Source organism: Dromiciops gliroides, chromosome 4 (genome assembly GCF_019393635.1).
Source record: "Dromiciops gliroides isolate mDroGli1 chromosome 4, mDroGli1.pri, whole genome shotgun sequence".
Taxonomy (NCBI): domain Eukaryota; kingdom Metazoa; phylum Chordata; class Mammalia; order Microbiotheria; family Microbiotheriidae; genus Dromiciops; species Dromiciops gliroides.
The window spans coordinates 113,074,069-113,218,247 of NC_057864.1; the positions used below are offsets into that span (position 1 = coordinate 113,074,069).

At 40.4% G+C, this 144,179-nt stretch overlaps 1 protein-coding gene across 1 annotated transcript; it reads left to right on the forward strand.

The window, feature by feature from the left end:
• The first annotated feature begins 29,420 nt into the window (after positions 1–29,420).
• On the forward strand, positions 29,421–96,256 carry ATF3 (activating transcription factor 3). Its single transcript, XM_044004829.1, has 5 exons — positions 29,421–29,450; positions 79,422–79,671; positions 88,660–88,903; positions 93,214–93,321; positions 94,787–96,256. Exons 3-5 carry the CDS (start codon positions 88,664–88,666, stop codon positions 94,982–94,984), a joined length of 546 nt encoding a protein of 181 aa, XP_043860764.1. The 5' UTR covers positions 29,421–29,450; positions 79,422–79,671; positions 88,660–88,663; the 3' UTR covers positions 94,985–96,256.
• The last annotated feature ends 47,923 nt before the right edge of the window (positions 96,257–144,179 follow it).

Consider the following 144,179-nt stretch of genomic DNA (forward strand, 5'->3'; position numbering starts at 1 on the left):
AGAGAGAGAGAGAGAGAGAGAGAGAGAGAGAGAGAGAGAGAGAGGCAATGTATAAGCAGAATTGACGAGACTTGGCACACCTAACTGGATATGGGGAATGAAGATGGTATTATCATCACAATGATGACTGAAACTATGGACCTGGGGCCTACAAAAGATAGTGGTAAGCTCAAAAGAAATAGGGAAGTCTAGGAGAAGAAAACATTTGGGGGAAAGTATGAATTGTTTTGTGTATGTAGAATATGAAGTTCTTATCCAGATTATGTCCAGCAGGCAGATGGCAATACAAGGCTGGAATTCAGTATTTCTGTTCAAATATTAGTTGAACCTCTATTCTGAGAACTATAATATGTATGACAGTGAATAAGTGCTACTGAGCATTCAATCTATGGTCAAAATACTGTATGGTAAATAGGATATTTTAACAATTTGGTAGAGCATGCTATTAATGAATCCATAGTCAACTTCAGTATAAATTGAACCAATTAGACTTAGTCCCTTGGCCAGAACCTGCATGCACTCTTAATTAACCCCAGTTATGGGGGAAAGAACATTAGGTTATTACAAACCAGGACTGAAAATATGAGAGCCTAAGATATACTAAGCACATACTTGTTCTGAGGGGCTGCTTTTACCTTGAGGATAACAAAGTGGGTCCTCAACAGTGCAAAGCTAGGATTGATTGAACTATCCCATCACTGGTTCAGGACTCAGAGCTAGAGACTTTGCTCATATAGTACAGATAAGGAACCTCCATCCAACTTGTAATCTATTATTATAGAAGTTGATAGGTGGGGGCAGCTAGGTGGCGCAGTGGATAGACCACCAGTCCTTGAGTCAGGAGCACCTGAGTTCAAATCTGACCTCAGACACTTAACACTTACTAGTTGTGTGACTCTGGGCAAGTCAATTAACCCCAATTGCCTCACTAAAAAAAAAAAAAAAGTTGGTAGGTGAAAAAACATTTGATTCTCAAATTTGGTTATCTTTTATTCCTTTCTTTCCCTCACATCTCATGTCCTAACAGTTACTGTGTCAATTAATCAATAAGCATTTATTAAGTGCCTACTATGTCCCAGAAATTGTACAAAGTGCTGGGGATAGAAAAAAAAATACATTCCCTGCCCTCAAGGAGCTTACAATCTAATGGTGGGGTATTAAATCTGTGCCTTTCCATTCCTAACTGTCACCTTCAGTTATAACTAGAGTTGAACCTTGAGTGGAGTCAGTAAGGGAGGAAAATCCTCAGACATATAGGGCACCCTAGTGGAGCAAGAATCCTGAGAAACTACCTCTGTAGGGGGAGGGTGGAAGGTCCGGAATCCTGCTCCCTGTGGATAGAGCCCAAGGAACACTGAAAATAACTGCTGGAAAGGCCAAAGCTAGGAGGGAATAGGGTTGGACCCAGATAAAGTATACTATACCATCTGGTAGGTTCTTTACTTCAATACCATGATTCATCTGTGATTTCATCAATCTGGATACTCTGCAACCAATCTGTGCATGTCCAGCCTGGGTGACACTTGTCCATGATTCTCTTATAAATCCACCCAAATACTGAGTGTCATCTTCTAGACTTGATGCTGTATGGATACCAATGCAATGTCCAGGATGTCCATTTGTTAAAGATAGTCTAAAAACTGTGATCCTAAGCTCCCTCTGCCACCTTTTGTGACATTCAATCATTGTCACTACAGGGGCCTCAAAAGACAAAGCGCTATTTTATATTTTAATTTCGTGGATTATCATGGCCAAAGAATTCATCCCCAAACAAACCATCTGCCTATCAGTGATAAATTTCTCAAGCCAGGCCAGTCTTTGGAAAGCAGACATAGTTTACTGCAGGTTCCATTTTCAAAGCTTTTATAAACTAGAGGAACTCTTCAGAGCTTGCACTCTGCAGATATCGTCTTAAAGAACCCAGGGTCTTCATGCCACAGTGAATATGGATCTTCAGAAAAATAAATTCCTATTTTAACATTAATCCAGCTAAGTGCTAAACTCAGTGGTGTGATGTTTAAAATCTAAATTGTGGTCTAGTGTTCCAGCCTGGTTGGGTTCTTCCTGAAGTCCTCCTCCACGAGCCTGCTTTAATCAGGAACACCCTCGCAAGCTGTTTGTGGAAGCTTTTTTAATAGATCTGGAACAGAGGCGGTCCTTACACACTGCTTCAAGGTGATTGGTTGGTGTCATCCAAATCCATTGGCTTTGAAGGTATTCTCAAGTTGAGTTCACAGTCTAGTTTCTGAGAACAATACCTTCTTAAGGGATAGCCAGGTGTGATTACAATCCAATTAACTTGAAGTAGGCTTAATCAGCAGTCAATCACTCTCACTTGATTCAATCAGTATAGATTAATCTCCAGGTGGATCTTTGAGTATCTGCTAAATCCCATTATTTCATCACAGTGGTTTCTATCTGATGCACATGTTCTGTCAGTGTACCCCTTCGGTATATCATTTAATTTCTTAGAACTCTAGACAGTTAAGACAACTAGTGGCAAAAAAGGTGCCAATCTGCATTGGTAGAGTATCCTCCCTCACCTGGGAATTTCCTTTACTAAGAAAATCATAAAATTTAATATTAAAAAATACTAGTATTTAAGTAATTTAAATAACAAAATAATAAGTAATACTAAACTTAAGAGCTATTAAATATACATATATATATACATATAAAAGACAGTGGAAAATAGGGATTTAGAGTAAGCATAATATCCATTTTAACACTGATAAAGTAATGTTAGAATTACAAATATCTATAACAGAAAAATTCATGCAATTTAAGTGAGCAGTATGCCAGTAACTAATGCTCACAGTATATTGCACAGATATACAAAATTATATATTTAATAATATTAAGAATAAGGAAATAGTCAACTAGCTTAATATGACAAGATGTTTGCTTTTAAAACTTTATTTATCGGGGGCAGCTAGGTGGCGCAGTGGATAGAGCACAGGCCCTGGATTCAGGAGGACCTAAGTTCAAATCCAGCCTCAAACACTTAACACTTACTAGCTCTGTGACCCTGGGCAAGTCACTTAACCCCAATTGCCTCCCTAAAAAAAAAGAATTAAAACTGTATTTATGGCAACTTCAGCTTATAAAAAGGGCAAAGGAAAACAAATTATTATTTTCAACAGACCTAAACTAAAAGAAAATTCAGGCTTATTAAAGACACAGAGAGGGGTAAGTAAATGATGTTTCTTTATTAACTTTCAGTAGAAACAAATACACTGAAGAAACAATTTACAAAGGATTCCATTTCATAACTGTTTTAAGAGACAAAAGCATTTCTGGCTTCCACTGGAATTTGACTTGTATAAAGAGTCCAGAATTAGATGTGAACCGTTACAACTTAATTCTCAATCACCCCTATTTTACTAGTCTGTAAGTTTTGTTTACTAGCTTAGCTAGTCTGTTGAGTCAACTGAAATACAAATGACAGGCATTGTATTTCCTAAGTACTAATAGAAACAGAGGAAACCTCAGAACAAATAAACTGTACAAAGCATAAAACTTTCATTGAGTCTTTATAACAGCAAGACAACTATAGCAAATGCCATGATCAGTCTTAAAAATGAGTCTTTATTTCCTCATAAATGAACAAATTGTTAGGGAAGTAATTTTTTTTTTTAATGGGGCAATGGGGTTAAGTGACTTGCCCAGGGTCACACATCTAGTAAGTGTTAAGTGTCTGAGGCCGGATTTGAACTCAGGAACTCCTGACTCCAGGGCTGGTGCTCCATCCACTGTGCCACCTAGCTGCCCCTGTGCTTGTACTCTTAACAAATATGGTTATCTTTCAAACTAATGAATACATTTTGAAAATTAATTTAACAAAGGGCAGAGAACAGCAACTTAAAATATGACAAATTATCTTTAATTTCTTATTAAATTAAGCCCATTTCCTAAAAATAATTTTAAGATTTTTTAAAATGTTAGAAGTGTTCACTTCTAAATACTGACAAAATTTTGTGCTTTGTATACATTCTTTGATTTCCCTAAGTTTGTTCTAATCTTATTTTAAAATAAACTAGTAATAAACATCTAATTACAGAATCCAAAGGGGGAGGAATTAAGAACTTCATAAAGTAGTGCTATATGTTAGATAGCAAGAGAAGCATTTAAAAAGTTTTCCAGAGAAGCGGAGGGCTCCAAGTTGCTGAAGTTCTTATATTTGGTACTCAAGAGGAAAAAAACAAAAGAAGAGTGAACAGGACAAATTTGGTAACACTAGCTGTCAGAATTTTTGATCTCTTTCCAGAACTGTAATCAGGTAAACTCAATAAATTACATTACTAATGATTCATAAAGTACATAAACCACTAGTACCTTTCCATAATTCTCCCTCCCCACCCCCCAACTCCTAAAGGAATCTACTCTCATTTTTGAGTCTACAATGAAGGAGAACATGTCCTTTGGAGTGGCAGCTTCTCCAAGGGGTTTTTGAAATGATGAAGTCAGTGGAGTAGTTAAGAGGAGAAAGGGAGTGCTTTGTTTCAAGACAGCAAGCTATCTGAAGGGGAAATCAGATATCCTACCTAGGCAGGTATATCAATCAATCAATAAGCAATTATTCATTAATTAATTGTCCCTGGATTCAGGAGGACCTGAGTTCAGATCCGGCCTCAGACACTTGACACTTACTAGCTGTGTGACCCTGGACAAGTCACTTAACCCCCATTGCCCTGCAAAAAAAAAAGGCAATTATTAAGCATTTACTATATGTCGAGTATTGTGCACTGAGGATACAAAGGTGATGCAGCATAGCTGGGTGGTACAGTTGGACTAGAGTTAGGAGTCAGAAAAACAAGCATTCAAATTCTGACTGATACTAGCTGTGTGACCCTGGGCAAGTCACTTAACTCTTTTGGCTTCAGTGAAGTTAATAACACCCATATCACAGGATGTGATGTGAGGATCCAATGAAATACCAGGTACAATGTTTGAGAACCTAGAACTGATTATTATTAAAGGCATAAACAATCCCAACCCTCAAGTAATTTACATACAAACGAGGAAGACAAAATGTATACAAATAGGTAAACATAAGATATGTATAAATTAGCTTATTCAAGTAGTCTCTAGCACCTGCTAGGGATTGGGAAAGGTCTCCAGCAGATCATTTGAGCAGTCTTGAAGAAAACTAGGTAGTCTAAGAGGTAAAGGTGAAGAGAGCACATTCCAGGCCTAGGGCGAAGGCACAAGGATGGGAAATGGAGAGTCATGTCAGGGTAGCAGCAAGGAGGACAGTATGAATGACCACACTGTAGAATGCATGTGAGAGAGCAAAGCATAAAAGAATCTGAAAGTTGGGAAGGGACCTGATTATGAAGAGCTTTAAATGCCAAAAGACTTTATGTTTTATCCTGGAGACAAAAGGGAGCCACTGGAGTTTAGTGAACAGAGGGGTGATAAGGATAGTATTATACCTCAGGAAAATTACTTTGGTAGCAATGTGGAGGATGGACTGAAGTGGGAAGAGACTTATGGCAGGCCGACCAACCAGCAAGCTATCAAAATGTTGCAAAGGTGAAATCAACAGGCCATGGCAACAGATTGGATATGTGTAGTGAGATATAAGGAGCGTCAAAGGTGAAACCTAGGCTGAGAGACTCTCAGAGACTGAGGAGGATGGTGGTACCCTCAACAGTAAAAGGGAAGTTAGGAAAAGAGAGGAATTAAGCACCTACTATGTGCAAGGCATTTTGTTAAGACTCAAAAGATACGAAAACGAAACATCCCTGCTTTTGAGAAGCTTATATTCCAAAGGGAAGACTCAATATGTACACAAATAAATGCAACATAATTTGAGGAAGAAGGCATCAACAACCTGGAGGATCAAGGATGGCTTCACAGAGAAGTAGCATCAAAACTGAAAAGGTATAATATGAAACAAGGTTGTAAAGGTGTATTGGAGACATACTGTAAAGGGTCTTAAGTGCCAGACTAACGAAGTCTGTATTTTTTTTTTCCTAGAGGCAAATAGGGAGTTACTTATTTTAAAAAATTAGCAGAGAAATAACTTAAGACATCAAAAAAATTATTTTGGTACCTTGAAGGATGGATTGAAACACAAATTATTACTGTCTGGGTAAAGTCACAGCAGGATGAGGGTGGTTGTGTGAGCTGAAGATGAATACAAGAGATGTCATGGAGGACAAACTGACAGGACCTGGTAAATGATGGAAATGCAGAGGATTATGAACCTGGGTGACTAGGAGGCTGGTAGTACCCTCAACTACAAAACAAAGTGAAGAATGACAATTTTAGGGCAAGATGATTATCAGTTCTGTTTTGCATTTGCTGAATTTGTAATACCAACAGAAGGTTCAAGTGAATATGCCAAATAGGAGCTGGTGTTAAGTCCTGGTTCAAAGTGAAGACTGGATATATAAATGTGAGGCTCATCTGCATAGTTAACTGAAGCCATCAGAGCTGATATGATCACTAAGTAGAGCAAATAGGTTGAGGACAAAGTAACGGCAGGAGAATGAAGAGCATATTCCAGAGCCAAGGTAGTTTAGTTCAAAGTAAAGTACATGGAGAATAATGTAATGAAGCAGGATAATACAGTGAAAAGCACACTACATTTATTGTCAGAGGACCCAGGAATCAAATCCTAGCTCTGATACAACTTTTGTGACTTCCAACAAGTCATTAATCTCTCAGTTTCACCATCTGAAAAATGAAACATTTGGGGGTAGCTAGGTGGTGCAGTGGATAGAGCACCGGCCCTGGAGTCAGGAGTACCTGAGTTCAAATCCAGCTTCAGACACTTAACACTTACTAGCTATGTGACTCTGGGCAAGTCACTTAACCCCAATTGCCTCACCAAAAAAAAAAAACAAAAACCCACAAACAAAAAAAAGAAAAATGAAACATTTGGACTAGATGATCTCCAAAGTGCCATTCAGCTCTAAATTTGTAATCCCCTAAGATCGTAAAGGTAAGATGTATCAACTCCAGATGGCCTTAAATACAAAGCAAAATGTTTGAACTTTACAAGTTCAAATAAGAAAACACACCAATAGACAACAGGGAACTACTAAAGGTTTCTGATGATCAATATGACATGATGTAGTGTTATTAATGATGGATTAGTGGACAAAAGGGTAAAGGCACTTTTTTACAGAATGATGTGACCTGTGACAGTGAGGACTAGTACTAGAGTGGTGACAGTGGAAATAAAGGAAGAAACAAATGTTTCAAAGGTAGCATCCACAGGCCTAGGTAACATGATTGGACATGATAAGTGAAAAAGAAGAGTGAAAAATAATCCCAAGGTTATATACAAACATGGTAGTGCTGCAAGAAAAAAAAGTAGTAAGAAGATAAAAGAATAGGTTTAATGTAAAAGACAATGAACATTTTTTAGACATGTTGAGTTTGAAGTGATTGGTGGGACATCCAAATACAAATGTACTGCAGGTAGCTGGAAAGTTAAATCTAAAGCTAAGAGACACCAGGACTAGAAGAGGCAGATTTCAGAGCTTCTTGAATGGAAGTAACAAGTTGAAAAAGTGATTAAATGAAATTGCCAATAATAGTAGTTCAATTTCTATAGTACTTTCCTCCCAAAAAAACCAAGTGAGATAGGCGGTACAAATGTATTTATTCCCATTTCACACATATGGAAAAATCAGACTCAAAGCAATTAGATGACTGACTATACTCACACAGCTAGTAAAAGTTGGAGCCAGGTAAAAAAGGATGAAGACCAAAAAAGGACACTGTAAGGCATTTAGAGAACATCAAAGATGTTAAGAGACAGCAGTTTCAGAGTTTCAGTAAAATGTTAAGAGTAAAAGTCAGATCACAAGGGATTCTGGAGATAGTGAGAAAGTGGTGCTATGGGGTAGAAATATTTTTTTTTCAAAGTTTAGTAGTCAAGATAGATTCAACAGTACAGGTAAATGGGATAGAATGAATAAGGGAACACTTTTTTTTTTTTAAGAACAGGGAAGACCAGTAGGTAGATGAAAAGAAGCTGGGTAGGGAGAGAGACTGGAAATTAATGTGAAAGAAAAGTCTTAGAGGAGTCAGGAAGAATGAAAACAAGCTCAGGGCCCTACTACCCACTATGCCATAAAATACATGGAAGCAAATAATAATGAAGTGCTTTAAAATATACAAGAAATTCTATATATATTATTCCATTTGAGCTTCACAATCCCTATTGGTATTATTAGCCCTATTAAGAAAAAAATAGAAAAAACAATCCTAGTTATCAAGGCTTCAAAATGGTCTTTCCTCTCCAACCATCCTCAAAGGTCACTTCTTAGGAAAGGAAGAAACAATATCTTCTTTTTAATATGCTTAAGAAATGAAAGCACTTTTACATTTCTAAGGCCCAGAAGCTAGAGTACCTGGAGCAGGACCAGTTTTTCCCCTATTTCACATAAATACAATGATTACTCCTTTTATGTACAATTCCTGGATTTAAACAGGGGAAGTAGAGGTTCCAAAATTCCCCTTCTTTTAAAAATGAAAAGCCTAAGCAAGCTTATTCTAACCACAGAATCTGCCAAAAGTAATGTGTGTAAATTGTACAGTGAGTAACATGACTGTATAGTGATCTAAAGCAAGGATCACAGGAATACACTAAAGAACTTGGCTCCAGAGGCAGTTTAGTTTTTTTAAGAGATGTAAACCTTCTACAACCAGTGTCCATAGCACAACACATTTCTGTCCTATCATGTCTGTGTAGCTGAAAGCTAGATCTGGCCTAGCAATCTCATGTTTTCATATTTTGAGACATTACACGCACTACAACAAGGACTTAAATCATTGAAACTTGAAGGTTGACACAAATCATCTACTCAAATGTATGAGGGTTCAAATGATTCTCAAAGAAGCCACTAGTTCGATGAATTTACTGGATGAGGCTTTTTAGGAATCTGAGTTGAATTGTCTCTCTGCAGATGACTTCCAGATCTATATATTCAGCCCTAGTCTAGTCCCACATCACTAACTGCTACTGAACATTTCAAGCTGGATGTCCTGGAAGCATCTCAAATTCAAGATGTCCATAAGAGAACTCATTCTCTCTCCTCCTAAATCCACTTCTTTTCCAAACTTCCCTTTTACTGTCAAGGGCACCACTATTCATCCAGTCACCCAGGCTCAAAACCTCAGTGTAATAATTCTCAATTCCTCAATTTCACTCACCTCGCATATCTAATCAACTGTCAAATCCTGTCCTTTCACCATGACATCGCTCCCATGTATTTATATAGGCACTACCTAGTTCAGGCCCTCTTCTCCTCTGCAATAGTCTCCTATTTGTTGTTGTTTGTCCTTTGTTTTCTGTGGTAAAAATTATTTGTGGTAAAGATTAATATCACAAGTTTTTGCTGAATCATTTGGGAGGGGCCACATCTGGCCCACCCTGAGATTACATATGCTACTAAGGTCAGAAGGAGAACTCTCCATGAGCAGCTTTTGAAGGACCTCCCCTTTTGGGGGAGGAAAGATTGAATGCGACCTGAAGGGAGGCGAGGCACTTCGGGCAGACTAAGCTCTCAGGGCACTGCTGGAACTTAGGACGCTCTCTCTCAGGCAGTTGACTGAGGTCTTGGTGGTGCGTGAGCAACCTTAGACTGGCAGCTGTTCCTTTGAACCAGCTTAGGCTAAGTTTACAGTTAAGTACATCTATCTGTATTTCTATTTTCCCTATTTCCTTATCTTTGATTTTTATTAGTTTCACCTTTGTTGTTTGATCAATTCCCAAGTAATAAAATCTGATCCTTTTGTGAACTAAAACTTAGAGGCTCCTTTCTTATTGGCCTGGGAGAAATATCTAAAAAAAAGAATAGTTCAGAGGGGAGATTAAACCTAAAAAGGTCCCTCATATTTCCAGGACCCCAATAATAAGGCAAGTCACCCAAATAGCTCTCAATATATTTAATTTTGGCCCTCACATTTCCAAGAGGACCATGTCTCCTATTTAGGGGAAGTTAGGTGGTGCAGTGGAAAGAGCCCTCGCCCTAGAGTCAGGAGGACCCGAGTTCAAATCTCACCTCAGACACTTACTACCTGTGTGACCCAGGGCAAGTCACAGAAACCCAATTGCCTTAAACATCTGGAGCCATCTCCAGTCATTCTGATGTATATCTTGTGTAAGGGCCTAAAATTCTAGCTATAATGTCTAAAATCTAATGAGCGGTCGTTTTAAATCAGATAATGTATAGCACCAATCTTTGGGCATTAAGTATTTATTAAAGTATCTTAGGGGAAAAAAAGTATCTTGGGGTTAGTAAAGAGAAACACGTGGATGGATGAAGTATTCCTATTCTGCCCCTGCTGCCTCTGCCGTCAAGTCCAAGTCCAGACACGAAAGGGAAGAGATCCTCCCCCTTCTCCCTGTAACGATTGGAATAACGCCACCTGCTGGATACTTACTGTAGAGGAGTTCTGCCCATGAAGGGAAGGTCTTTGAGGGCAAGACCAGGAGTCAGGAAGTGACACGGGCTAGTGGGAGGAGGAAGGAAGAGACTGGCGCTCAGTCTCGTTTTCTTTTCCTCTAGACTCTGGTGGAGAAGGGAGCTAGAAATGTGCTCTCCCTTTAATAGATAGAAATCTAGGCCTTTTTCTCTCTCTTTACCAAATTCTTATTCTCCTTAATAAATGCTTAAAAGTCTAACTCTTGCTAAAGCTTATAATTTATTGGCGACCACTCATTAGATATTTTAGACAGTTTAGCTAGAATTTTAGCCCTTAACAGATGGCTGACCACGAAGAGGAAAGCTAAACTTCAGTCTTCTGATCTTCTGGTTGGGTAAGAAATTTCCCCTCCCTCTCCCTTTAACTGCTAAGTACTGGCGCACTGGCTGTGTTTTCCTTTAAATTTTTTCGAATGGACCTTTTAAACTCCCTAATTACCCTATTTTTTATTTTAGTCTGTTTAACCAGACAAATGGGGGATAAGATCATGTTAATGCTTTGTTTTTGTGGATTTTATATTTTTCTTTTTATTTTTGTTAAAAGAGCCAGCAACTTACTCACACAAGGAAATATCACTCCCTCTCCCAACCATGCTTTTTCAGAGAAACCTGAAGAGATTCCTGCAGCTTTTCCCAATTCTAACACTAATTGTTGCTCTAATTTTGCATGCCTGGAGGCAATGACCCACCCTCTAGAAGTTTTTAATCCCCTAGCACCTGGAGGCAAAGTGGGGGAAGAGGAATCCAGGCCTGAGTTCAAAATCAAGTCTGATTCAAATTGTGCTGGTCCCTCCCCTCCTCTCCAGACCCCACCCTCTACTCCCCCCATGGCCAAGCCCATTGCTTCCCCTGCCCGGGAAGTCCAAAGATCTAATGCGCATGCTCAACTTTCTCTAACTACATTTGCAGCTTCAGGCTCAGCCCTTCCCCAGCCTGGCTGTGCTTCTGAGACAACCTTAGAAAACCCTTTAAATTCCAGATATGCTCGTTTTGTTCATAATTTTGCTAACCTGCTTTTGTCTTTAATTAGTAATCTTATAAAGCATTTGTATGGTGAAAAGACTGACAGACAATATAGAGGGGTTAAAGAAGAAAAACTTAAGCTGAATAAGAATGACAATCATCACCATAGTTCAAGACTCCGCTTCTTTTGCCATGGAAGTATATATATTTTACAGAAATGTAGAAGTAAGAAGCAAGGTATTGATATGAGTATTGGGGATTTTAGATATCGGAATCAAAAGTGTTCTGAATTCACTCAGAGTGATAGTATCAGTTCAGAGGTTACATAGGATTTCTATGCTATTACATCTACATTTTGAAATTAATGGTATGGGTTTATTTTCATAGAGATTTTCATGCTTTTGAGATTGTGTCTTATACTTAGTTTTTAAAACAAGGAGAATATTTGTAAAAACTTTTTAGTCATGTGATCAAGTTTATATTTTATAATACTCTTATTAATATTAAGTTCATTCTCATTTAGATTTCCTTAGTTTGAATTTCACTGTCTTTTATTGTTCCATGTGTATTTTCTTCTATTCATTTATCTAATTTTAAAAAATTGCAAGATGGTTTTGATTTCATAATACAATGTTAATTCTAGGAGTATCGTGCTCCCATATTCTGAGTTGTTTGTTTTTGTTATTTTTTCTCAACTGATTATTTGATCAAACTCTTTAAAGCATTTCCTTGGCAAATTGGTTGCCATGGCAAGTGTAAATTGATTCTAGAAGTATTATTTTTGATAAGCATATTCCAAAAAAAAAAAAAGAGGGGAACATTTGTAAAAGTTTTCTTTTTTTCAAAAAAAAAAAGTTTTCTTTGAGATTCTGTTGTGCTTTAACTTATATTTAAATATGTTCAGATTTTTCACAAAAGTAATTGTATACTAAGTAAAAAAAGGTATTATTTGAAATTGTTGCATAATTATATATTATATTCTGAGTCAAGATGTATTCACATTTTTTGCAATCATTTATTATCCTCAATTTTTAAATCCATATGAGACTTGGATTATGGGAACTTATCATTTAAGACACTAATTGCCTTTATTCTGAGTTATCAGATGCCAGTTGGCCAAGATGCCATCCAATCACAAGAGGAATACATGCAAGAGCAGACACTGAACTGTCACATGAGGGGAGACATGCATGAAGTCAAGGTATGGCCGAGGGAACGGCTTTTGACTAATGTTGAGGTTGGATTCTCTTGGTTTAATATTTTATTTTATTTTTCCCCACAATATTGTACAGATGGCTGGAAGTATTCATCCCACCCATCTCACTTCTACACCTGGCTTCTATGCTCCCTCCTATATGCCTGATGCCATGGACATCTCAAATCCCATGCATCTGATTAAGTCTGACTCAGTTTCCTCCAATATGTTCAGTGGCATGGACATATATTCCATCCACCTATTTTAAGCCTGGTATACTGCATGGGCAGTATATATTGCTCAAGTGTGGGAATGCTCATATCCCATCATTTCTCTGTTCTTTTATGGTAACCCCCATAATTATCTCAGGTGTCATGATAAATACAGTGTTGAATTTGGCCTTGACACCTGTTACCAATTATATTAGATTTTTAAATTTCTCATAATGGCATGAGGATAATTAGGCAGATGATGCAAAAAATGATGAAACAAAGATAAAAATTATTTTAAAAAATTAATATCACAGCAATTGTCTTCTCAATTACCCTCCATAAGGGGGGACTATAGTAATATTATAATTTTAAAGAATGTTTCAATTTTTGTTTTATTATATGTTTCATGTGTAACAACTAAGATTCTGAATTCCCTTAGACATGTTTTTGAGAACTTTCATTGTTTGATTTGATTATTGACAAAGCTATTTTAAAGTTGTGTTAAGCTCAATTTTGTAGGAAATTTTCCTGGCTGATTACCAGCATCCACACATCAACCCCTGAAAAGACTTCCATTCCATGACTACACCTAGAGGACATCTAAGAAAAGACTTTCAGAGACTTTAAATGAACAGTTTTGATTTGTTGTTTTTGTTGTTTTTTTCTCTTTCTGTTATAATATACACCATCTGTAACATGTATTCTCTGCAGAGGCCCTCCCTTTGCAAGACTAATGTCAAAGCGTCGGTTCATGAGGACAAAAAAAAATCACCCCTCTGGACAAAACTTTCCTCTCTTCCTTTTCTATATTGTCGTTCACATATTATTAGTTAGCAATAGTTATTATATTCTTTTTACTGTTCCGTCAAGGAAACATTTTGTTTCTTGAGGAACAACAGGGGGGACTGTAACGATTGGAATAACGCCACCTGCTGGATACTTACTGTAGAGGAGTTCTGCCCATGAAGGGAAGGTCTTTGAGGGCAAGACCAGGAGTCAGGAAGTGACGCGGGCTAGTGGGAGGAGGAAGGAAGAGACTGGCGCTCAGTCTCGTTTTCTTTTCCTCTGGACTCTGGTGGAGAAGGGAGCTAGAAATGTGCTCTCCCTTTAATAGATAGAAATCTAGGCCTTTTTCTCTCTCTTTACCAAATTCTTATTCTCCTTAATAAATGCTTAAAAGTCTAACTCTTGCTAAAGCTTATAATTTATTGGCGACCACTCATTAGATATTTTAGACAGTTTAGCTAGAATTTTACCCCTTAACATCCCAGAAGCCCCCTGTCAAACAGGAAGCCGGGCCGTCCTCGAACACAGCTCCAAGCTAATTGGCTGGTAACTTTGATTGACACAACTAACAGGTGGTAACTTCTGGACGCCAAGTTACATGCTTTCTCCTCATGGTGGAGCTTCCCTGCAATATCTTTCTCAGCATGTTGGTAGTGCTCTAATTCTCACACTTGCCACTGGACCCAGATGGCTCTGTAAGAGAGAGGTTGATGACCTTGCACAGCCCTCCCTCACTTAAATCCAATTCAGTGCAAGTTATAACATCACCCCAACTTTGCAATCCTCTTTGAGAACAAAGGACAAACAAGAAGTCTCCTATCTGGTCCCCCTGTCTCAAGCCTTTTCCCACTAAAATCTATCTTCCATCCAACCACCAAAATAATTTTCCTGAAGCAGGTCTGGTTCTCAGCCCCGCCCCCTCTGCCCCTTTTACAAACTCCAGTTGCTCTCTATTGCCCAAGAATCAAATATAAATTCCTGTTAAACATTCAAAGTTCTTCACAACCTGGTCCTTTTAACCTTTCCAGGCTCATACTTTATTCCCCTCCTTGCACTATGGTCTAACCACACCAGCCTAGGTCTATTCTCTGTTCCATATACAAACCATTCCATTTACCATCTCCATGCCTTTGTACTGGCTGTCCTTCATAACTTAAATGCACTCCACTCCCTCCTTACTTCTGCCTCTTAGAATTCTTTAAGACTTAAATACTTGCTGATGACTCATGTACCACTTTCTTTATGAAGTCTTTCCTGGTCCCTTAAACTGCTAGAGTACCTTATCCCAAAACTACCTTCTATTTATCATATGCTGTATATGCATATGTGTATACTTATAGTCTCCCCTCATTAGAATGTAAGCTCCTTGAGGGCAGAAACTTTTGTCTTTGTATCCCCAGTGTGTAGCATAAGCGGCTGGAAAATATTAAGCATGTAATAAATGCTTACTGATTGAATGTAATGAGGTTTTTTTGTTTTGTTTTGTTTTTGCAGGGCAATGAGGGTTAAGTGACTTGCCCAGGGTCACACAGCTAGTTAAGTGTCAAGTGTCTGAGGCTGGATTTGAACTCAGGTCTTCCTGAACCCAAGGCCAGTGTTTTATCCACTGTGCCACCTAGCTGCCCCGAATGTAATGAGTTTTTATGATGATCTAAATCTTTTATGCCAAATAGATGATATCATCCACTAACACCTGGCCCTAATAAAAGTGACCATGGAGTTCTCAAAGTTTATGTTAACAAAGCAAAAGCTCTGGAAGATCTTATAAGACTAAATGGTTTCAAGTACAACTACATACACGATAGACTATATCTTTGTTTCAGGACCAAACTAGCTAAATTTAGAAAGGCTCACTACCATATTGGTGGCAGAGAGAATGAGAATTACTTTGGCAGAAAAATTCATCCAAGACAGTCCCGTAAGTGATGGAGAGGTTGTGATCCCTGTTGGAGGGAGTACCAACAACAAAAATCCCAAATCTCTGAAACAAGATACAAATTCCCAAACTTATATTAACAGGTTAATTATAAAATGTTTTTCAAAACAAAAACTAAGTTTCAAGGCTAACAAGCTTAAATCACGAATTCAGGACTATTAACCCGATAGACTTTAGGTTAAGATTACTATCTGCAACAAACAGTTTTTTAAAAATTAGCTCACTTTGAGAACATGATTTACCATTCACACCTAATTAACCCAGGCCCTTCACCAAGTAAGCACTAAACCAGAGAGGTAACAGTCAGATTGGTCTAACTTGGGACAAAAATTTATTTTTATCCTGAACATAGGTTTAAAAAAATATTGTTTGAGATATCTCATTCTTACAAATATCATAAAGTTATTAGTATTTGGAACTTAAAACTTTCAGAGATGGACACAATATGAGTCAATATAAATTCAGCCTACAACTATACAATTTGCCAGCTCCCTAAAAAGTAAAAATAATTGTTTTTTTAAACCCCAATCATCCTTTTGGGGTCTGTACTAGATAAATGAAGCTTTCAACTACTTAAAAATTTAGTCTCCTACCTTTATTGTACATTCAATGAAAGAACAGGCTTTATTACTTCAATGGCACTATACTACACATAGAGAAACAAAGATAAAAATCTCCCATTTACAATAACCATTATAATATTTTGAAAAAAAAATCTAAGTATAGATTTATAGGCCTTCATTAGTCATCCATGTCTATGGTCCCCAGAGCTACCCTCCATCCCACAGCAAATACTTTTCCCTCTTTTATTTTTAGGAACTTTTGAGGAAAAATACCAAAGTCAAATTTAGAAAACTAGAAATATAGATTATTCTAGGGACATGAAAAGGAGAAAGAACACTACTATCAACAAAATATTTCCATTAAAGTTCTTGATGTTTCCTGTTATTGTTATCTTCATCATCAATAACTTTTGTAGTTTATAATATTTATGTAAGGGACTTTGAGTACATACTTTCTGACCACTCTCTTATAAGCCACCCCAGGAGGCAGTCACTGTGAAATTTGAGGAGACCATATCAACAACAGAATGCAGGTCACTGTGACATGGCAGACAACACAGCAAAGTCAAAATTGCAGTTCATCTTTCGCTGACTGAGCATCTTTCTAGAAAAAGAAAAAAAAACCCTTTTTTTTAAAGTGGAGAAGGTGCCAGTTTTCTAAGGTGTCTTGGCTCTGCATTCTTCAAGTTAAGTCTTTATCTCATTCCTGGAAGGTCAGGGAAGGGCACAACTGTAATTCACTTCAATTTTTGGTACAGGATTTGGTTTTCCTAACCTGAGGCTCATTTTGGCTACTCAAGATACATTGGTAATTGTTTCCTAATCAGTCAATAAGTATACCTACGGAAGGCCTGCTTGCTTCATCAATTAAATATGTCTCTGCCCTCAGGAAGCTTACAATGACAACTCCTTCCTTCCTGTACCACCACTTTCCACTGCCCATAACAATAAAGTTAATCTTATTTTAGACACCCAGCCATTACTACCACTTTCATTCTATATTCCTCCCTAAAACTCTTCCCCAAAGTCCTTGGCAATGTTTAAATGCTCATCAGTGCAAATGACATTAGGCATTACTATCTTTGTAAGGTGTACCTTAAGGACCATGGGACCTAGCCACCTGACTTATAACTGAAACTTTCAATGGGTGTTGAAATAATCACCCACTAGAATTATCTTCATCATCAATAACGTTAGTGGTTTATAATTTTTATATGGAAAACTGTGGTACAGGAGGAAAGCCCTGGGCATCAGCGGTCTTACTTTTTTCTATTTGTACCTCTGGAGCATTGCACATAGTAGGTGCTTAATAACTATTTCATTTATTCATTCTGAACCCCACACATTCATTCCAGAGGCCCATCCCAGCAACATACCCACACCTCTCCCTCTAAACCAGGGTTCTTAGCCTGTATGTGATGGGACCTCTCCCCACTCCTGTCACACATATACACTCTCTCTGGCAGTTTGGTGACACCTATGGGCCCCTTCTCAAAATAATGTTTTTTAAAAGCTGCTAAATTTCAATGGTCAGTGAAAATTAAGATGTAGTTGTTTGGGTTTTTCAAATCCAAGGTCATAGACCCCAGGGTAAGAACCCCTGCTCTAAATCCTTCCCATCCCCTTTATATTAGATATTCCCCACATTCTCCCCCGCCCCCCTTGCTCCGCAGACCAGGCCCAACCCCCAGAGCCTGCCAACCTAGGACCCTGAGGCCCGCTCCAATCCGGACCTCCTTCCCAAACTCCCACGCGCCCCCCAGGGCAGAGCGCCCCCGGCCTCAGTGGGTCTTCCCCTCCCCGCCCTTCCCCTTCCCCCATTATCCGTCTGTCCAGGAGTCAACTAGGCCACGACTCACTGCATTCCTTCCTGCCCCATAACCTGGGTCGCTTCGACCCCAGGAGGCAGAAAAGGAAACAAGGCGGCAGGGGGGAATGGGAGGGAAGAGGGGGATTACCTCCTGAAGTCCTCCCCCTTCTCCAACCCGTCCCGATTACCTCAGCCGACCTAAACTCGGTTGCCCCATCTTTGGCTAAAATTAGAAACCCCGGCGCGCACCCGTGCGCGCTGACCTCACGTCGGACACCCGCACGCCTACGCGCACGCGCGCTCACGAGAGAAAGAAAGGGGGCGGGGGAGGGGATGAGTCACGGTGCGCGGCCCGGCTCCTCTCCAGCCCCTCCCCTTAGCCCAGTCTTTTCTCTCAAGCCCGATCCTCCAAGAACGGGCTGACGTCAGCCGCTTCCCGGAAGGGTGACGTGAGCACGCCGTAGGGAATAGAGAGGGAGAAAGAGAAGCTCGTGGAATGTTCACGGAGCTTCCATGCCTTAAAGGGACAGGGCTCAGGCTAAAGAGGGTGTTTTATTTTAAGGAGATGATCAGATGAGGACTTGTCAGTGAAATAAATCACGGTGCCAAGTGAAAGATTCTGCGTCTGAGGACCACTTTTCTCAAAGAGAAAAAAGGAGAGGGAGATGATAGAGAAAATGAAGATGATGGAGATGATGAAGGAGAAGGAGATGATGGAGGAGATGGAGATGATAAGAGAAGGAGATGGAGAGGATAGAGAAGGAGGAAATGCTGAGGATTAGAATAGAAATGAATGAAGGAATGATGTATTGAAACTGAAATTAGAAACAAAGCCCCTGAAGACAAAATCCCAGAGGAGAAGTCTGGGAAGTTAGGAGAGCCAGTGTGGCCTCAGTCATAACCTCTCTGAGCCTTGGGTTATCACATCTGTAAGAATGGGAGCCAAAAATAGCACCTACCTCACCGGGTTGTCCTAAGGATTGAATGAGACGTTAAACAAGACAGCTGAACTCTGGCTCCAGTTCATCCAAAGAGTTTTCCATGACACTTTTCTCACCCCTTTCACTCACCACCTCTAATGTGCAGTTTGTTTCTCTGCTGCTAGGTGGTAATCCTTGAATGTATCATGTTGATTTTAAAATACAAACCGTAGATTGTTAGGACTGGAAAGGACCTTGAGGGGGAAATCTAGTCCAAAACCTTATTTTACAAATAATGAAACTGAGACCCAGAGAGGTTGACTTCCCTAGTCAAGTCAACAGGTATTTATTTAGTGACTAGGTGGGAAAGTGGATAGAGTACCAGGACTGGAGTTAGGAAGACTCATCTTGCTGAGTTCAAATCTGGCTTTAGACATATAACTAGCTGTGTGGCCCTGAGCAAGTCACCTAACCTTGTTTACCTCAGTTCCTCATCTGTAAAATGAGCTAGAGAAGGAAATGGTAAACCACTCCAGTAGCTTTGCCAAGAAAACTCTAAATGGGGTCATGAGGAGTGGAACAAAATTGAGATGATTGAACAATAGCAACAACATGTGGCAGGCACACTGCTAATTCCTGTGATGCAAAGAAAGGCAAAAGATAACCACTGCTTTCAAGGAACTCTTAGTCTAATGGAAGAGCTCCTAGTCTAAGGCAGAGGTGCCAAATTCAGGTGGTTGTAGCATGGGCATGAGCCTGCAAAACTCCCAAACCACTTTATAATGTAATTGGAAAATATTTGACAAAATAAATAGAAACACAGTACAACATAGGTAATATTAATTTGTGGTTTTCTAAGTTAATATGCCACACACACCCATGGGTATCCACTAACACCACTGGTCTAATGAACTCACAAGTAGTAAGTTGAAGAGTTAGAATTCAAATCCAGGTCCTCTGACTCCAAATGTAATGAGCTTTCCACTGTCCTCCATAGTAGCATTATTATTAGCATGGATTACTTGTTCAAACTAGATAGAAGTAACCAATTTGCTGACTCCAGCTCTAGTGTCCATCATTCCACCATGCTATGCAAGCTTCAAAAAATCAAGGATCAGTCTGTTTAAACTCCATTTCTTCTTCCCCTCCCCCCAACTTAAGTTCGTTAAAAGCCAGGCCCTTCTTTGTATCCCCAGGGCTTGGTATAATGTCAGACATATAGTAGGTCCTTAATAAATGTTTATTGAATGATTTAACAATCTTCAGCACTAGCACAGTTCCATTCATAGACAGTCACATTTGAAAGGTTTATGTTATTTATGCTGTTTTAAATAAAAGAGAATTCTAAGGCATATAGGGACCTTCTAAAGGTCTTGTCTGCCTACCTCCAAACAGAAGTTTAACCTGAAAGTCTCAATATTCTTAAAGACCTCCATGTTGCCTTGGTTCCAGGTTCCAACAGTTCAAAATTTAGATGGGGTGGGGGAGGGATGGGGGGAGTTACAATTTAGCATATAGACAGACTTCTTCACAGGATTATAATACAGATGTTCTAGATATCACAATAGCTAGTTCTATTCAAGTGAGGGACAAAAGATTAACTTCTGTCTCTTTTACCAAAATCTATTCATTTATTTGAATAACCAAAAGTTCCCTGTTAGAACTTTATGTCCATGACAAACAGGAAGATGAGAAAACAACAGAATGGCAAAGTTTAGACAAAAGTAATGGTATCTATAAAATCAAGACTGAACCAACTGGACCATATTTTGTCATTGAACCAATTTGATGATCTCTTGCCATGTATCTTTGAAGAATTAAAACTGGCCAAATTAATACTATTTTGCAGATTTCTCCTACTCTCTATAGATTTCAGTTTTACTAATGAGTACTCTCCCCCTTTCACAACCCTTCCCCTAAGAAGCCATTCATAAATGACTCTCTTTTCTCTTTCTCATCATTTAATATTGTGAATTAGAATCCTTTCCTTTTGCCCTTTGTCATTAAGCCCATTCACTGTACTTAATTCCCTCCCCAAATCCAGGGATTCTCTCCTCCACCAAGCCTTTTTCTCTGCCCAGTTCATCCCATTACCATTGACCCCACACTGTAAACTGTGAGGCCACCCAACATCTTTTTCTAGAAGGCAAGAAGGTAGAAGCCAGGGTAACCAAATCAATATTCTTTTACCTGAATCTGGCTTTTGGCTACCAAACTGATTACATACCCTTAGTATTTCAGATGTGGGAAAATATAAGAATGGAATAGAGAGACAGAATGCCCCTATGAGCTCAAGGGAGGAATTAGGATGAGGGATGGGGGGAAGACAGTGTAGAGGGGAATAAAAGGAAGAGAAATGGAACAAAATCAACAATAGAGAACAATAAAGAAAGGAATTGAATACAACCATCTGAAAGATGCTGGGAATTATCTCTAGCTCCTTCATTCCATCCTTTTGGTAGTGGGAGGGGAGGGAAAAGAGATGGGAGAGAATTTTCTAACATGTGCCACCTGAAGAAAGCTTTCCCTGATCCCATCCCTCCCTACCCTCAATTAGTAACAACTCCCCGGGGGCAGCTAGATGGCGCAGTGGTTAAAGCACCGGCCCTGGACTCAGGAGTACCTGAGTTCAAATCCGGCCTCAGACACTTGACACTTACTAGCTGTGTGACCGTGGGCAAGTCACTTAACCCCCATTGCCTAAAAAAAAAAAAAAAAAAAAAAAAAATTAGTAACAACTCCCTCTTAGATCTCGAATAGCACTTTGTTTCCTAACTCTCTAATATTACATTGTATATTATAGTATGTGTTTCTGTCTAATCCCTCTCTACGAGTCTGCAAGGACAAGTATTGATTCTTAGCTAACTTTTGTATTCCTCCTCTTGCCTAGCGCAGTGCTCTGCACAAACTAGGGATTGAATAAATGTGATGTTGTTATGGTCTGACCATCATTTTAAGCTCTCATCATCAAGGATCAAGTGTTCCACATTTTCTGCATGTATCTTTCTGCCCTCCTCCTCCATCATTTGCAGTGTCCCAGAAGCCCAATTAAATGTTAATAGCCTCTACTATGGGAGGGCAGCAATCTAGGGCAAATAGCACTAGACAAGACAAGCCGGAATATTGGGAACATTCCCAACTGTGCCGGTGACTCACTGCATGACACAGGGCAAAGTGTTACTTTCACCGTGCTCTGATTCTCCAGCTGTGACAGAGTGGAGTGGGAGGGGGGTGTGTGTCAGAGAAGAATAGAGTAACACATGCGGCCTTCTAACCTTACAGAGATGGAGGGGAGGCCAGGCGGGATGAGGAGAGGGGAAGGAAAGGGGTCACTGAGTCACTTTAGTTGGTTCCCTATATAGGATAAAATCTAAAAGAGTCCCACTGTTATGTCATAAGAACCTCAGAAATGGCACACTGAGTCAGCTACACAGCCCATACAGTCCAGAGGTCTATTTCTGATTGTGGCATGAAGGAATGATTTATGAGAGATTATATTTTCCCTCAGGTTCACAGTCCCCCTGAAATCTAACCACAGATCTTCAGGGGGATCCCAGATGATGGACCCCTGCACTAAATGATCTATAGTCTCTTCCATTTTAAATATTCTGTGATTCTATTATGTCATCCTTATGGGTTACATACAATGTGTACTGAGCAGAGCTTCAATGACCCATGATGGAGCTATCTTCTATTAACCAATATGAGCCCCTTTTAAATGTATTTCTATTTTTGGCCTCTATTACCTTCATATTCAATTTCTAATTTAATACAACTAGCATTTATTAAGTATCTACTATGTGCTAGACACTGTGCTAGACCTCTAGAGATAAAAAAAAGAAAAATGAAAAGTCTCTTCCTTCTAAGGGCTTGCTGGTAAGAAACAATGTGTATACGAATAGGGAAATATGGGTGATAAAGTAAATACAAAGTAAATTTGGGAAGGGGTGGGGGGAGGTGAGGAGGTGGGGAAGTAAGAGGATCAGGAAAGGCATTCCATAGCACTTGAGTTGAGCCTTGGATGCAGCAAAAGGTAGTAAGGGGACTTTTGATCAGGGTGGTAGCATGATTAGACTACACTTTATAGGAATGTCCGTTTGGCAGCGGTGTGGAAGAAGGGTGAGCCATGGGTGATACAGCGGCTTGGCAGTCAAGGCTTTCCATGGTTCTGACAGGGCTTCCAAGACTGCTCACTGCATAATGAAGGGCAAGATTAGAAGATAAACTCTATAAGGGCATTCAGCAACAAAGGCTAGAAGTAGCAGCTAAAATCCCACCTTCTACAAGAGCCTTCCTCAGTCCTTCTTAATCTTAGTGCCTTCCCTCTGAGACTACCCCAATTTATCCAAACTATATCGTCTGTACATTGTTTGCAGGTTGTCTCACCTGGTAGCCTGTCCTTGAGAGTAGTCCTTTGCCTTTGTATCTCTAACACTTAGCCTAGCACCAGGCATCTTATAGTGTTTACATCTCTGTTAGACCCTAGAAATATTTCTGGTTGGTGGGATATGGATAAATGTGCCAAATGTATCACCATTTTGATTTTCTGGGGGTGAGGCAGGATCTATCTCCGTTTAAAAGGAAAATCAGCTTTTATTCTTGCTCCAGAACAGTAATTCTCTTTCTCACTGGGACTTCTAGTGAAGAGCCAGTTGAGGGGCTCCTTCAGAATGCCCCCCCCCAGGCCCTACACACCCTTTTCAACTCTGGAAGGAGTGAAAACTTTTCACAAATGGTTGATAGAGCTTCCAAGCAATACTGGCCTAGATGAGTCTCGTGCATCCTCATCTGTTCTATATCTCTTTCCCTGAGCATAAGTGATTTAGTGGATAAGTGAGAGATAGCTTTTCCTTTGAGCTTTAGCACTGGGCCTTAGCACAGGGGGTCATTATTAGGTGCCAGCACAGGGGTAACTCTCAAGCCCTATCATAAAGGGTCAGCAGCTGTATCCTTGGTCCCTAGCTTAGTGGGACAATGGTAGCTCCTGTAGTACTGCTTAACCCTGGCACAAGGGAAGCAATAGCAACACTTGTGTGTCCCAACAGCACTTGGCAGTGCTGCTGTGTCCTGAGGCAAGAGGCAGTGGCTTGGTCCCTAGCAGTGGCACAGGTCCTAACAGAAGCAGAGTAAGCCCTTGTAGGGGTCTTGATGGTAATGAGAAGCAGAATTGGTAGTGTCACAAGCCCTGGTGGCAATGGATATAAAATTGCATAATCCTGTATAAGAAGGGGGAAAGGAACATAAATTTATTAAGCACCTACTATGTGCTAGGCACTATGCTAAGTGATTTATAAATATTATCTTATTTGATAGGGGAAAAAAGAAAGGGGCAGTCCTTCAGCAGAGGATTCTAAAGGGACAACAATTTGGTATCCTCTCCCAATAGGATTTCTAGGGACAAAAAGGTCCTATCTGCCAGGCAAAGGGATACTGATTGGGGATAAATTGCTAAATGGTCAAAGGATATGAACAAGCAGTTTTCAGACAAAGAAATCAAAGCTATCTATAGGCATATGAAAAAATTCTCTAGATCACTACTGATCAGAGAAATATAAATTAAAACAACTCTGAGGTAACACCTCATACCTATTGAAGTGTCAAATATAACAAAAATGGAAAAAGTCAGATGTTGGAGGGGATGTGGGAAAACTGGGATGCTAATCCACTGTTGGTAGAATAGTGAACTGATCCAATCATTCTGGGGAGCAATTTGGAATTATGCACAAAGGGCTATAAAACTGTCCATACCCTTTGATTCAGCAATATCACTGCTAGGCTTATATCCCCAAGACATCCCCCAAAAGAGAAAAAGACTCATTTGTACAAAATTATTTCTAGCAGCTCTTTTTGTGGTGGCTAAGAATTGGAAATCAAAGGAATGCCCATCAACTGGGGAATGGCTAAATAAGCTGTGGTACATGATTGTAATGGAATATTATTGTGCCATAAGAAATGACAAACAGGATGATCTCAGAAAGACCTGGAAAGACTTAAATGAACTGATGTATACTGAACTTAGCAGAACCAGGAGAACATTGTGCACAGTGATAGCAATATTGTTTGATGAAAAACTGTGAGTGACTTAACTATTCTCAGCAATACAATGATCCAAGACAATCCCAACGGACCAATGATGAAGCATACTATCCAGCTCCAAAGAAAAAACTGATATTGATGGAACACAGATTGAAACATGCTAATTTCCACTTTCTTTCTTTTTTCTTTTATTCAAGTTTTCTTATGCAAAATGACTAACGTGGTAATGTTTTACATTTTAAAAATATTGAGGGGGGCGTAATCTTGGGAAAGTATTGACCGTAGAACTAGAAGAGATGTTATGAAGGAGGGTAATGACTCCTTAGCTACCTTACTTACAGATAACTTGACCCATGATGAGGATTGATGACTACGTTGAAAGTGGCATCATCTACGCTGTGACCTTCCTGTTTCCTGATGCTGTTTCTGCTCATCACCAGGGCTCTTTACATTAGGAGACCTGAACACTGTGAACTGCATGGATTTGGTACCATCTACAAAATGGACCAGACTATATTGGACTGAGTCCATCCAAAAGGAAAGATGAGCCTCAGTTTTCTTTCTTCCACATTCTGTTATTCCTTCAAGAAGCTATTCTATTGCTTATTCCTGTTGTTGTTATTGTTATTTTTCTATTTTTGTTTTTCTTTTTCTCCTCTAGTGCTGCTTATGCCAAGCTTCTCACATTTTCAAGGCTATGATTATCTTAGGCCCTAAGGCCATCTAAAGCAGTGTTATCAAGTTAAAGTAGAAAAGGGGTCCACTAAATAATAATAAGGATCCATGCATGCCTCATATTGATTTAGGATAAAACCTACATTAATATTATCTGTATTCTGTTGTACTAAGTTTTCATCTGGCACTCAGAAGTGAATGGGCTGAATGTTTGACACTTCTGCTCCAGAAGACCTTTAGGACTTTGCCACCAAGAGGTGGTTTATTATAAGAACAAAAGCCAGAAATGATGGTGCATAACTGAAGTTCAAGAAAGAGATGAGGGCTGTCATAAAAGCAGCATCTATCTCATGAAGGCTAGGTGGCGCAGTGGATAAAGCACCGGCCCTGGATTCAGGAGTTCCTGTGTTCAAATCCGGCCTCAGACACTTGACACTTACTAGCTGTGTGACCCTGGGCAAGTCACTTAACCCCATTGCCCCGTAAAAAAAAAAAAAAGATAATGAAATAGGCAGCTAGGTGGTACAGTGGATAGAGCATCGGCCCTGGATTCAAGAGGACCTGAGTTCAAATCCAGCCTCAGACACTTGATACTTACTAGCTGTGTGACCCTGGGCAAGTCACTTAACCCCAATCGCCTCACCGAAAAAAAAAAAAGATGATGAAATAGTCCTTGAAATTTAGTTGATCCAGAGAACTGAGTCTGAAGCTGTTGACAATACTTCTTAGTCCCCTAAGTACAAAAGTCAACATAGAAGGAGTCACTAGTTACCTCTCAGGCTGACAAAAAACAAATTGGCCCTTCCCTCCTTCTCCTCTCTGTCCTTCCTTCCCTCTCTAGACAAACATACTTTATTGCCTTCAGGCATCATTCCCCTATTCATATTTCACATAATTGCCAAAGTCATCTCCTAAGGCATGGGTATGACCACATTACTTTCTTCAACTTTCAATGAATCCCTATCGCCTCTAAGATAAAATACAGTTCCTTAGCCTGACATTTAAGGCCCTTAGTGATCAGGCTTTAACATGCTGTCTGCTCCAGCTAAAGTGCACCACTAGTTGTTCCCAAAACTCAACGTACCCATTTCTTCTCGTAAAGCTCTATCCATTCAGGTACCATTACTTCCATGTATTCTTCCTTACTGTTCTAGCTAAAAGTGCTCTCCTCCTTGAATATTCTTAATATACATTATCTAAATTTCTCATGTACTCCCATCACTTTCTACCTCATATTAACCTATTGCATTTTCTGCTTCAAAACACAAATTCCTTGATGGCAGAAATGACTTCATTTTTGCCTTTATATCTGTAATGCCTAGTTCAGTGTACTTTGTACAAGGTAGGTACTTAAAAAAATCTTCACTACATTTTTTTTTCATCTAAGTGAACATTTCTCATAAGTTGTTATAGTAAAAACAAAACAAAACAAAACTCCAATCTTTACCTGGTGGCCAATTTTTTAGTGATTAACCTCTCCAAAATTAGCTAGACTGGTCCTTGGATGACAGCTTTTGAGTCCATCACTGGGCCTGTATTCAGAAACTTTCCATAGAATCTGCCAGAGCTTGTGCTTTGCTAGCCAAGACTTGAAGAGCTCAGGGTCACCTCCACACCATGATGAGTCATCAGAGCTAGAATTGAGGGGAGTCTAGTACTTTGCTGAGTTTGGCTATAAAGAAAGAAAACTTCACAAACACAGTTCTTGTCCTCCAAGGTCTTGAACTCTAAGTCAGACACATCTAAACCCATAAGGTATAACCAGCCAAGGAAATAGACGTTTCAGGAACAAATTATTTGGGGGGTAGAGGATGAGGATAAATATATAAGGGGTATAGAGAAAAGGCAAAATGGCTTACAAGAAGTATAAAATCTACTCTGAGTCTTCAAATCAGTCCTGGAAATCTTCATAGAGAAAGGGGGATTTCTAAAGCTGAAGGAATCATGATAGAGAGATGGCTACATTGACCTGGAGACACTGGAAACATGAGTTCAAATCCTATTGCTGGTATTGGTCCTGGGTCTTTGGACAAATGAGTCACTCTAATTCTCTGGGCCTCAATTTCCTCAACTGCAAAATAGGGATAGTAATATCTGTAGCACCTACCTTACAGAGTTGTTAAGAGGTTCAAATAAGGTGAGGCAAAAACAAAAATTAAAAGAGCATCATGGGACAATTTATGGAGGATTGGCTTTGGAATAAGGAAAACCTAGCCTAGCCTCTGACATATGTGAGATATGTGAACAAAGATGCAAGTCAGTATCTTCCCAGTGTCCCCAGGCAATTCCCTAAAGTAATAATAGATCAATCAATAAGCATTTGTTTAATGTTTACTATGTGCCAGGCACAGAGGTAGCTAGGTAGTGAAGTAGATAGAGCACTGGGCCTGGAGTCAAGAAGACCTGAGTTCAAATCTGCCCTCAGATACTTACTAGCTGTGTGACCCTGTGCAAGTCACTTAACCTTTGTTTGCCTGGATCTGGTGGAGGAGGAAATGGCCAACCACTCCAGTATTGCCAAGAATACCCCATACAAGATCATAATGAGTTAGATAGGACTGAACTGACTGAACGGCAATGTGCCAGGCACTGTGCTGTGTTGGGGTTAAAAAAAAAAACAACATAAAAATAGTTAAGTTGCTTTTCTATATTCCTAGAGAAAGTTTTCACATTGAGAATTCATGATATTTATGAAATTATGCATCTTGACACACACATATATATGTATATATGTGCTTATATTTCTACACTAGGACTTCCCTGAATGAATGAAGACCAAACACATACATCTCTTGTATGTTTGTGTCTATGTATAGTTAGCTGTTATTAGAACTTTGTGCTAAGTTCTTCATGGGGATAGAGAAGAAGGAAAAGACTAAATGTTTGAATGCATTTTACCAAATATGTGAAAGAAATTTAAGGTCATGTTATAGAGAGAATATTTAAATCTGCTTTGAAACCATGTCATATCATTACTGGCCATGATTATGAACATTAACATTCTAATTCTTTTTAATTTAAATGTCTCGGGCAGCTAGGTGGCACAGTGGATAAAACACTGGCCCTGGATTCAGGAGGACCTGAGTTCAAATGCAGCCTCAGACACTTGACACTTACTAGCTCTGTGACCCTGGGCAAGTCACTTAACCCTCATTGCCCCACAAAAAAACAAAACAAATAATTTAAATGTCTCAGGAATATTATATACTATTCAGAAAGCTATCTTACCTAAATCTTTTTTTAAGTATGGTAGGAGTAGGTATATAATATGCACACAAATTTATGTATGTATATATATATGTACATATACTTCATGTGTATGAAGATGTATATGTATATATGTATGTGTAAATATGTTCTGAGCGATAACCTGTACATCTATCTACCTATCTATATATGTATTTATATGTCTATCTCTCTGTCTCTGTCTGACTATTATCTATTTATCATTATCTATCTACCTACCTAACTGTATCTCTATCTTTCTACCTATTTATCTCCATATAACCTCACAGACTCTCAGGCTTGGGTATTGGTCATAGAAGGTTATATGTGGATTGGGGCACTGAACTTTATAATTGAGCCCCTCATTCAACTTACTCACACTGGAACATTAAGGTCAAGATGATGGAGAGATGTCATATTTAGATCATGGCTCTCAGAGAAACATTAGTTTGTTTAGTCACCTATGACATGACATCATATTGCCACTTAATATAGTAACAGCAGTTGGTTGCTCTGAGGGGTGGAAAGGAGGGCAGGCGGGGTTAAGATTTAGGTGATCAACAGTACTTCGAGGATAAATTTAAAGGGAGCAGTTGGGCAACTGTGGCCAGAGGGAAAATCCTCCTCTGGGTGGGCTGTGCTACAGTTTCCTAAGGATTAACTGCAACCACTCTCGGAAATGTGAGTCTTGTCTATTGAGTTGTCTCTGGGGTGGTGCGAGGGAATACTAAATTCTGATAGTATTTTACCAAGAAACCCTTATCAGGGGGAATAGTGAATACTAAGGCTGTATCTACATATTTTACCAGCACGACTGGTGCCAAGTGAACATTTAAAAAAGTCAGTTGTTCTGCTTTGTCAGTAGGATGCCCCTCTAAGAAGTAGCTTAATTTTTAAAAATGAATTGATTAGATAGGGTGTTAAATGGCCAGAGCCACATTAGTTTGGCTTGAAAAATTACAAGGAAATAAACTTTAGTGGGATTTCTGTGCTATGCTGGCTTTGGGGGATAGGACTAAACCCCACATAATAGGTTAACTGTATTTTAACAACTTGTACTATATGGGAATTATAATTTGGTGATGTGTCTACCAGTAGTTATAGGATAGTCTGTATTATGTGAACATGTCTATAATGGGGTTGTGGTATTAACATTTTCATCATGATCATTTGCATTAAGACTTGCCTACTTCTTCTGGGTACCCAAGGGACTGGTGACAGAATAATTTGGATTAGTTGTACATATTGATTAGGTAATTACATGATTTCTGAGAGACAGTAAGTACAGTGTAGGGGAATGTTTGATTTGGTGTTAGAGGATCTCAGTTTAATTCTTGCTACATTTGTGACCTCTAAATCATTTGACCTTTCTAGGTCTCAGTTTCCTAATATGTAAAATGGGGGGGGGGCGGATTAGACTAAATTATCTCCAAGGTCCCTTTTAGCTTTCAATTTATTATCCATGGATCATGTGGGATTGTTGGTTACCTATGTAGGATGGTTGGTTACCAGTAACATGTGAGGAACGAGGCAAGTAGGATGGAAGAGTAAAAAAAGCACTGAGGGGTCAGGACACCTGGGTTCCAATCTTGGCTCTGCCACTCACCAGCTGTGTAATTTTGGACAAGTCACTGAAACTCTCTAGATTTCAGTTTCAAACTCCTCTTTCAAATGAAGTATTTGGATTCCACCTGAAATTCTTTGCTTCTATAAGGATAGATACCATTATACTGTGGCCTCAGTTCTCTGAGTTGGAAGCGGGTAGAGAAATGGGAAGTGTGTTAAGTGGTAGGAGAAGTTGGGAAGAGCAAGGCTAAGTAATATATCCTGTCATGGTACCAGGCAACTTTAAAGTACCTTTTGCTTCATTCCCAGCAGTGGGAAAAGAATAAAAACCATTGAGTTCTTGTAAATGACGCTTAAAACAGACCTAGAAGGAGGAAAATAGGTCCCCTGCTTTTCTCCTTGCTATACTTTGCTGCCAAGAGGAGAACAGAGACCAATGCTATGTGACCAGGAAGGAGTACTCAGCAAAGAACACAGTGTTTATCTTCCAAACACCTGCGAACTTTGTAATCTCGATGCAATTAGAAAAACTTTTCCCTATCACTTCAACCACACTCATTGGTGATCAATGCCCTGTGCCTGAGTGAGGGGCAGGGCAGAGTTAGGGAGATTGGGAGAGAGAACAGAGCTTCGATCTCTTCATACTCATCAGATTTGGCAACTGCTTCAGTCTCAAGTTTGGAAAGACAAGAGGAGAGGCTGTCTCCTGGTGTAGCATGGGGGTGTCATCTGATGGCTCAAAGGGATGCAGAATACACATCTCTAGCTTTTTATTCCCTCATTTTTCTCCAAGGGAGACTTTACCTCATGCCAGGAGGAGAGGCTGGAAGTTGGGGCCAGAAGCTTGGAGACTGCTCTCCAGAAAGAGAGAGGGAGTACCAGCCTAGAATTCTATTTGTCTGCTCCCTTAAATATTGTTAGTCGAGGGAGTTTGGTTTTCAGGTTCATACTAAACTTCGGATAGCTGTTTAAAAATGAGTAAAGAAGGACTACAAGCTTTATAGCCTCAGTTTGAGTTCCTTCCCACGAAATGCTAATTTCACAATGAATACATGCTTAGCAAATAAACCCATTTATGCAAATCAATAGGAAAACAAAAGTCAGAGAAAGTATACATAGGAGAATATATAACAGACAATAGAGAATAAAGGGGCTTTGCCATTGGTGGTGAGGTAACTTAGCTCAATCAAGTGAAAGAGTCTCAGATCTCACCCAAGGGGGAAATTCCCCAAAGTATCTAATACAGCAAGCTGGAGATGAGGACATGATGGAGATTGCTCTCATGTCAACTTCTTCCCAGAGTCTTAATCTCCTTTCAGCAACCTAAAGTAGGGTTAGCCTTGTCCATTTTCTCTCTTGAACCTGGAATCCTGAAGTGTCTGAAGTGATTGTTGAGTCTGGAGTAACCAGGAACTCTCTCTTCTGCTCTCACCAGCTCTGCCCCATCCCACACCTCACACAGGAGTGAGACATTGCTTTCCACATTAAAGAGTATCCCCTGCCAGTGGGCTTTGGGACTTGAGTTAGTGTAATCAGAAGAGGACCGGTCTTTGAACAAAACAAAACAAACAACCTGAAAACCTTGGGTCTGAAATCTCCCTTAAATGAATTATTGGCACTTTACCTTCCTCTTAACCTCAGTTTTCTCATCTCTAGAATGGGGATGGGAATACTTTACCTACTTGCTTTATTAGTATTTTTTGCTCATAGTGGTGGTGGTGGTGGTGATGGTGGTAGTGGGATGTGTGTGTGTGTGTGGGGGGTGATTTCATCAATATAGGTATCTCCTTGTGTAGAAATTTTCCCCACTGAGATCATTAACCATCTGTACCCTTTTAAGGCTTAGTGTGATTTGTCCATGGTCATACGACTGGTAAGTGTAAGAGGTGGTAGGTCTTGAATCTAGATAGGTCTTCCTGATTCCAAGGCCCTACTTTTCACTATTCCACTGCTTTTCCTCTTTTAAAGGGGTAATACCTACATGAATGAACAATCCACCTAAATGTAAAGCATTTGGGGATGCCAAGATGAAAAACCGACACAGTGTCTATCCTCAAGTAAAGGGAAAACATTTTGCCTAAGAAACCAGGCACAGAAGTTAAATGACTTGCCCCAGGTCCCAAAAGCACCTCATTTAACCCATGCTCTCCAGACCACAAGCCTAGCCTGCTTTACATGAACCACCACATTCAAGGAAGACAGCGACTATTCTCAGCGCAAAGAACAACTGGGACCGAGGAGGACCAATTCATCAGGGACACTAGAGGAGAGACGAGATCACTTAGTATAAGTGCTTATTTTGGTTTTTTTTTTAAAGTCTGGACCTTTGAAATTCATAGTAAGGGTGATCCTGATGGGCCGGAAAACTGATTCATGAATCACCAATCTATCTGTAACTCTCACCTGGCTGCACTGAGAACTTAACTGATTTTCCCACTGTGTCAAAGCTATTATGTGTCAAAAGTAGGACTTGAACTCAGAATCTTCCCAAACTTCCAAGGGCTATAGAATAGCCCTTGTTATTGTTACTATAGTGCTATAGTTACTATAGTAACTATAACAATAGTTATTATTAGTACTATAAGTAAAAAAAAGAAAAGAAAAACTGGACCCTTTTTCCACCTTCCAGGAATCTTCCTAACCTTCTCTTCTTCTGCCATTTCCCCTCCCCTTCTTTGAAGAGCCCATAAAAATAACTAATTGTGATGGTAATGAACAAAATCACTTGTCCGGACAGATCCTCAGGGAAATCACGGAACCTCCACAGAAACTCTTCCAATTTCCATTTATTTCTCCTTCATGTAAATAAATTCGTTAACCTCAGGTTGGTGATATTACTCTATCACCTTTTATGTCTTAGAACAACCTAATTTGGCAACCACTTTTGAAGCAGACCAGTGATGCATTAACATTATCCCACCTCCCTCTCCTCGCACTAGGATTTTTTAGTAATGCCCAGGGCACTCAGACATTCCGAAATTGGCACGAGCCTGCAGCTCAGAGCTGAGTAGAGCCCCATTCCTCCTCCCGGTGACTCATCTGACATTAGCATAATTACGTTACGGGAGTCAAAGCGATTTTCAAACTATGAGTAATGCAGGGTAATAGAGAGAATGTTGACAAGACAACGAGGAATATCTCAGCTCACTGAAAGAACCAGCTGCTGATAACAGCTGCAGTAAGTGAAGGAGTGAAAGGCAAAAAGAAACTATCTATCCTTTGGAACAATCAGATACCTGAGAGGAGAGGCAGGCACAGTTTAGAGCCTTTTGGAGAGGATCAGGATGGGCATTATGAGCAGAATGAGATGGAATTCTGGGTCATTTTACACTGAAGGTCTCTTTGTAGAGGCTCATTTTTCTCTCACCCAGTCATGAGAAAATAGTGTTTCAGTGGTCCAAAGAGTATTTTTAAACTTTACTTTTTATAACAACAATTCCAGTTTGAATTTATATATAGCATCTTTCGTTGTAAATGTTAAAATACCTTCTCACATTTTTTTTTGGGGGGGGGGTATGAGGCAATTGGGGTTAAGTGACTTGCCCAGGGTCACACAGCTAGTAAGTGTCAAGTGTCTGAGGCTGGATTTGAACTCAGGTAGTCCTGAATCCAGGGCTGGTGCTTTATCTACTGCGCCACCTAGCTGCCCCCCTTCTCACATTTTTAACCTTATAATTGTCATTGCTTTGGGGTTTGTTTTTTGGTGTGTTTTTTTTTTTTAATGAGGTAGAAGTGGGGCAGTAACCTGTGACCAAGCCATTAACTCCATAGAATATAAACTCCTTGAGAACAAAAACTGTTTTATTTGGTCTTTGTATCCTGACACCTAACCAAGAGTCTGCAACACAGCAGACACTGTGTTGATTGCTTGTCATTCATCAAAAAAAAAAAATTTATTTGTTTTGTTGGACTATACATACTGTATCTTTTACAAGAGAAGACTTCTGGGAAGGGGTAGGTTAGTAGGTAGTAATAGACACATCAGGAGCACCAATGAAACTTTTTCTTTTAATGCACAGAAAAAACCCCAAAAAGACATAGACCAGGACAAAACTAGAACGACATTGTTACTACCTTTTAAAAATGTTTTCTATATGCATATGCGTGTGTATGTATCTATGTGTGTATGTATGCCTAAACACATAGATATATGGCTATCTCTACACACACACAAGTCCCAAGGCCAATATATTATATATAATATTTCATACATATTATATTTTTTAAAAAACAAATTATATCTAACAAGTTCACAATTTCTAAAGCAAGCCTCTTTCTTGTTCTTTGTATATTGAAATGTTTATATTTGTTGGCGATTACCAATTAAGAAATAAAAAAGAAATTTTAATTTAGTTGTCAAGTGAATGGAGCCCTATGCCAGGAATGAGAACTAAGTTCTAGTCCTGGTTTCACTTCTAAATCCCTTCACCTCTCCCTGACTCAGTTTCCCCATCTCCATAATGGAAGTGATACTAATACCTACCTTGCTCACCTCATAGGAATGCTGTAAGAATAAAGTAAATAGGAGCTATGAAATCTTGTGAACTCTTGTATTCTCTCTTCTCACTCTCTTGTCCTTCAGTCCATAGTTCTTTTCCCTTAGCCTTTCCTGAATTCCCCCATTTGTTTGTTTTCTTTACAGCCTCAAATTAAATTACCCTGTCATTTCCTTTCTGTAGAGGGTGTAAAGACTGTTACACAAACTGTCAAATATTTATTTAACTATTTTTCTTTGTTACAAGGGAAAGTTCTGTTGGGGATGGAGTGAGGAAATAAGGAAATGATGGTGGTGGTGGGGAAGCATGAATAAAACTTTCTTTAAAAAATTAGTTTGTCAATTCTATCTTCTCAGCATAATGTAAGTTCATGAGGGCAGAGAGAACTTCATTTATCTGTCTCTTATCTAGTACAGTGCCTGGGCACATACAAGGTAGGTGAGGAATAAATGTTTGTTGAGTTGATTTGAGTTAGTCAGCCTAAAGTATTAGCACTAATTGGGAAAATAATGGCCCAAACCCTCAAGAAGTAAATGTTATAGTTAAGGGGAAAAGCAATTCATTCAGTTCAGAAACCATATTTTTTGTAGATTACAATGAATTTTTAAAATATATTATAACAGGAGAACCACTGACCTCTCTTTTACTCACTGATTCTTTGCCTGAAGCCATCAGTCTATAACCATATGGTCATTTTACATCTGTGGGATAGATAGAAGCAAAAATCCCTTTGTTAAGAAACTGTTATGGGCATTGAAGAAGGAGGAGGAAGAGAAGGAAGTGGAGGAGGAGGAGGAGGAGAAGGAGAAAGAGGAGGAGAGGAGGAGGAGAAAAAGGAGGAGGAGGAGAAGAAGAAGAAGAAGGAGAAGGAGAAGGAGGAGAAGGAGAAGGAGGAGAAGGAGAAGGAGAAGGAGAAGGAGAAGGAGAAGGAGAAGGAGAAGGAGAAGGAGAAGGAGAAGGAGAAGGAGAAGGAGAAGGAGAAGGAGAAGGAGAAGGAGAAGGAGAAGGAGAAGGAGAAGGAGAAGGAGAAGGAGAAGGAGAAGAAGGAGAAGAAGAAATTACAGGAGAAAGGCACATTGATTTTGTATGGAAGACTATATTCATGACAAATAACATGGGCATAGTGTGGTGGTAGCCTCAAAGCCTAGAAGGCCTGGGTTCCAGTCTCACTTTTTATATCCATGGCTATATAACCCTGGGCAAAATCACAACCTTCCAGTGCTCTAGGACACTCTCCAAGACTATAAGTTGCAGAAAATGTTCTGGCCTGCATTGATAAAGGGAATTTCTCCATCTGGAAGTTCCCTACACCAGTGAAAGAAAAGGTCCATTCCCTATCCCTATGACAGAAGCTTATATGTGTAAACATGGCTCTTTGGGGGCTTATGTTTCCAGTCCCCTCCTTGCACACTTGTGTGTGTGTGTGTGTGTGTGTGTGTGTGTTTTTAGTGAGGCAATTGGGGTTAAGTGACTTGCCCAGGGTCACACAGCTAGTAAGTGTTAAATATCTGAGATCAGATTTGAACTCAGGTACTCCTTACTCCAGGGCTGGTGCTCTATCCACTGCACCACCTAGCCACCCCTCTTGCACACTTTTTTTTTTCCTCAACAAACATTTATTTTATTTTCCATTTACATGTAAGGGTAGTTTTCAACATTCATTTTCATAAGATTTAGAGTTCCAAATTTTTCTCCCTCCCTCCCTCTCCTCCCCCCTTCGCAAGATCGCAATCAGGTTATATATGTACAATCCACAAGTGTTCTTTTTATCAGTTCTTTCTATAGCAGTGCATAGTATGCTTCCTCATTAGTTCCTTGGGATTGTCTTGGATCATTGCACTGCTGAGAGTAGCTAAGTCATTCACAATTACTCATTGAACAATACTGCTGTCACTACGCACAATGTCCTCTCAGCTCTGCTCACTTCACCATACATCGATGTTCATTAGTCTTTCAAGGTTTTTCGGGAATCATCCTGTTTGCCATTTCCTATAGCACAAGTCCATTCCACTACAATCATATAACACAGCTTTTTCCATCATTCCTCAATTGATGGACATTCCCTTGATTCTCAATTCTTAGCCTCCACCAAGAGTTGCTATAAATATTTTTTGTACAATTTTCCCCCTTTTCTCTTTTTCATGATTACTATTGTTAACTGTTTCCCTTCCATCCTATTCCCTTCCCCATGATATTTATTCTATTATCCATCTTCTTTCATCCTATCACTCTTCAAAAGGGATTTGCTTCTGTCTGTCCCTCCCCGATTCTGCCCTTCTTCCTTCTTTTGCCCCTCTCTCTTTATCCCCTTCCCCTATTTTCCTGCAGGGTTATAGAGATTATTCTACCCAATTCAGTATGTACATTAGTCCCTCCTTGAGCCAATTCTAATGAGATTGAGGTCTTTGAGCCAATTTTAATGAGTGTTAGGCTCATTTACTGCCCAGATTAAATAGATTACTCCACCCAGTTGGGTGTCTATTAGTCCCTCCTTGAGGCAGCTGTGATGAGTTCAAGATCTTTGAGCCTTTTCTTATGAGTGTAAAATTCATTCTGTTAAGGGCTAAAATTCTAGCTAAACTGTCTAAAATATCTAATGAGTGGTCACCAATAAATTATAAGCTTTAGCAAGAGTTAGACTTTTAAGCATTTATTAAGGAGAATAAGAATTTGGTAAAAGGAGAGAAAGGCCTAGATTCCTATCTATTAAAGGGAGAGCACATTTCTAGCTCCGCTCTCCACCAGAGTCCAAAGGAAAAAGAGTGAGCCCGAGAGCCAGTCTCTTCCTTCCTCCTCCCACTAGCCCGCGTCACTTCCTGACGCCAAAGAAAAGACTCCTGGTCTTGCCCTCAAAGACCTTCACTTCATGGGTGGAACTCTTCTACAGTAAGTCTCCAGCAGGTGGCGTCATTCCAATCGTTACAATTCATTGCCCTGCTCCTCTCCCATCTCTTCCCCCACTCCATAAGCCTTTTCCTGTTACTTTCGTGTAGGATTTCGCTTCTGCCCTTCCCCCTCCCCCAATGAATTCCCTTCACCTTTCAATTTAACTCTAAAGATGTTATCATCTAGCTAAGTGACACAGTGGACAAATCATCACCCCTGGACCCAGGGGGATCCCAGCCAAAACCCGGTCTCAGACACAAGACAGTCGACCACTGTACGACCCCAGGTATGTCCCCCAGCTCCAATTTTTTTTTTTTATGGTTCTCTAGGGTCTTGTATTTGAAAGTCAAATTTGCCATTCAGTTCAGGTCTTTTCATCACAAATATCTGAAAGTCTTTTTTTTCATTAAAGTCCCATTTTTTCCGCTGAAAGATAATGCTGAGTTTTGCTAGGTAGGTGATTCTTGGTTGTAATCCCATTTCCTTTGCCCTTTGGAATATCATATTCCATGCCCTCCTGTCCTTTAATGTAGAAGCTGCTAGATCTTGTGCTATCCTGACTGGGGCTCCACAGTACTTGAATTCTTTCTTTTTGGCAGCTTGCAATATTTTCTCCTTGATCTGAGAGCTCTGGAATTTGGCTATAATATTCCTAGGAGTTTTCTTTTGGGGAATCTCTTTCTGGAGGTGATCGGTGGATTCTTTCAATTTCTATTTTAGCTTCTTCTTGTAGAATTTCAGGGCAATTTTCCCTGAAAATATCTTGGAAGATGGTGTCTAAACTCTTTCCTTGATCATAGTTTTCAGGGAGACCAATAATTTTCAAATTCTCTCTCCTGGACCTATTTTCCAGGTCAGCAGTTTTTCCCAGAAGATATTTCACATTGCCCTCTATTTTTTTTATTCATTTGGATTTGCTTTATTGTGTCTTGGTTTCTCATAAAGTCACTGGCTTCCATTTGTTCAATCCTAATTCTTAGGCAATTATTTTCATCAGAGAGCTTTTGTACCTCCTTTTTCATTTGACTTTTCAAGCTGTTGACTTTTATCTCATGTCTTTCCTGCATCACCCTCATTTCTCTTTCCATTTTTTCCTCTACCTCTCTAATTTTATCTTCAAAGTCCTTTTTGAGCACCTCTATGGCCTGAGACCAATTCGTATTTTTCTTGGAAGCTTTAGATATAGGGGCCCTGATGTTGGCATCTTCCTCTGAGATTGCCCCTTGGTCTTCCTTGTTACTGAAGAAACTTTCTGTGGTCTTCACCTTTCTCTGTCGTCTCATCTTGCCTTTCTTTTACTAGACTTTTAACTCCTTAAAGTGGGGCACTGTTTCTAGGCTTCAGTATCCCAAGCTTCAGAAGTCCCAGGTGGTATGATTTAAGGAGAATCAGGTTCTTCACTCACCTGGCCTGTTTCCTGGTCCTAGATGACCCCAGACCAACTTGCCAATCAACCAGCTTTGTGTGTTGTGGTTGTTAGCTCCGAAGAGCCTGTGCCCCTCTCCCACCTGGGCCACTTCTACTTCGAGCCTACCACCTGGTTCTGAGTAGGGGTATAAAATCCAAGTTCTGCCTTAGCACCAGCATAGACCCCATGTAGTCTCTCCCCTGCCCAGGGCTCATCCCTCTCACCAGACTGTGAGCTTAGTTCCAGAAGACACTGGTGCTTCAGCTGATTCAGAGGCTCTGGGGGTCTCCTTCTCTGATGAGGACTTCCTGAGACTGGATCTGTGTCAGGGTGACTGTGGGGTTGGGCCCAACTCCTGTATCAGCACAGCAGCTCCCTCTTTATGACCTTCCAAGCGTTCTTGGTTAGAAGATGATTTCAGCACATTCTTCTGTGAGTTTTGCTGCTTTGGGCATTTTCCTATGACCTTATTTGGATGTTTTTTGGAGTGATTGTGTCATGAGTTCGGGAGCTCACTGCCTTTCCTCTGACATCTTGGCTCTGCCCCGGAAGTCCTAAAAAAACTCTTGCACACTTTTTAAAAGGCCTCTCAGGGGCAGGTAGGTGGCCCAGTGGATAAAGCACCAGCCCTGGATTCAGGAGGACCTGAGTTTAAATCTGATCTCAGACACTTGACATTAGCTGTGTTACCCTGGGCAAGTCATTTAACCCTCATTGACCTGCAGAAACAAACAGAAACAAATAAGCAGAAATAAGGAATAAATAAATGACTGAATGAGTAAATAAATGGATGAGTAAATCAAGAAGAAGAAGAAGCCTCTCAACTTTTCCACTTCTGGTTCTCCCTCCCTCCCCCTTTTAATCCCTTGGTGTTCTCGCTTCCCTTCTAAGTTTCCTAGCAGCTTCCTTTTGTCTTTGCCTCAGCTCCCCTCCTTTTCTAACCCTAACCCTCCTCCCATATTTTTTTTACACTCATCTTGTCCTCATTCTCCCCTTTTTGGCTTCCTCCCTTATTTTCTTCTCATTCCCCTTTGTTTTTGTAACTCATCATTTCTTTCTATTTTCCTCCTCCTCCACACCCTCCAGTTACCTGGTCATGTTAAGAAGGATTTGGCTCCCCATTTGACACTGGAAGATCAGAGAAATAAAGATGCACAGAGAACTCCAAACTGCCCCCACATATTTGAGGTTAGCTTTGCTTATTGCCAAACAACCAGTCTGATGGATGTTTTCCCTGAATTAACGTGTTGTTTTGATTATTTCAAGCAGTTTTCAGGCTAAAAATAAAAGCAGGTTTGGGAAGTAGAGTGATAAATTCATAAGTGATAAATCCATGTTTGGAAATTAAGGGAAATTAGGGATGCTTGGGGTAAGTTTATTATCTCTGAGGATGATGTCATGGGAGATAACTGCAATTTTTTTTAACATTATGCATTGGTCCTTAGATGAACCAAGACATAATCTTGAGGTAAGTAGAATGTGGGTCTGACACAGTGTTGCATTTCTGATATTCTGATGTCATAGGCAAAGTGGCATTATGGATAAATTTATTAGACTTGAAGTAAGAAAATCTTGAATTTAAAGCCCATCTCTGACACTTGTTAGCAGCATGATCATGTATAAGTCATGTAATCTTGTTGAGCCTCAGTTTCCAGACCCATGAAATGAGGATAATATCTGTGGTATCTACCTCACAGGATTTTTGGAAAGCAAAATTGGGACTATGTATGTAAAGTGTTTTACAAACTTTAAAATCTTGTTGTCATTCAGTCATGTCTGGCTTTCTGTGACCCCATGGACCATAGCCCTTCTATCCTCCACTATCTCTCAAAGCCTGTCCAAATTCATATTCATTATCTCCACAATACTATCTATCCATATCCTCCTCTGCCATCTCCTTTAACTTTTGTCTTCAATCTTGCCCAACATCAGGGTCTTTTCCAGCGAGTCCCCTTTTCTCATTACATGGCCAAAGTATTTAAGCATCAGCTTTAGTATTTGACCTTCCAGGGAAGATCCCGAATTAATTTCTTTTTTGTTTAACTTTAAAGATTAGGTTTATTTGGAGAAAACAAAACAAAACAAAACACCTAAAAATAATTAAGTATTGGCTGATTTGACCTCCTTGCTATCCAAGCCTTCTCTGGTACCCCAATTTGAACATTTCAGTTCTGTGGCTCTCAGCTTTCCTTATAATCCAACCCTAACAACCATATGGAAAAACCATAACATTGGCTATATGGAACTTTGTCAGCAAGGTGATATCTCTGCATTTTCATATACATCCAGATTTGCCAAAGCTTTCCTTCCAAGGAGCAAGAGTCTTTTAATTTCATGGCGGCAATCACCATTTGCTAAAGAACATACAATTTGACTTTGCTGCCATTTCTTCTATTTGCAAGGAAGCAATGGAACCACTTGACAAGATCTTAGGGTTAAGCTTCAAGTCAGTTTTTACACTCTCATTAAGTCTTCTTAATTCCTCTTCACTTTCTGATATCACAGTGGTATCACCTACATATCTGAGATTGTTGATATTTCTCCTGGCAACCTTAATTCTGGTTTTTGATTCATCCAGCCTGGCATTTCCCATGATGTACTCTGCATATTTTAAGTAAATAAGGTAGCAACATACAGTCTTGTCATATTCCTTTTCCAATCTTCAATCACTCATTTGTTCCATGTTCAGTTCTAACTGTTGCTTCTTATACTGAATACAGGTTCCTCAGGAGGTAAAAATGATCTGGTACTCCCATCTCTCTGAGGACTTGCCACATTTTGTTGTGATCTACACAAAGACTTTAGTGTTGTCAATGAAGCAGAAGTAGATGCTTTTCTGGAATTCCCTTGCTTTCTCCATAATCCCGCCAATGTTGTCTATCTCTTCAAAAAACAGCTTGCCCTTCTACGTAGATATTAATGATTATTTTTATAGAGCCAGCCTTTATCTCTTAAGCTATTGGTGCCACATATATGTTGACAGAGTGACAAAGATAGGGATGGGAAATCTAGACCATTAACGGATGCCTTCATCCAGGGAGATGTGTTCTTTCACCAGAGAAGATGTGGATATAGGTCAGCAGAGAATTTCAATGAAACTCATTTCTTCCTATCCCCAGACCTGGGATTTCATTGGTTTTGGTAAATGATTACCCCTCTATCTTTACAAGGCAGCAACTGTCCTGCATCTCATAGTTTTAGAACAGCCTGGAGGCACTGAGAGGCTGTAATTAATCCAGGGTCACATAGCTAGTATGTGTTAGAGATGGCTGGAGGCCAACTCTTTATCCATTATTCCAACCTACCTCTCCCATTTTTCTTATTTTTCATAAAAATCATGTGTTCTTCTTAGGCATACAGTTTAAATAAGCAAATATTTACTGTGGCAAAAACCAGCTATTAAGAATTGTAATTCTGGATAGCTAACTTTTTCTAAAGAGGTGAGGGTTTATCCCTTTAAGCAACAAACGTTTCTTAAATTGTAATAATTTCGCTTGAGCTCTTTATAAAATGTATTGCATGTATGAAGAATAATAAATATTTCTTGGTCATTATTATGATCATCAGCTATAATATTATGTCATAAAATAAGGCTGAAGAGCTGTTTGTGCCTACACTAAGTAGCACCAGATGTTCTTTCAATGTTATTAGGTCTACTTTTTATAGTTGCTCTGTTTCTTCTCTTTCTATCAGTCCATCAGTTGGCACTCTAAACTGCTGTAAGTGTGCCTGCATATAATACTAAGTCTTCCCCCATCTAATTTGAGGCTTTTAAGATGTTATAGGCTTGGAAAACAGATAACCAAGTTGTTAGAACCGTGTGAAAAGTAAGAATAAATAGGTTTTCCTATTAATAACATACATGACCTTTAGTGAATTAAATTATTGACATCACTTTTTGACTCCCTATGAGTAAAGTATATAACTTTTAATTGTGTCTAAATAGTTCTTATGTGTGTCTTGGCAGGTAGATTTCAAAGTAACTTTATGCTATCTGCAGTTATTTAAAGCAGAATTTCTCTTTCCATCTTTTCCTTCTGGGTTTTGTTGGTAACATATAGGAATGTTGATGATTTATGTGGGTTTATTTTATATCCTTCAACTTTGCTAAAGTTGTTCATTGTTTCAACTAGGTTTTTTTTTTTAGCAGATTCTCTAAAGTTCTCAAAGTATACCATCATATCATCTGCAAAAAGCCATAGTTTTGTTCCCTTGTTGCCTATTATTCCTTCAATTTATTTTTCTTGTCTTATTGCTATAGTTACCATTTCTAGCACAATATTGAATAATGGAGACAATGGATATACTTGTTTTGTGACCCCATTGGGGTTTTCTTGGCAGAGATACTGGAGTGGTTTGCCATTTCTTTCTCCAGCTCATTTTCCAGATGAGGAAACTGAGGCAAACAGGGTTAAGTGACTTGCCCAGGCTCACAAAGCTAGTAAGTATTTGAGGCAGGATTTGATTTCAGGAAGCTAAGTCTTCCTGACTCCAGGCCAGGTGCTCTTGCCCCTGTACCACCTAGCTGCCCTTCAACAAATATTTATCAAATGCCTATTTATAGCAAGCTACTATGTCAGGTGCTGGGTATATAAAAAGACAATAGGAAAACAGTTCCTCCTCTCAAAGGATTTATATTTTGCTGGGGTGGGATGGAGAAGGAAGAGGGAAGAAAAACAACATGTACACAAGTAATTACAAAGCCTGTCAAAAGATACTCAAGAAGGAGAGAACACTAACTAGAGTGGGGAAGAGTGGCATCAGGGTAAAGGATGGCATCTGTGCTAAGCTTTCTATAAAGTGAGAGTACATTCTGAAAGTGGGAAATTCACTTGTGCAAAGGCATGGGGAAGAGATAGAAATGATTTTGTATGGAGAGCAGAACAGGTTGATAAAAAAGTGTCCTAATAACATCTAACCTACACTGCAGCTGCAAAATAATGTGTCAATGATTCAGATTTGAATGAATGTCTATTCTTTTTTCACCTTGGTAACATTTTCCGTGTTTTAGTAATATTAGAAATTGTCTTTTGCTCTCTGAAGAGGGAATGAGATTAGTCACTTTGAGTTTCCTTTTTTTTTTAACTAGTATTGCAGTTAGTACACTCACATGGGGTGTACCACAGATGCCAACTAGCAGTCTCAAAAGTGCCATAAAATCACAGGTGGGATTGCAATCTGATCCGGAACCAAATATCTTTCCCAAAATAGACATATTTTGTATTTACTAATATTTTTATTGAAATGCTTTTTATTGAAATACTTTATATTTATACCTTCAAGACAGGTGCAAATATTTTAATATGTTTTCTCCATACTGTTCTAGAACATCGTCTTCTCCTGACCCGAATAGGGTTTAATTGATCATAGTGTTTGCTGCCTGTGGCCCAGGGAAAATCCCATAAATGGGATTTGGCTTTGGATTCATATGAACCAGGCTTGGGATTTTTGTTTCCTTGTACCTTCTGGCTCATTGCCCCCATCCTAGAGCTCCTAGGAAAATATCTTTTAAAAGTTTGGGTTTGAGTTGGAGCTCTGCTTTTACTAGTTGTATGACTTTGGGTAAGTCATTTAATTCAGTTCACAAGAATTTATTAAATACCTACTAGCAGTATGGTGAGAAGCAACCTGGCACGATGACTAAAGGACTGGTTTTAGAATTGGAAAGACCTGGACCACCAGTGATGTACACTTGGAGTCACAATTAAGATTTGCTCTGACCCAATGTACCCCACAGTTCTTTAGAATAGTTCACCCCATTAAATGCCGGTGTTCTCATTGACTTAATCAGAATTAAATACTGATAAAGACTAAGTACATAACTGTATGCTTTTTATTCAAATAAAGTTGATTAGGTGGTTTTAAAAATTGTATAATTGCCTTAGAAATCTATATTTTTGATAATAATTCATCTTTCTTTAAGTACTTTCAGATCTACTAATGCCATCTACAAGGTAGTTAGTACAAGTATTATTTAATCTATTTTACAGCTGAGGAAACTGGAAAAAAACTCCAAAAAAAGAGGAAAAGATACCCATAATCACACAGCTAACAAGTTATACTTTTCATTGATAACAACAAAAAACAAAAATAACTCCTGCATGCATGGATTTTGATCCTATGACCCACAGTAGAAAAATGTGGATATCTCTGATTTAGCCTTATGTTGTAGGCATTCAAATGTTTTTTTAATGTATTGTAATTAACATAATAACATATTTGTGTAGGCCGTTATGTGGCTCAGTAGATAGAGCACTGCACTTGGAGTCAAGAAGACCTGTGTTCAATTCCAGTTTCAGATATTTACTGTGTGACCTGGTCAAGTTACACTTCAGTTTCTATAAATAATAAATACAAACAAACAAATATACTAACTAATTAACTAAATGTGCTTAATAATACCACCAGTTTCTCAGGGTCTGGATGAGGATAAAACGAGATAATATTTATGAAGTGCTTTGCAAATCCTAGGGAGATTTGTAGCACAGTGGATAGAGTACTGGGCTTGGAATCAAGAAGACTCATCTTCATGAGTTCAAATCTGCCCTCACACACTTACTTAGCAAGGTGACCCTGGGCAAGTCATTTAACCCTGATTGCCTCTGTTTCCTCATCTGTAAAGTGATTTGGAATAGGAAATGACAAACCTCTCCAGTATCTTTGCCAAGAAAACCCCAAATGGGGTCACAAAGAGTTGGGAACAACTAAAATGACTGAACGACATCTTGCAATTCTTAAAGTGCTATATGAATACTACCTATTTTTACTATACCAAAAGTGCTTTTCCCCCTGTAAAACCATAATCTAGTCTGTAGTCAAATGTTACCATGCCTGCACTCAAAGCCTCATCAGCTTGTAAGACCTGTCAGATGCAAAAAAATCAAAAACAAAAACAAACAAACAAAAAAACGGGTCAGAGTTTCCATTCTGCTGACAGTCTTGTAGAACTAAGGCTTCTCTCTATGACAGCAGGATATCAGAGAAGGACTTTAAAGAAGACATTTGAGAATTCAATAAGAATAAAAATATATTTTGAAAATAATTGTGTGTCATAAGATCAATGACAGAGTATTGCAATTACAAAATGTTTGAGTATTCTTGGCCTAGTTAAAATTGATTTAACTCATTGTGATGGAGAACTTATAGTGAAAACAAAAACTATAAGATTAATAATTCAGATTTACTAGACAACTAGTTAGTGGTAGCTGGATGATACAGTGGCTTGAGTGATAGCTCTACTAGATATGATTATTGTTGTTATTCTTGTTATTTAGGAAAATACAATAAAAATTGATCCATCTAATATTGCATGAAAATGATATGGTGTACTTAAGTGAACTTCCCAGATAAGCTCAGTTTATTCTCTTAAATGGCAATTAAAAAAAAATTTCAACCATTTTTGGTAAAATTTTCTTTAAATGAATCGCGAACTTTCTGCCTTCTTAAAAGAGGATGCTCAATATTTCCTAGGCTTTTTCTTGGTGAGTCAGAAAGAATACAAGACCAGAATGCTTGAGTTTGAGTCCTAGCTTTAGTACTAACTAGATGTATGACCTTGGGTAAGCCACAAAATATCTCTCGGCCTCATTTTCTTCATCTGAAAAATTGGAGTTTGAATTGGATAATCTCTAAGATTTGTCAAATTCCAACACTTCTTCATATTGTGAACATCACTTATTGTTTTTTAAAATTGTATTCTGGATTTGAACAACAAAAAAGAGAGAGAGAAAAGGGGATTGGGGATAGCAAGTAAAATTGCACATCTCTGTTATGTACAGCTTGCTTTAAAAATATAATAAACCTATTAATATAAATAAATATTATAAATTCAACATGAGTATATAAATTACTATGAATAAACATAATAAATTCAATATGTCCTACTTATCCATTTCCTTATAAACTTCTTTCTCTTTTCTTCTGCATTTTATAAAAAACTTGAATTTTTTCTTTTTGTTTCTTTTCTTTTTGGACAATGCTATCACTGGCTCTCTTCTACCTCAATCTCACACCCCCACCAATAAAAGAAAAAAGAAAATCACAATCCTTGTAAGAAATAAGCATAGAAATAAGAACAAAGGATTCCATACATCTTTCATGCCCCAAAATATGTCTCATTCTGTACCTTGGGTCGATCATCCCACTTATTTATTGTGTTTTAATACTGTTGATGTTCTTAGCCTATGATGCTAATGGCCTATGGTTCTTGGGATATAAAGATCTCTTTGGCCCTCTATTAAATAGTCCCAGACAGGTATATTTTTTTAATATTTCTTATGTCTACTGTGTTTAATTTTTATGCCTCCTCCTTTGACATTGGAGTCACAGGGCAGCTAGGTGATACAGTAGATAGAGGACCAAGACTGGAATCAGAAAGACCCTAGTTCAAATTGAGTCTCATATGCTTATTAGTTGTGTGACTACATGCAAGGTGACAGCCTGGCATGATAGTTGGTGATGGAATTGGGCAGACCCGGGGCATCAGTGATATATACTTGGAATAATAATTATCATATTCCCTGACCAGATATGCCCCACAGTTCTTTAGATACACTCTATTAAACTCAAGGGGCCTGGAGTCAGGAAAACCTGAGTTCAAATCCTAGCCAAATGACCCTAGGTCAATCCCTTAACCCTGTTTACCTCAGTTTCCTCATCTGTAAAATGAGCTGGAGGAGGAAATGGCAAACGACTCCAGTATCTTTGCCAAAAAAACCCTAAATGGGGTCACAAAAAATCGGACACCACTGAAGGACAAAGCAGTAAATGCAAATTTAATGGGCAAGCCACTTAACCTCTGCTTGCTTCAGTTTCCTCATTTGTAAAATTGGGATATTAATCAAATGAGATAATAATTGTAAAGTACTTAGGGCAGAGGCTGGAACATAGCAAGCACTATTGAAATGTTAGCTAGTAACAGCAGCAGGAGCAGCAGCAGCAGTAGTACTAATTGCTGTTTCTCATCTGCTACGGACTTGAAAACTAGATAATGAAAACGATTTGGATTGTGTCTAAAATAAGAGTAAATAAACTCAGAATAAAGGCTTGAGGATCTCTCTAACAAATGAAGTCCTTTAGCTGTAAGGTGCAGATTTGATGACATCTGCTATGGCTACTGAGGCATTTTTTTGCTTCCTTCTTGATTTCCATAGATATTCTCAATACATGAACTTGCCATATTAGATAACCCACAGTGGGAAAAATTAGTGCTTTTTTATATCTGTAAAGACATACAATTGGGGGCAGCTAGGTGGCAAAGTGGATAGAGCACCGACCCTGGAGTCAGGAGTACCTGAGTTCAAATCTGACCTCAGACACTTAACACTTACTAGCTGTGTGACCCTGGGCAAGTCACTTAACCCCAATTGCCTCACTTAAAAAAAAAAAGACATACAATTATATTACATTCAAGTATTCAAGTAACAAAGTAGGCTGACAAAAAAAAATTACCTTATCGATATCCTAAAGGACCTGCTTTAATGAAAAGGAAAAGTTGATTTATAAAAAACCCAACACATCAATTTTAAGCAAATGGGTTTTTCTAAAATGCTTGAGGGTGGTCAAAAGCAAGTAATTTAAGCAATTTCCTATTATAGTCTCATTTCCACTATTATTTTGCTCTATCTCGGTCGATAGGATTTGCTAAGTGAAGTTATATTTCTGGACAGCCTTTAACTAAATTATCTAAAATTTTGAGTCCAGGTGAATGACTTATAAGAGTGAGAAAACAATAAGAATCAACTGCTAGGGAGCTAGAAATCCCAGGCCCACCCTTTTTTAAGTGGCAGACCCTTTCAGATTCTAAAGAGTGAGGTCTTGGCCAGCTCTTCCTACAAGAAAGTCTTATTTTAGTTCCTGTCATTAGCAGTGGAAAGAAGACCTGCTAGGTCATGAGACTCCTTCAGTCATGTCACAAGATAGTGAGCATAGCTCAGAGCCCATTTAAGGAGAAACATACTTATCTCTGAAAGAAAACTGAACCTGAGAGGAGCCATTTATTGAACTGGGTGTATAATGGGGTGGGGTGGGGGGATTTTAGACCCTTTCCCAGAGATATAACATGAGAGATGGATTCTTCTGAAATAGGCCCACATTAGAAGCAAAACAATCAGGTATCCAGGTAATGTGAGCACAGCCTAAACCTTGCCCGATCACAACACAGAGAAATTATTTTTGAGTCTAAAGGAGAGCCCTGTGTGACTTCTAACGTGTTAATCCTGGACTCAGTCACCCCGATGGAACTGGGATGAGCACTAATGATAGGCATAGCGCTGAAAATGCCCCCCAAAGCAGATTCTGCTGGGGGGAAAAAAATTCTAAGATATCATTTGCCTGACCTCAGGCCATCACCAGATTCACTCCAAAATCATCCGAGACAGCATTTGCAAGCCTGAAATTTACGTATAGGGGAAAGAGACTTGGTTCTTGAGTCAGAGAATCTGAGTTCAAATCCTTTCTAGGCTATCTACTCCTGTGGGGCCTTTACTCATATGACCTCAATCAAGTTAATCCCCCTTTTTGGCCCTTAGCACCAACATCTGTCAAATAAGGGGCTGGACCACATGATCTCAAAGGTCCTTCTAGCCTTATTTTCAAAGACCTATGGAGAATGTTCCACAGCTTCCTTCAATCACCCATCCTAGTTAATATTAACAACCTTTGATGTTGGGAATTTATTTTTTGTGTTTCAGTTAAATCCCTTTCCCTGTAGTTTAAGTCCATTTTTTTGAGTATTTAGCCTGCTGAAGACAGGAAATAGCCAGTCTTTCTCCTACATGTTTTATTCAAACCCTTCATATGCCCCGGAATATTAAGTCTCCTTCCTTGCCTTAGTATTTTCTCTGCTAAGCTAAATAACCTCGGTTCCTTTTAACCCTTTCCCATAGGTTCTTTGAGTCCTTTATTTCTATTTCTGGTCCTGCTTTCATTGTCCCCACCCCATCCATCCTTCTATTAATCATAGGAATATAGATTTAGAATAATAATTATAACTAGCATTTATGTAGCCACCTACTAGTGCCAGATATTATGTTAATTGCTTTATAAATATCATCTCATTTGATCCTCACAACAACCTGGGAAGTAGGGTACTATTATTATCCTCATTTTACAATTGAGGAAACTGAGGCCAAAAAGAAGTTAAATGACCTGCCCAAGTTCACACAGATGGTCATTGTCAGCTAGGGTTGAAGAGCAAGTCCACATTAGAAAGAAAAGGCTAGAATAAAAAATAACAGGGAAAAGAGGGACAAGTTTAGAAGAGAAGAGCTTGAAAGAAATCTGCAAACTTCCTTTAATTAAAAGCACAGGTTGGATGGCACGGTCACATTTGTTGACAGCTAAAGGGTTTATAAGTTGATATGAGGGATCCTCTCTCAAATGCTATTCCTGTGCAGAGCTTCAGTGAACACAATTTGATGCCAATTTTTAAATCCACAAAGCATCCACCATAAATTCTTCCCAAGAAAGAGTCCTTCACTCTGCAATCCCTGCCTCCTATGCTTTTAAAATTTGTGTCTGCTGTTATAGAACAAGCTGGAATTTCCATTCAGAGAAGAAAATATATGGAGTGCTAAGTTCTCAACATACTCAAGTCACTTTGGGACTTTATGAGAAGGGGAAAAAAATGACAAATCGTCAGAGACAATTTCAACACAGAGTCATGGCAGCCCACCATAGAAAGCATGATGTAAAATACTTCATGATATTCCTTTACTGAATGAACATTCTGTTCTAAGAGAAAAGTCTTCAGGGTGCAGACAGTGATGGATCACTGGGAACTTTTTGATCTCTGGTTAATCAGAGATTTCTTTGGAAAAGTTTTTGCCAACTGCATATGACACAAGTATGACAGGGGTCCCAAACAACTTTGGAACCACTTTTGCCTATAATATGTTCTTCATGGAGTCACTGGGGGTTGTCATAATTATGAAAATACAGCTTTAGTCACTTTCCAGAGCATTCTTTACCAACAGACCAAGCAGGGACCATAAATCAAATAGCAAAGCACTTAATTGAGACAGTGTATCAAGGTAAATAACAAAGAGGGAGGGAAATCTAGCAATGGCATCATTCTCAACTTTCACAAACACACACACACACACACACACACACACACACACACACACACACTTGTGTGCCCATGCTCATAGACTCCTATATCAGTGAAGAAGGGAAAACCTTCCTAGAAAACATGTCAGAAGTGAAGAAGGGCTCAGTTATATCTGAAACATCACTTATGTTTTCTTCTTCTTCTTCTTCTTCTTCTTCTTCTTCTTCTTCTTCTTCTTCTTCTTCTTCTTCTTCTTCTTCTTTTTGGTGAGGCAATTGGGGTTAAGTGACTTGTCCAGGGTCACACAGCTAGTAAGTGTTAAGTGTCTGAGGCCGGATTTGAACTCTGGTCCTTCTGAATCCAGGGCCGATGCTCTATCCACTGCACCACCTAGCTGCCCCTAAAACATCACTTATGGATCTATCTTCTGGCAACTGTCTCTGCCTTTCTGCTTCTCCTTTTGGCTTCTTGGCTCTCCTTTGGCATGGTCCCAAAGTCTGCAGCCATCTTTGCTAAAGCTGTTATTGGCTACTGTGGCGGCTGCTTTTTTCCTCAAGGGATCAGGTTAGGGTTAGAATGGGACTAGCAATATTCCTAATCACACATTTTCAGGTACTCAAATCAGGTGCCATACCTGGGTCATTTAGTCAATGTTCCAGATACTCCTAGTTGAGTCAGGGCATTTCTTTGCTACCCCAAAGAGTATTGCTAGGAATATTTTGGCATATATTAGATGCTTGTTTCTACCTCTGACTTCCTTGGGAGGTATATACATACACACACATGTATACATATATGTGTATGAATGTATGTATATGTGTATATACACACATGTGTGTAGAGGGAATATATAATAAAATAGAATTTATATAACATGATATGCATATAACATATAATATGTATGATATATAACTATAGATATTTATATACACATACATACATATACTGTGCTAAATGTTTTACAAATACTATCTCATTTAATGTTTACAACCTGGGAGATGGGTGCTGTTATTATCTTCAACAGTTAGGGAAACTGAGGCAGGCAGAGCTTAAGTGACCTGCCCATGGTCACACAGTTAGGGTCTAAAACTGGATTTGAATTCAAATCTTCCTAACTCCAGGCTTGGTACTGTACCACCTAGCTGCCCATTTCTTTCTGCATTTCTTCCTTTGTAAAATGAGATTAGAATAGGTGACTTTCATGGTCCCCTCTATCTCTAAATCCTATGACAGCATGACTTAAGTCATAAGCCACAGCTGGACAGCAGTAGTAGAATCATGCATGGTTCAGAGACTCAGCTTTTTCTGGAAGCTAGCGTGTTTGTACTCTAGAGCTCTGTCCTTGTTTATGTGTCTCTTTGTGCATGTTGTGCTTTGGGTTCATTTGTTTGTTGTCACAGCTACGTGTCTTCTCTAGCCCCATTTACTAGTGACTGTCCTTAGGTTACACATTGTCTTCTGTGTGTCTGTCCTCTGTGCAGAGTTCTGCCCTGCTCCTCATGATGCTGAGCACCCAGTAGACCCAACCACACAATCCTGGGCCTATTGTGTTTCAGGTAGTACATCTATCTTCTTCAAACAGAACCATCCTTACAAACATCTGCCTGCGTTCCACAAATGCTTGCCCGTCTCAGTCTAAACAAGCCACAGGGATGGCATTCCTTATCCAGCTGCCCTGGTAACCAGGCCTAGCATCTAACAACTTCACCATAAAGGGATCCCCCATCCCTGCAGTTATAGCCCATTTCTTCATGTTTTGCCTTTGCAGAGATGGAGATAGAGAACAGCTGCTGAAAAATAGCCCCCATTCTATAGATGATGTGTGATACTCAGATAAATCTCAAGCAGCTTAAATACTTAAGGAATTTGATGAGCATCTGACAAAGTGAGGAAGATGCAATTTTGTAGTCTCCTAGGCCAAAAAAGTGCCTTATTGTTCATTTAAAAATGGATACAGGACCATAGTCGAAGGCTTCTACTTAAGTTTGCCGCCAGTGCCTCATCCTGACATGGAGATGACCCTGGGTTCTTGAAGGCTATGACCGTGGAGCACAAGTTTTTGAAGGTCCTGCCAATCTGGAAAAGCTTTGAGCACAAGCATACCAGAGGACTTTGGGTCTGTTATCTGGGGACCGATCTTGCCAACTTTGGGGAGGCCCATCCTCAGGATGACAATTTTGTGTCAAGAAACTCATCAAGGATCATCTGTCCTGGTAGTTTAGCAGAGTGAAAAGGACCCTGCTTCTGGGCAATACCTGATCATTATACCCAGTGTGGACTTAGGCAAGTCACTTATTGGCCCCAGTTTCCTCATCTGTAAAATGGGTGAGAGAAAGAAATGGCAAAGCATTCCATTATCTCTGCCAAGAAAACACCAAATGGGATCACAGAGAGTCGGACACAACTTAAGAGACTGAACAACAACAAAAATAAAAAAGTAAAAACTTCTTAACAAGGAGAGATATACCAAAGCAGAGTGGACAGCCTCAAGAGGTAATGGTTGCCTCCTCTCTAGAGGTCTGGATAACCACCTGTTAGGTATATCATAGAGGGAATTCTTGTTCAGGTATAGGTGGCCAGCAAAATACTTTTCAAGTCTGTGATTCTATGATTGAAGTTTTGTCTCAGTTTCCCTTTTTGTGAAACGAAATCTATGTTTTACTCACCACATAGATTATTGTGAAGATCAAATAAGAAAATGAGTACAAAATCCCTTCAAAATGTATAAAATGCCTTATAAATATAAGGTACCATTGTTACTAAGTGAACCCTATTTTTTTTCCTCCAGACCTATGATTTCATCAGTATGGGAAACTCCCTCCATCAATACATATCTGTTTCACTTTTATCTTTGTATTCCCAGTACTTTTCACAGTCCTTATCTTTTAGCAGCCACTTAAAAAGTGGCTTTTTAAAATTAAAAATTAATCAATTGAGTCTTAAAGAGGGATGCTAGGTGGTGAGGTAAATAGAGTGAAGGGCCAAGAGTCAGGAAGGCTCATCTTCCTGAGTTCAAATCTGCCCTCAAACACTTCCTAACTGTGTGACCCTGGGAAAGTTGCTTACCTGTTTGCCTCAGTTTTCTCATTTGAAAAATGAGTTGGAGAAGGAAATAGCCAACCTTTCCAGTGTTTCTGCCAAGAAAACCCCAAATGGGGTCACAAGAAGTCAGACTCGACTGAACAACAACAAAAGTGTCTAAACAGTCACAAGCCATGTCTCTGTAGCATGTTATATACAGCATCTCTGATTTTCACATAATTGATAGAACTCAGAACACATCCATCTATAGCTCACATAGTCTTGGTTCCCTGAGGCTCGGAGAGTTGAAATGATTTAACTACATTGCACAGTTACTAAGAGTCAGAGGTGGGACAGGAGTCTCTCAGACTCCAAGTCCAGCATTCTATCCTCTACAGTCCAGTGGTGTCAAACTCAGAATAGAAACAGATCCCTGAGGGACACATGTCAACTTAGAAAACTACAGATTAGCATCTCTGTCATGCAGTATATTTATTTATTTTAACATTTCCCAATTACATTTTAATCTGGTTCACTCCACATTTGAGAGTTTTGAGTTTGACACCTTCATACCATGATCCTATGAGATAGGTGAGACAAGTATTATTATGCCCATTTTATAGAAAAGGAAACTGAGTCTCAGAACAATACCTAAGGTAATACATTTGGTAAGTGACAGATCCTGGTTTTCAAAATTCAGTTCAAAATTCAGCACTTATACTATACTTATATATTCAGCACCTATACTATACTTTTACTTCTCCAAAAGCCCCACTGGTAAATATGTTCTTTATAGCCCAGGAGCAAAGGAACACCTGAGATGAAGAACAAAAGAACGAGGCTGCAGGTCTTTCTTCTTTCACAAGAAACTATCCTGGATAAAAGGGGATCCTCTGCTATAAGGAAGCAGATAGGGTGGGAAAGACACTTTTCTGTCCTTCAACCCAGCAAGCATGAGTTCCTTAGCCGAAACGGGAAATGAACTCACTGTACTTACCAATAATTGTTCCTCTTCTATGTGACCTCTGAGTTATTTTAAAACAGCTTTACCAGATAATGTAAGTATGACATTCTAATATTGCCATTTATAAGAATTATCCCCTGGGGGATTTCCCATGGCAAGCTGAAGCAAAAGGGCTTTGGTCTGAATGCTGAAGATTTTTAGTCCTTTAGAGACGCATGATGAAAACAAAACAGAACTCCATGGTGGTCTTTTGGTTAGCCCCTCAGAGGCCCAGTTTCTGCATCTGTAAAGGAAGGATAATGCTTCCTCTAGCATCTTCTCCATGGGGCTGGGGGGATGGAGATCGAATGGCAGAACATTTATCGAGTGTCTTGTAATCGTTAACGCAGTATATAAAAGTCAACTATTGTTACTGCTGTTATTTTTAGGCATTTCATTTTACGTAGGTAATTTTGGGAAATTTGTTTAGCCTTTCTGGGCCTCAGGTTCCTCATCTATAAAAAAGGGGGTTGCACTATAGAAATGCCAAATTTCCCTTTCAGTTCTAAATCCAATTATTCCTATAAGGCCCAAGTGAATGGAGGGGGGAGGGGTAGCTAGGCGGTACAGTAGATAAAGCACTGAATTCAGGAAGAACTGAGTTCAAATCCAGCCTCAGACACTTGACACTTAACTAGCTGTGTGACCCTGGGCAAGTCACTTAAGGCAAGTCACTTAACCCTCGTTGACCTGTCCGCCCCCCCCCCCAAAAAAAGCCAAGTAAATGGAGGGTTTGTTTTGTGTCTCTTGTTCTGGGGACAAAAATCCACTGGTTAATAATTCTGCTCTAATACAGGTCTTCTCAGAGGTTCTAAATCCTATGATTCCATAATGTATTGATTTTATTCATCTATGTTTTATCTTATTAGAGTGCATACATTTATCTTATTAGAGTACATACATTTAAATTTTTTTTAAATTAACAAGCATTTATCTTCTCTTTACACCTCCCCTCTCCCAACCTCCTCATTGAACAAGGAAGGAAGCAAGCATTTATTAAAACACTGTGCTAGGCGCTGCACAAAGAACTTTACAAATATTATCTCGTTCAATCCTCACAATTGCACTGGGAGGTAAATACTATTATTAGAGTTGAGGAAATTGATGGAGGCAGAGCTTTTGACTTGTCCAAAGTCATACAGAGGGTGTCTCATTGAGAATTTGACCTCAAGTCTTCCTTACTCCAGTCCCAGTGCTCAATCGACCTAGCTGCCTCTAGATAGCAGAAAGAAAAAAGAAGAAGAAACTATTGTAACAAATACACAGAATCAAGCAAAGCAAATTCCTACACTGGCCATTTCCCTCTCTTCCTGCCCCCTCCCCCCCCACACACACCTTTATGTCTCATCCTGCATTTTTAATTCATAGCCTTTCTTCTAGGAGGTGGGTAGCAGGCTTCATCATAGATCATCTGGAATCTTGGCTTGTCATTGAGTTAATTATTAATAACAATAATAATAATAACCATCATTATTATTAAATACTAACTTAAAGGGTCACAATCTGTTTGAAATTATCAGTGGGCATACCCAAAATGAAAGATATAGATTGTTTTTCTTGTTCTTTCCTTTCTTGACTCTAATACAGTTTCATAACAAGAAACTGCAAGAACTCAGATTCCAGAACTAGGATGGGGTAACCAGGGCTTTCCCCCTGGGTGCTGAAACTGAGGATCATTGACAGTACTTGCAGTCTGCTGTAGTGTACAAACAACTGAGCTTAGCATCTAGGCAGTGAGAAAGCTGGCTTTAAAAAGGGAAGCTACTGGATGGTAGCCACATACTCTGTGTAACGTTCTTCTTGGTCAGCCTGATCCTGCTCCACCCTGACTCAGTAGTATGGCAGACCTCAAAGTATCCTGGTATCTCTGCTTTCCTACCCACCCCCCCACCCCCTAACCTCCCCCCCAACCCCCACCTTTTCCCCTACATTCATACAAATAAATGGAGGATTTGCTTTGTGCCTCTTGTTCTGGAGATAAAAATGTGCTTGTTAATAATGACTCTGCTCCGGGGCAGCTAGGTGGCGCAGTGGATGAAGCACCGGCCCTGGATTCAGGAGGACCTGAGTTCAAATCCGACCTCAGACACTTGACACTTACTAGCTGTGTGACCCTGGGCAAGTCACTTAACCCTCATTGCCCTGCCCCCCCAAAAAAAATAATGACTCTGCTCTAATTCAAATTTTCTGAATCCATTGAGTTTCAAGTCAATTCAATAAGCATTTATTAAGTACCAACTTTGTGGGAGGCACTGTGCAAGGGACCTGGGCAAACATGGTAATATGTAATTTAAGATTCTAAATGTGGATTCTAATCTGTTCCCCCAGTTTTGGGGGAAACTGACTAAAATCACTGATAAAACGAGTTTAGGTTTTTAAGGGTTTATTGGAAAATAGAAAGAAAAAAAAATTGAGAACAGAATTCCAACAGCCTGGCATTCCTATCTTTCCTCAAATTTCCTGTGAAGTCTTCTGCTGCCACCACCACCACCATCAAGTCAGGAACCCAAAAGAGAGAGAGCTCTCCGCGCAGGCTCCCTTTCCTCCTTCCTGTCTCCTTCCAGAAAATAGGAGGCTCCTCAAGTTGATTGGCTGGTAGCCTTGATAGACAGCACCCATGAGTAAACGTCATTTCCTGACGCCAAGGAAAAGCCACAATGCCTCTGAGGCATTTTCCTCATGGCAGAGCTTTCCCACAGCAAGTCTCCAGTAGGTGGCGTCATTCTAATCATTACAGTAAGATGAAAAACAGCAGAGCCCTTGCCCTCAAAATGCTTACAGTCTAATAGGACAATGCCATCTTATAAAAATAATATTGTAAGAGAAGGACTAAATGCGTAGGAAATGTCAGAGTAGTCTGAAAGAACTGAAAAGAAGGATCACTTAAAGATTTCATGTGCTGGGGGAGAGGGGATAGATTTGAGAAGGTTTCATGAAAGAAGTGGTACCCTAGCTGGCTACTGAAGGAAGGGAAGGATGTCAATAACCATAGATGGATGGAGGGTTAGAGGTCAGAGAAAGGAAAGGAAACCTTTCCCAGCACGGGGAATGGAACAAAGATAGAGAAGTGCAGTTCAAGATCTTAGAGGTTTGACTAGTCCAGTTGAAATAGAGCACAGGATACATAAAGGGAAATACAGTCAATTCTGCTGTACTACTTGTTTTGAAAATGAAAGTTTGTTTCAAAATGATTGATATGTTAGTGAACAATTTGAGCACAATGTAAATTTCACATTTGCTTATGCATGATTTCATCTGTGAGAAACACGGGTAAGTGCAGAAAACTGCCCACAGCTGAACTGAGCCACGTAAGAATGCCCAAAACACATACCCACACATACCTCAAACATCTACCAGCTACCTCAATTCACTCTTTGTGTCATCTACAAGGTTATGTTTTGCTCTTCTTTTGCTTTTGTGAACATACGTGCATGTACATATCCATATTTACATATTTAAACACTCATTCAACATCCTAAACATGTCTGAGCATCCTGTTTCAAAAACACCAAGCAGTACATGCAAAAGGAAAGCTTGAAATAATAAAGCCTTTTGAAAGAATGAGACTACATGTGACATCTCCCAAGCAACATGCATAAAGGAATCCACATTGTAATAAAAGAAATGCCTATGACTGGAAGTGCTGTGTCCCTAATCCTATTTCTTCCAAAGCCCTGTGGGTGATTTTTGCATGATTTTGCATAGTGTAGTGAATTCTAGGAATGTGTATATTATGTTATGACAGAACTGACTATACTATGGAATATGGCTGGAAAGAGGTTGAAACCAGATTTTGAAAGCCTTGAGTACAAGTCTAAGGAACTTGTACTTTATCCTTTAGACAATGGGTAGTCACTGAAGATTTTTGAGTACAGGAGTGATGTGGTCAGAACTGATTAGAAAGATTATTTTAGCAGTTCTCTGGAGGATCATTTGGAAAGGGGACAGGCAGGAGAGAAGCAAGGGAAACCAGTCAGGAAGCTGTAGCTGTCATCTAGGTGAGAGATGATGAGAGCCTACATGAGAGAGGTAACAGTGGGAATGGAAAGGAAAAAAAGAAGAAGCTGGTTAATGGTGATACAAAGACAAACATGAAATCATTCTGGCCTACAAGGAGCTTCCCCTATGCCATGTTGCCTTTCTAGATATCCCAATAAATGACAGAAAAATCTTACTGCATATTTTTACTTTGTTGTTATTTTTCAGTTGTTTTTTAAGTCGTGTCTGACTCTTCATGAACCCATTTGGGGTTTTCTTGGCAAAGATACTGGAAGTTTGCCATTTCTTTCTCCAGCTCATTTTACAGGTGAGGAAACTGAGGCAAACAGGGTGAAGTGACTTGCCCAAGGTCACACAACTAGTACAAGTATGAGGCCAGATTTGTTAGTTCCTCTTTTTTTTCCCCCTCAGGCCAGATTTGAACTCAGAAAGGTGAGTCTTCCTTACTCCAGGCCCGACGCTCTATCCACTGTGCCACTTAGATGCCTGATATTGACTTTAGGGATATCACCAATATAATGAAGGATACCTATCCTCACACTGTGTGAAGCCAGTTTGTCCCTACAATTTGTTTCCCTCTCTGAACTTTGATATGAATTCAAATATAATGATAACATAATGAAAACTGACACTTATATGGTGCTTCAAGGTTTAAAAAATACTGTACATACATTATCTCATTTGATCCTCACAACAAGCCAGTAAGGCAAATGCTAGAGATATTATTATTCTTATTTTACACATCAGGCAACTGAGGCTCAGAGAGGTTACATGACTACTACTATTACCAGTAGGCAGGTTCACACAGCTAGTAAAGCACTTGAGGAAGCATTCCAAATCCCCTCTATCCACTAGGCCAGAATATCCAGAATTATCTGATGACTAACAAATGAATTCTCATAATACTCTATGAGGGGAGATGCTGACCTACTTCCGTGATGAGCCAGTTGCAGGGAAAAGCCAGTGAAATCACCAGACCTCCTCAGTGACTCAGCCAGGTCCCCAAATTGTGTGTCATGTGATCAAGCAGGCTTGGAAATAGGGTCATGGTCCTGTACAACAATGACATCTCTCTCTATGAGGCTTTTCCTGAACCCCTCAGGCCGTTATTGACTCCATATTCTGTCAACTCATAGTGTCATAGGCCTTAGTTCTGGAAATGACCTTGGTCCAACCCTCTCATTTTACAGTCAATCAGTCAATAAGCATCTTATAGGAATGAAGAAACTGAGATGGGACCCATAAAGTGAAGTGACTTGCCCAAGGTCACTTATCTCGTCAGTAGGAGAGGCAAGATTTGAACCCAGTTCCTTATTTTCCAAGTCCATCAGCACTGTGTCTATATCCTCTCTATCTCAGACACACCAGCAGATATAGGAACTACTTGCTTTGGGCCCTAACCTTCACTTTATACTTGTAGCAAGCTATCTTTTTCTTTCTTCCAAAATGGGACTGAGGGAATTTAAGATAAGGAAATATGAAATAAGAAGTTTTTATTCTGTGGCTTTTCACCTCTTCCCCTTTCAGCACCTTTTTTCTTAGCTTTTTAGACAGTGGTATTTCAACCTTCATGCCTCCGATTTTCTGTTCCCTCATGGTGCCCAATGACCATTAAAGAACTTCCACTAAGTTAGCTTTTGTGGGTAAAACTCCACTCAGATGATTTCTCCTTTCCCACTTACACAATAATAATAGTGATAATAATTCAATAAACATGTATTAAGTGCTTCCTGTGTACCAGGCACTGTGCTAAGCACCAGAGATCCAAAAAGAGGTAAAAAGCCTCAAGGAACTTACAATCTAATGGGGGAAGGGGGAGACAATATGCAAACAAATATATAAAAAGCAAGCCCTATACAGGATAAATGGGAAATAACGAACAGAGGGAAGCCACTGGAATTAAGAGGGATTGGGAGGGGGCAGCTAAGTGGTGTAGTGGATAAAGCACTGGACCCTAGATTCAGGAGGACCTGAGTTCAAATCTGACTTCAGTCACTTGACACTTACTAGTTATGTGACCCTAGGCAAGTCCCTTAACCCTCATTGCCCCACCAAAAAAAAAAAAAGAGGGAGTGGGGACGATAATAGCTGGAATTCCTACAGCACTTTAAAGTTTGCTAAGAGTTTTACTTATGTTATCTCATATGATCATAACAATTACATGAGGTTAGTGCTATTATTATCCCGATTTTGTTGTTGTTCAGTTATCTCCTACTCTTCCACTCTTTGTGATCCCATTTGGGGTTTTCTTGGCAAATATACTATAGTGCTTTTGCCATTTCTTTCTCCAGCTCATTTTACAGATGAGGAGACTGAGGCAAACCGGGTTAAGTGACTTGCCCAGAGTCTTACAGCTAGTAAATGTCTGGGGCTGGATTTGAACTCAGGTCAGATTCCTGTGCTCTACCCACTGCACCACCTGGCTGCCTTAGCCTGAGCAACTAACCCCTGCCAATAATAAAGTATGGTGCTGTGAAAAACTCTACCACTTGAGCAAGTCACTGAACATGCTGGACCCTAGTTTCCTCATTTGTCCAATTTGAAAATTGGACAGTCCCCTCTCCCAGCTCTAAATTCCATCTCTAAATCTATGGTCCCAAGTCACATTTATAGAGTTTAAGGCTTAGAAAGTGCTTCTACACAGCACTGTTTTTGCATGTATTTGCCAAGACAAGTATTAATCCCATTTTGAAGAAGAGGAAATTGAGGGGCATAGAAGTCATAGGAGCCACACAGTGTCAGAACCAAGACTCAAACCCATGCTTCCTGACCCCAAGCATAGCATTGGGATAGTAGCTGCTAGGGGGCTAATGTGATGACCCCCTCAGGTCAATTTGCATTTCAAGAGGGGCCTTCTGAAAACAGTGTCTCAAATGAAAGAAATGGGGGAGGCATTTTTTCACAAGTGGACTTTTCATGTCCACCTAACCACCAATTCCACCTACCAGTGCTTAATGCCTTTCATTGCTTTGATATTTAATAAACATTTGTTCGATTTGCATTGAATTGAATTTTCTCAAGGGCCAGCTCTGCTTTTTGAGCCTCTTCCAGAGACTCACTGAAGCCAACTTGTACTGGGTCATGAGAGCCAATTATTACATTTGCACTGTGGGCATTTGCATCTTAGTTACAAATCAGGGCATGGTTTATTGTTTTATTGATTGTCTAGGCTTAAAAAAGTAACCAAGAAAGTGTTAATGATGCAAATTAAACTGAAAAGTACACATACATTCCCTCTCCCCTTCCCCTAGAACCGTGTCTTGTCTGAGTCAAAATTTGAACTGAGGTCTTCCCGACTCCAGGTCTGGTGCTCCACTTGTGCCACCTAGATGCCCTACTAAGGACCCAGGGAGAGAAAGTCTTGAGCAAAGAGTAAGTGTTGGGAGCTGTAATAATATCAGCATGCTACATTCTCACCTCTACATTTGCTCCCTCCATTCCCCCTGCTCTTTATGAATCCATATTTCACCATTTCCTTAAGCCCCAGGTCAAATCTCACTTCCTCTGTGAGGCCTTCCCTAGATGCCCCAGGCCCTTATTCATTCCAGCCCTCATCTCCTGATATCATAGATAGGTCTTAGATCTGGAAGCAAGCTTGATCCAAATCCCTCATTTTACAGGAGTGACGAAACTGAAAGCCATACTTGACCAAATGTCACACAGTTTGCAAAGATAAAATTTGAACATGGGGTCCTCCATCTCTCAATTCCAAGCTCTTTCCGTTATAACTCCTATAGTACAGGCATCAGGAGGGCTGCCAGGAAAATATTCCATTCTTGGTGACACTGAGCATATGCCATGTTGGCATGTCCCATTACTTATTATTCATAAACATTCCCCATCTTCTCAACCAGCCTTGAGCTTGGGACCAGTATCCTAGACTTCTTTGTTTCCTTAGCACACAGTACACTGGTTGATTCATCATAGGTAGCTGATAGACATTTGTCAAATGCATGTTTATTCATGATGAATAAAGTAAGTAAAGGCTGCCAGTTTCAAAGGGGCAGTTCAGTGGCATCAGGGAATGACTGACTCTTTTGTAGACATTATTCTGACCTTGGACAAATCACTTCACACCTTAGAACCTCAGTTTCCTCCTTATAAAACAAGGGGGTTGGACTCAATAGTTAATAAAGATCTTTTGGGGCAGCTAGGTAGCTCAGTGGATAAAGAACCAGCCCTGGATTCAGGAGGACCTGAGTTCAAAACCAGCCTCAGACACTTGACACTTACTAGCTGTGTGACCCTGGGCAAGTCACTTAACCCTCATTGCCCTGCCAACAAAAACAAAATAATAAAGGTCTTTGTACCAATGATTCAAGACAACTCATGATGGAAAATGTTCTCCACATCCAGAAAAAAGAACTCTGGATTCTGAATGTAGATTGAACCATACTGTTTCTACTTTTTTTTTTCAGGTTTTTCCCTTTTATTCTGATTCTTCTTTCGCAATATGACTAACGCAGAAATATGTTTAATGTGATTGTACATATATAACCTATATCAGATTGCTTTCTGTCTTGGGGAGGGGGGAAGGAAGGGAGGGAGGGAGAAAAAGTCAGAACTAAAAATCTTATGAAAACAAATGTTTAAAAATATCCTTACATGTAACTGGAAAATAATAAAATACTTTTTTGATTTTTTTTAAAAAAGGTCTTTGTACCTCTAGAGTCCTTTGACAACATAAAGGGACAGAGAAATTTCCTGCCTTCCTCACAGCCTCCGTTACCTCCCCATCTGCCCATGAGGCAAGGCAGGAAATGACAACTCTACAGAACAAATGAGCAGAAGATTTAGACAGTTAAATGGATAACTTAGGCTAAAAACATGCCCCCTGAAGAAAGAGAAGAGTTTTGTGGGGGATGGAATATGGTCTAGGTTATTCAGCTTGACTATTAGGAGAGAATTGCTCAATTTTCCACCTCATTTTTCCATTGTCTACAAAGACAACTTAAGTGAGGCCAACTTTTTTCCTCATTATAGCTTACTGATCTCTATCACAGACATGTTAGCAATGTTCAGCCCTTGTGACGGCATCATTCAAACATTTATGAATCAGCGAGATGTTTCTAAGAATGTATTTTCCAATTGTTCACTTTATCATAATAATAGCCTACCATGTACACAAAGCTGAGGCATTGGAACCTAAATAGAACAGCTCTCGATTGTGTGGGAGGTGTGTATTGCCTTGGTGATAAACTGGAAACATGACCAATGATTCACACACCATATTTCTTTCATTTTCATTTTGTGTTACCTCTGTTTCTGCATGTCCTGGGCTGTAAGAATTAGCACTAAAGTCCAGGTTCACTGAAGGGAATACAAAAGAGGCAAAGGGAAGGGGGCTGAGGCCCATTATTAACTGTAGCCTCTTTTCCTCCTGACCATTTGCAAGCCCAACTCATGAGGGAGAGAAATGATCTCTGGCTCCTGGAGGAAACTCCTCAAACAAAGATCTAGTTTTTAAATCCTCTCCAAAACTTTTCAAAGGAAATAGGATGTTTCTGATTGGAAATAAAAATGGAATCTTAATAGGAAGAAGTAGCTGACTTATAGATTTAGATCTGGAAGAGACGTTAGAGACCATTCATTCAATCTAATGCCTTCATATTGCATTTGAGGAAACTGAGGCCCAGGGAGATCAAATAATTTGCCCATAAGTCCCAGGACTGGGAGTTGAACCCAGGTTTTCTGACCCCAGTACTAATGCTTTTCTCATTGTACTGTATTGTTTTCCCCCTTAATTTCTACATAATTCTTTTTTTTTTTTTTGGTGGGGCAATGAGGTTTAAGTGACTTGCCCAAGGCCACACAGCTAGGAAGTGTCAAGTGTCTGAGGCCGGATTTTGAACTCAGGCCCTCCTGAATCCAGGGCTGGTGCTTTATCCACTGTGCCACCTAGCTGCCCTCTACATCATTCTTTTTTTTTAATTTAAAGTTTTTTTGTTTGTTTGTTTGGGTGTTGTTTTTTGGGTTTTTTTTTTTTTTGGTGAGGCAATTGGGGTTAAGTGACTTGCCTAGGGTCACACAGCTTGTAAGTGTTAAGTGTCTGAGGCCAGATTTGAACTCAGGTCCTCCTGAATCCAGGGCTGGTGCTCTATCCACTGAGCCACCTAGCTGCCCCTACATCATTCTTAATACAACTTAGACCTGAAGAGTAACCTCTTAAATGAATAAGTTCCTTGAGGATAGGGACCAAAGTTTCTCTATTTTTGTGTTTTACTGATGCTTTTCGATTTTTGACATCACCATTACATCCCAATAGCCACTCCCCAACATAAAACTTTGCCTTGTACCAAAGAGCTAAACAAACTGACAAATTGACAATCTCTGACCACATATGCAGCATTCTACACCCATAGTCTATTACTCCTTTATGAAAAGAAAGGAAGCATATTCATTGCCAGCCCCCTAAAATCAAAATTGGTCATTATATTTGTCCAAATTTTGATTCTTTTAGTGTTGTTTTCATTTTCATTCTTGTTTATGGTGTTCTTTTGATCATACAAATCTGCATAGGCTTCTCTGAATTCCTCATATTTGTTGGTTTTATATCAAAATAATATTCCATTACATTTAATTCCGCAGCTCAGGATGTAATCACAGAAAGTAAGGGGAAGGTAGCAAGGTTATAAAGAGCTTAAAGATTTATCTGTTCCTTATATTCCTTTATGAAATCAGCAAAGGTTATCTTTGAATTGGAAGTAGCAACCATTAGCCAGCTGTTGACTGGCCACAACCTAATGGACCTTAAAAAAATATTTAAAATGTTTGAGTTGTTGGTTTGAGACCCAGCTGAGACACATATGGCAAGAAGCAGACACACACTCTCCACCACAGATACAAAGAGGCAATCACTCAGGGTATGAAGAAGCTTCAAGGAGAATGGCCACTAGCATCAGAGAAAAATGCCAAGAATTGAGCTGTGGACAGGAAAAAAAACAAAAAACCTGACAGAGAAACTGCTTCCCAGGAGACTCAAGACAAGGACCCTACAAAGAGAAAAAAGGGACATTTAGACCATAAAGTACCAACCAGAGACCTGAGTTTCTATGTGAATTCCCTACATGTATGTCTTATACCATCGTACTCTAAGTCTGCTCTTTCCATGATGTGGGTAATTTGGGGAAAAAAAACATACCCCAAGTTCATAGGGAGAATACTTTGTAGCTACTGTCCTTACTATGCTACTTTAGGAAATGCTGTTTCTTTGAGTTAATTGTATCCACTGCTAACTGTTAATGGGAAACTCACTCATGGGGGCTTTTGAACTCTAGTTTTAGGAGTATAGACCTAGAACCTGGCATAAGCAGTTGCCTTCTGGACATCCAACCCTCCAGTTTTTGTTTGTTTGTTTTGTTTTGGTGGGGCAATGAGGGTTAAGTGACTTGTCCAGGGTCACACAGCTAGTAAGTGTCAAGTGTCTGAGATCAAATTTGAACTCAGGTCCTCCTAAATCCAGGGCTGGTGCTTTATCCACTGCACCACCTAGCTAGCTGCCCCTCAAGCCTCCAGTTTGAATATCATTTGAGAAAGTAGTCCTTAGAAGATGCTGAACATTCCTATACAACAATTTGTTCGATAATTCCCCAATGCCCATGTCTCTTCTAAATTTTTGCCTGAAAACTGGTAAGAGCAAGGGAAAAGATAAGATAAATACTATACAAATGTTCAAGTAAAGAGATTAACATGGTCATTGCAAAGGTTAACCAGAGACGGTAATAAGCATTTAACCAACATTTATTAAGTCCCAGTTACTACATATCCAGTCCTGTATATTTATTATTTTTTTATTAAGCGTTCACTATGTCCCAGGCACTGGGCTAGGCACTGGGAAAACAAATACAAAATTGAGATAGTCTTGCCTTTGTGGAGCTTGAATTCTACTAAAGAGATTTAAGATGTGTATAGGTAAGAAAATATGGGATGCATACAAGAAAAATACAAAGTGGTAGTGGGGGAGGTGCTAATAATGGGAGGAATAAGAAAAGACTCCGTGTAGAAGGTGAAACCTGAGCTAAACCTTGATGGGATCTAGGGGCTCCAAGGGCCAGAGGTGAGGAGGGAGAGTGTTCCAGTCATGGGGGACAGACTGTACAAGGGCACCGAAATAGGAGATGGAATGTCATGTACAGGGAACAGCAAAGAGTCCATTTTGGCTAGAGCTGGAGGGTAATGAGCCTGGAAAGATGGGCTGGATCCAAGTCATCAAGGACTTTAAATGACAAGCAGAGGAGTTGGTATTTTGTCATAAAGGCAGCAAGGAGCCCCTGAAGATTACAAATAAGCATATTTTGGACTTCTACCCACTTGACAGATACTAATCAGTTCTAGGCAAAACAGGAAGAGAACTATGTGAGTACACATTTCCAATTTCATCATGGAAGAATCATACTTCTCCCAACCCCTTTCCACTTTCCTCCATTATGCTCAGCAAGGTCGGTTGGTCAGTCAATAAAATTTTATTAAGCACCAACTATGCATCAGGCACTGTGCTAAACTCTGGGGATACAAAGAAAGGCAAAAGAGTCTTTGGCCTCAAGGAGCTCACAGTCTAATGGGGAGAGTGCCAGGAAGATCTGGGTTTGAATCCTGTTTCTGACTAGTAAGTTACTAGTTATGTAATCAAAGCACTTAATCACTGAAGTGTTACCAAATACCTTAACCTTTCTCTTTTCTCATCTTCAAAACTGAGAAAAATAGCTGTAGTACCTATTTGCCATGTTGCTGTCTGAGGTTCAAATGGGATAATGTAAGTCAAGTGCTTTGCTAATTTCAAAAGGTTATACAAATGTCAATAATTATTATTTTCACTTTAATGTCTTCAAACCATTGTGGATGGAGTCTTAGATGAGATAAGGATGAAAAGGGGAAATATAATACTTGAAAGTCACCCAAAAAAGTAGAATCTTCCCACCATTCCCCCTCCCCCACTATAGTAAACTTTTCAGGAATTAGGAACCAGTTTGCCAGTCTGTAGCTATCCCCTAACTATGCCCTCTTTCCTGTCTTGATTCTGTGGTCTGTGATAGGCCTGTGATATTGTTCCTTAGCAACTTCATCAAAAGAGTGAACATAAGAAGTAAGAAAAAATTAAGAATGACTTAAAAGTGGAGGGTAGCAGGGCAGCTAGGCAGCACAGTGGATAAAGCACCAACCCTGGATTCAGGAGAACCTGAGTTCAAATCTGGCCTCGGACATTTGACACTTACTAGCTGTGTGACCCTGGGCAAGTCACTTAACCCTCATTGCCCCAAAAAAACAACAACCCACAAACAAAAAAATAAAAGTGGAGGGTAAATAAATAAAACCATTGGTTTGCCTAGTAACTAGAACTAACTATCTATGAATCTCCAATAATCAAGAATTGGCTGCATTAGATTCCTGTGTTTCTAGCCTGGAATACCTTCCCCTCTTCTCCTGATATACCCAATCTCTCGTCCACAGCTCAGATTCAAAAAACTTTTCCTAGTCCTTCCAATCTTCTGTGATTACTCCCTTGGCTGAACTCTCACTACATGTATAGTCTGTACCCAACAATTTAGCACTTAATTATATACTGTCATTTATAGCTTGCTCATTAATCAATAAGTAAATCTTTACTACATACCTACTATGTTCAGGCATCTTTCATGTACTTTTCTTTGTCGTATCCCTACCTACTTGATTAGCTCTATAAGGACAACGATCGTGTCTCATTTAATTCTATTTAACAAACATTTACTATTCACCTAACATGTGCTAGACACTGGACTAGGCAGTCAGGATACTAAGAGAAAAACAGAATGGTCCCTACCCCCAAAGAGATTAAAATCCAGTAAATGAGAGGGGTAATGGTACAAATACTCCAAAATAACTATGTTGATTAATTAAATTTAAATTATTAAGCATATAGTGATGCTCTCTGGACTCAGTTTGCAAAAGAGAAGGCAGTGGGGCAGCTAGATGGTGCAGTGGATAGAGCACTGGCCCTGGATTCAGGAGGACCTGAGTTCAAATCCAGCCTCAGATACTTGACACTTACTAGCTGTGTGACCCTGGGCAAGTCACTTAACCCTTATTGTCGAAAGAAAGAAAGAAAGAAAGAAAGAAAGAAAGAAAGAAAGAAAGAAAGAAAGAAAGAAAGAAAGAAAGAAGAGAAGGAAGGAAGGAAGGAAGAAAAAGATTATTTTGGCAGTTTTGTGAAGGATAGTTGAGAGAGGATACACACTAGATGGAAGCAAGGAGACCAGTTAGTAGGAAATTAGTCCAGGTGAGAAGTAATTGCACATCAACTAGGGCTATAGCAGCCTTGGTAGGAAACAGGGGCCAGAAACTAGGTATTTCAGAGGACTTTAGAAACTTTCTTGTATTCCCCCCAGAGGTCAGTAGAGCTTGGTGCATAAGAGATTCTCAGGACATATTTTGATTGATAGGTATAAGCTCACCTGGATGACTCACCCGCTGTCTGCAAGCTTCCCCCGCCCCCAGTCGTTACACTACAGTTTCAAGGACAATAAATCATCAATGTATTTTGGGACACATTACAAAAGTTCCCATAGTTCTGTTTTATTTGCACAGTCAATAGCAGGGCTTTTATAATTGTGGTTATGGCAGATTGTGGAATAATGGCAGATTTGGCAGGGGGGATAATACCTCAGAGAATAATGGGATCTGGAATTTGTTAAAACTGAGAAATTTTTTATGAAATTCATGAGCTGGGAGTTTTGAACTGAAATAATCTTTTTTAAAACAATTTTTTTGGAGACAAGGAAGAATGGGATGGTATTCAAATGTCCACTGAGATCTTGGCACAATGGGAATTTCTCATTTTCAAGCAGGAATCCATGAGGAAAGGAAGATTAAAGAAAATGTTCCTTAAAAAAAAGGAAAAAAGTCCTGGGGATTCTATAATGAGTGACAAGCAGCTATGTCCTGCTTATTGTTTTATGTTCTAGTACAGTACCTTGCATGGAATAGGCTCCACATGCAGGGGAACAAGGCTGATTCAGAGTCCTTCAGAACTACTCCAGAGCTCTTTCACTCATTCAACATTCATTAAAAAGTGCCTACTGTGTGCAAGGTACATACAAGGTACTGTACTAGTTCCTAGAGACTGAACTTTTTCTTTGTTTTGATCTGGATCAGTTATTTCATTGACCGTAGGGAGATCCAGCACGAGGAAACTCTCTTTACCAATGTAGATTGCAACTATCATTCAATTTTAGTTTGAGTTGCCTGAGAGTCACCAAGGGGTTAAATAACTTGTCTAGGGTCATTTAGCCTGTATATATATATATATATATATATGTCAGAGGTGGAATGATCACCTGGATTCTAGGATTTGCTCTCTATTAACCATAACATGGGGGCCAGCTAGGTGGCGCAGTGGATAGAGCTCTGGCCCTGGATTCAGGAAGACCTGAGTTCAAATCCAGCCTCACACACTTGACACTTACTAGCTGTGTGACCCTGGGCAAGTCATTTAACCCCAATTGCCTCACCAAAACAAACAAACCCCAATAACATGACATGCTTTGTTGCCTTTGCAGCAAGATATAAAGACAATAATCGAAACACTCCCTGCCCTCAAAGATCATGCACTCCGCTTAGGCATAGGACATGCAAATAGGCGAAAACACTAACAATTAAGGGGATCATGTAAGGCTTCCTATAGAAGGCGGTACTTAAGCTGGTCTTTGAAGGAAGCTTATGATTCAAAGAAGTGATAAGGAGAGAGAGAGAGAGAGAGGGAGGGAGGGAGGGAGGGAGAGAGAGAATTCTAGGATCAGGGGAAGACCTGTGCAAAGTCTTGAGCTAGCATTTTGGTCAAACCAATCATCAATCCCCTTTCACCATAAAGTTAGAATAACAACAACAGCAAAAATAGGGGCTTTGACCATAATGCTGTTTTGAGAATGGCTAACATTTATACAGAGCATTCATTATATTCTCCAGTTAAGATTTAAAACATTTTAAGGCAGGACCCTTCCTTCCTTCCCTCCCTCCTTCTTTCCTTCCTTTTTCTTCCTTTCCTCCTTCCTTCCTTTGTTTTCCTTCCTCCCTCCCTCCCTTCCTTCCTCCCTCCCTCCCTTCCTTCCTCCCTTCCTTTCTCTCTTTCTCTCTTTTTTGTCTCTGTATCCCCATCACTCATCATACTGCACACGGGAGAGTCTTTGTATATGTTGAATTGTACTGAATCAAATTGAGAAGAATTTCCTTACAACAAACCTATGAGGTCGGTAACACAAGATATAAATGTTCTCATCTTTACAAATAAGGAAACTGACTCTCAGAGAAGATTAGTGCCTTGGCCACAATAAGTAGTAAAGGAAGGACATGAGCCAAAGTCTTCAATGGAGGGAATGGAATAGAGCACACAACTAAGAGCCAGGAAGACCCGTGTTCAAATTCTAAGAGACTTGCTAGCTGACCTGGAGCAAGTCATTTAATCTGTTGGAGGCTCAATTCCCTCACATGTATAAAGGGGGTAATAATAATATCATTTCACAAATTAATTGTAAGATTCAAATGAAATAGTAATGTTATTAAGCACTTAATGTGTGCTAGGCACTGTGCTAAGCACTGGTGATAAAAATGGAAACAGAAAGGAAAAACCAACTCTGCCCTAAAGAAACTTACATTCTAATAGAGAAAACAATACATAAAAGGAAGCTGAAAAGGAGATCAGGGAGAGATGCATGTATCTGGCCCTCTAGAGCATTGTAGAAAAAGTTGAATCAGGACTGCAGCATGGAGTTACTCTAAGTATAGGACCTCAAAGGACTACAGTGAGGTGGGGGGGGGGGGCGCAGATCTGCTAGGATTTGGCAGCCATGCCTATAAAGACAGCCACGTGTTGAATTCCTGTTCTAAAAGGCATGGTTTTAGAAAATGAAGTGGGTAGAAGGAAGTAATCAGAACCAGGGTAAAAGTGTCTTAAACGGTTTACACAATGCAAAATGTGAGTAAGTCCAAGAGAGATGCTCAGGAAGCCAAACTCCCCCAGTTGAGGGAAGACAACTGAATGTGAAACACTTGAAAAAAGAAATAGCTTCTTGAATTCTGCCAAAATACAACCAAGGAAGAGAAGATTCACTTTTTATTCAGATGATGACGATAATGAATACCTTGCATTTGGAAAGGCAGTTTACTATTTTGTAACAGCAGGGCTTAGCCTAGGGCATTTCGTGAGGTGTCCTACATACAAAAGGAGATGTGTCAAGTAAAAAGGCTTTGAGGGAAAGTGAAGATCTGGTTTTAAGTGTTTGTCCTGACATTATGTGCCTGTGTCATTGCAGTCAATTCACTTTAGCTCTTTGAGTTTCAGTCTTCTCATTTGGAAAATGGGAATACAAATACTCGGCTATATAGTACAGAGTTTTTATGGTGAAAGTGCTTGGTAAACCTAAAAGTACTATGTAAATCTGGGATGTTAAATTTATCCCCTCCTTCAGAGTGAGAGAAGTGCTTTGTAAGAAGCTATGAAGAGGGGCAGCTAGGTGTCTCGGTGGATAGAGCACCGGCCCTGGAGTCAGGAGGACCTGAGTTCAAATCCGGCCTCAGACACTTAACACTTACTAGCTGTGTGACCCTGGGCAAGTCACTTAACCCCAATTGCCTCACTAAAAAAAAAAGAAGAAGAAGAAGCTATGAAGAGACTATTATTAAATTTGCTTACTGTTTTAAGGGGTTTTTTCCTCGCCAAAAATTCTTTCTCCTCCCTTCCTTCATTTGATTCCCACAGCAGGTATGGGCAGATATCATTAATCCCATTTTACAGATGAGGAAACTGAGGTACAGAGCATCTGAATTACTTGCCCGCAGTACTAGAAGATTTAGAGCTAAAGAGGATATTAGGGATCTTTTAGTCTAACTGTGTAGTTTTCCAGTTGAGGAAATGGAAGATCAGTGGTAAAATGACTTGGCCAAAGTCACATAAGTAGCCAAACAGGTAGTCCCACAGGAGCCAAACCAGAATTCAAACTCAGGTCCTCAGACTCCAGGGGCAGTATATTTCCCCCTCTTATGGGCATCATATCTAATACAACTGAGACTAGAACCCAGGTGTTCTGAATCTGATCTTAGCACCGTTTCTACTGAAGTAACTTACTGTGCTCACAGCAACAACATACAAACAGAGGAACAGAGGAGATATTGTTGATATCCAACAGATCCTGGGAGTGCCTCTCTCTAATCTGAGGCCACTGCTACCTGGGATTTGCCCTTATCATCAAGGGTGGGGGTTTCCCTGGGTAGTTGGTTAACTGTTCCTAAGGAACAAACTGGTTTTGTTGATTATTGACTCTAAACACAGGAATATCTCCAAAGAAGCAACCACAGCTCTGGCTACTTAACTAACCCAGCTCTCTGGCCAGTGCACAAAGTCCGGATGATAACAATTCTTGGAAATATTTGTAGAGAGAAAATACAGACAGGTTGCTGAAGCCCTAGGCTGTTTCAGATCAAGTCCAGCAGCATATTTTTAACACTGGTTTTTCATGGAAAGAGGTTTATATAATGTTCTGTTTGGAAGCCACTTCATGTCATAATGTCTTCTCTCCTTTCCCGCTGGCACTTGAATTAAAACGTCAAGATGAGGTGTCTGATTCAGCAGAAAAGGCATAAAATGTTAGGGCTAGAGAAGACCTGATGGTCACCTCATTTAACCCTTTAATTTTACAGATGAAACTGAAGCCTGCAGGAGGAAGTTGATTTGCCCATGGTCTGCACAAGAATATAGATCTCTTCAGTACTAATCCAGAGCTCTTTCTATTGTACCAAGAGAAGAGAGTCAGGCAGTGACATCCATTCCCGAGGATATGTTTAGAGTATTCATTCAATGTATGAAGAAATTGGAAGGCCACAAAGATGTTTGGGTAATATGCATAGTTAACATGGATCATAGGTTTATAGATCTTGAGCTAGAAGAGAGCTGAGTGGTAATCTTATCCAACTCCCTCCTTTTACGCATGAGGAAACTGAGGTGCAGAGGGATTAAATGACTTGACTAAACTCCGACAGCTGGTAAGTAACAGCTGGAATTTGAATTGAGTTATTCTGATGGTATGTCCAGTGAAGTTTTCTTAAATATTTGCATATGCCACAGTATCTACCTCTGACCCTTCTGTGGTTGAAGTATTATTATGTTCCCCTAAAGAAGGTCACCACATAATGTAAAGGAGGTTTTTCCAGATTCCCATCCCTCCCCCCAGATATTAGCATCTCCCTCTGAAATTTACTTGTATTTCTTGTGTGTATGCTTATATGTGGATGTCTCCCTCAATAGAATGTAATCTCAAGGACATAGACTAATTTCATTTTTTTTTGTCTTTGAATCCCCCAAACCTAACACAGTACTTAGCACCTAGTAGGTGCTTAGGATCATAGATCTAGAGCCAGAAAGGTCTTTATAATTCATCTAGTCCAAGTCCCCCATTTTACAGATGAGGAAACTGAATTTTGGGAAATGAAGTGACTTGCTCATGGTCATGTACCTAGTGAGTGGCAGAACTAGAATTGTAACCAAGGTCTTCTGGTTTTAATGCCAGCGCTCTTTCTATTGTAATACACAGGGCTTGCTAAGTGCTTATTTACTAATTGGTTGGTGCTGTATCTTTTCTTCAATTCTTCTTACCCATCACCATTAATCCAGGAGTGGTAGGTAACGGTACATAGGGAGACTTGGCAAGGAACTTCAGGAATAGTGAGAGGAAAAACAGGAAATCTTTTCCTGACTTCCAGATTGGAGACCCTCTGAGTTAGTAAATGGCAAGTTCAACCTGTGGTAGAATAGAGGGTAGGTGAGGAATTGAATTGTAAAATCTCAGTTTGGGCTCTGGAGGAAAGTACAGCGGAAGCAAATGTAAGTAGCAGTTGGGGGGCTCTCATAGCATATCTGAAAGAGGCTATATTAGTTTTCTAATAGTCAAGAATAGAAAGTGATTGGTTTCTGTTGGAGCTGTTTAAAGACAGTAAAATACTTGCGAGTATACTGGGATCAGAGAAAAGGGAAGTTGAAAAGAAGAAGGGGGATTCATAGATTAGTAGAGTTAGACAGGAGCTAAAGAGATCATCTAACCCATCATTTTTGTCAGCACAGAAACCGAGGTTTGGAGAAGGCAAATGATTAGCACAAGGTGATACAGCTAACATGTGGCAAAGCTAGAATGCAGTCCCAGGACTTCAGATTCCAAACCCAGGGAGAGGTTTGCTCTCCTATAATATTCACAAGATTGAGCAAAGAACAAACAAGAACAAACCATTAAATACACTTAAATATCTGTTGAATTTTTTTTGTAATTCCTGTCATGTTTGGGTGTTTAGATTTGGTTGCCACGAGTAGGCTGTTTTTAGATAGCTTAGTTTATTTCCTCCTTTTTTTTTTTCTTTAGCTCATGCCTCGACATGAAGTCTCCAAATCTTATCTCCCTCAGCAAGACATACCAGCTGCTGGTCTGAATGTGGATTCTTCAGACAGATCTTTAATGGGTAGGATCTCAGCAGTAGTTGGTGTCTGCTTAAGCTTTTTTCTTTTCTGATTACCTCCATCCCCATCCCACCCCAAATGATCCTCAACCAGGGATTTCTCCCTTTGCTTTTATGTGGCAGGCTGATTGTATTTTAGTCATGGAAGCACTACTGGCTCACAGGCATTTGCTTGTTGAGATCCCATACTGATAGGCTATATACTTGCCAGAATGTGTGATACAGTGATAAATATACTGGAGTTGGTAGCAAGAAGCTAGGGTTCAAATCCCATTTCAGACTGTGTATGTGACTATGGCTAAGTCACTTAACCTTTTAAAGCCTCAGTTTCCTCATCTGTATAAATGGGGATCATAGCCCCTACCTCCCAGCATTGTAGTGAGGATGAACTGAGATAAGCTCTACATAAATGCCAGTTATTACTGAGTGTTTTCCTGTTTTAGAGCTATACTCCAATTGCTGAATCTTTATGGAGAGGGGTACTTTGTTTTGTTTTTCCTTAGAAAGAGCCTTTTTTTGGGAGGGGGGCGGGGGAAGGCAGCTGAGGTAGTAGGAAAAAGTACCAGCAGTTCTGTTCCTGGTTCTTACTTTAGCTGTCAACTCTTGGTAAACCATTTAATCTCTCTGTGCTTGCCTCAGTTTTACCTTGTTTATAAAATAGGAATAATAATGCTATCTACTTCACATGAGTGTAAGGAGGGAAATGCTTTGTAAACCTTAAAGCACCATAAAAATCTGATTATTATTCTTTCACATGGGGATGGACTTCTCTATCCAGACTCTTATCAGTTTTGGGGTTTCAGTAGGAGAGACAGGAACAGAGCAAGATGTGTCTTTCATTTGAGTGTATTACACCTGTCCAGGTGAGACTTTAGGGTGTGAGAGTTTCAGAGACAGACACATTTTAAATGAAATAGTCGCATAAAACAAAAATAGGTAGCAATTATAATAACCCTGTGTACATTTTATTTCTCACATTTTGCTACACGTGTGCTAGATTGTTTTTAGTAACTAACAACAATCTAGCTGTGCATTTTTCCTTTCATGAGTGGAATTTTCCTTAAGAAAATGTGGCAAGAACTCCCCAATTCTGCATTGAAAGTGAACATTGTTGTTTATGTGATCTAGTATCTAATTTCAAACACCAAACTTCATCCAAACTAGATAAAAATTCTCTAAGTATTCCTAAAAGATAAAACACACACACACACACACACACACACACACACACACACACCCAGAAAGTCAAATCTCTTTCCTGCCTTCCTCCCTCCCTTCCTTCCTTCCTTCTTTCTTTTTCCTGCTTTCTCTTTTTTCATATTAGTGTTTGTTATTACAGGTCTAAGATGTCCCAAATTACTTTGCATATTTTAAGCACCCTAGTGATCTGAATCTCTGTCTATTCTAGTAAGCAGACACACCTCTTATTTACCTGCCTCTACTCTGCAAGTGGGCGGGAGTGTGGGTGTGTGGGCGTGATAAGACAGTTACCAAGGTAAAAAGCAAACCGACAATAACAACCTGCCACACTACGGGTTACCGGAGCAAAATAAGAATTCAGCTTCTGCAGTTTTAGTAAATTAGGAACCTAAGCTACTAGGGAGGGTGCTGTATGAGATGGGAGAAAGTTCTCAGAATCTTGGATCCTTTGTAATTTCGGGTCTAGCTTTCCCCAGGGGCGAGGCTGCTGCTCGAGGCGCTCTGGGATTTAATAAATCCTGCTAGGGACTCCGGACACTTAGGCAGCGGGCTCAGGAAAAGGTACATTTCCCTCCCACCCCCCTCCACGCAGAGTCACCGGCAGAATGCGGTCCCGCTCTCCTGAGGGCCGGGGAATCCGGTTTTCGGGGGCGAAGGAGGAGTGTGAGTGTGAGTGTGAGTGTGAGTGTGTGTGTGTGTGTTCAACCCACTCCTCGGATTCTCCCCTCTTCCTACCACCTTAACATTTAAGACCAATGCCTTAGGGATAGGGTGTGGGAGCTGAGATGTGAGCAGTGGGACAATCCCAATTTAAAATCAAAGTCAACATTTAATTGCCTTACTTGTAAAAAGACTTGTGAAAGCCGTCGGACCCTTTGGGCTGACATACCCACCTCCACATTGGCTCACAGGGGCTTAAACAATCTGGTATGTTCTGTGGAAATGATGTATTCTGCAATACGTGTGCATCATGTGTATTAATCTCTTCAATAGCTTAATAAATCGTCCATAAAACACAAATCTAGATCTAGAGATCTAGGTGAGCAAATAGTGGAACTATAGATTATGAGGAATCAGTTGAAGGTCACAGACTTCTTCGGCTAAACCTCTTTGGTGACCAGATCGTCTTGGAACCGAGGAGCCCAAGGGCCCCCTACCTTGGCGGTGGGGGGAGCGGGTATTACCCGGAGCCTTCAAAGTCTTCAAAGCAGGGCTCAGCCGGGGTCCACTTGGGAAGGAGAAAGACATCCCCACCCCGGGATAGTTAATGTCCACCCTCAATCGGAACGTCCTGGTCACCAGAAACCTGCTTCAACCCTCTGAGGACAGAGGGTGGTGTTGGCGACCACCCATCCCACCCGGTAAATGTCAGGTAGTTGATAAAAATTGCTGCAGGGGTCGATCAGCTGTGTCTGTTTCATCTCTGCTTGCAAGTGGGGGGATTTAAAGGTGTGTGTGTGTGTGTGTTTCACCGGCCAGCCTCAGCTCTAGTTTTCTTTAGCTTTTATTTTTTTGTCTATCTTATCTTTCTGCAAACATTCTGTTCACTCCACCCCATCCTGGTGCTTCCGCATGAATTTCGAATGGTCTGTGCCTGTGGCCGTCAAGTTTTCGCCCTAGTAGTCTTTGAATCCGATTCCTAAATTACCTCTAGACAGTCTCCGTTCCGGTGGGTCTATCGAATTCGCCGGGAGCCACTAAAAGTAATAGATATGGATCAGACTTCTGAATTTCTATGAACGAGTTTCTGGTGTCTGGTGTTATCCCTCTATCTTAGCACGCCCAACTTCTTTATATTCCTCAGCTTTTCTGAGTTCGTAACTATTTTTGGATCATTCTGTGACTTTCCGAAGCCCCTTCCCTGTACTGCTCCTAACCGTCTCTCCTATTTAATAACAGTAGTTCCCGAATAGGAGGGGGAGTTGGGAAGGGAGGGGAGGAGGGAACATTTTCCAGTAGCTATAGAAAATGACAAAGCATTTTAAATAAAGGTCGCATCTCTTCCCGTCCCTCCCTGCCCCCTTCTCTTAGTCCGGGACAGCAAACTCCGGTCCCGGCCCCCGTCTCCCCCCCTCCACCCAACCCCCGCCTTCCATCCCTCCCCGCCCTCTCAGCCTAGCGGTAGTGGCAGGAGGGAGAGATGCCAGGGCTCTTCAGTCATACAGCTGGCTTGGGCATCATTGGCTCATGCCTGGGACACGAAGCTGCAAAAGAGAACAAATCTGGCGCAGAGCCCAGACGACTACAGTCCTGTTATGGAGAGGGTGTGCGTGCGTGCGTGTATATGTGTGTGAGAGTGTGTGTGAGTGTGTGTCCCTGAGAGAGAGAGAGAGCTCCTCTCCCTTGCTCCTCCCCTCCCCCCCCCCGCCCCGGGAGCCTTGCATCACCGTTCCCCCCCCCATTCCCCCCTCCCCCTTTCCCTAGCCCCTCCCAGTCCTCCTCCTCTTCTCCAGCCCCGTCTTGCTGGTTCTCTCTGGGAAGCTATTAATAGCATTACGTCAGCCCGAGACTGGCAACCCAGTGTAAATACCAGCACTCCCCACTATATAAAAAGGGGTGATGCAACCTCGCTACTAGTCAGAATCCCAAGCAACGAGGCGGAGAGAGGAGCTTAGCTCGCCCCGGCAGCGGCGGCAGCGGCGGCAGCGGCGGCAGCAGCAGGGCAGACGCCACCTCCGTTTCCAAGTCGGCGGGTTCCGATCCCACCTTCGCTCCTCCAGCTTTGCTTAGCTCCAGGCGAGCCTTCGCTTCTCGGCTCCGGACAGCCCCAGCCCAGCGCCCTCCTCGGACTGTCAGAAAGGAAGGTAGGTGAGCCGCTGGGAAGGGGGGGTGGCTTTTGACCTGTCAGCTCCCCGCCGTTCAGCTCCCCTAATCACAGCCCAGCCCGAACCCTTCATCTCCCAGGGACTGGGGGACTCCCAGCAGCGCCGAAAGAACTTAGTGGGAAGTTTCTTCGCACAATTCTAGAGGTTTTCAACAGTTCAAAAAGTTTCCCGAAGCCAGTTGTGTGTGTGAGTGTGTAAGAGAGAGGGAGAGGGGCTGCGAAAGGAGACTGAGAGACTCCCCCAGACCCAGGAGTCCCCCCAAGCCACCCTCACACTGGGATACTCTCTTCTCTCTTCTCCTGGCTAACTTCCCCCGGCTGGGAGGTGACTGAGGGGGAAGCCTTGGGGGGGTGGGGGGAGGAAGAGGGGATGTAAAGGGGTATCTCAGATTGCCCATAAGCACTCTCCTAGATGCCAGCTTCCCCTGCCCTTCCCACCCCTAGGAGGATCCCAAGCTCCTCTTCTTCCCCTTCCCGGCAACTTCCCCCACTCCTCTCCCGAGCGTCTAGAAACTGGATTTGGATGAATGGGGACCGGGTGGACCGCAGGAGGAGCAATCGCGCCCACTGGGGGGCGCCCTGGGTGCCTGGGAGAGAATGGAGCGCAAAGGCTTCGGGGGCCCTCTCTGGGGATGAGCAGCGAAACTTAGTTTGAAGTTTTAGTACCAGTTTCCTGGCCCTGGGGACGAAAGAGGAGGGAGCCTTTAAAATGACTGTCGTGTCTGCCACCGCAAAACGTCTGGGTTCGGATTTCTTCTGGGTGCTTTTTTCCCCTTCTTCTTGCTCATTCACTTTTTTCTGTCTCCCTTTTTAAAAATTATTTTTATTTTCTCATAAATCTAAGGAATCTTTGTCTCCTAACTAGGGCTAATGAAGGAGTCAGTTCTATTTTTGTGGATTCTACCCTATCTTCATCTCCTTCCCCCCTCCCCAAGCTTCGGGTGTGTCCTTAAGTAATGCATTTTATTTCTCTAAGGTATCAGTATTCCCATATGGAGGGAGGGGTGTGTGTGTGTGTGTGTGTGTGTGTGTGTGTGTGTGTGTGTGTGAATATTATCTACCTTTCCTATTTCGCAAAAGGATAAAATGGGATAATAGCTATGGACATTATTTGGGGTTTTAGAACTGGAAGGGGGTTGGACTAAATGATCTCTGAGGTGGTAAATAATAGTAATAATGATGCCTATAATAACGGTATTGTTATTGTTACTATTACTATTAGATAAACCTGTTAGGCAAGGCAAAGGTGTACGAAGGTTTGGGGGCCCCAAAAGATTATTTGTACCAGCATAAGGTAAACTGAGGCAGTGGTCTCACTGAGTGGCAACCAAGGTAATTATTTCAAGAATCCTCTCCCCTCTGCTCTTCTCCTTTCCTCTCCTCTCCTCCCCTCTTCTTTCTCTCCTTTCCTCTCCTCTCCTCTGTTCTCTGGTCTCCCTCCCCCTCTTTCCACTTTTTCATTCTTTCTCCCTCTTATCCTACTGTTTAATTCCTTTTCCTTCTCTTCTGCCACAGTACCACCTATGGGAATTGATAAATTTCTACATTGGGTTAGAGGGATAGGGAAGCTTCAGACACCCTGACAGGGAGATTTGGATTCAAGAACCTGCTCCCCTCCCCATCTCCAAGTAGTTATGTAGGAGTATTCTTTCACAGGTGCCTTGGTTGGCCTTGATCTCTAAAATGAAGAAGTAAACATTTTGGTCTCTTTCTACCTCCCAGGTAGATAAATCGCTATCACAGCCAATAAAATGAATTGGGCCAAAATATGAATGCACGTAATGCAGCAGCCAAGAGAGCCAACACAGTCCTTATGAGTTCTGGTCAATTGACTTAACTGCCCAATCCTCTAATTAGCTCCCTAAGACTTTAAGTGTTAGATAAGGTGGCAGCCGGAATTGGTAGAAGGAATTTCCACACTGGCAGTTTCCTGTACCCATTAAATTACAGGTGGGGTCTGGGTCCAAAAAGACTCAGATATTTCACAGTGAAAGGATTGAAGAAAAGTTGACCTTTCTGAGCTCAAGCTTTCTCCACTGTTAGATGGAGATAGTAGCATAGAAACTGCTTTCTAAACCATGAAGCATTATGTAAATTGGGATACTATGAAGAATAATAATACCTAACATTTATATTGTGTTTACTATGTGCCAGACTCACAATTATTGTCCCATTTCATCCTCACAATAACCCAGGGGTATACGTGGCATTATCCTCATTTTACAGATGAGGAAACTGAGGCAAACAGTTTAAGTGACTTGAGCAGGGTCCCACAGCAAGTAAGTGTCTGAGGTCATATTTGACCTCTGCTCTTTCTCACTGAAGACCTAAAGACCTATCGACTATGCCACCTAGCTGCCCCTGTGCTAGCATGGAACACTGGGAGCACCTGAATCTATTGTTGGTAGCCATTCCCCCCATAGGCTTTTCTCTTCTTTTATCTTCATCCACTTGGTCACTCCCTTTTATTTCCCTCTTCCTTTCCCCCTTCTGTGTCTCTGTCTTAAATCTGTCAGTGATTCCCTTGGACATTGCTTGACACCTTTGGTGGTCCTAAGGGCTACTGAGGTGACTCAGTTAAATTAATTATAATTAGAGAATTATAATTCTTGGTAGTGGAAGAACATTTGGCTCCATCTCCTCTTAGACAAGGATAGTAATTATCTAGGATACCTTTCTCCTACCTTTTTAAAAAGTTGGCTATATAACAGGGCCACTTGGTCTCAGTGTTGCCCAACCATCAGTAGAAGGAAGGACACAATGACTACAACACAGAAAGTTTTCAGGGGAGAAAGAGCTTCTTGTATGTGAAACTCGTTCATAACTCTGGTTGGGAATTGCTGCTGCCAGCAAATAGTAGGGGTAGAATTTATTGGGTGTGTTGGGGGAAGCCTAAAGGTTAATGAGTACAGAAAAGGCTGCAAGCCAAGATGAATGCTTTGTGGTTAAAATTAACTTTTAATTAATTGGGCTTAATTGCATCAGCAAATAGACTGATTAATCTCTGATTAATCCCAACAGAGCTGAAAGATTAATCCCTGAAATATGAAACTAAAAATGGGGCCATCCAATCTGTATAATAATGCTTCTTTGTATAGCTTTTCAGGACACCTACTTGGTGGTAAAGTGGTTAGAGTGCTGGGCCTGGACTCAGGAAGACCTGAGTTCAAATCCAGCCTCAGACACTTACTAGCTTGGTGACCCTTGGGAAGGCACTTAATTCTGTCACAAGGAGTCAGATACAACTGAAAGTGACTATACAACAATAAAGTGCAGCACTTTGTATTTTTCAAACTGGTTTCTACATGCATTATCACTTATTAGAAATATGACTTTGGGCAAGTTATTTTATCTTTCTGAGACTCATTTCCTCATCTGTAAAATGAGTAGGATGGTACCCACTTTCCGTGTTTACCTACAATGAGTTAAAAATTAATCAGATCATAATGAATTATCAGTTTGAAGGGGCAGGGCCTAAAGGTAGGATTTCATTGATACAGGGGGCTCTGAATATGAAAATGCCTTCTAAAATGCCTTCAAATTCCCTTCACTAATACAAATTATCTGTAATTCAGTCTTAGAGAATTGCTTGGGGACTTGTTAAAGGCTAGCCCTCTATCCATCATACTTCACCAACTCTTTTTTTTTTCTTCACCAACTCTTAGGTCATATCTTAATGGTCTCATTTTCTGAATTAAAGAACTGAAGCACAGAGAGGTTGAGACCTACCTACCTTTGGTATCTCAGGTGCTTAGTGATGAAGCTAGCTAGGATCAGTATTTTCTGAATCCCAGCCTGGTATTATCTGCCTTGTCTTCAAATTAGGGGGGGTGGGAGGAGCCAGAATGAGTGGTCAATAAAATACCTACAGAATCTGGCCTCAGAACTTCACATTTATTGGCTATGGGACCCTGGACAAGTCACTTAACCTCAATTGCCTCACAAAAAAAAAAAAATTAAACACCTACATTGGAGTCTAATCTCATATGGCATAATATTTCGTGAGGGTGTTTATAGGAGAGATATGAAAATTGAAAGTGAAAATTCAGTGTAACTGTAACCACTAAGAAGTAAAATATGGGAGCCAGGTTCCCAGAAAAGTTTATCTGTTAAGGGAATAAAACCACGGAGAGTTTCACTTTCTTTAAAACGAAGAAACCATGAAAGGCATGCCATTAATGATTTAGTAGAAAGAACCCTTCAGATATTTCAGGTCCTAGCAAAGCGAAGATGACTTGGCAAAAGAAATTTGGACAATTATCAACTCAGTTAACAATATGGGTGATCTGAGGGCCCCCCCCCAAAAAAATTTACTATAGTAGGATATTTTGAGGGGTTGGTTTTCTTGGGCTGAATTATATGAATAATTAAACAGACTTCTGTTTTGATTATTTGGTTGTATGCTTAAATCTGAGAACAATTATACTTTATGAGAGAAAGTAAAACTTTCTAGAAACTATCAAAGGAATTAAAATTTTTGATTTTGGTCACTCATGTTTACATAGTATAGTACCTTAAAGTTCACAGATCCCTTTACATTATCTCAAATGATCCTTACTTCATCTTGTAAGATAGGAGCTGTTATTCCTGTTTTATAGATGAGGAAACTGAGGCTCATAGCATTTAACTGACTTGCTTAAGGTTACACGGCTTACAAAAATATCCAAGGTTGAATAAGAACCTAGGTCTTCCTGATTCCAAGTCCCAAAATATAGTCCAATGTACTTACTGATTAATTTTTTTTTTTTGGAAAGGATTTTCACACTTTTTTCTAACTCCCAAATCATTTAGGGCAGTGCTTTTAATTGGAACATTCCAGAACACTGACCCTCTTCACCTTTTTCCATTAGGAACACTGACTTTTTATACTGAGAAAGAAAAAGGAAACTTTTCCTCGGGTCTGGAGACAGGCAGACCACCAGCCATGAGCACTTATTAATAAACTTGGTTGGGTGGGAAAATGGACCGCCTCTAAAATCTGGTAGAATTAATTATACAGAGCTACCCTGCTAGAAGGCAGCCATTCCTAGGAACAAAGGGTGAGCTGAGGGTGTCTCTGGATTCCATCACTGAACTATTTGGTTTTTAATAACACTGGGGATGGGAGGTGAAAGGAGAATGCAGGGGAGAATGTTCAGATTGTGACTCTGGAAGGCAGGATTCTTGAGGAAGTTTTATAACCTGTCAGAAAGGAGTATCCTTCTAGCTTTCTAAGATTAGAGGATTAGAGGATAGAGGTACATCACTCCTGATTCATGAGCCAGGCCTTTGAGAGCAGAATTGCTTACATTTTTTAGGTCTATCAGAAGGCCAAACAGATCTCCTACGATTAAGCATTCATAGTTCTGGGAGTCTCGAATCAATTGCTTCATCTCTATTCAACAGGCATTTGTTAAACATCCATGCCAGGCCAGGCTAGACACACAAAAACAAAAAATTAGAAATAGCTCCTTTCCTCTGAGGGTTTATATTCTACTGGGGAGGGGGAAGGGGAGAAGCAACATGTACGTATAAGGTCTACAAAGGGAATTTGAGGAGAGTGTCCTTAACTTTTTAAGATCTGAGAGTGAGTGTGTGGGAAGGGGGAAAACTACCATACCTTCCCAGTGCCATTTCTGTCCTTAACTATTTCCCAGGATTGTTATAAGGAAAGAAAGGGCTTTGTAAGTGACAGGACATAATTATATGATTCTATTATCTGTCAGGTGCCATATAAATGAACTTCTCGTAGTAGTAATAATAGCAGTGCATACAAGAGGACTTTGTGGCTTAAAAGACACAAAAATATATGCTTGTAAAATGTATAGCTCACCACACCTGCTCATGGACACACACACAAACAGATGGGCAGCTCTGCAAAGAGTTTCTGGTTGACTTTCGGCATAGTAGAAAGAGACCTAGTTGTAGTCAGAGAGCCTGGGCTCAAATTCTAGTGCTGCCACTAATTGACTGTATGATTTAGCCTCTCTTGGCCTCAGTCCCCTCATCTGCAAAATAAGTGTCTGAGACCGGTGATCTCTAAGGTCCCTCCCAACTCTAGATCTATGATCTTTTGTTTTTGTTTTTGTTTTTTTGCAGGGCAATGGGGGTTAAGTGATTTGCCCAGGGTCACACAGCTAGTAAGTGTCAAGTGTCTGAGGCTGGATTTGAACTCAGGTACTCCTGAATCCAGGGCCAGTGCTTTATCCACTGCGCCACCTAACCGCCCCCTGATCTATGATCTTTTGAACGTTCAGCCCACAGAGCCTTTTCTTAATCCCTTCAATAAAGAGCAAAAACGGAGAGAGAGAGAGAAAAATAATAATATAGGTGAATTTATGAAGCAAGGATGAACAGAGGGAATTTAAACTCATATAAATAGATGTCCCAGAGAAAAGGATTCTCTGCTCAGGTCTTACCCTGGATGGCCAGGTGGCTTGGTGCTTAACTTCTTAAACTGTGGAGTTGATTAACTGAATATAGGGGTCTTGAAAAATTTGGCAACACTAAAAGGTTATGTATACCTATTTTATATACCTGCATACTTGGGGTCATATAAAAATTTCTCAGACAAAAAGAGGTCTTGAGTAGAAAAAGTTTTTAAGAAGCCCTGACTTAGTGGATAGAGTGCCAGACCCAGAGTCAGGAAGACTCATCTTCCTAAAGTAAAATCTGGCCTCAGATACTTACTAGCTGTGTGACCCTGGACAAGTCACAAGTTTGCCTCAGTTTCCTCATCTGTAAAATGAGCTGGAGAGAAGGAAATAGGAAGCCACTTTAGTATCTTTGCAAGAAAACCCTAAATGAGGTCACAAAGACTCAGACAGAGCTGAACAACAACAATTTTAATTCATTTTCCTTTGCTAATCACCTCCATTGACATCCTTTTCCTCCTTGCCCCTCTACCCCTTTATCAACTGTCCAGACTGAAGGGGGTTGGTGCTTCCTGGCCCAAGTGTTACCTTGCAATTATCCCCACAGAATGTCACAGGCAGCAGCAAGCAGGGAGGAAGTCACGCCTGGGCAGGCTTGTGTGAATGCAGGCTTCATCCTTTGAAGGGCACTGGTGCATCACTTGGAGCATATGCCAGGGAGCTAAATTTGTAGCTGGAAATTCCAAGATGAAATAATGGCCCCCTCTCCCTACATTTTCCCTTTAGTAGCTGTATCTTCTGTTCCCCGATCATTGAGTCTTAGAGCTGAAAGGGACCTGAGAGATCATCATTTAGTTCAGCCCCATCATTTTGCTGTTTAAGAAACTGAGGCCTTGCTAAGTAAGTGGCAGAGGAGAGCCTGGAGTCCCATCCCTGGTCCTATACTTGCTCCCCTAACCCTGTTTCTTTCTACATCTCTCTGTGTACTTTACCACTCATTTTTCATTCTTGTGCATTAGTTCTTAGGATCATAAATTTTTCAGCTGCAAAGTGTCTTAGAAGTAAGTTACTTTGTGCTGGCAAATGTTTTAATCATAGGTTTTTCAGAGAAAATAATTGTGGGACACGCTTTTAAGTTTAATCTTTATTATTAACATTTCCCCATCACTTTCATAAGTCTAAATGATCAGCAAAACAACATATGTAGAACTGATTTGTAGTGTTTTCTGATTTCTGAGGTATAAATGTTCACACTGAAAATTTAACTATCAGCTTTCCTTTTTTTTTTCCCAGCTGGCTCTAGCACACCTCTGAATCTAGGTTAAGCCTCTCTTTTTTTACTTTCTTCTCATTTGAAGAAACTGAGGCCTGGAAATAATGGGGAGAGGGGGGCAGGGGCAGCAGGGGAATAAGTGTCAGGGGTGTGTCTCTTTATAATCTGTCTTCATGTGAAGGTTAGGCAAACCTGTGCAAGTCTTAGCAGAAGTGTAAAACTTGCTTATAACAGGAGTTCCTCTCCAACCCCATGGAAGCAGAAACACACCTCTTCCTTTCCCTTTATTTTATCAACTTTCCAATAGTTAACTCTTAAAAGAGCTTTAGCAGATAAGTAGTAAGTAGATAAGAGATAAGTAACTGAAGTAACTTAGATCACTAAGCAGCTATTCTCTGTTAAAAATTTTAATGTGGAGAAACTGCACCCCCCCCAACTCTTTCCCTTTTATTTTTACCCACTCACAGGTTTCCCCTGATTTCAGACACACTTCTAGCTTTTTTGTTTGTTTGTTTGTGTGGAGCAATAAGGGTTAAATGATTTGCCCAGGGTCACACAGCTAGTAAGTGTCAAGTGTCTGAGGTTGGATTTGAACTCAGGTCCTCATGAATCCAGAGCTGGTGCTTTATCCACTGTGCCACCTAGCTTCCCCTAGCTTTCTTTTTAAAGGAAGCCAGAAAGCAGTTGTGTGGTTGGCCACTATGATATAGAAAAACATACACTATCTCTTTAAGAACTGCTGGGGGGAAGGGTGCATATGTGAGGGCCCTTGTGAGTATAGCATAGCCTCAGATGTCCCCACTCCTCCCTTCAGTTTTTAACCCTTTTCATCAGTAGATGAAGTTGGTATATTTCTTAGCTGCGTGACTCAGGGCACGTCACTTGACCTCTTTCTGCCTCAGTTTCCTGATCTGTAAAATGAGGGTATCAATAATAGCGCTTATGTCCCAGGGTTGATATGAGGACAAAATGAAATAATATTTGTGCCTTGCAAACCTTAAAGCACTATACAAATGCTGATTATTATTACTTTTATTATCTTATTGTATCTCTATATACTCTATATATTATATTACTATCTTACTATATTGTGCTGTGCTGAGAACATTAAGAGGCATTAAGGTCATCATCAATAACTAACCTACATAGAAGTTCTTAGTTGGAATCAATCGCAGAGGCTGATTTTTTTCTGGTCTCAGTTTCTTGACCTCTAAGGATCCTTCTGGCTCCAAACCCTCTGAATAAAACTCTCCCGTGTAGTACTGGGTATACTTTGGGAGGTGGAGAGGAAGGTCTTGGGCTCATTCCTGAGGGCAGTCCTTTTGGTCTTGGTCTTTTTCAGCAAAATGATGCTTCAACATCCAAGCCAGGTCCCTGCCTCAGAAGTCAGCGCGACAGCCATTGTCCCCTGCCTGTCACCTGCTGGTTCTCTGGCGTTTGAAGATTTCACAACCCTCACCCCGCTCGTCAAGGAAGAGCTGAGGTTTGCCATCCAAAACAAGCATCTCTGTCACAGGATGTCCGCCACATTGGAGTCCGTCACAGTGAGCGACAGACCCATTGAGATGTCCATCATGAAAGCAGAGGTGCGTCTGGCCAGGGCTTCTTCTCTAAGCCAACATACTTGGAGGGGGCTCTAGCTGAGGAATGAAGCAGAACAGGTCCAAAAGAAGCATGCATGACCTCCAGAAAGGTTTAGAAAAAGTTATAAGATGATAGAGCCACAGGAGGTTATTGTAGGAGAGATATAGAGTCCATCCCTAATCTTTGAGAATATCATACAAGAAAATTACCTTATCTTCTCATGGTTTCTACTGTCAGGAATGGAGCCCCGTCTTGCAGAGATCCAGCACTGACCCAGGGCAGTTTTCTAATTAAATATTTGCAGATAATCCAGGTCTCAGTAGATTAATATTCAATTTGTAATATTATACTCATTTGGTCTCTGTAGCTGCAAAAATTTAGCTACCATTGTTTATTTCACAAGATAAGAGAATACCATTGGGAAGGATGCCTTATTTCTGGGAATAGTCTCTCTAAGGACCTTTCTCTAGGATAAAGAGCCTTTTTTGTGGAATTTTGAGATTGGTGTAGAGTGTGGGTATCCCTTTGGGTCATATTTTGATGTGAAAGGTCTTCGTTTTTGTTGTCTGACACTTCTGGGCATTTTATTCTTATTATGGGAAAGTCAATTTGATCCAACTCTATAGGATGGTCAGTCAATCAACAAACATTTAGTTAAAAGTGTCTATTTATGGGCCAGGCTTTAGGAATACAAAGATGAAAATGAAATAGTTCCTGCCCTCAGGGAGCAGACATTCTAGTGGGAGAAATAAGATATACAAATAGAAGTATATAACAAGTAGGTACAAGATATATCCAAGGTAATGGGGATGGGGTGGAGGCATCTAGGAAGGGGACCCTAAAGAAAAGGCTCAGAAGGTGCTATTAGAGCTGACCTTGACAGGAAATCAGAGGTAAAGGTAGAGTGTATTCCAGGCACAGGGGACGGCGAGGGCAAGGGCCCAGAGATGGAGTGTCCAGTGTGAGGAACAGCAAGAGGGCCTATTTGGCCAGGCTGTAGAGCCTGAAGGCTGGAAGGGTAGACTGGAGCCAGATAGGAGTCAGAAGGTAACTGAAATACTTAGAGCTGCCCAAGAATTCTTGGTTTGAAACTGTACAATTTCCACATCTTTCTTGTAGCCCTCAGGGAGCAGTATTCTGTAGAAGTGGTGACAAGATGGGGGCCTGCAGATGATCCTGCTGTTATCTTTGATTCAGCCTGATTAACCTTTGTTGCAAAGCATAGGCTTAGGGTCCAGACCTGGACCCGGGACCTCGGCTGTCACTGCTTCTCTAAAAGATAGCATGGTCCAGTGGAAAGAACATGGGTCTTCAGATATTTCAGGTTGGCCTACAAACTCTACTAGTTGGTAGAATCCTGGGCAAGCCTTAGCTTCTGAGCAGTGAACGCTGGCACTTGCTTGTTTTATGTAAACGTTAAAATATGACACAGAAGCCTGGTGCTCACCTGTCATTCTTGCTAGCAGAGAGGCTGAAGCTGGCAGACCTCTCAAGCTTGGGATTTGCTGTGATCTAAGCCAATCAAGTATTTGCACTAAGTTCATCATTTAATTAATAACAACAATATTTATATGGCGCCTTAAGATTTGCTAAAACACTTTACAGATATCTCATTTGATCTTTACAACAATCCTGGGTAGTAGATGCTATTATCCCCATCTTGCAGATAAGGAAAGTGAAGCTAAGTGACTTTGTTCAGTTGTTTCTGACTCTCCACGATCCCATTTGGGGTTTTCTTGGCAGAGATACTGGAGTGGTCTGCCATGTCCTCCAGCTCTTTCTACAGATGAGCAGACTGAAGCAAAGAGAGTTAAATGACTTGCCCAGGGTCCCACAGCTAGTAAATGTCTGTGACTGGATTTGAACTCAGGTCTTTCTAAATCTAGGTCCAGTGCTCTATCCACTGCACCACTGAGTCCCTAAAAGGGAGCCACCAGGTTGCCTAAGGAGGGGTGAATTGATCGGTAGTTGCATTGGGTGCCCGAGTAGCCTTTGTACTTCAAGCCTGGGTGAGATGAGGAGGCTGAACTGGAAGGAAGGAAGGAAGGAAGAAGAGGAAGGGAAGGAATGAAAGGGAGGAAAGAGAAGGAAAGGAAGAAGGAAGGAAAGAATTATTTCCTGTCAAGCCTTTCAGGTGATGCTAGGATCTGAATATGTTTTATTTTGTCTTTTAAATCTATAATGTAATAGCAGAAAGGGGCCTATAGGATCTTGAGATCATTCGGTTCAGGGTCCTGCCTAGAGACACTTCCATTTCATTTCCTTGTATTTCATTCATACTATACCCAGTGCTTATCAAAGAATCTTGTCACATGCAAGAGGCAGTATGATAGAAGAGAAAGAACACTGACTCTTGAGTCATTAAACCTGGGTTCAAATCCCATTTCTGATACTCTTGGGTGACACTTAAGCTCCCTGGGTAAGTTCTACTAGATGTCCCTGATGTCACTTCCTGCTCATGACTGTGTGATGATAAACTTGGGCCTTAAAACCTGGGACATAATGGTGATCAATAAGAAGTTTGCCTACGTACTGAAACCTTTCCGTGCACTCTTTTTTTTTTTTTTTGCAGGGCAATGAGGGTTAAGTGACTTGCCCAGGGTCACACAGCTAGTAAGTGTCAAGTGTCTGAGGCTGGATTTGAACTCAGGTACTCCTGAATCCAGGGCCAGTGCTTTATCTACTGTGCCATCTAGCTTCCCCCATCCCGTGCACTCTTTATGTATTATCTGCCTCCTGCTATGGGTGCTGTATGGATGACTATCTTGGCCCCTGGCTCTCTTCATCTCCCTCCTAGAATCCCAGTGGTAACAGAGTCATTAGGCAGAGATTAAGGGCAGGGTTTGATTGCAGGCTGTGGTCTTTAGGATGATTGTAATTCCTGGTCCAAAGGTAACATGTCAGTGTCTGTGAGGTTAATAAAAACATTTAGCATGAAGCTGGCAGGCTGCCTCAGGAGTTCCAGACACTCATGCTCCTCTAACAGACTTTGGGACCCTCCACAAGAAGGGGAGCAAGAAGCAATAGCCCCCCCCCCATTGTAAGTGTAAGAGCTGAGTCCGAATAGGCCATGGTTGACCCCTGGGCTCCTCAGAGCTAAGCTTAAACAAGGTAGGCAGTCACCTTAGGGTACAATACAGGGGGACTCTAGGATTTAGAACCAGAATACATAGAAATCGTATTTAGTGACCAACCCACTCATTTTACAAGGGAGGAAACCAAGGGCTAACAGGTTAAGTGGCTTGCTTAAGGTCACACTGGTAATAAATATCACTGTCAGGCTCTGAACCAAGATCCTCTGAGTGCTTCTATTGTCTGGCACATAGTAGGTACTTAAGAAATGCTCATTGAATTGAATTGATTCCAAATCCAATGTTCTTTCCACTACATCAAAGCTAAAGAAAAGGCATTTCTTAACATATTTTATAAGTGCACAATAGAAGCAGTTTGTTATAGTGGATAATGGGCAGGAAGACTGACATATTCTAGCTGTGCAACCCTAGGGAAGCCTTTTAATGTCTGAGGGTCCCCTGGGGACTCTGGAACAGATCGAGTGGGAAATCTGCTCCGGTGGAGGTAGTTTCCACACAACAGGAGTTTCCTACATTATTGAAAACCACAAGACTGGAACAAAAAGTAAAACAAACACACATATTTCTATTTCTCAAATTCTTTCTTCCGTGGCACAGGGATACTGGTTTTGTGATAAATCAAGTTGAATTTGTTAACAATGAAAGCTCCTCAGGAAATTAACATGGAGGTTATGGAACCTTCAAACCTTGCCTTGGACGAACAAACGCCTCATCCCTTGTCCCAGCTCAAGGTCACCCTCTGACCCTGGGAAGTGTATCCAGTTATCCCAAACAGGCTCTTCTTCCCACCCTATCCAAAATGCTTATGATGATGACCAGCAACCAATGATGGGAAGAATGGTTAGCTTATGTATCTCATGCTTTAAGGGCGGCAAAGTGCTTTTATTTATATTTTTTCATTTTATTCTCACAATAACACTGTGAAGTAGGTACTCTTGTTACCCCCATTTTACAGATGGGGACACTGAAGCCAAGGGAGACTAAGTGATTTGCCCAAGGCTACGTAGTTAGTGTTTGAGGCAAGATTCCAACTGAGGTCTTCCTAACATCAAGGCTAACACTTTGTGTCTGCCCTCAACACCCCCAGCTGCCAGGACTAAGTATACCCCAAACATTAAGTTAAAGACTAGGTTTGGGTTTGTTGTTGTTGTTTTTTAATAGCAGTGATTTTTCAGAGTGATGTTTATTGTCTTGTATTAAAGGATGTGTCTTTTTATTAGTTTGCCCCTGAAGAGGACGAAAGGAAAAAGAGACGAAGGGAAAGAAATAAAATTGCAGCAGCGAAGTGTCGGAACAAGAAGAAGGAGAAGACCGAATGTTTGCAGAAGGTGAGTAGTTGGCTTTCAGCCTTTGGTTGGTTTCTCTTCTCCCTTTTTCCAGTGCCCACTGGAAGCTTCTCCAGAGAACAGAAGGAGATTATCTACCATAAAAAATCAGCTGGCCCTTTTGCCCTAAGGAGGCAGGTTCAATAAGCTTCTCATAGGAACAATAGAAATGTTGACTCCAGGGTTAGGAAAAGAGAATGCTGTCAACTCAATGAATATGCATCTGGAAACCCAAAAGGCAGGTGTGAGAAGTGAAAAGGGCGTTCTCCCCTCATGCTGATCCTTATCAGGACTGGCCAGTCTCTACAAGTCTGGCAGCTTCTAGCCTACTGGGCACGTCAGCACAGATAGAGAAGTTTCATTCAGGTCATTTCCCTAAAAAAGAAAGCTGCCAGCTTTAATTTGGCATGGGGGGGGGGGGTTAATCCTTTGATTAATTTCCTTCAACAAATCATTTCACTAAGCTGTACAAATTCATGTATTCTCTGGCTGTTCTTTTAGATGTTTTGCTCCCAGTTTCTTCTTTTGTACCCCAAATATAATCTGAGCCCCTTTTCTCAACAAAGAAGGGTGGGATGGCCTCCCCAGAGCAAGGCCAGACACAAAGTCTTTTGGTGTCGGGCTACTAGACAGAGTTCTTCCAAGAGAGAGGCTTTTAACTTCTTTCTTACCATGAACATTTCTGGCCATCTAGCTAAGAATAGGAAGCCCTTTCAGGATAATGTTTTTAAATTATAAAACAAAATGCGTAGGATTACAATGGGAACCAATTACATTGAAATACAATTATCAAAGTTGGTGTGGTTTTTTTAAAGACCAAGTTCACAGGGGGTGGCTAAAGTACCGGCCCTGGATTCAGGCGGACCTGAGTTCTAGCTGTGTGACCTTGGGCAAGTCACTTAACTCCCCATTGCCCCGCAAAAAAACAAACAAACAACAACAAAAAAAAAACCAAGTTCACAGACCTCAGGTTAAGAATCTGTTAGTTTAAGGTCTCCCTCCCAAACCTCCTTCCCCACTCCAAATATGAGTCTTCACTTTGCCTTAGTTTAAGCACGGTTCTAAAAATCTTACTTCCTGGGTGTAAAGAGGGATGCGGAGTTTACTACCTCCTAGTTTACCATATATAGGTATAACTCTGAAATACTGGCTCCATTTCAGAAAGATTAGACTCCTATCCATTGTGGAGGCTCACATAGAAGGTTCTGAGGAGACCCTCAAAGTTCTAAGGAACATGGTATCTGTACCTAGTAAACATGTCTCAGGTTCAGGAGGATTCTCTCTGATGAATGAGGAAGCAGATAAAGTTCCTTCCAAAGGCCATCTTGCTTGACTCGAAGTTGGCCAGGAGGAGTTGAGCACTGCTGCACTTGGGGTCCGTAGTCTGGGTTGTCACTTCTACTGTTGAACTTGACCTTTTGCCACTTGCCCTCAATAGAATACCTTGTTACTTGTGCCCTTCCGTCAGGAATCAGAAAAGTTAGAAAGCGTGAATGCCGAGCTGAAAGCCCAGATTGAGGAACTCAAGAATGAGAAACAGCATTTGATATACATGCTCAACCTCCACCGGCCTACGTGTATCGTCCGAGCTCAGAACGGGAGGACACCGGAAGATGAGAGGAACCTCTTTATCCAACAGATAAAAGAAGGAACATTGCAGAGTTAAGCAGACATGATGTGGAGGCAACTCCTTTACTCCACTTCTATACCAAGAAACCCGAAGCTATCGGAGATCTGACTTACTATGCACTTCTAGGATCCTAGTAGCCAAGAGCTGTCCAGGAGGCCTTGCTAAGCACAACGCATCGTTAGCTTAGCTGTGACTTTCTCAAATCCAGAGAGTTGGCTTTTGGTCCAAGGGAAGAAAGTCTTGGGCCCTGACTCTGGGTCTTTGGGACTTGACATCTTTACTGTTCCTAGAAGCTGCAGACAAGCCCTGCAGATGGGTTAGTGTCCTGCTAGTGTCCAGTACCTGTATTTGTCTTGTTTGGATGATACGAACATTCTGGCTTTCAGTGATAGATGTCAGCAGTACATCTGGGGGAGGGGGGAGGGACTGAACCTGCCCTCCATTGACCGCTGGTAGGTGAAGCAGACTAACAGTGGGCTTTATCAGTGTTTTGCAGTGGACAGGGGTGTGCTTTCTAGCCAAATGTGCTGATATGTTACAGGAATTACTGTACTCAGAGGCCTTCGTTTTCAACCCTAAGCATTGTACTTACTCCCCCTTCCCCCCTCCCCCCATAACACTTGCTCGGATTTTCCTATGACTCATCTCAGATCTGGATTCTGAGGGGTTTGGGCTTTTGTCCCTAACTTCAACTTCTTGTAAAACTGCTCAGTAACTGAGTTTGCATTTTAGCGCGAGGGGCAGGGCCCTGTGATCGCTGCTTTGCCCCAAAGGAGAAAGCCCTTTTCTTGCTGAGTAGACAAGATACCACGAGCAAAGCTGATGGGTGTTATTTAAAAGAAGTCTAGTGTGAACCCAGCCATGATGGTTAGAAAAACATTTGGAAAAAGCAATGTAACCTGCAAAGGATCAGACTTCTCGGCTGTCAACTCAGCTTTCAAATGACTTCAAGGGCCAGAACAAAGAATATCTTTTTTTCTTCTCTCATTGCTGACTGCAGTCATTGTTCAAAGCCTGATGAAATTTAGGATTTAGTAACAATGGTGTTAATGATAGACTTTTTTTTTTTTGGTGATCAATTTTTTTTAAAAAAATTTGAACCCAGGATGTTTGCAACTATGAGTAGATCTCTTGGTCAAAAGTATCCCAGTTACTGTCTAACTGTTAAAATTCTGATGTTTCTGTGAAATCCTCAGATTGTTAAAGCTTGTTCAATATTATCATTACAATTTTCTGTAAAAGGAAATATTACCTTATTTATCCTTATTAACCAGTCAATCAAATAAACCATGAGACTGAAAACGAAGGGCAGACACAAGTGTTGTATTAGTTTCTGTCATTTGGGGAATCGTTCAGACTTGGTCGTTCCTTCTCTTTTTGGTATATATATTCTCTAAACTTCATCTTGACTTGGAGTGGACATGCTACCAGAAATGATTGACCTCAGATTCTGTAATTCCATTAGTGGTGAAGATGCAATATCTGTCTGAAGATCAAACCAAGAGATAGCTCAACTATTAGCATCTCCCAAGCACCAGTGCCCAAAGAGGGAACTTTTATTCAACCACAACAGAGACTTTTAAAGTTTTGGCTTCTAGAAAAGAACATCATCTTTATATATACATACACACACATATATGTTATGTAGATAAATGTATTTCAATATGCCCAGAGAAAGGGGAAAGGGCATTGAATTAGGAAGGTTGTCATCATGGTTCAAAGGAAAATTCACTAGACTTTTAGGAAGCAGGCTGTCCAGTTTGTTGTCCTGGTTTTGTTATTAACAGGCCAGGTAATCTTAAACAAGTCAGTTTAAGACTCAGTTTCCTGGGGGCAGCAAGGTGGTATAGTGAATAAAGCACCGGCCCTGGATTTAGGAGGACCTGAGTTCAAATCCACTTTCAGACACTTGACACTTACTAGCTGTGTAACCCTGGGCAAGTCACTTAACCCTCATTGCCCTGAAGGAAAAAAGAAAAAAGACTCAGTTTCCTTATAATAACAAGGTGCAGTGGAGAGAGCACTGGCTCTGAAGTTGGAAGGACCTGAGTTCAAATCTCACCTCGGACACTTAATAGCTGTGTGACCCTGCCAAGTCACTTAATCCCAATTGCCTTAAACATCCAGGGCCATCTCCAGCCATCCTGATGTATATCTTGCCACTGGACCCAAATGACTCCAGAGGAGAGAATAAGGTTGGTGACCTTGCACAGCCCTCTTTCACTTAAATCCAGTTCACTACAAGTCATGACATTATATTACTCCAATGTCATGGTCCTCTTCAAGAATGAAGGATAAACAGCAACTCTTACAATAATAATAGCTAACTGTTATGTAGTACTCACTATGTGCTAGGGGATTTACAGTTATTATCTCATTTGGTTCTTACAACAACCCTGCAAGGTAGGTAACTCACCCAGCATCACACAGCTAGTGAGTATCTGAGGCCAAATTTGAACTCAGGTCTTCCTGACTCAAGGTCGGGTGCTCTATCTGCTGTACCACCTAGCTTCCCCGGTGGCAAAATGAGGGAATTGAGCTATTTGATTTCTAAGGTCCCTTCCAGCTCAGTTCTTCCCATGCCTCAATGAAGCCTAGTCAATGAAAACAAAAGCATGCTCATTGCCTTTTTACTGATGAACCAGTAATTCCATGGTAATGGAACCTAGTTGTTCTACTTGGTCCCCATTTGTATCTAACACTTAGCCAGGGATTAAAATCAATCACTAAGTGGTTGGCACTGAGAGAAAGACTTTTGTACAAGGTTAAGTGAATTCTCATGTCTTGGCTGGGGTCCCTTTATATGGTGTCAGAGGACCTGGGCTGGACAACTGGCAGGTTGTCTGACCCAACATATGTAAGTCACTTAACCTCTGGGTCTCAGTTTCTTCATGTCATCTGAGAAGGTTGGACTAACCCTGCCCTCTTCATCAATAAGTCCTACGTTTCTATTCATGTTCATCAAATCCCTGATTCTTTGGGCCAGGATTTCTTGTTAGTGTATCATTTGTGATGTGGCTGCCATATTGTTGCTGCTTCTCATTATTCAGCAGTGCTCTCATAACCTGGCCACTGCCTAGAGGATCAAGATACCTCTCTTTTGTCTCAAGCAAATCTGGTTTATTTTTTCCTCTTGAGTTGGTTGTAAGCCCCATCAGAAAAAGCTAGCTACATCAGTGGCTGGATAGGACTCAGAAGTCGGAGGACTAGAGTCAAATCTGTAAACTGCCCAGAACAACAATGGATTGTGAGGAGAGAAGGTAGAAAGGCCTCAGATAAGGAGCCAATGAGATGGGGAGAAATAAAGGCCATTTATTGTGTCTTGTTATGGAGACGTAACAAATGCATGAAAAAGTGTTTTGTTTTTTTATTCTCATTGGTTACATTTTGACATTTTAATTTTTAAAAATGAGTATACGGTTGTGAGTGATTTCTTTCATTCTGGTTTCACACACTGTGGGGAGTAATTCAGAATCATAATTAGAAATTTGGGCACCTAAGGCAATTTAGTTTGAGGGCAAGGAAATGAGATGAGCCCAGAAGATCAGGAGCCTGAGGCTGTTGCTGAAAAGGTAGGATCCAGAGAGAACAATTTGTAGTCTTCCTCTTTTAATTAATTATTTTTGCTTACTAGGTTCAAAGGTCAGTTGTTTTTAATACTACAGGAGTTCAAGGGATATGGTGACTTCTAAATTTTGGTGCCCTTGAACGAAGCCCTTATTGCTCAGCTCTAGTTATGGCTCTACTCAGTACAAACTTTCCTTCTGTGATATCTCAAAGAATTATCTCCCACCCAGTCTGGCACAGACCAGGGCTATAATCACCCTGGGACATGTGGGACAATGTGGATTTTAGTGGGAAGTCTCCCATGCCCTCTATTTCATACTCGATCACATTTTTATGTGTACCATAACTAACCCTGGTATAATCTTCCATAATGCCCCTGTTTTTCTCTAATAATAACTTACATTTATCAGATTCACAAAATACTTTCCTCCCAGAAATTGTGAGACAGAACAATTATATATATAATCCATAGATATATATTTAATCCATGTTCTATAAATGAAGAAACTCCTTTACAATTGGCTGAAAGGTTAAGCATCATACCACCAACACACAGCTAGCAAATGATAGGATTCTCACCTGGCTCTCTGCTGACTCTGGACATGGGCTATCTCTCTATTAAGATCTAATATTTCCTTTTCTCATGGAATCAATTATGGTATGGTAAAGCCATAAGTAGCCATTTTTGTACCTGGGCGGCACAAATTGCTGGGGCAAGCAGCACACAGCATGCCCGAAATCATCTTTTGAAACGAGGATACCAACACTCATAGACAAAGACCCTAAGTTATGGAGAAGCCACTGCTGGGGAGGAGGGTGACACATAGAGAAGGAGAAGGGATCTACTAGGGTACAGTCATAGGGGAGAAGAAGCAAGCAAACCATCTGGTGCCTTCCTTTTTTTTTTTTTTTTTGGTGAGGCAATTGGGGTTAAGTGACTTGCCCACGGTCACACAGGTAGTAAATGTCAAGTGTCCGAGGTCAAATTTGAACTCAGGTCCTTCTGACTCCAGGGCCAGTGCTCTATCCATTGCACCACCTAGCTGCCCCTCGTGCCTTCCTCTTTTAACTAAATCTTCCTAAGTGCTGAGCTCTATTGTTTCTAAACTGGCAAATGCCTGACAATGCTTTCAGTGCCTTCTAAATTCAAAGCCCTAGAGCAATACCCAGTCAGCCTGCCCTAGTTATTACTCTTTTTATTTATTTTTCCCCCTAGTTATTACTCTTAACAGTGGTGGTCTCACAAGGCTTCATAAACTTTTTTCACTCATGACCCTTTTTCACCAGAGAAATTTTTACACAACCCTGGGTATATAGGTATGTATATAAAATGGGTATATATGACTTTTACTATTGCCAAATTTTTCACAACCCCCACATTTGGGGTTGAGAGCCACAGTTTAAGAAGCTAGGGTCTAGGAGAAAAGGAGAGAACCAAATTGTGCTGGCATGAGGCATAAAAAAAGGTGTAGTAGAACAAACACTGGATCAGAATAAAAAGGCTTGCATTCAAATATTTGTTCTGCAGCTGCTGCTAACCTACTGACCTCTATTCCCAACATTTGTATAGTGCTTTAATAAAGCAATTTAAATGTTTTCTCATTTGATTGCTACAACAACCCTCCCAGGTAGATGCTATTATTACTCTCATTTTACTGATGAGGAAACTGAGGCAGCCAGGATTAACTGATTTGCCCAGGGTCACATAGTTACTAAGAGTTTAAGGCAGGACTGAAACTCAAGTTTTCCTGACTCTAAGTTCAGTGCTCTATCCACTCCTGAAACTCAATGCCTAGGTGACCTCGGATTGGTCATTTAATTTCCCCATCTATAAAATGAAGGAATTAGAAAGACTTTTGGGGGGAAAGAACACCAGGTTTGGATTCAGAACACCTGGGTTCAATACCCAGATCTTCTTAACCACTTAACCTCTGTTTGCCTCAGTTTCCTCAACTGAAAAATGGAGATAATAATACTGCCTAGGGTTTTTATGAAGGTCAAATGAGATAATATTTGTAAAGCATTTAGCACGGCACCTGGAATATCATCTGCACTATTGTTGTTATATGATACAAGGTTATTAGTATTATTGTTATCATTATAATTGTTACCTGTTTAACATTTCCTCTCCTTGGGCCTTAGTTTTATCTTCTGTGAAATGAAGGGATTGGATTGGATTGTCTCTAAGGTCTCTGCCAGTTCTAAATTCTAGGGATAATGCCAGTGGTTATATTGAACCAGGGCTTTCTTTCTCTCTCCCATAGAATTCAAGCTTAGATGCTAAATAAACTTGGGAATTTCTTATTCAAAAGCCAGGATCAGAATTCCTCTCAATTTTTTCATTCAACTATTACAAAGAGGGTGGATGGCAAGTTATTTTCCATCTTTAAATTAGTTTCTCATTACAGATTTAGAGGAATAAGGCCTTGGAGACTAAAACCAAAATTGGTTCCAGGAGATTTCTGTTCTCTCACCCTGCCTCCCTCTCCCTGAAGGTAGGATAGAAATGATACAACCATATTCTCTGTGGTTGTATAGTGCTATGCTGTTTCTCCAAGGAGCCTGAGATACCTTTCAGCTGTGCCCATTTCTAGGGTCTGCCTGAAGCAAACCTTCAGAAACGGCCACATTGGTCTCTAGTGTTTCCCACACTTCCCCTTTCAGTGATGATCTATTCTCTAATGACAGTTTCCATTCCAACCACAGGTGCCTAGTATCCTGATGCTATTCCTATCCTCTCTTTAACAAAACCAGCTCTAGAAAGAGGAGCTTGGGAATGTATTTATGCTAGCTAAGATATAAGTGATTGACAAGTGCTAAATGTATTACTCTTCTCAGTGACTGGTATTTTAACATAGGACATTCTTTCAATCTGAAAGAATCAAACTCTAATGATGGAATTTGAAACATCACCTGATGGGTTGGTGGAGAGAGGGATGTATTTGCCAAGGAGAAGGACCTCAAAATGCCTTAACCTCAACAATAAGTAATGAACTATTCTATCTGTTAATAACTATCTCCTCACCCCAACTTCCCTCAAAACACTTCCATTCAACAACAGAAAGTACACAGGGCTAGGAGTCTTGAGATCTGGGTTTGAGGCTCAAATCTTCCACTTGAATAGTCGTATGATCTTAGGAAAGTTATATATACTTTCTGGGCCTCAGTTTCCTCATATAAAAAAAATGAGGGGCAGCTAGATGGCGCAGTGGAAAGAGCACCGGCCCTGAAGTCAGGAGTACCTGAGTTCAAATCCGGCCTCAGACAGTTAACACTTACTAGCTGTGTGACCCTGGGGCAAGTCACTTAACCCCAATTACCTCACTTAAAAAAAAAAAAAGAAAAAAAGAAAAAAAATGAGGGAGTTAGGTTACAAGGTCTGTTTTAGCTTTTAGAATCCTTGGTTCCATTGCATATCATGTCAGACTTTTTCAGTGTGTTGTTTAGTGTTGAGGCCCACCCCCTTCTTCCTCTTTTACAAAACCATCTTAAGAGATGGCTATCTGGGAGAAGAGAGGGGAAGGATACAGGGAAATGAAAAAGGGAAGGAAACAAGCACTTATGAAGCACCTACCATGTTCCAGACACTTTGCCAAACACTTTATAAAAATGACCTTATTTTATCCCTCTTATCCTTATTTTATAGCTGAGGAAACTGAAATGTAGATAATGTAAAAACAAAAGATATCAATAAAAATTTATGGTCCCGGGGGCAGCTAGGTGGTGCAGTGAATAAAACACCAGCCCTGGATTCAGGAGTACCTGAGTTCAAATCCAGGCTCAGACACGTGACACTTACTAGCTGTGTGACCCTGGGCAAGTCACTTAACCTTCATTGCCCTACAAAAAAAAAATTGATGGTCCCCTATCATAATGTTTTTATGGGGTGGGAGAAGAGATTTTAAGACAGCATTATTCTGCTCAACCCCGTTGGTATACATACTTTGTAAGAAACCCTGAATCAAAGAGGAACTCATAAAAGAAGGCATTCTCCGGGGGCAGCTAGGTGGTGCAGTGGATAAAGCACTGGTCCTGGATTCAGGAGTACCTGAGTTCAAATCTGGCCTCAGACACTTGACACTTACTAGCTGTGTGACCTTGGGCAAGTCACTTAACCCCCATTGCCCCACAAAAACAAACAAACCAAAAAAAAAAAAAGAAGGCATTCTCCACTGAAAAGCAGTTTGTTTGGAGGTTTATTAACAATGTATGAGAATCTTCCCCTTCCCTTTCTTTTTCTCCTCCTTCCTTCTCCTTCTCCCCTTCCTCCCTTTTTTCTCTCCTATTTCTTCTTCTTGTCCTTTATTGTCTCTTCCTTTTCCCTTTCTACTAGGAAAACTAGCAGATTGCTAAATACAGTGTTCTCTCAGTGATGCCTGACTAGGAACACTGACATTTATTAATTTCTGCCTTGTAAATGTGGTATGATAAATTAGTTGGTAGTAGTAATTGAATTGTTTCAGACCCATCCACTCTGGGCATCAGCCTCATAATTTGTAAAATGAGGAGGTCCTTTCTCATTCTAAAGTCTATGAATAACCAATGATCTTACTCTTAACAGAGCCTCAGTCTAATTCTCTCATTGAGAGGAAATTATCTTCCCCAAATTTATATGAGCTGAACTGATAGAAAGTGAAGTAAACAGAACAAAGAAAAAAATAGACATAATTACTATAACAACGTAAATGGAAATAACATTAAAATGAACCTGAAGGTAACAGGTTGAAAAAATGTATCTGTTTCCTTTCACTGAAGGGGTAGGGGACAATGGGTGTGGAATATCACAGAGACTATAAAACTTGGTCACTGAATTGGCTATTTTTTATTGAACCCCTTTCCTTTTTAAATCTTTGTTACTAGGGTGGGTTCATGTAACGGAGAGGAAGCAGGGACAAACTGGAAAATGAATGTGATGTAAAAACAAAAGCTATCACTAAAACAAAAACAGAAAATGGTGGGGTGGGGAATTGTCTTCCCTATTTAACATATGGTAAAATTGCAGCATTGGAGGGACTTAGTGGAACACTAGTCAGTCAGTCAGTTTTGTTTGTTGATCACCCCTTGTGTGAAAGCTTTGTGCCTGATTCTAGGACAACATTGTAAAGAGATCTATGGCACATTCAGGTGCTTAATAAATGCTTATTGACTATTTTTTTTTTAGTGAGGCAATTAGGGTTAAGTGACTTGCCCAGGGTCACACAGCTAGTACATGTTAAGTGTCTGAGACCGGATTTGAACTCAGGTCCTCCTGAATCCAGGGCCGGTGCTCTATCCACTGCGCCACCTAGCTGCCCCTGTGCCTGATTCTATAGGCGATCTTTAGGAAGGAAGAGATTCCTGGCAAGTGCTGTCTAATGGAGGAGAGGAGATAAATAACAGAGAAACACATAGCTAAAACATATGGACAATTACATAACCAACAATAGTTCAGCTATAAAGACAGATGAATACCAAAGGGTCAATTGTTCTAGGGATGAGGATATGATAGCAGTCTTCTAACTGGTCTTTCAGCCTCCTCTAACCCATTCTTCACATAGTTGTCACATCACTCTACTCAAAACCCTTCAATGACTGTCTCAATAAAACCCAATCTACTTAATAAAGACATTCAAGGTGCCATCCTGCCTTTCCAAGCTTATCTTCTGCTACTTTACTCCATGTGTGATCTTATAGCTCTGTCATCTCTCAGCACCCCTCTTTCCCTACCCTATCACATTCTACCTCTAAACCTTGACTAACTTCTTTATGTAACCTATGCCTAACATGCCTTCCCCTACCTCTCTTGCTCTTCCTGTCAAGTCAACAAGTATTTACTAAGCACCCACTACATGCTAGGCATCATACTTAGCATTGAGAATAAAAAGAAAGGCAAAAGACAGTTCCTGCTCTCACAGTCTAATGGGGAAAGACAACATGTAAACAACCACGTGGAAACAAAATATAAATCCAGTTTAAATGCTGTTTCCTCCATAAAGCATTCCCCTAATCTATGGTGTCAAGTCTTGAAGAAAGTGAGTCATGAATTGAGGAGTAAATGGTCTTTAATTGAAATAATATAGGGCAAGGGGCAGCTAGGTCGTACAGTGGATAAAGCACCGGCCCTGGAGTCAGGAGGATCTGAGTTCAAATCTGGCCTCAGACACTTCACACTTACTAGCTGTGTGACCCTGGGCAAGTCACTTAACCCTCATTGCCCTGAAAAAACAAAAATCAAACAAATAAAATAAATAATAGAGCAGCAAACCTGCCACCCTGGGGGATGTCCAGTGGATTTCTCAACCAAAGACACTCATGAAAAAAAGTTTTTATAGTTTTAGGAGGAGGGAAGAGGAGATAAGTGAGGTAGCAAGGCCCAGTCATGAGACCCCAGTAGCCTTTGGCAATCCGGGCAAGGGAAACCACTTCATTCTAGCTGTTTTGCCCTTCGTGAATCCCAATGGAAGGGGACAAGGACACTACAAGCTGAGATCCAGCTTGAACTGGGCTCCTCACAAGGACTTTGGGTGTGGTTCAGCTCAATCTAATCAAGAGTAAATATTTTAAGAGTAAGAATGTAAGGAAGGACATTACTGAAATTCTGACACTACAAGGATCATTCAAGGGAGTGGCAGTCCATATTATATTTGATATTAACAATTTTTGTCATATTAACAATTATATTAACAATTTTGTCAATGGTGAGCTATCTTCTCCTCCTTAGTCCCCAATAATACTTTTTTTTCACAGCTCCTTTTTAAACCTACTTGAATTTAAAGCAGTTACAATACAAAATACAAGGAGAGCAGCTAGGTGACTCAATGGATAAAGCACCAGACCTGGATTCGGGAGGACTTGAGTTCAAATTCTGTCTCAAACACTTGACATTTACTAGGTGTGTGACCCTGGGCAAGTCACTTAACCCTCATTGCCCCACAAAAACAAACAAACAAAAAAGATACAAAATACAAATAAGCAAGGTGGTTTTTGCCCTTTGAAGAACTTACATTCTAAGAAGAGAAAGAGGAGTTCAAGAGGTAGGGGCAATAAGAGATATTCCAGTAATGTCATGGTTTAGAAATATCAGGGAAGTGATGTTAGAGGCCTGATTCTAAGTAAGATGGGGTAAAAACTCCCAGGGGAGAACCCAGAGACCCAGGGGCAGAGTCCAGGTTCTGGTGGGAAGGGGATGAAGAGGATGTTTTATTTTGCACTGTAGCTGTGTGTTACACTACAGCTGCTGTGTATATGTTGTGTTCTACTAGATTATAAATTCATCGAAACTAGGCACTGAAAGGGGAGAGGTGTTGGTGTGTCTCATTTATTTTTGTGTCCCTTCTATCAGCCTATATAGTACTTAGTTATCCTATGTAGTACTATAGTGCTGTAGTTGTGGGCAACTAGGGGTCAAGCATGTGGATCACTAGGCTTGGAACCAGGAAGACTCATTTTCATGATTTCAAATATGGCCTTAGACACTAGCTGGGTTTCCCTGGGCAAGTCACTTAACCCTGTTTGCCTCAGTTTCTCATGTGTAAAACTGAGCTGCAAAAGGAAATGGAAAACCACTCCAGTATCTTTGCCAAGAAAACCCCAGGGGTTTTCTCATGAAAGAGTCTGACACAACTGAACAACAATAACTATAGTTGCTCAACATAAAGTATCCGCAATACTTCAGAGATCTGTGAGTGATCTGGGAACTTCTTTCGATAATGCAGAAACACCCTGCTACTACCTACTAGCTAACTTACTAAATAAAACTGAGAGAGCTTTGAGGTGGAAATTAATTGACTTGCTCATGGCACACAACTAGTGGCAGGGGGATGACTGGAATCTAAGTTAACCTAGCTGCAGGTCCAGTTTACCATTTCTCCACAATGAATAGTAGGTGCTTGATAAATGTAGATTGAATTGAATTGCCTGTGTCTGGGGATGGAAAGAGTTACTGGACTTGTCTGGGATTTAGCCGGTCACCAATACTATATCCCTTCTTCAAGGAACTCATCATTTATCAGGCCTTATCTACACAGATGCCAGGCCACCCTTAACAACATCCCTAAGCGAAGTTTGACTCAGCACCCAGGCCTCCCACTACCCAGACCGCTGGCTCTGACCTCTGCCCCTCTCCCTGATAAGCAGGCCTCCAGTCTGGAATTCCTAGGCATTGTTTTGCATCAGTGATCACTCTTAACCAAGGCTCGATCTCTCTTTTTCCCTCCCTCCCTCCTTCTCTCCCTCTCCCTTCCCCCCTCTCCTCACCTCCCTTCCTTTCTCCCTCCCTCATACCCTCTTCCCCCCCTCCCCACCCTTCTTTCTTCCTCTCTCTCTCTCTCTCTTAACTGCTAATTAAACTTTTGAACTGATTACTAGGAGGGAGGGTAGAAAGGGGGTGGGGACAGGTTCAGAAATATTTTGTTAAAAAGTCAGTCCTTCAAGAATCTCCCCTTTTCTCCTCACCCACAAATCTGTGCATGCAGGATAGTGGGTCTGGTTTAGGAAATAAATCTTTGAGTTGGTTTCTAAGGTAGCTTTACTCTTAACGGTTGGGGGTGGGGGAGGGAGGGAGGCATTCTTTCCTAGGATAATTATGGGGGAGGGCAAAGGAAAAAGTGACAAGACAGGAGTATTGGGAGAGGTTTCCAGTCTTCTGCTCTGTCCCGAAGCTCTTCAGCCCTCTGTTTTCGTTTAGCAAAACCAAGTGACTGACCCTACCCAGAGTAAGGAATCACGAGAGGGAGTCAATTTCTTCCAAGGAAAGGATGGAAAACTTCATTGTCTGTTAATTGGCCTGGTGAGGGCAAGAAGTCTATTAATCATTAATGCCTGAGCTTTGGAGAAGAAGGAAAGAGGTTTGGGCAGTTTCGGGAGGCAGGATTAATGGTTTACTCTAAACCAGCCTTTCCTTCCATTCACCTCAGAGAAAGAAAAAAAATCACTTCACATTCCTTTGATATTGAAATTTTCAAAGACGTAAGTAGATGTGAAACCTCTAGACTGGAGTCACTCTCAGAGGGTTGAGGAGGTTCTGCAGGAGCAGGATTGGTGCCCTCTAAAACATGAGAGGACAAGGAAATGGTTGTAAATGGAACTTTGAAAATGAGCGAAATTAAATTTTTTTTTCTGGTCGAGTTCATGTTTGAAAGGATAGGACCTCAGAGTAAAAATCATAATGTTATCCCAAAGTTATATAGTGCTTTACAGCTAACAAAGCTCTTTCTTTGGAGACAGCTAGGTGGTACAGTGAATAAAGCAACCAGCCCTGGATTCAGGAGGACCTGAGTTCAAATCCAGCCTCAGACACTTGACACTTACTAGCTATGTGATCCTGGGCGAGTCACTTAACCCTCATTGCCCCGAAAAACAAAACAAAAACAAAAACAAACAAACAAAAGCTCTTTCTTCATGACAACCTCATGAGATAGGGAGTACTGGTACTGTATTATCACATCCATTTTATAAATGAGGAAACTGAAGCACAGAGCTCCAGTGACTCCCCCAAGACCATACAGCTGCTTTGGGAAGGATATTGGATTTGAAGTTGGAAGGCTTGGGTTCAAAGTCTGGCTCTGCCACTTCCTGTGGGACCTTGGGCAATTCACTCCATCATTTACAAAAGAAGGCCTTTAAGGTTCCTCCTACCTTCCAGTCTCTGATCCTAATAAAAGATAGACCATACTCAAAGCCAACACTGTTAATGCAGGATCAATGATGAATATGTGCCCTGTAGGGAGTGAGACAGGCAGATATGGACTTTGGGGCTCTTTCACCCAAAAGCTAGTTTGTTGGTCCACAAAAGACGCAGGACTAATAGGGAATTTAAAGAGTTTAAAAAGAGCTTTACCTGGGGCAGCGGGGTGGCACAGTGGATAGAGCACCAGCCTTGGATTCAGGAGGACCTGAGTTCAAATCTGGCCTCAGACACGTAACACTTACTAGCTGTGTGACCCTGGGCAAGTCGCTTAACCCCAATTGCCTCACCAAAAAAAAAAAAAAGATTAAAAAAAAGAGCTTTACCTAATATCTTACAGATAACTAGTGGATTTGGTACTATGGGTATTATCGTCTCTATTTTAAAGATGAGGAAATCGATCAGTTTGAACAAAAGCAAGGGAGATGACTTTTGGACATAGGCATTTTGAGGTCATCACAATAATAAAATATAACGGAAAGGTTATTGAAAATCTTGGGGGAATCTTCAGAAGAAGAATATAAAACTTCAGTGTCTCATTGACTCTCTTTTCTTCTTCTTTTTTTTTTTTTTTAGTGAGGCAATTGGGGTTAAGCGACTTGCCCAGGGTCACACAGCTGGTAAGTGTTAAGTGTCTGAGGCCGGATTTGAACTCAGGTACTCCTGACTCCAGGGCCGGTGCTCTATCCACTGCGCCACCTAGCTGCCCCCATTGACTCTCAACTGTCAGAAGACTGGGCCACATCTCACTAAGCCTCATAGCTTTACAATTCTGTAAGAATGGCCCAGGTAGAGCCCCTAGTGGCCTTAACTTCTAACTGCAATTTGTCTTTTGGGGTAACTGAGGGAACCAGAAATTGAGGCTGTCATCCTTTCCCTCTATCTTACCTTTGCCCTGGGACTGTCACCACTGACAGGGAACAGTTGTAGGGAAGGAATCTGAGAGTGAGCAATGGGGAAAACCTCCTAGCCTCTGGGAAACCAGAATCAGAATGGTATCCCCATCCTCTCGGCTTCTTCCCCACCAACACCAGGGAAAGTCATGATGAAAGGGAATCTGCTTCTAGGGAGTGGTTAGCAATCTTGGGTCCCCTGGTGACTTTGGTTTTTACAATCTTTATACTGATCATCTCCTATGTCTAGAATTCCCTCCCATCTCACCTCCATTTCTTAGAATCCCTAATTTCTGAACACTGTGTTATTATAATGCCCTAGCTTAGCCCCAGGGAAGAATTGAGAAAGTACACCTTTTCTCTTTGCAGAGCGGGGGTGTGGAATATTGTCACTGTCACACTTAGGGTATTGGTTATTTTTCTTCTACAGCTTTTTTCTCTTTCTTAGTCTTTGTTACAAGAAACATCTTGGGACAATGACGATGACAACAATGACAAATCTCTCATTTCTTTCAAAATTCAGCTCAAATTCCACTTCCTGCATTTGGCTTTTTCTGATGCCTCAATTGTCAGCGTCCCCCCCCCAATTGCCTCATGCTTATTTTGTATATATTTTGTATGTATTCATATATGTATGCATTGTTTCTCCCCAAAGAATGAAAAATTCTTTGAGAGTGGAGGCAGTTGTATTTTTATCTTTTGTGTCCCCAAAGCCTAGCAGAGTACCTGGTACAGGTGTCTAATAAATTCTTGTAGATTGATTCATGGTTTAAGTGGTGTTGAGTGAATTATGACTAGCTGTGTGACCAGGGGCAAGTTGCTTTTATATATAGCCTTTTATTTCACTCCGGGATTCCGCCCAGCTCCCTTTGGCACTGATGAGTCAGGATCCCTAGAGATTTGGTTATCTTTCCCTTTCAGGTTTCTGAGTGTATTCCTGAGGGGTTGGGAATATCTTTCAAATTGTATCAGGTCAAACTTTTATTCTGGGTTGTCCTTCCTAATATCAATCACCATTTACAGTCAATATTTCCTTTATATCATTGATCGACCCAGTAATTATTGTCCCAGTGCCATTTAACCAATAAACATCAATTAGTTTTTACAAAAGCATACTTGCTGAGAAGTTATAGCAAGAAAAGAAATACAAATACCAACCACCCTTCTCTTCATCCCCCTGTCCCCTCCAACCAAGGGTCCTATTCTCCCATATATTGCCTTAGTCTCTGTGATAGATGGAAGCTATTCTTTGCTGTAGCTGATCAGTGGATTCAGTTGGTCTGAGTCAAACAGGTCCAGTTCCTGGTCCTCTAGGCAAGGACTAGAAGTAGAGTCCTCTGGATGATCTCCCAACCTTTCAAATCTCACAGGTTGCAGCCATCTCCAATATTCTTTCTCCTAAAATTCTGCTCTTAGGAATTGACATAATGGAGACCGAAGCAACATGAGGACCAAGGCCAAGGCCAGATGAGAGAGGTCAGAGCAGTTAATCCTCCTCACTTGAATACAGCCAGGTAGGAAATCTGGCACAGCTCTACTCCGCTTAAATCCAATTTCTGAACAAGTCAATTCATCATCCTTGTGACATCATTGGTCCTCTGAGAACAAAGAATGACCGACAACGACAAACAAACACAAACGTTTGCGTAGCTCCTAGTTCCTAGGAGCCTCTCTCCTTGTTCAACAGCCAATCAAAAAGGGAATGCAGTCAGCAGACTGGAAACGGTTACTGAATACTTCCATATCTTACAATTGAATAGTCCAAGTCTTAATTTCCTCATTGGTGAAATGATGATAGTAATACTTGTACTAACTACCTGACAGACTTATGGGGAAGAAGGATATTTGAGAAGCTTAAAGTGCCATATAAATGAATTATTATTAGGACAGGGACTGACTAAGCATTGTAGTTCTGTCACTGTCAGCCTCCTTCCTCAACCCCCTTGTCTGTTCATCATTCAGTACAATCTCAGATGAATCTCCTTTCTCTTTATCAAGAACTACTACTCTACTTTTGCCCTGTTTTCCACCTTGTCCCATCTCCACTAGAAGCATGCCCCTTTGATTCTCACTTCCCTCTCTAATCCTCAGTCTCTCTTTATCTACTGTTTTTTCTTTAAAGCCTACACAGGTACCTAACTCCACTTCTTTAAAAAAAAAAAAAAAAGGACAAAACCACTTTTCTTTGCCATTCCCTCAAGCTAGCATGCCTTTTTTTTTTAATTATTTATTTACTTTTTGGTGGGGCAATGAGAGTTAAGTGACTTGCCCAGGGTCACATAGCTAGTAAGTGTCAAGTGTCTGAGGCCAGATTTGAATTCAGGTACTCCTGAATCCAGGGCCAGTGGTTTATCCACTGCACCACCTAGGTGCCTCCCATTCCTTTTTTTAAAAAAAGCCAATATTGTATTTCTTCCCCAATTGCATATTAAAACAATTTTTAACATTTGGGTTTTTTTTTTAAGTTTCAAGTTTCAAATTCTATCCCTCCTTTCCTCTCTCCACTCCCCCCCTTCCTGAGACAGTAAGCAATCCAATATAGGTTATATATATGCTATCATGTAAAACATTTCCATGTTAGTCATTTTGTACAAGAAGACATGATTTTAAAGAATGAAAGAAAGAAAAAGTTAAAAATATCATGCTTCAGTCTGTATTCAGACAATATCTGTTCTTTCTCAGGTGGTAGATAGCATGCTTCATCACTAGTCCTTTGGGATTGTCTTGGATCATTGTATTTCTGAGAATAGTTAAGTCATTCACGGTTCTTCACTGAACAATGTTGCTGTTACTGTGTACGATGTTCTCCTGGTTCTGTTCAGTTCACTGTACATGAGTTCATGTAAGTCTTTCCAGGTTTTTCTGAAATCATTCTTCTTGTCATTTCTTTTTTTTCCCTCTTTTTTCTTTTATTTTGTGAGGCAACTGGGGTTAAGTGACTTGCCCAGGGCCACACAGCTAGTATGTGTCAAATGTCTGAGGCCAGATTTGACCTCAGGTCCTCCTGACTCCAGGGCCGGTGCTCTATCCATTGCGCCACCTAGCTGTCCCTCTTGTCATTTCTTATAGCACAATAATATGTTATCACAATCATATACCACAGTCAAACTATCATTCCAAAACTTTCCTCTAATTTCCTGGAGAAACTCCTGGGAAAATCCATATATCTATATTAGTTCCCTCCACTTTATCACTTCCTACTCATTTCTCAAATATTTACAATGTTTTCTATCTTCACCAGTAGCCCAAAATTTCTCTAAGGTGAACAATGCTGTTAAATCCATAGGCTTTCCTCATTTCTTATCCTTCTTAAGCTATCTGTTGTTTTTCACACTGTTTACTACTTCCTCTTCTTATACTCTTTCCCCTTTCAACTTTTAAAATCCGGTTCCTCTTACCTGTCTGACTGTCCCTGAGTCTCCTTCTATCATCATCACCCATATCCTACTCCCTAACTATGGATGTATTCCAAGGCATTGACTTGGACCTTTTTGCCTTTTCTCTCCATACCTTTACTCTTGATAGCTCGCTAGCTTCCATGGGTTCAGTGATCATCTCTATGAAAATAACTACCAGATCTATATATCCAGCCAACATCTCTCTCCAGTTCCATATCATTAACTGCCTGCTACACATCTCCACCTGAACGTCTCATTGGCATTTCAAACTCATCACATCCAAAATGAAACACATATACACACATCAAAACTTATCCTTCCTCCAAACTTCCTTATTCCTGTTAGGGGTACAATAAACCTTCCAGTACCCAGTTCTACAACCTTGGAGGTGTTCTTGATTCTTCTTTCACTTTACTTCCAAAAAAATCTTCTTAATTCCTTCTTTCCCCTTACTTCTAAAAACATTTCTCACATCTGTCCCTATCTCTCCGAACATATGGCTACTACTCCAGTTCATATCCTCATTACCTCTCACCTGGAAATAGCATCCTCACTGGATTGTTTATTTCCACTTTCCCTCTTCCATCCACTGTTCACATAGCTACCAAAATACTCTCCCTTTTAAAGCACAGATCCGACTATGTCAAAATTCCACTGGCTCCCTATGGCTTGATGGCTTCCAAGATAATATACGAATTCCTCAGCTTGCCATTTAAAGCTTTGCACAATCTGGCTCAAGCCTACCTTTCCAGAATTCTTTCACATTCCTCTCTTTCACACATTCTATGTTTCAGCCAAATGGGGTTGCTTGATTTTTTCTGAATTCATCATTTCACTTTCTGCCTCTGTATAGGATGCCCCTATGCTTGGAGTATATTCCCTCTTCGCATCTGCCATTTGGAATGCTTACCTTCCTTCAAACCTCCACTCTCACTCCTTTGGGAAGACTTTCTCCATCTCTCTAACTAGTCTTTGTTCTTCCCCTCTTCAAATTATCTTATGTATGTTTATCTGCTTAGGAATCATACCCCCCCCCAAAAAAAAAGAATGTAAGCTACTTTAAAGGAAGCAAAAAAGAATGTAAGCTAGTTTAAGGGAAGCAACTAATTTAAAAAATCTATTTCCTTAGTACCTAGCACCGTGTTTTGAACATAGTGGGTAATTAATCAATGCTTATTGAATAGAATTGAAATTGAATTGTGGGAAGCAGGGCTGAAAACTCTCCAAAGAGGGAAAGGTGCTGGAAAGAACAAATTGATCACTTTGGAAGCTAAGGAAACTAGAAACACTAGCTGATAGTAGCACCTTTTCTCCCACATATCTGTCTAAAGTAGAAAACACACATACAATAATTCCACATGTGCTTAGTCAGTGAAGCCAGTGCTAGAGCTAAATGGGGAAGTCCTCTTACTTACAGATCTTCCCTGGCTGTCTCTTCCTGGGAAGCATTCTTTTGGCAACTTTACATCATGTAATTATTAGGTGATATCAAATATGGACTTACTTCATTTTTTTTCTTCCAATGATTTCTTCATAGCTCTTGAGTCCTGTAATTTAACTAGTATTCTTTCATCACACATCCTTAGTAGAGACTGACCTTCTAATAATTTAAAAATTCATCTATAGCATCTAATAGCTAGGACTCCAAATTTCTGAAGAGTTGCCTATCTGCTCATCTCTTCTGAGTATCCTACACTGATGACATTAAAAAAAACCAAAACCCACACATCTGATACAGATTAGGGAATGCATTAATGGTGTAGGACATTTAAATAGTGCTTTGCACTTTTCAAATGATCATATTTGAGCCTCACAATTATTCTGTGGAAATACGCTGTGCTGGTATTAACTGACTTTTTTTTTAAACAACAACTTTGGAAAACTTAAGAACTGTGATAAATGCAATGGCAAACCACAATGTCAGAGGATCAAAGATGAAACATGCTACCGACTTCCTGCCATAGATTTGATAGATTTAAAACAAGACACACATTTTTGAACATGGTCAATCTAAGAATATGGCTCATTTTACTATGCATATTTGTTATGAGTGTTTTCTTTATTTTAATTGTTCAGTATGGAGGGGGGTAGAGAGAGGCAAACAAAGTGTTTATTGATGAAAAAATAAATTAAGTTTTAGTGGAAAAATAGATACCCTATACAGTTTTTTCTTTTTTATTATGAATGTAGAAGCAAACATTTTCATATACACAGAGGAGCAAAAAATTGTATTTAAAAAGAAACTTTTATTAGGTACAATTTTTAGATGGGTATATTAAATTTACCAATGCAGTTCAGCACTTTTTCTGCAATTTATAGTCCTACAGTCTTGCAAAATTGTTTTTCTTTACATTATGCTACATGTAAATTATTCCCTTGGTTCTATTCACTGCACTCTGCATCAGTTCATAGACATCTTCCCAGGTTTCTCTGAATCCATCATATTTATTATTTCTTTTGGCATCTTTGGTCCATAATTTCTGTTTTGGAGAGATTTGATAGGTTATGAGAATCAGAGAATATATCTAGTCCTCTATCTTGTTGTTTGGAACACTGGGCAAATCACTTAAGCTCTGTTTGCCTCCATTTTCTCAATTGTAAAATGAGGATAATAATAGCACCTACTTCCCAGGCTTGTGAAGATCAAATGAGATGAGAATTGTAGTGTGCTTAGCACAGTGCCTGGCACATAGTAGGTTCTATCTAAATGTTAGCTGTTATTATTAAGTGAATTGGAAGTGCCTAAGCCCTAGGTTCCCCCTCCACCTACACAGATAGCAACTAGGTTTTATGATCTTAGAGTCTTGGACATGTTAACAGCTGGTAAGCATTAAGTCCAGGAGTTAAAGCCAGGGGCTTCCTCAGGCTGTCTCCAACACCTTATCCATTAATCCAATGTCCTTCTCAGGCAATGGGTCAGTCTCTGTCAATCCCCACTGTAGGCCTTTTTCTTTACCTTCTCTCCTTCCTTTCCTCTTTTTCCCTATCCTTTTCTTCTGCCTTCCTCTACTCCATTTTTTTCCTCCACTGTCTTTCTTCCTCTTCTTTTGTCTCCCATAGCTTAGCCCTCAGGACTATGTAGGTTGTTGAACAATTGTCTCCCATAATTCAGTTCTGGTCATCTGCTGATCATGGCAGGCTCCTGCTCACCTGGTCGGCTCACTTTCCACTTCATACCGACTGTAATAGAGCTTCTAGGAAGCTTAACCTAGTGGAGAGCCAGCCTCAGAATCAGGAAGAACTAGATTCCAGTGCCCTGCCCCTCCTAAGTAGATGGACTGTGGGACTGGTTAACACATAATTTCTCAGCACCCCTAGGCAACTCTCTAAAACTGCAGAGCACTGGCTGATCTACACTGGGAGTCTCCTATATCTCAGATCCAGTAAAACAAACAAACAAATAAAAAACCCCCAAAAAACCAAAGCTAGGGTCCAGATGATATTGGGTTATGTGGCAGTCAAGGCTGTGTTTTCTCATGGACTAGGTTCAGTTGAACACCTAGGGGAGTTTTGGGGAAGCCACATATACATGGTTTCTCCTACAGATGCCCTTTTTAGATACTTTTGACCTGTAAGGATGTCTGACCAATCCAACTGCTAGGTCAGAAGCTGGGGGAGGGGGGCGGTCAGGGGGGGAGGAAATGAGATAGGGAAGAGGGGGATGGTTTTTCAAGCGGTAATCAGCAAAAGGTAACTCCCACTCAACCACTCAGTCAGTAGTAGCTTAACTAACCACACCATGGGAGGTCAAACAGCTCCTAACTTCAAACACCAGTGGACAAACCTGTTTGACAAAATCGTGAGCCTGTTAGGGATGGTGCATTTCCACCCCAGCTGGCTCAGACCTCCCTCCCAGATGAGATGAAGTGGGTGAGGGAGACAGCAACTCAGTAACCAAGGCCCTGGAGATAAGGCCATGTTATCTCAGCAGTCTGTTTCCTGTGATAATTGCTCCAAGAACCAGCCTTTGCCTCTCAGGAGGTAGGGGCCCAGAGAGGGGAAACCCAAGAGCAGCTGGGTGCATCCAGGCTGAGCCCAACCAGAAGTCAGACCTCCCCACCTACAGCAGCAGGGAACCCAAGCTTGGGGTGGGGGGTGGGGGAGAAGCCAGCCAGGGAGGGAAAGTAAGGGGGAAATCTGATAGCTTTTGATGGGAATTGAACATGCAAATAACACGTAAAATATGCTTCCTATCTACTCAGATTTTTTGTTTTTCCTTACTATGCAGTTTAGATTGGGGAGGTGGTGGTAATAAGAATAAAAGTTAGGCTGGGTTTGCAGTGGAGAGAAGGGGGAAGGAAGGATGGCGGTGAGGGACAATGTCCCTTTGAATTAACAGTAGGATACATTAAAATAGGGGCTCTTAACCAGGGGTCCCTAAATTTGATATTTAGAAAAATATCTATTTTGATAACTGCGATAATTGGCTTGCTTTGTAATCCTATGTATTTTATGTATTTAAAAACATTATTCTGAAGAATGAAGATGTATACTATATGCCTCTTGCCAGAGAGGTGATGGGTTTAAGATGCAGAATAAGTCATACATTTTTGGACATGGGTCCAATATGGGGATTTGTTTGACTGGACTATGTACATTTGTATGAAGGTCTTATTCGTTTATTTATTCATTTATTTGTTATTCATATATACTCATTTGGAGAGAGGAATGGGAGGGAGAGAGAATAAATGCATGTAATAAATACATAAATAAAATATAACCGAATAATGAATAAAAACCTCTTTCTGAGAAGGGATCTGAAGGCCCCATGCCCACCGGGTTCATTACAAGAATGGTTAAGAACTCCTGCTTTTAGAATATGAATTAGGGGGACCTGAAGAAAGGACAGGGATGGGGGTGGGGGCTAAATTAATGAGAAAGGCATGGCAATTATGTATTAGGTTGATCTATATTCCTAGAGCTAGGAAAGACTTTCCAGAGGTCCTATACTTCTCTACATCCTGCCTCCAGGCATGACAGCAACCTACACTATCCTAAACATTACTATCTAACCAGTAGATCTATAGGCTAAACTTCCCTCACCATCAGAAAGGACTTTTTCCTTGGATATGAGGCAAACCTTTTAAAATAGCATCCCTGGGGCGGCTAGGTGGTGCAGTGGATAAAACACCGGCCCTGGAGTCAGGAGTACCTGAGTTCAAATCCGGCCTCAGACACTTAACACTTACTAGCTGTGTGACCCTGGGCAAGTCACTTAACCCCAATTGCCTCACTAAAAAAAAAAATTAAAAAATTAAAAAATAGCATCCCAACAGCTTATATTTCATTAGTGCTGACCTTCACAACAATGCAGGTGAAGTAATTGATAATAATAATAACAATATTGATAATATCTAACATTTCTATAGCCTTTAAGTTTTGCAAAGTGCTTTTCACGTACTAATTCATTTGACTCTCCAACAATCTCATAAGGTAGGTCCTTTTATCATCTGAATTTTCCTTGAAGCAGTGAGAGGTTAAGTGTTTTTGTCCAGAGTTAGTCAGTCAATAAACATTAAGTGCCTACTATGTGCCAGGTACAGTGATAAGTGCTAGGGAAACAAAGAAAAGCAAAACACAGTCCCCACCCTCAAGAAACTCACAATCTAATTGGGAAAAGACAACATGGAAAAAGAAGCTGAAAAGGTGGGGGGCAGTAACCTGAACTAGTGGAGGGGGCATGATGGATGGAGTCCAGAGGAGTTCAAGCTGAATGGAGAATGAAGAGATGGTTACCCTGGCCACCCCCATTAAATGAAAACTCTGAGAGGAGCTGTCCACCATCTACTTCTCTCACTCAGAGTGGGGAGGAGGGTGAGAGGAAGCCATGTGCCATCTCTGCATAGTCCATTCCTTCTAAGCCATTCATTACCTTCCCTCAGACATTACTTCTTATTGACCTTATATGTACTTCATTGTTTGCATGTTTGTCTCTTCCTTTAGGAGGTGAGTTCCTGCGAGGGAAAGGGCTGGGTTTTTTCTTTTTTTTTCTTTTCTTGGTATCCGAAGTACTTAGCCCAATGGTTGGCCCATAGAAAGTACTTAATGAATGCTTGTTATTGAGTGACACTATTGCGGGGGATACCAACAGCTGAAAAGGCTGTGACTCATCTCAGAAGGATAGCTAGTACCACACAGAGGGGCATTGCTTAGTTCCTTCCTCCCTGGATTCTAGGGCACTTAGGGCAGGGCATACATTTATCATAACAAAGAGAAGGGAGCAGCACCCTGTTCTGGGTTGGGGGAAGGAGTTGTAGATTTCCTAGGCTCTCAGCCCATTGCCCATGTTTCACTCACATCTTCTGCCACGTTTTTGGGCCACACAATTCTCCCTTCTCCTTTCCTGTTCTGGAACCACAATAAAATAAATACCGCCATCACTACTAGAAAAGGTATGTTAGTCTAGTCCCTAATGTCACCATATCAACCCTTTATAAACCATAATGCACAGTATTGTGCTGGTAAATATTTAATCAATGACTGGGGGAGGGGGGGAGAGGAGAGGATATACTTTATACTCTTTAAGCTGCATCGTTAACATTTTATGCATCATTTTCTTAAGTCTAGATAATCAAGACAACAATAAATCAAGTCCTGATTTGCTTGTTTATGATTTCCAAGGTTTAAATGTTCACAATGAAAATTTAACAATCAGCTCTCCAAAGCCAGTTCAAGGTGGCTCCATCACACTCCTGAATACCCATCTTTGGTTACCTCTTCTTTAGGAGCTACCTCTTAATTTTTGCCAGGAAGATAGGGTTACTTGTCTGCTAGGAACCTGTCACTGATTTTGGGAAAGAACTTGGGAAAGCCCTATCCCTGAAAAGCTGTTATTTTTCTCCTTCCTTTTCCCTGGGCCCAAAAGTTTGAATCAAATTATATTGAGTTCAAATTCTAGCCTTGCTATTTACTGATTGTGGGACCTCATATGAGTCATGTCAACTCTTCAAGCCTCAGTTTCTTTTATTTGTAAAATGGAGGAGTTAGATGAGACATTCCCTAAGTCCCTCCCACCTCAAAATCCTATGACCTTATGATACGGGTACATTATTTTTCTTTGACTTGGAATCAGAGATCTTTGGGCAGTGGTATGCTAATTTATGCAAAAAGAATGCAAGAGAACATGGAAAAATATGTGAGCCTGAATTTACTGGAAACTATAGGCTCCCCTGATGGGAAGGGTAGGAGAAATTTTAGAATGTCCTTCTAGGGAGAAATTTAAAAATAGACCAGTCACCCATTGGGGGTATTTATTTAGGAGCCATTCAAAGGACATCTAGGAGCCTATGACTCTGGTATCCTATGTCCCAGAGGGTTCTGAGCAAAGGACAGAAGAAGGAAAATTGTCTTAGGTGCCGAGTCTTCCTCCCTTCTTCATTCCTGTCTTGGTGCTCTGGCTTAGCTCTCTGACCTGTCCAAATAACCCGATTTCCTCTCCCTTCCATGACCCTGGAGTTGGGGGTGAGGGTGGGGGGAAGTTCACACAAGCCTTTGTTGCATTTTTGGAAACAGCAGGCATTTATTTATATCTTGTGTCCCACAACAATACTCAGTTAACCTTTCTCTTGTACCCTGACCCTCTGAGCCACTTCCCTCCTTGGACATGGTTTTTTCATGTGAACAGAATGTTCCAGACCCCATTGGGGAACTGAAGAGTCCTGGAAACTCTGGGAAAGAGAAACTCAGAAGTTATACTGGGCATACATACTCTTTACTGGGGCTTTGACCAGAGGACCTAGTCTGGAACTTCACTGGGCATAGAATGATTAAGTACCATGTAGAATTGGAAGGAAGAAACATAGGTCAAGAATACAGTGCTTTGCTTATTAAATGCTGCTTGATTTAAAATGAAGAGATCATCTAATCTATTCTCCAGCTTCTAGATCATGTGTCCCTGGGCAGATCCAGATAGAAAAATTCACATTTTCTTAATGATTTCCAAGTAAGGAAACATAAAAATCTTTCTCACAAAACCATTCTGGAGAGGGCAGCTAGGTGGCGGTGGCATAGTGGATAAAGCACCAGCCCTGGATTCAGGAGTACCTGAGTTCAAATCCTGCCTCAGACACTTGACACTTACTAGCTGTGTGACCCTGGGCAAGTCACTTAACCCTCAATGCCCCACATAACACAAAAACAAAAACAAAATCATTCTAGGATCTTCCAATTTCCCCAAGGTCCCTAGTTCTGTCAGAAAGGTCTTCAAGCTGGTCTAAATCTTTTGTGCTGCTTAAGCTAGAGTGGTACAGTGGAGTGAACGCTGTACCTGGCATCACAGACCTGGGTTCAAATCCTGATTCTCCCATTTACTACTTGTGTGATCTTGGGAATAAGCATCTTAGCAAGTTAACCTCACTGAGTCTTAGTTTCCTCATCTATAAAATGAGAGAATTAGACATGAAGTTCCCTTTCAACTCTACAATATACTGAATTATCCCAACACTCTAGTCTAGTTCCCTCACAGAAGTCACTCAACAAGCATTTATTAAGCACCTGTGCTAAGCACTTTACTAATATGAAACTATTTGATCCTCACAACAACCAGGGGAGATAGGTGCTATTATAATCCCCATTTTTTGCAATTGATGAAAGTAAGACAAACATAGATCAAGTAACTTGCCCAAGGTTACCTAACTAGTAAGCATCATCAGACTTGAATTTAGGCCTTCCTGCCTCCAGACCCAGCACTCTATCTGCTGTGCCACTTAGCTGCCTTTTATCTATTTTCCTGTCCAGTCATTTTTTTTTCAGTCATGTCTGACTCTTTGTAACCCCCATTTGGAGTTTTCTTGGGAAAAATACTGGAATAGCTTGCCTTTTACTTCTCCAGCTCATTTTACAAATGAGGAAATCATTGCCAACGGGTTAAATAACTTGCCCGTGGCCACATAGCTATTAGGTATCTGAGGCCGGATTTAAATTCAGAAGATGTCTTTCTGACTCCAGGCCCAGAACGCTAACCACTGTACCACCTAGCTGCCCTAATCTGTTTTAGACCAAGAGAAAATTCCTGGGAAAGATATAAGAAGAAGGAATACAAAACCTGCAAAACCAACAATTATTGAGCATTTACTCTTTGTACTGGACAATTAGAAACATTCTTTATTTCAATAGACGTCATTTAGAAATTCTGGGCACATTTAAAACTACATAGTTATTTCCAGGATTTTAGAAACAAATGCTACCACTGGTTGGCATTTCTGTAACTGTGATTTGAAGCTGGTTCCCTGTGAAGGTGGGGGTTATTTTTATCTTTCCTTTTCTCTTCCCCACTTGCGTTGATTTTTGTTGTTGTTGTCGTTGTTAATGCTAGGAAATGAAGTCTAAAAAACAAATCTCATTAATGTAAATTAAATATATGTATGATTTTAAAAATCATAATTACTAATAACCATCAATGAATATTTATTAAGCACCTACTATGTGCAAAGCAGTGGACTAAGTATTAACCGGGAATTATTGTAAAAATTCAGAGCTAGGCTGAAGTTAACCTTTGTACTCCCTATGGAGAACATTATTGTTATGCACATTCATAATGTAAAAAAGATTTTCACAGGGCTTTTCATCTACTTGAAATAAGCAGTTTCAAGCACTTCAGCTTGAAATACAGAAAGCCGATATGCTAACTACAAACAATTCTAATTTATTCATTAATACAGGCCCCTTTGGGCCTCTACCTCGCAAAGATTTATCTCACTTTGTATTGCCTTTGTGCTTGAAAATAGCAGAATTACATTTTTTTAAAAGCATATGCTTTAGAATTAGATTTTCCACTTGTAAGGAGTCATTTTTCCCCAGATCTAATGACAGAAAAGTGGCAGGAAAACAAGGTGTTAACCTGATGTAAAAGTGCAGCCACTTTCAGTTTTCCCTTTAGGAGGGACTTAATTAGTTGTCCCTTAAGTAAATCTGAAGAGTGATAGGCCAAACCTCTAGCTGACCTTTATAATGTCTGTTTAGTGAATCCAAAGAGTTTGGGCCCTTCACAAAGAGCCTAGCTCCTGAGGAGGCATGAAGAGGGTCCCTGGGACTAAAGAAAGGGTAGTCATGGGAAGGTTTATGGAGGTAGGAGGGCTGAAGTGCAAGTAGATGTAGCCCCCACAAACAATGGGGGGCAGGATACCAGAAAGGAGACTGTGTGGTCTAATAGGGAAGAGGACTGTTGGGACAGATAAAATGCTTCTGAATCTCCCTCTGGAATACAGACAGAACCAAGGCGATCCTCCTGTATCTCTTTTCAATCAGTCAGTCAATCAATAACATTTATTAAGTGCTTCCTATCTGCCAGGTACTGTGCTAAGTTCTGGGGATTCAAAATCAACCAAATGAAAAAGACTGAAGACAGTCCCTACCTTCAATGAGCTCACAGTCTAGTGGGGGAGACAATATGCAAACAACTATGTATAAACAACATATATTTGTTTGTTTGTTTGTTTTTAGTAAGGCAGTTGGGGTTAAGTGACTTGCCCAGGGTCACACAGCTAGTAAGTGTTAAGTGTCTGAGGCTGGATTTGAACTCAGGTACTCCTGAATCCAGGGCCGGTGCTCTATCCACTGCGCCATCTAGCTGCCCAACAACATATATTTGTGAAAGGTAAATTGGAGATAATCAACAGAGGAAGAAAGGAAAGATGGTGAGAAACATGCACCAGGTATAGTGCCAAATGCTTTTACAAATAGAGTCTCATTTCATCCTCATGACAAGCCTGGGATGCAAGTGTTATTATTATTACCATTTTACAGTGGAGAAAACTGAGGCACATAGAGATTAAGTGACCTGCCCAGGGTCACACAACTAATAAATGTCTGAGGACAGATTTAAACTCAGGTCATCCTGACTCTAAATATAACACTCTATGCACTGTACTATCTAGTTGTCTCTAGGGAAGGCATTGGAATTAAAGAGAATCAGGAAAAGATTTTTTTTTGGTGGGGCAATGAGGGTTAAGTGACTTGCCCAGGGTCACACAGCTAGTAAGTGTGAAGTGTCTGAGGCCAAATTTGAACTCAGGTCCTCCTGAATCCACAGCAGGTGCTTTATCCACTGCACCACCTAGCTGCCCCCCCCCCCACCCAGGAAAAGATTTCTAAAGAAGGTAGGAGGTTAGCTGGAACTTGAAGAAAGTTAAAACAGTTATAAGATGGAGATAAGGAATATATAGTACAAGAGAAAGAGAGGACCAGGACAGAGCCCTATTGGAAAATAGGCATGGCCTGAAAGGAAATCTTTTTTTTTTTTTAAATATATATTTGGCAGGGCAATGAGGGTTAAGTGACTTGCCCAGGGTCACACAGCTAGTAAGTGTCAAGTGTCTGAGGCCATATTTGAACTCAGGTCCTCCTGAATCCAAGACCAGTGCTCTATCTACTGCGCCACCTAGCTGCCCCTGAAAGGAAATCTGGCAAAGGAGATGGAGCAGGAGTAGTCAGATAGGTAGCAGGAAAACTGGGAGAGAGTAGTGTCACAAGAACATAGAGAGAAGAGAGTCTCAAGGAGAAGAGGGCGGTCCATAGCAGGGCTTCTTAAACTTTTCCCACTAGTGACCCCTTTTCTCCTGGGAAATTTTTACATGACCTCAGGTATGTAGGTAGATAAAATAGTTATACATAACCTTTTACTGTTGCCAAATTTTTCACAACTCCCACAATCAGTTATGTGACCCCAAATGAGGTTGAGACCCACAGTTTAAGAAGCTTTAGTCTATCGTGTCAAAAACTGCAGAGAAGTCAAGGATGGGGAGCGTGCAGGCACTGGGAGCCATCTCCTAGCAGGCTGTACCACAGGGGGACCGGCAGTGGCCGTAGCCCAACCCACGGACGTGGTGAAGGTATGTTTCCAGGCCCTGGCTTGTGTAGGTGGCAGCTGGAGATATCAGGGCACACTAGATGCCTATAAGACTATTGCCAGACAGGAGGGGCTTCGGGGCCTATGGAAAGAACATTAGATTTGGCAATTAAGAGGTTGCTAGTAGCTGTGAAGAGAGCAGTTTTGGTTGAATGATAAGGATGGAAGCCAGACTATAGAGTTAAGAAGAGAGTAAGAGAAGAAAAAAAAAGAAGAGAGTAAGAGGAAAGGAAGTAAAGGTATTTGTTATTCATGGCCTTCTCTAGGGATTTCCACAAAAGAGAGGAGAGATAAGGGACCGTTGCTAGCATGGATGGATTGAAGACTGGATCAAGTGAAGGTTTTTGAGGATGAGGGAGACAGGTATATTTGTAGGTCCTTGGGCTCCCTCATGGAAGCCTGAAGCTTTTCCTTCAGAGAAAATCTTTTCACTTTTCATTGTCTTATTTTTCTCTCTAGAACTAGTATTAGCCAGACTTTTGCTAGTTTGTGTGTACTTATTGGAAATGTAATTTGGAGGAGTCAATTGAAGGGGGGGGACTATCTCCAGAGAAGGCAGAGAGGGCTATCTCTGGAAGGAGCAGGGTGGGGGTGGGGGTGAAAAGTGAAAAACAGCAAGAGAATTACAGATATGTTGATACCACTTCCAAGAACAGAAAAAAAGAAAGTTTATACTGAGAAACCCATCTAGGCAATGAGTCAACAGTAGGGTAAGGAAGGAGCAAATAGGAGTGGCCGGTTGAACAACCCTGTTCACCAAACCACCCCCCAACTGCTAACACAATCTTGCAGACTTCCCCTCAATTAATATGAATTAGGGAAGTTGATTCTACTCTCATTTCATCACACAGTTTACAGTACCACAGGAGCTAGAAGAGAAGACTACAAGATGAAACACTTAATTGTTTCTTTTATTCCTTGGTAGGTATCTAAATGATATGCTTACAATGTATCCTCTCCTCCTTCTAATTTACCCTGCACACTGATGACAGGTACTTTCCAAAACACCGTGTTTACACTCCTCATCACTTATATTCCTATGATAAAAACAATAATAATAATAGCTAGATGATTATCTCTAATGATTATCTCTACTTGAGAGATTAGAAAATTCAGAGGGATTAAGAAATTTGCCCAGGGTTCAAGTCTCCTCTCTGCTCATGAACTCTTGATGTCTCCCCACTGCCTACAAGACAATGTCTGCATTTCTTTTCCTGGAATTCTGATCTCAAACTTCCTTTCAAACCTTTATTCCCCCCACCCTATACAAACTATCTGTCTCAACCAGCCTGTTCATCTCCTCTATCCTGAATAGGCCTGTGTATTTCCTATTTCCACATGTTTATTCTCTTCTTGTTTCTCTTTTCCCCAGACTTCCATCCAAATCCTAGCACATTCTTTGGGAAATATTGGACTTCCACATCTTCCAAAAACTCTTTCTTGTAATCATAGCCAGTAGCAATCTTGACTCCTCTTATTTCTATAGTAGTTATTACATACAGCCTGGAATGGCTATTTAACTTTTCTTACATATAGGTCTTATCTCCTCAATTAGGTTGTAAATTCCTTGAGGTCAAAGACTACTCGTATTTCTTTCTATTACTCCTGATACTTTGCAAATAATAGACATAAACCAAAGGTTTGCCAAATGAAGCTCCTAATCTGTGATATTCAGTCCCTGCGGGCTTTCCTTGCTACTACTCCAAATACTCTACACTCCCCCAACTACCTTTGCCCCATGCGGAAGCATGGGAAAATTCCCTTTTACCTCAATACTATTCCAATTGAGATAGTTAGGTGGGGCAATAGAGTGCTATACCTGAAGTCCAAAAGACCTGAATTAAAATGTAGTGTCACTTACTAGTTGTGTGATCCTGAACAAGTCACTTAACCTCTGTTTGCCCAAGTTTCCTCAATGGCCTCTATTTCCCAGGGTTGTTGGGAGGATCAAATGAAATAATATTTGTAAAGTATTTAGCATAGTCCCTGGCACCTAGTAGGTTCTATATAAATGCTTATTCCCTCCCCTCACCCCATCTTGTTCTGCTGGTCCCCACCCTGTGGAACCACTACTGTCAGTAACATATCTGCTTCTCCCCAGTTAATAAATGTTCAAATTATATGAACAGGCAGTTTTCAGACAAAGAAATCAAAGTCATCTATAGTGATGAAAAATGCTCTAAATCACTATTGATCAGAGAAATACAAATTACCACCTCGTACCTATCAGAATGGCTAATATGACCAAAAAGGAAAATGTTGGATGTTGGAGGGTATGTGGGAAAATGGGGACATATCCACTGTTGGTGGAGTTGTGAACTAATCCCACTATTCTGGAGCACAATTTGGAATTATGCCCAAAGGGCTATAAAACTTTTCATGCCCTTTCACCCAGCAATAGCACCGATAGGTTTATATCACAAAGATATCCACAAAAAGGGGCAAAGACCTATTTGTACAAAAATATTTATAGTGGCTCTTTCTGTGGTGGCTTAGAATTGGAAATCAAAGGGATGCCCATCAATTGGGGAATGACTAAACAAGCTGTGCCATACGATTGTGATGGAATATTACCGTGTTATAAGAAATGACAACCAGGATGATTTCAGAAAGGCCTGAAAAGATTTGTATGAACTGATATATAGTGAAGTGAACAGAGAACCAGGAGAACATTGTACAGAATAACAGCAATATTGTTTGATGAAGAATTGTGAAGGACTTAGCTATTCTCAGCAACACAATGATCCAAGACAATCCTAAAGGACTAATGATGAAGCATATTACCCAGCTGCAAAGAAAGAAAGGATATTGATTGAATACAGACTGAAGTATGCTATTTTTCACTTTGTTTCATTTTTTTCTTTTATTTGGGTCTTCTTGTACAAAATGACTAATATGGAAATGTGTTTCACATGATTGCACATGTATAACCTATATCTGAATGCTTACTGCTTCAGGGAGGGGGGAGCGAGGGAAGGGAGGGAAAGATAGAATTTGGAATTCAAAACTTTAACTAAAAATGTTTTTAAAATATCTGCTTCGTGGGGCAGCTAGGTGGCACAGTGGATAGAGCACCGGCCCTGGATTCAGGAGGACCTGAGTTCAAATCTGGCCTCAGACACTTAACACTTACTAGCTGTGTGACCCTGGGCAAGTCACTTAACCCCTATTGCCTCATAAAAAAAAAATCTGCTTCATACTTTGTATCTTCTGCTCTTGTGGAAACCTGGTTCCCTCCAGAATTCTCCCTTGTCACAAAGAAGTTCAACAAGGCAATACAAATCCATACATTGGCCGTGTCTAACAATATCGGTATTCTTTACATGTAACTGCCTCTCTGCCAAGAAGAAGATGCACTTCACCATTAGTTCATTGATGCATCCCTGGCCATCATCCCCAGTAGTATTTCTCTCTTGCCCTATGCCCAACCTCAAGTCACTGGACCAAAAGGAGTTTTCCTATTCCTCACTTCTGGTGGCCACTTCCAGACATCCCTCTTTAGCTATCACTCAGCAACTTCTCTTTCTCTGAGGTTCACTCCACCCTTCCACCCTAGTCTATTACTTAATACAGATTCTTGTTGCTGTCATCTACTATCCTTAGGGTCAACTTCCTTCCCTTTCCAAGTTTAGTTCTCAAAGTCTTCCTTTCCTCCTAGACTCCTGCCCTCATACTTCAAGACTTCATGAGACATGTTGTTAGATGGGGCTGGGAATGGGACCTGTGATTTTATGGATATAGGAAACTACCAATTGAGGAACCCCCCTCTGCAAATGCAGATTGGCACCTTCTCTTAGACAGTTGCCTAGATCACTGACAGGGAAAATGATTTGCCCAGAGTCATATAGGCAGTGTGTGGCAGAGACGGGACTTGAACCCAGGTCTTCCTGACTTTGAGGATCCTTCTCTATCTACTGGGTCTTGTTGCCTCTTGTGCCTGCTGATATCTCCTTGAAAACCCTGGTCTCCGAGTTCAACAGTCTCCTCAACTCCTCAGATCCTATGACCTACATCTTTTTAAAATTAGATACAGGTTTTATTGTGCTTTTTTACACTGGTGTCACTTCCTAAAGATTCTACCTACCTCCTCCAATAGAATTGTCCCTTGTCACAAAGAAGTTCAACAAGGCAATACAAATCCAGACATTGGTTGTGTCTAACAACATCTGTATTCTTTACCTTCTCTTCCAAGAAGAAGATACACTAGGGGCAGCTAGGTGGCGCAGTGGATAGAGCACCGGCCTTGGATTCAGGAGGACCTGAGTTCAAATATGAACCCAGACACTTAACACTTACTAGCTGTGTGACCCTGGGCAAGTCACTTAACCCCAATTGCTTCACCCAAAAAAAAAGAAGATACACTTCACCATTAGTTCACTGATATCACAGGCACTCTGTCAATCAAAGTTCCATAGCCTTTCAACATTATTTTCCTTTATGTTATTGTAGTCATTATGTAAATTGTTCTCTTTTCTTTCTTTTTCTTTTCTTTTCCTTTTTTTTTTTTTTGGTGAGGCAATTTGGGGTTAAGTGACTTACCCAGGGTCACACAGCTAGTAAGTGTTAAGTGTCTGAGGCCAGATTTGAACTCAGATCCTCCTGAGTCCAGGGCCAGTGCTCTATCCACTGCACCACCTAGCTGCCCCTAAATTGTTCTCCTGGTTCTATTCACTTTGCTCTCCATCATCTCATACAAGTCTTCTCAGGTTTCTTTGAATCCTTCATAGAATTTTATTTTCTTCTAGTATGATAATATTCCATCTTATTAATATGCCATAATTTGTTCAGCTCTCCCCCAAATGACAGGTAACCAGTTAGGTTCTAATCCTTTGTTACTACAGAAATTTATGCTATAAATATTTTTATGCACTCCTTCCTCTTAGATATTTCCTCTTCCGTTATCTTCCATGACATTCTTTTCCTCCCTAAATACTCCTTCCTCAGTCTTTTGCTGAAGCATCAACTATCCTCCTATGTGACAGACTAGACTCCTAGGACCCCTTTCCTTTCCCTCTCTTTTCTTTCTTCCTTGGTGATCTCATATGTTCCCACAGGTTGGTCTATCATCTCTACACGAAAGATTCCCAAATGTATATATCTATCCCTAATCTACCACTAGAACTTTGGCTTTGCATCACCAACAGCCTACTGAAGAGCTCTACATAACCATTATATTAGAATGTAATCACCTTGAGGCTAGGGACTGTCTTTCTTTTTACTTATATTTGCAGCACTTAGCACAGGGTCTGGCACGCAATAATCATTTAATAAATGCTTGTTTCCCTCCTTCCTTCAGAATCCACACCATAAAATGATAGCTTTAGATTTGGAAGAGACCTTAGAGATCTTCTATTACAATCCCTTCAGTTTTACAGAAAAGAAAACTGAGTCCCAGAGAAGTCAAGTAACTTCTCCAAAGTTTCACCATTATTAGGCAGCAGTCAGAGTTTGACCCAAGGTTCTCTAATTTCAAATCCAGCTCTTTCCATCACAACACCACTGTTGAAACTTTACACTTAGTCCATTTAACCACCTCTCTATATTTTATCTTCAATTCTTCCCTGCCTCCCCGCCTTGTGGGGCAATAAGGGTTAAGTGACTTGCTCAATAAGTGTCTAGTGTCTGAGGTCAAATCTGAACTCAGGTCCTCCTGAATCCAGGGCCGGTACTCTATCCACTGAGCCACCTCGCTGACCCCACCTATCTATATTTTAAACCTAATTTCTTCTAACTCTTTCTTGAGTATTTCAACCTGAAGGACCCAGAGAAACCCCAGGAAATAATAAGAATCCTCAGATAAGGTGACACATGATCCCCCAAAATAAAGCCACTTCCCTTGAAATTCATTATAACTACGGACTCTAAGGCTAGACAGATATTTTCCTTAAAAACAGCATATCTACTAGAGTTAACCTGTCTTTGACTGACCTGGGAAGTAAATACTCAGAATGCTGTTCTGCTTCTCCTGAGAAGACTTTGTGGGAAAGGGAAATAATATGTTTAAAAAATAGGATCTGTTATTTCACTGGCATAGGGAACTCACATTGAGAAAACTCCCTTAAAAAATGCAGAACTGTACCTCCACAATTTATCATTTCAGAGAGTTGCTTGGGGCACTGGAAGATTAAGATCCTTCCCTGTGTTCTTGAGGGGGACTTGCACATTAAGTCTTCCTACTTTTGAGGACAGCTCCCTATGCATTGATCCACACTGCCTTTCAGAAATAAGACTAGCATTCTTTTTTTTTTTTTTTTTTTTTTGCAGGGCAATGAGGGTTAAGTGACTTGCCCAGGGTCACACAGCTAGTAAGTGTCAAGTGTCTGAGACCGGATTTGAACTCAGGACCTCCTGAACCCAGGGCCAGTGCTTTATCCACTGCACCACCTAGCTGCCCCAAGACTAGCATTCTTTTTTTTTTAAATAAAGTATTTTATTTTTTTCCTGTTACATGTAAAGATAGTTCTCAACTTTTGTTAATACAAGCTTTCCAATTTCAGATTTTTCTCCCTCCCTCCCCCCTCCCCTAGACAGCAGGTAATCTGATATGGGTTTTATATATATATATATATATATATATATATATATATAATAACATTAAACATATTTCTGCATTAGTCATGATATAAGAGAAAAATCAGAGCAATGATGAAAAATCTCAAAATAGAAAAACAACAGCACCAAAAACAAAAGAAATAGTATGGTTCATTCAGCATCTATACTCCACAATTCTTTTTTTTTTTTTTCCTGGATTTGGAGATCCTCTTCTATCATGAGTTCCCTGAAACTCTTCTGTATCATTGCACTGGTGAGACAAGACTAGCATTCTTAAGAGGGATTCTTCTCTATCAAACCCTAGTTTCATTGAGATGAGCAATTAAAAAAAATTAAATTATTAAAATTAAAAATTAGCAGGGTACCTGAGAACCCTTGGGGAAAGATGTAACAAGCTTGAGAGAATGGGGCTGACGTTAACCATGTTATACACTGTTTGTACTACCCTTTGAAGAAGCTAAGGGTCATTTTCCTTGATGGAAAAAATGGAGACAAAACAACAGGTCAGTAGTTCTGCTCTCTCTCCACTCTCCATTAACATTATACATCTGCCCCAAGCAAAGAGCGGAACTTTTCTCATTTTCTTGCTCTGACTAGATCTTTAAGAATCCCTTTTTGTTGTGTTTAGCATTTTTCACAAGCTTCTGCTTATCCTGGACTTTGAAAACTATTCTGAAAAAAAAATGTGGCTCAGCTTTTTCTGGCATACCTTCTCAAAAAGCATTTGCTAGGAACTGATCTAAAGCAGAAGTTAAAAACAAGCCATACATTGCAGAAGGTTCTGGAATTCCTACCCATCTCACCTTGCTGATATCCTTGTTTCTCTGATGCTAGAGCTGGAACCCAAGTATTATTGGGCCCTGGGCCCATAAGCACTCAGCAAAGTAGAATTTTTTTTTCAGTGTTCTGTAGGGGTTTTATTTTTTTCAAGTAATTTGTTAGAATTTAATTTTTCCCAATTATATGTAAAGACAATTTTTAGCATATATTTTTACAAGATTTTGAGTTCCAAATTTTTCTCCCTCCCTCTCTCCCACAACTTTTCCTAAAATGGTAAGCAATTTGATATAGGTTATATATGTGTAATCATGTAAAACATATTTCCATATTAGTCACAGTTGTGAAAGAAGAAATAGACCAAAAGGGGGAAAAAAACCCATAAAAAAAAAATTAAGGCGAAAAAAAGTATGCTTCTATCTGAATTCAGAGTTCATCAGTTCTTTATCTGGATGTGGGTAGCATTTTTCATCATGAGTCCTTTATAATTGTCTAGAATCGTTATGTTGCTTATTGGAGTTAAGTCATTCATAGTTGACCATCACACAGTGTTGCTGTTACTGTGTACACTGTTTTCTTGGTTCTGCTTATTTTACTTTGCATCGGTTTATATGTCTTTCCAGGTTTTTCTTAAATCTGCCTGCTCATCATTTCTTTTTGCACAATAGTATTCCATTATATCTATATATCACAACTTGCTCAGCCATTCCCCAATTGATAAGCATTCCTTCAATTTCCAATATTTTTGTCACCACAAAAAGGGCTGCTATAAATATTTTTGTGCATGTGGGTCCTATACCCTTTTTTATGATCCCTTTTGGATACAGACCTAGTGGTGGTATTGCTGGGCCAAAGGGTATGCACAGTTTGGTAGCCCTTTGAGCATAGTTCCAAATTGCTCTCCAGAATGGTTGGATCAGTTCACAACTCTACCAACAATGCATTAGTGTCTCCATTTTCCCACATCCTCTCCAACATTTATAATTTCCTTTTTCTGTCATATTAGCCAATCTGATAGGTATCAGGTGGTACCTCAGAGTTATTTTAATTTGCATTTCTCTAATGAAAAGTGATTGAGAACATTTTTTCATATGACTAAAGATAGCTTTGATTTCTTCATCTGAAAACTGCCTGTTCATATCCAAAGTAGAAATTTTGATCAGTATTTCTCAGTCTGTGTCTCAAAGAACCCTGGATTTAGCCAAAGTACTCCATCACATTGCACAGAGGAAAGTTTTCATGATAGGTAAGTACACACAATAAATCTGTATCCTTAATGTAAAATATGAGTTTTCAGAGACAATTTTTGGTATACCTGGTTCATCTTGTGACTCAAAAGTTAGCTTCTTAGTAGCCCAGAATTGATTTTTTTTTTATGGGGCAATGGGGTTAAGTGACTTGCCCAGGGTCACACAGCCAGTAAGTGTCAAGTGTCTGAGGCTGGATTTGAACTCAGGAACTCCTGAATCCAGGTCCGGTGCTTTATCCACTGCGGCACCTAGCCGCCCCCCAGAATTGATTTCTGACCATACCCCAAAATGTACAATGTACAATTTGATGGGTTTTTTTTGTTTTGGCAGAATGTGCATAAAAATTATAACTCATTTCTATCTGGGACTCAATTTCCTCATCTGAAAAAGTTGTATCAGGGCAGCTAGGTGGCGCAGTGGATAGAGCACTGGCCCTGGATTCAGGAGTTCCTGAGTTCAAATCCGGCCTCGGACACTTGACACTTGCTAGCTGTGTGACCCTAGGCAAGTCACTTAACCCCAATTGCCTCACCAAAAAAACCAAAACAACAAAAAAAGTTGTATCAAATTATCTTATGGATAGCTTAACAAGTATTCAAGCCAGAAGACTTGGGTTTGAGTGCTAATTAAATAACTATAGTAGCTAACAAAGAAAGTTTTATGTATATTATCTTAGCTGATTCTCACATCAATTCTGTGAGTTATATGCTATTATTATCCTCACCTCCACCCATTTTATAGATGAGGACTGTAAGGCCAAGAGAAATTAAGTGATTTGCCCAGTCACAGTAAATATTTGAGGCAGGATTTGAATTTGGGTCTTCTTGACTGCCTCACACAGGCTCTATCATTTATCAGTTGAGTGATGTTAGACAAATTACTTCCATCTCTGGGCCTTAGTTTCTTTATCTATAAAATGAAAGATCATAGATTTAGAGCTTAGAAACCACCTCTTCCAACCCCCTTATTTTAGAAATGAAGTGACTTACTTCCAACTATGAGCTCAACCCATTACTCTTTCCACTGTATCATATTGAGTTAGGCCAAGAGAATCTCTAAGATCTCTTCATGCCTGAAATCTTACCATCATTCCTAACACCACATCCCTTAGAGGTTTGTGTTCTCTCTCTCTCTCTCTCTCTCTCTCTCTCTCTCTCTCTCTCTCTCTCTCTCTCTCTCTCTCTCTCTCTCTCTCTCTCTCTCTCTCTCTCTCGTTCTCGTTCTCTCTTCCTTTCTTTTTAAAAAATTTTTTTGAGGGGCAGCTAGGTGGCGCAGTGGATAGAGCACCAGCCCTGGAGTCAGGAGTACCTGAGTTCAAATCCAGCCTCAGACACTTAACACTTACTAGCTGTGTGACCCTGGGCAAGTCACTTAACCCCAATTGCCTCACTAAAAAAAAAATTTTTTTTTAAATAAAAAAAAATTTTTTTTGGTGCTGCCTTTCTCTTTTTCACACTTAGTTATGCCTCTACTTCCCTCTTTTAGAGGATTCCTTTTGGGATCTGAGCTTCGAGATCTATGTTTGCTTGTTTTCTTAGTCTAGGACTTTCCACCACTGGCTATAATAACAGCCATAGCTGATCAGATAGGGTGGCGAGGCCCTGTATCTAACAGCTCCACAAGACAATTTAGGCAGTAAGAACTGACACCGCGCCCGCGCGCCCGCGCGCCCGCCCCGCCCCGCCCCGCCCCCCCCCACCCCGTGCCTGAGGGGCTGAATTCAACAACCCTCTCTGGGTCTCAATTTCTCACCTATAAAAATGAGAGAGTTGGATAAGAGGACCTCCCCCCACTCCACCCCCCACCCCGCCAAGGCCCCTTCTAACTCTACATCTAGGATTCTAGTCCAACTCCTTACTTTCACATGTAGCACCCGTAGCTTTTCTCTCTCATACGTGAGATCCCCAGAATATAACTTCAATTTTGGGGTACTCTGTGGGTCCACATCTAATCAAAATTATCACTCACAAAGTCCCCACTAGTGTGTTTCATTTTCTTCAGTCAGCCAGAGGACAAAATTAGTACAAAGTAAAGACCTAATGAATAAGCATAGAGAAAATATTTTAATTGAACATTTTCTCTATAAACATAGGAAACACTGTCATATTTTGGGAAAATGAACATGCAGAAAGAACACATATGAGGAATTCATCTATGCGAGATAGGTGTGAAAGCACAACTCACATCTGCAATGCTGCAGGATCCTTGGGGATATTATAACAATGCTTTCATTGGACCTACTCCTTACTGGGCACATTGTTCTAATAGGCTCACTGGGCCTCCTTCTTGCTGGGTATAGAATTTCTACTCTGCAGATCTCATAATCTCTCTTCAGAGAGTGACTTCCTCTTACTATCTTCTGAGCTCTTTTCTGAGCCCATGAGCAACTGTGCCAAGTCAGCTCCAGTCTGTTGGGGGCATATTGGCTACAACAAAAGCCAGGTAGAACACACTTGGGCTAATTAGCTCCTTTCTTTTTGACTCTTGTGTCTGGGAGAAGATCAAAGCCTTTTGTTACAAATAATCATCTAATATAGGGGTCCCAATCTCCTGAAATCCTTTCAGATTTAGCTACATTAATATGATCCAGGATATGATCCTTGATTTTATCCAGGTAGATTCCACTTCTATCAATTAAGATCATAGCCCCATCCCATTCTATATGTATATGAATCAATGTATAAAACATGGACTATAAAACATAGACTAGGACAGGGGCCAGTATTCTATGACCCAAGGGTCAAATCAAGCCTTACTGATTTTGTACAGCCCGTGAGTTAAAATGGTTTTTATGTATTCGAGTAAAATAAACTTTATTTAAATAATACAGTTTGTAGTTTGCTGATCTCTAGTCCACAGTATAATTGGAGGCCTTATTTCTTTTTGAATCTCAGGGTACCTATGTAGCATTTGAATTGTTCATTTGTTTGTCTGTTTACCATCCTCATCTATTGTACTGACTTTTCATGAACTCATTCTGTCTGTCAGTGACCATGGGAGTTTGGGGGATCCTGAGATCCCATCAGAGGTGTCCCAAGTGACTAAAGTAAGTAGCAGTAACCACAGGAGAAAGGGACTATTGGAGGGCAATCTTGAGATGGCACCAGTCTTTGGAGCCCAACAGAGAACTATACCTAAGAGAAACTTCATCAAGACTCTAAAAAAGGGAGAAAAGGACTTCTGGTAACCAAGAGTTGTTAGCTTCCCCTTCATTTCACGTAAGTCCTCTACGCCTGTTCCTCTGCCTTTGAATTTTAAGTTTGAGCCCACTCTTCCCAGGGAACATAAACTTTCAGTTTTCAGATAATGTTTTAAAACTACTGTTCTTGCTGTATCCACTCAGTCATTTCTTTTCAGGAGTTCAGTGGAGTTCAATTGGCTTATTAAAAATGGAGAATATAGGGGCAGCTAGGTGGCATAGTGGATAAAGCACTGGCCTTGGATTCAGGAGGACCTGAGTTCAAATCTGGCCTCAGACACTTGACACTTACTCGCTGTGTGACCCTGGGCAAGTCAACCCCAATTGCCTCACCAAAAAAAAAAAATGGAGAATATATCATGGGGGCTCATGAGTAATAGTACTAGATTGTTAGCCCTAAAATCCCAGGGTGGGGCAGGGGATTAGTTGTCAGCTGTTACCACTAGGGACCCAAATCTGTGAGTACACACATCAGATGGAGGAAGTGGTTCCAGAGGGGATGCTTACATGTCCACGAACCAACTTTGTTGAATTTTAATAGACAAGGTTGACCACCAGTTGATGATTTTTTTTTCTCCATAGCAACTCATGAAGACTCTCTACATGATGGAAGTCAGCATTGGTGGGGACAGAATCCATACATCTTTGGAAGTATTTGAAATGAGAAGCAAGATAGATCAAGAAACAGAACTGTGTAATGCATGCTTCCCTGAGAAATATTAAGTCCTGGGTTCTAATCAGAGCTCCACCATCAATTCAATTGACCTTAAACAAATCATTTCAAAGGCTCATAGAATCATAGATTTAGAAAGAGAAGGAAACCTTGACTGCATCTGATCCAATCTTCTCATTTTTTCATTGAGGAAGCTGAGGTCCAGAGAGGATAATTAAAATTCAGATAGATAGTAAGTGGCAGAGTCGGGATTTAGACCTAGATCTTCTGACTCCAAATTCAGAACTCTTTCTAGTAAACCATATTTCCTTATTTATTCTCACTGGGACTCAGGTTTCTCATCTATATAACGGACTCAAATGAGTTGTACCTTTTTCTCTTGTTCTAAAGGTCTATGAAATATCTCCTCTATGACATTTTTCATTTTTGATAAGCTTCCTAGTCAAACTAGGGCATTCTTCTGGTCTGAATGCAGACATGATCTGGGGGGCTTAAGGTCCCTTACTCTGAGGATTTACCTTCCTAAGAAGCCACCTACAAAAGGGAGATGGGAGAGAGGGGTCAATGAGGACTGCAATCATTTGGTTCCTAGAAATGTCTCAGCAGCCTGAGTTATAGGAAGGTGGAACTTGGGATCACAGAAGGGAACCCAGAAAAGGAAAAGGAAACTCCTAAATGGGAAGTTACTCTAGGCCATCTGCTCTCTGTCAGGCCGATGAAGGGAAAAGGGAAAGGGCTCAGGCATGTGTCCAAGCAAAAATAGTATACTGTAATCTCAGAAATATTAGTGGCAATATCAGTCCTTTTCCTGATTCTGTGAAAGACTGGAGAGTGTGAGTGTTTGTGTAGTGTGATTTGAGGATGCTAGAGATGTTCCCTGCCACAATATCAGAAAATTCCCATTATTGACTCCTCTCTGTTAAGATATAAGCTACATGCAAATATGTTACCTAGGAGCTATGTTACCTAATGTTACCCATTAACTCATTAGCACTTCTCAGAGAAGAAGACAGGAAGGCGTAATTTCAAAATGGACCTTAGAGACAGGCATCCATGAATTAACACTCATTAACTGTGTTTCCATGGGTTTCATTTCTCTTAAGTCTCAGTTTTCTTATCTGTGAATTGAGGATAACAACTTTTGTAGTATATAACTCATAGAGTCCCTATGTAGAAACTGTTCTGTAAACTTAATTTTTTAATTTTTTTTATTTTTTGGGGGGGGAGGGGCTATATTTTAAGTTCCAAACTGCCTCCTTCCCTCCCTCCCCACCCCACACTAGAGAAGACCACCATTTGATACAGATTTATAGATACATCTAAACCATATTATATATACTTCTGTTTCTCAGAGAAAGCTCTGGAGGTGGATAGCATCTTCCTTCACAGGGCCTTTGTAGCTGACCTGAGGATTTATAATACTCAAAATAACTTGGTCGTTCACAATTATTCTTCAGACAATATGGCTGTTACTGCCTATACATCATTCTCTTAGTTCAGTTCATTTTACTTTTCATTATTTCATGCAAGTTTTTCCATGTTTTTTCTAAAATCAGCCAGCTCACCTTTTCTTACAGCGTGGTAGTATTTCATAATAATTGTATGCTATAACTTCTTTAGCTATACCCCAATTGATGAGCATCCCCTCAATTTCTAGTTCTTTGCCACCACAAAGAGTTGCTATAAATATTTGAGAACATATAGTTCTTTTCACTTTTCTCTGATCATCTTGGAAAACAGACCTAATAGCAGTATTGCTGAATCGAAGGGTATAAATAGTTTTATAACTCTTTGGGCATAATAACAGATTGCTCTCCAAAATGGTTGAATCAGTTCACAGTTCCACCAACAATGTATTAGTGTCCCAATTTTTCCACATCCCTTACAACATTTGTCATTTTCCCCTTCTGTCATTTTAGCCAATCTGATAAGTATGGGATGATATCTCAAAGTTGTTTTAATTTGTACTTCTCTAATCTACAATAATTTAGAGCACTTACATATATATTATAAATAGAGACTATATATAGTTTATTTGTTTGTTTTTTGTGGGGCAATGAGGGTTAAGTGACTTGCCCAGGGTCACACAGCTAGTAAGTGTCAAATGTCTGAGGTTGGATTTGAACTCAGGTCCTCCTGAATCCAGGGCCAGTGCTCTATCCACTGTGCCATCTAGCTCCCCCCCACCCCTGCCCGAGGCACTTTTTAAAGACAGAGAAGCCGCAGCATAGAAACATTAGATTTAGAGTTGAAGGGCTAAGCTCATGTAGTGATTCTGTCATGTATTATCTCTATAACTCCTCTAGGCATCAGTTTCTTATCCATAAAATGATGGGGTTGTACTAGATCATCTTGAATATCTCTTCTGGATTTAAATCTATGTTCCTAGGACCTACCCAGTCCCACCTATCTTTCCACTCCTATTTTCAACTTTAGCTCTGTCCTTTAATTTTACCTAAATTAGAGAATTAGAGAATTCTTTTCAATTTTTTGAACACAGAACTGTTATCTTGCCTCCAAAGTCTTCTTTCCTTCAGGTTAATCATACCCACGTGCTTTATTTGGTGTATCTTCTAGAGTCCTCTCATTATCCCAGTTGCTCTCCTCTGAATATACTCTCTCTCATTTGTCCTTCCAAAAATGTGGTGACGAGGCATGAATGTAATACTCCCAATATGGTATGAGTAGAGAAGAATACAGCAGAACTATCACCTAACTTGCTTTTGATGCTATGCCCCTTTCAGTACAGCTTAAGTTAGCATTAGTGTTTTTGGCTGCCATGTTGAGTTTATAAACCACTGAACCACCCTCCTTCTATATCTCTTTTTTACACAGATTATGGTCAAAGTTGATTTTTTTAACCCCAAAGTAGTATTTCACATTTATCCCCATTACATTTCACTTTATTAAACATGGACCAGTGTTCTAGTCTACTGAGATCTTTTTGGATCAATGTGTGAGCAATATGTTGGTGACTCTTCCTGGGGTCACTAAATTTGACATGCATTTCATTTATGTCTTTATCTAAGTTATTCATAAAACTTTTGGATAGTATACACTCAAAGACAGGATCCTGAACCATTCCACTGGATACCTTCCTCTATTTCTACATTGACACCTTAACGACTCTTCTTTAGTCGATTCTGAAATCACCTAACTCTACTATTATCTAGTCTTTTTTTTCTCTACCATTTTCATAAGAATAGCAGGAGAGCCTTTGTCTAAAGTTTTCTGAAATCCAGATATAGCATGACCTATCCCTAATGTTCCAATATAATAAACCTGTCATCAGGGAACTCTTTTTTTTTCTTCAATTGTAAAACTATTTTATTATTTTCCAGTTACATTTAAAGATAGTTTTCAACATTTGTTTTTATAAGATTTTAAGTTCCAAATTTTTCTTCTTCCCTCCCTCCCCCACCTGAAGACAGAAAGCAATCTGATATATGTTATATATGTACAATCATATTAAACATATTTCTGTATTAGTCATGTTGTGAAAGAAGAATCAGAACAAAAGGGGAAAACCTCAAAAAAGAAAAAAAATAGAAACATTATGGTTCAATCTGCATTCAGATTCCACAATTCTTTTTTTTTTTTGGATGTGGAGAGCATTTTCCGTCATGAGTCCTTTGGAATTGTGTTGGATCATTGTATTGCTAAAAATAGCTAAGTCTGTCACAGTTGATCATCGCATGATGTTGCTTTTACTGTGTACAATGTTCTCCTGTGTGATGTTTAAAATCTAAATTGTAGTCGCCTTAAATCAGAAACTTCAGCTCCAGTCTAGTCTAGAGTTCCAGCCTTTTTGGGTTCTTCCTGAAGTCCTCCTCCACGAGCCTGCTTTAATCAGGAACACCCTAGCAAGCTGTTTGTGGAAGCTTTTTATAGAACTGGAACAGAGGTGGTCCTTACACACTGCTTCAAGGTGATTGGTTAGCGTCATCCAAATCCATTGTCTTTGAAGGTGTTCTCAAGTTGAGTTCACAGTCTAGTTTCTGAGAACAATACCTTCTTAAGGGCTAGTCAGGTGTGATTACAATCCAATTAACTTGAAGTAGGCTTAATCAGCAGTCAATCACTCTCACTTGATTAAATCAGTATAGATTAATCCCCAGGTGGGTCTTTGAGTATCTGCTAACTCCCATTATTTCATCACACCAGTTCTGTTCACTTCTCTCAGCATCAGTCCACTTAAGTCTCTCCAGGTTTCTCTGAAATCTGCCTGCTCATCATTTCTTATACCACAATAGTATTACATTACATTCATATACCACAAGTTGTTCAACCATTCCCCAGTTGATGCATATCCCTTCAGGGAACTCTTATTAGCAAGGCCCAACTAGAACTCCAAGTTGGCTGCTGTTTATCAAAATGGGAGTGCATATTTCTCAACACTTGATTACTTATAAGCAATAATTCCTCTCATTTTTTTTCGAGACAGAAAATTGTGAGAAGGTGATTGTGCAGCAAGAAGGTTAAACATACATGAATACAATTTAGTGTGGAATTAAAATAAAATTTGCAGCAATTAATCTGACTCATTAATGATATGCATAATAGTTTTTGTACTGTGTAGCAATTAGCCATAAAAGACAATTCTATGTTAATTATTAAAAAAATTAAAGATGGTTCAAACTTAGAGAGATCCTAAAGATCATTTCATTCACCCTCTTCATTTTATTGAAGAGGAAACTGAAGACTAAAGAGGTTAAGTGACATCTCTGCAGTTATATAATTTGTTGTTTGTTGTACAGTCATTCAGTCCTGTCCCACTCTTTGTGAACTCATGGACACATCAAGCCCTTCTATCTTCCACTACCTCCTGAAATCTGTCCAAACTCACGTTCATTGCTTCCTTGACACTATCTATTCATCCCGTTCTCTGCCATTTCCTTTTCCTTTTGCCTTCAATCTTTCCCAACATCAGGGTCTTTTCCATGAGTTCTGACTTCTCATTATGTGGTATTTAAGCTTCAGCTTCAGTATTTAACCTTCTAGTGAAAGCCTGAATTAATTTCTTTAAGTATTGACTGATTTGATTGTCTTGCTGTCCAAGGGACTGGAGTCTTCTCCAGCCCCACAACTCAAAAGTGTTGATTCTGTGGTGCTCAGCTTTCCTTATAGTTCAACTCTCATAGCTATACATTGCTACTGGGAAATCTATAGTTTGACTATACAAACCTTTGTCAGCAAGATGATGTTTCTTTTTCATATGCTGTCCAGATTTGCCAAAGCTTTCTTTCCAAGGAGCCTTTTAATTTCATAGCTGTGGTTGCCATCTGCAGTGATCTTTGAACCCAAGGATATAAAATCTGACATTACTTCCATTTTTTCTCCTTCTCTTTGCCAGGAAGTGATGGGACCAATTGCTAAGATCTTAGTTTTTAATGTTAAGTTTCAAGCCAGCTTTTACAAACTCTATCACCCTCATCAAGAGGTTTCTTAATTCTTCTTCACTTTTTGCCATCAGAGTGGTATTGTCTACATATCTGAGATGGTTGATATTTCTCTTGGCAACCTTAACCTCAATCTGACTTTTGATTCCTCCAGCCTGGCATTTCACATAATATATTTTGCATAAAAGTTGAATAATTAAGGTGACAACATACAGCCTTGTCATATTCCTTTTCCAATCTTAAACTAATCAGTCATTCAGTGTTTGGTTCTAATTGTTGCTTTTTGGTCCACATACAGGTTCCTCAGGAAACAAGTAAGATGATGTGGTATCCCCATTTCTTAGATGATTTGCCCCATTTTGTTGTGATCCACATAGTCAAGGGCTTTAGTGAAGCAGAAGTACATGTTTCTCTGGAACTCCCTTGCTTCCTCCATAATCCAGCAAATGTTGGTAAACTGGTTTCTAGTTCCTCTGCCTCTTCAAAAACCCATCTGCTCTTCTGGTAATTCTTCATTTATGTATTGTTGAAACCTAGCTTGCAGAATCTTAAGCATAATCTTTCTGGAATGTGAGATGAGCGCAATTGTTTGGTAAATTACACAATTAGTTAATTGTAGACCAAGGTCTAAAATCCACATCTTCGAGTGGTCATTTTTTAAGGCTAACTAGCACCTGAACATGAATCTGTCTATGGTATCTTTTATAAGCTATTCTGCCTCTGCTTCAGGATATCTGTGGATGGAGAATTCACTGCCTTTCAAGATTTGAATTTTAGATAGCACCTGTTTTCCTTATGTCAATCCCAAATCTGTATTTTCCTTCACAACTCCTTTCTTCCTTCTACTTGATCCACTGCTTCTCGTCCTTCCCTCAAGGGGCCAAGCAGTTTAAGTCTACTCACTCTTCCATTAGCAGCCTTTCAAATACTTGAAGGCAACTATCATGTAACTTCCCTGCCTTAATAATAATAATAAAACACAACACAATTTTTTTCTAGGTTAAACGATCCTAGTTCTTCTAATATCTTCACATCCTTTTATTCTCTTCAAATTTTGGGGACGACATTCAATTTGCCTCATCTTAGTCAAAATTTTATTCTAAGGGGGCAGCTAGGTGGCTCAGTGGATAGAGCACCAGCCCTGGAGTTCAAATGCAGCCTCAGACACTTAACACTTACTAGCTGTGTGACCCTGGGTAAGTCACTTAACCCCAATTGCCTCACCAAAAAACCCAAAAAAAACCCCAACAAAATATTATTCCATTATTACTCTATTACACCACTATTGTGGTCTTGTCAACTCACTTCTTTGTTCACTATCCTTAAAATAGTCCATAAACAAAGATATTTATTGATTGCACCCTCACCCCCATCCCACGCTAAATGAGGGATGGATTATTTGGATTTAAGGGGGAGAAGCTGAGTGAAATATTTAAAGTTGTAAGTTGTGGATACAAAAGGTAGCATGCTGTAGTGGGATGAACACTAGAAATGGTGAAATTCACCCTCTGTTTCTTCCTGTCTCTATGAACTAGACCAAGTTCCTCTATCCTCTGAGCCTGTTTTTCCCACTGCCAAATGAAAGGGCTGGCCCAGATGATCTCCAGCATCAAATCTTATTATGTTATTACAGTCTCCGGTCCTTTCATTGTCCTTCCAGAAATGTGGTTCACAGAATGTAAAACAATAACCTAGTTCTTCCCCTTTTCACAGGGAAAATCAGCCCTGAGGATTTATCCTAACTACCCAAATTATAGGCAGGATGTTGGGAGATATTGGCTCTCAGACAATGGTCTTTAACCAGAATGAAAGAGGTAACAACAAGTCACCAGCTAGGGGATCATAGAATTTTAGATGTAAAAGGTGTTTCAGAGATTATCTAACCCTGGGGTTCATAAACTGGAGGCCATGGACCCTAAGGGGGTTATGGATAGATTTTAGGGAGTCTATAAACTTGGATAGGAAAAAAACATTCTGTCTTTATTTCCATTCATCTCTAACTGAAATTTAGCAT

Coding starts and splice junctions, on each gene's coding strand:
- ATF3 (XM_044004829.1), top strand. CDS start 88,664: ATGATGCTTCAACATCCAAGCCAGGTCCCTGCCTCAGAAGTCAGCGCG. Junction 88,904..93,213: donor TGTCCATCATGAAAGCAGAG/GTGCGTCTGGCC, acceptor TCTTTTTATTAG/TTTGCCCCTGAAGAGGACGA. Junction 93,322..94,786: donor AGACCGAATGTTTGCAGAAG/GTGAGTAGTTGG, acceptor CCCTTCCGTCAG/GAATCAGAAAAGTTAGAAAG.